We start from the raw sequence: 144,179 nt of genomic DNA on the forward strand, positions 1-144,179 counted from the left end.
TGAGACATAATGGCCTGTGGATTGGACAAATGAAAGATTTGTTACAAACCTTAATCAAATACAAGAATGATGAAACTAGATTTTTTAGATTCATCGGGCATATGAGTCATTCAAGCTAAGGCATGAAGAATTTTTTTTCACAGGAATTTTTTTTTAAATATGTAGTTTTGGTGATCAAAGATGACTTTTAAGGGATATAATTATTGACTAGGGGGACTTTAAAATACACTAAAAAATTTCTAACCTCCCAAACTAAAAATTTTCTAGTGACTGGTCACATCAAAATTTTTCAATTGGCCCAAGTGAAATTCTGTAAATTTAATTTTATAATTTACAGAATTTCACTTGGGCCAATTGAAAAATTTAGATGTGACCAGTCACTAGAAAACTTTGAGTTGGGGAGGTTAGACATTTTTTACAGTGTAACATAATAAAAAAAATTAAAAACATGTAAATATACAAGTATAGTCTGCTTAACACACAATAATACTTTTTCATGATTTTATTGAACACAATGTCAGCATTCACAGTAGAAGGTGGAAAAAAATACCTGAGCCTTTAAATTTAATGAACTGATTGACTCTCACTTGGCACCGAATGTTTCCTGTAAATGCGGTTCGGACCTGCACAACAGTCTGGAGTAATTTTACACCATTCTTTACAAAACTGTTGCAGTTCTGCAGTATTCTTGATTTGTCTAGTGTGTGTTGTGCTCACTTGAGATCATGACAAAGCATCTCAGTCTGTTTGAGGATTCCAGAAGGAGCATTTTCCTCTACTGTAGATGTTTTGTTGTTGATTTACTCCAGTACTTTGAGTCATTGTCCTCTTGCATTACCTCAACTTCTGTTTCAGCTTAAATTGGCGGACATACACCCTTACATTATCCTGCAAAATGTTCTGATAAACTTGGAATTTTTTTTTTTTTTTTTTTTTTGTCGATGATAGCAAGCTGTCCAGACCCTGAGGCAGTAAATCAGAGCCAATGCATAGCATTTTGTCTTTTCCCAAACAATTCAACTGTGTGTTATTTTCTGTCCATATAAAATTCCACTGCACCACTGTGGAACAATTTTGTCCTTTAAACACTAATCTTGTTTACCGTCGACAGAGATGTTTTCATCTGCCAGGGATTTCCACAAGTCTTTAACTGACAATCTGCACTCTAAAAAGTTTAACTATGATTTACAAATTTTTTTTGGTGAAACATTTTTACACTTAAAAAAATTGAGTAAATTTTAAAGCTGTGAAATCAATGAAATATATTGTATGAATTGAGTAAATGCAAGTAAAAAAAATAAGTAAATCTGAGTAACTGCATCTGGTACATTAACAAATAAAATTGAGTAGAAATAATTTAACATTTAAACATTTAAAAAGTAATATTTATGAGTAATATTAACTGTTTTTATTTATGAGTAATATTAACTTTTTTTATTTCCTCTAAACCTTTGTAAAATAGTATTTCATACAACCACCAGTATACATGACATTGGCCTTTATTGTCGATGAGTACAGCAATACAGCATATTTTACACTGTTTTAACATGTATACAATATTGCCTACATTTAAACTCATTTAACAAACATCTTAGAAGTAAAAATTAAACATTTAAACATTCAGCCTAATTCAAGTGTAATCAACCTGTTTCAAGTCTATTATCCAATTTCCACCTGATCAGACAGGCACGACTCTCGTTGCAACGCACGCACACACAACATATTCCAGCATTGCAATCTTGACATCGCAACCTGTTCATTATAGCCACGGAGCCTCAGAACTAAGGCGCGGGCTACAGATTAGGTGTCCCTAAAGAACCCGCATATCTAACAGTAGTTCCGCATTACATTAATTAATTTGCACGCGGGTTTTATTAATTTTTATACCATGTGTTATACCATGTGTTTTATCTCTGTGTATATTCATGCACCGTTTCGGTTCAATACGAATACATCTACCGTTCCACCCCTAATGTATAAGTATTTTAAGAGAGAGATCGACTCGATTCTGCCATTCGCAGTGCTTCATGGGAGTATTGCTTTTTTCGACTCTCTGATTGGCTGAATTTTCTGGACAGTAAATTATGGTAGTTTTTCACCAGTTATTCCACTGTTAAACAAGATTATTTTAAAAATAAGATGAAATTATGTGGGCTGACGTCTTCAACAGAAGCGAATGCTATCGATTAACAACCTCGTAAAAAAGCTGTATAAAGCTCCTAGATCACTTATGATTTTCCACAGCTCATGGTGTCTGGAGTTTCCTTTCAAAAAGGGAACTCGCACTGTGTCGAAATGACACAGTGCGATGCCTCAGGCATGACAGGTGTCTGAAATCACAATCAAATCACGGCAATCAGATTGACCGGCGACAGCCCATGAATCATTAGCGTGCGACCTGGAAGTATAAAAGGGCGCCTTGCAAACTGATAATCTCCTTTTCGTCTTCAGGGACTGTTCTGTTTGTAAACGCTGAAGGATTATGGTAAGAGAAATTAAAAATGAAATGCATGGGGAAGGCTGACTGTTTTCAGAAGTGTGCTGACCCGTGCCCAAGATATTTGATGCCGGGTGACACAAATGAACTGTGCGTTTTCTGTCTGGGTGAAGAGCATGCAAACTGTGAGCGTTTTTCTTTGAGAACGCTCTGCTCTTGTCTGGCCCTCTTCCCGAGTGCGACTTGCATCATGGTGTTCCCAGAAGGATCTCGCCGATCGCCTTGAGAGGGGTGTAAACCTCTCAGACGATTCGGCAGCTGACGAGGGTGAGTTGCAGGTGGATGATGAAGACTATTCTCCTACTGTTCCTGCAGCGAGTGCTCTTCAGGACGAGCAGGAGATGGATGATGAGGGTGATAATCAGGTAGATCCTGAACCCTCTCAGCCACTCTGCCCCATGTATGCTGAGCTGGTGGATGTTATGGGACGCGCTGCTGGCAGGCTGCAGCTGCCGTGGTGGCGCGTTAGGGGAGAGACCGCTCGTGACAGGCTTGATGATCGGTTTCTCCCTGGCCATAGACCACCAGCTCAGGCGAGCCTTCCATTTCTTCCTGATCTTCACACAGAGATCGAGAGGGCATGGAAGAACCCATACTCTGCCCGGATCCACCGTCATCAGCGGGCTAGTTTCGCTGATATTGAGGGGATCGGAGAGCATGGGTATGCGTCGATGCCGCCTATTGACGAGACGTTTGCGAACTATCTTGTGTCTGGGCGGGTGTCGACACTGAGAGCTCCAACCCTGCCATCCAAACCGCTGAAGACCACAGCACATTTGAATGGCAGAGCAAACACGGCAGCGGGTCAGGCCGGTGCAACCCTGCACACCATGGTGGTGTTGCAGGCGTACCAGGCCGACCTGCTGGGGGATCTCGACCAGGGGGCAGGGATGAGAGACCTTTGCACTAAACATACTGCCACCGCGATCGGTCGGTCGATGGTGGCGATGGTGGCCACGGAGAGGAATCTGTGGTTAAAACTGTCTGACATTGGGGAGAAAGAGAAGGCCGGATTCGTCCTCTGAACTTTTTAGCACCTCAGTGGAGGCGGTGGTTGGGAAGTTCAGGGAGGCAAAGGCACACTCAGCTGCTTTCAGGACCTGTATACAGCTGAGATCCGGATCCATGCCCAGACAGGCGGGAGGGCCTGGCCCTTCACAGTCTGAGGATCGTAGACAGGGCAAGAGAGCCAGTGTGAGGAGCAGGTCGCAGAAGAGGCGTGACTCCCACAAGAAGAGGGACCTGAGGGAGGTGACTTTGTGGATTGACGGGGTGTGCCACCGATAATTGTAGTTGTAAGGAATTATGTTAATAGCCTAAGACTTTCTCTTATGATGAGAGCTTTTTGAGGCCGTCGCTCATTCACATAAATGGAATGTTAGCGGAGCGCTAAGTGGCAGAACATCTTTCTAGGAGGAATGGATTTTAGTTTCTTACATAAGAAGACTTTCAGGAGGCTGGCTTTAACAGGCCGCTCCGAGACTGAGCCCCAGGACTGGCTGGCCTTAGCAGGCCGCCCTGGGACTGACACCCGGATTCAGGGTTCACAGCAACCAGTTGTTTAGCTAGCTATTAGGTGGTAGGCCTCTTCAGGCCTCCCTGAAGGTGAATTTCCACATAGGGTGGTTTTCAGGTAGTAGGCCTCACCAGGCCTCCCTGAAGGTGGGTTCCCACATATGGTGGTTATCAGGTAGTAGGCCTCACTAGGCCTCCCTGAAGGTGAATTACCACATATGGTGGTTATCAGGTAGTAGGCCTCACTGGGCCTCCCTGAGGGCTAAGTCCCAAGGACAGGTAACTGGACAGCTAGCCTGACTAGCTATCAGGTAGTAGGCCTCACCAGGCCTCCCGGAAGGCGAGTTTCCACATTTGGTGGTTACCAGGTAGTAGGCCTAACCAGGCCTCCCTGAAGACGAAGTTTCCACATGTGGTGGTTGTCAGCTAGTAGGTAAGTGGTTTCCCAGTGATGCTGGGTTCGGGCAGCTAGTGGCCGCTTGCTATCAGTTCAGCTGGCCTTAGCAGGCAGCTTCTGAAGGCAAGCTTGCGCCCTGGCTCGACTTAAGTATTCATTCTCTGCTGCTGGTTCCCTCCCGGAACCTCTTTTTATCCTGCCTACAGCCTGGTTTGCCTACCATGCGGACCATGTGCTCCCCTCACTGAGGGTCACTATGAGTACTATGAGTCTGGTCAGACGATCGTAGGCCTCTCGTGAGGCCTCCCAGTTAGATCAGCCCATAGGCCTTCTCAGGCCTCCTCAGCATTTCGAAACACAAACGCTGGGTAGATCCGTGGATCGAGCAGAGAAACCCCCCTCGCTGGCAAGGGTTGTGAGCGCAATGCTGAGTCATGCTCTCCGGGATACGCCATCTCTGAGATCTGGGCCGAGTGGTTCACTGTCAGCTTCGCAGTCCCTCAGGCTGGATGCCTTATCTAAAGGCAAGTGTCCAGAGGCTCTGTCTTCAGACAGACAGCAATTTGGCCAGACTGATGTATCCAATGTAAGTGACACTAGTTCAGGCCTTCCTGGTGGCATTTCGAGGGAGTATGTTCCCCTGAATAGTGATTGGCTGGGGCTCCTTCAGGTTACCTAGCCACATTCCCCAGAAGGGACCCCTTTTAATTTGAAGCTGTGGTTCCAGGTCCTTGAGCAGGCCCAGGTAGGCCTTTCAGTAAACAATGTTTATGGAGGTCTTCCTGTGAGGCTTATAGCTTGGGCTATGACCATAGGGAATGCTGTCACTGACAGCCCAGTGTGACCTGAGGGTGAGTGGTTCTAGCATTTCATTTAAATTTGCTGGTTGTCACTGCCAATTAGCATGGCGGTGTGGGTATATCGTTCCCCATAGCGTCATTTCAACACAGTGCGAGTTCCCTTTTGAAAGAGAACGTCTCAGGTTACGACTGTTACCTATATTCCCTGAGAACAGGGAATGAGACACTGTGTCTTTTTGCCTGCCTAACAGTCCCTTCAGATGATAAGGTGATTATTATGTTTGCAAGGCACCCTTTTATACTTCCAGGTCGCACGCTAATGATTCATGGGTTGTCACCAGTCAATCTGATTGCTGTGATTTGATTGTGATTTCAGACACCTGTCACGCCTGAGGCGTTCCCCATAGCGTCATTTCGACGCAGTGTCTCGTTCCCTGTTCTCAGGGAACATAGGTTACAGTCATAACCTGAAACTTTTTTTTTTCTACTGAAATTTCATGGAAAGATATTTTTGCAGTGTTTCGTCAGCAGAACAATCCAAAAAACACATTAAATAACAGTACAACCCACTGAAGAGGTGTATGACTATCCCCCACAGCCTCGCTTTCATTCCTGTTAAAAATCAAAGATGGCACTGCGAATAAGGTCTATTCCGCCATATTGCACATTGCACTTTCTCCCATTCATAGTAATCTATGAATCCTGTCTTTGTATATCTAAAGTCTTTGGTCCAATAGTGTGCAGTTTGAATGTTGCTAAGCTAACAACATGATACATAAAATAAATATGACCACTATCATTTTAAAGCACACATTTTGTTGTGTGCTTTTGTCATTTTTATATATTTTTTTTTCATTTTAGCTTAAAATAATTTTTATTTCAGTTTAGTTTTAGTAATTTTAGTACTTCAACTAACAATTATTTAACAGTTAGTTGTCATTTATAAATTTTGCTTAAGTTTTTTAAATATTTATATTTCAGCTTTATATAAATTAACGAATGCATACTTTTAAAAATAGTTTTAGTTAATAACAACACTGCACATAACACATACATTTTGGGTAAAATAGTAAAAAAAAAGAATAAAAAAAAAAAAAGAGTAGTTTAATCAATATTATTTGGTACTGGATGACATACAAATTATAAATAATACATTTATATTTCTGTTCAATTACCTTGTATGTCATTTAGTGGATTTTTTCACTGATCTCGTTGCTGTGCATTCTGGGATTGTCTTATACATTAAGGATATAGACTATATTATTATTCCAAAACAAAATATCTTAAAAGAGGGACTAATATGCTGCTTACATTTTAGAACACTGGGAGCTTGCCTATAATGTCTTAAAATGCTGTCAAATTAGGCAGCTCGCTAGATTTTGTGTCCCTGGTTTAATTTTGCTTGCATGCTTATGGAGTATATATAATGCATACTAAAAATAAATTAGGTCAGTTGAAAAAATTGGTTCAGCTCTCGCCGCCTGCAAATAAACCGAACATGCTGTTCCAATGGCTTCTAGAAGAACCAGTAACAACTCAATTTATCTCAATCTGTCCTTTAAGGTCAGTCACCTTCAAAATGTTGTCAATTTCCCATGACATTTCTTGCTATTTCATGTGTAATTTAGAATACTGATCGTTTTCTTTTTTTCTTTTTTTTTTTGGAGAAATAAAATTTGAATAAAATAACAAATTAGACTCAAAAATATCAATACAGTGTTATGAGCTTCCTTCTAGGGAAAGTTGCCATGGGAACACTAATTTATCAAAGATCATAACTATTCTTACATATTCATCATGAGAAAATAAAGGAAATTAATAACTGATATGATAAAGGTGAATGAAACAATGGCAAACTGAAGGATGTTGTTAAAATATAAAATAAAATATTTGGCATTTAAAATGATCTGCATTCCTGTATGCACGGGATCATTTCACTTTGAATAAAAATATTTTTTGACAGACTTTTTTGAACTTCAGTTGTTCACCTTTATTAGCCATATTTTATTATCAGAAGCCCCTTCAGGCCATAACAAAATTTATTTCTTGTTGCTGGCCTTGTCCTTAAAAATACATAAAATCCTCACTTACCAACTTTGTAAAGGTCAAAGCACTTTAAACAGAAACACACAAATGCAAAAGATGCTAACAAAATGTATTCCTAATATGTTTCCTTAATTTGTTCAGTCATTTAGGGAAAAGTGACAGTATCTTTAAATATTCAGAGATAACATATCAAAAATTGCCTGAGCTGAGTTGTTTGACCAGGATGTCAACAAATTAGTTTTCAGTTTCAGATGACTTAAAACCACAGAATGCACAGGCACATTTTTTTCTGAAAAAATAAACAGAACATACACCCTGTGTTCAAATACATAAATAAATAAACCGCTGCAGTTAGTTGCTTTGGATCAAGCATAAAGACCCCAGTTGGGCCCCAAGATGATGGACACACACACCCGGGCCTGATCAGCAAAGTGTGGGTCTGCCTATGCGGAGGATGTATTATGTTTAAAAGGCCGAAACACCTGATGACGCAAAATTACACAATTGATGATGTGTCCCTACATCAACCGATGAACCTTGGCATCTACTAGTGGTTGGCGCATTCCAGAATTAGTGCAGATAAACACCCTTAGGACTAAGTTTAAAATGTACATTAACCATCTTGTCGTATGTGTTCAAATAATTATTCCGCAAAGATGCATCAAACTGAACAAAAGTGACAGTAAAGACATTTATAATGTTACAAAAAAATCTTATTTAAAATACATGCTGTTCAATAACATGATGTTAATTTTTTACCTTTCTATTCATATAAAATTCATTTTTTGAATGATTTCTGAAGGATCATGTGACACTAAAGACTGGAATAATGGTTCAAAACACTGATGACTCACCCTGCACAACAGATTTTTGTAAAATCCGATGCTCTATAAACAAGAATGTCCCGCCTCCTTATACCACATGCTACCAACTATCTCGATTTTTTTTTTCCTGCCACATCTCAAATAATGTATTGTTTTCAACGCATATGTTTTTTTCTTTATTAATGAACAACAAACCAACTTACAAGATTACAGTAGTTATAGATTAAAAGTTTTTAATTAGTCAATTGCAAACAATATATTATTTTTTGAGTAAAATACAAAACATAATGATTTATGGTGTAATAACCTTGGTATAATAACAGTGACATCAAGCTGTGTTTTTCTCTATAATATGTCCCAGTCTTCAAAGAGAACTACCCGATAAATTGCACTGGCTCCCATAATCAAAACAATTTACTCCTAAAATTGCTTGTGGATTGACATGCAGACGCAACCCGTCTGTGATGTGAGCAAAATAGATCCAGTATTAGCATCTGAAAAGCGCTGTAGTTGCCAGCCACCAGCAACTGGGCATTTGAGAGAGATGAGAGCTAGATTCAGTTCCTCAGCAGCAAGCTGATGAGATGTCACATCTCCACATGAATATTTATGAGGCCGGTCATGGGCGGCCTGGGAATATCAGAGCATTTTACACAAGAGTTGTGTGGCGTTTGACTTAGTGGGGCGCTTATATGATGACATCACCTCTATTTCATTTTTCTAACAGCTGGAAGTGGTTTAAGGTGGGATGTTGTGACTGTCCATTGGGAATACCAGTAGCCTACTGTATAATAAATCCTGCAGCCAGTACTTGTGCGATTAAGTCCCTAGAGGCTCAGTTTAGGGTTAAAAGTGAAGCACTATTCCTCCTCATTAACACTAGACACTGAACTCTTACTCTCATAAATATTTTGCAAGGCAAAGAGAAAATGTCTCAGAATAAAATTTGTATTCATTATCATAGATGATGTTTTAATTATTGGGAGTTGATGTGTTAAGAAGAATATACTGTATATAAGAAGGAGAGCTCAAATAGACAACTGCTCCATCCTACACCAAGACTGCCTCAGATTATTGTTACACTCTTATTTTAACATATGCCAATTGCAAGTGTGCTTTTTCCTATGTCCCTCCTTTTAGCGCTTTAGGATACACCGAAATAGGCCGATCCTAATTAGTGATTAGAAATTCCCTTTTTTAGTGTGCATTTCTCGTCCGTATACTGACAGTATATTATTGGTCTCAATAAGCAGATGGGCATTCAGCCTAATAAATAAAAATAAGATTAAAAATAAAACTTTCAGCTACTGCTACTTTCAATTTTAATAATAGTTATCGTCATAGCAATAATTACTAACCCTACTACTACTACTACTTCTGAGAGTAATACATTATTAAAAATCATTATCATCATAAACTATTTTGTAGATTATCTTGCACAAATACCTAATTCTTAAAAAATACAGCTACTAGTAATATTATCATCACCATAAATATATATATTTTTCTAGCATACAGTATAATTTGCACAAATTCCTAGGTCTTAAAATAAAAAAAAAAATAAAAAAAATAAAAAAAAAGACTACTGCTAAACTACTAATCTCATCACCATAATAATAAATTATATAAAATACATTTTCCTTAATTACACAAATACATACTGTAGGTCTTATAAAAATAAATAATACAAAAAATACCACTAATATTTTACAATAAACTATATTTTTATTTTTTATCAATACCTAGGTCTATGTCATTTCAAGCTCAGTTTTGTAGTGACTTTTAAACACAAAACAATATCAGACTGAAACAAATTAAACAGAATGTGTTTTATCTCAAGAAGCAGGGAGAACGTTTAAAGACAAGCATTAAATCTAAACCCTTGGCAATTTTCCTGCAATGTCCAGTCCACAAATACATCCTTTCAGCAGGTAGAGAGATAAGCAGAAGCATTTGCCCATATGAAGCAAATAGGCTAGTTGAGAAAATCGATACTGGATGCATTTGAATCTGTCTATTCTGCGGTGGTGCTTTCATCAAGCCCCTTTAATGAAAGCAAAAGTACCAAATGAGAAAGTGGTCCTTGAAATATATTTCCTCGTCCAAAGAGCTATAGGCTCATACAATGTCAGCAAGTGATTTTAATTTCAAGCAATTGTGCCCCCATAACATTTTAGCTTGTAAAATTTCAGTGTTAAACAGCAAATACAGCCGAAAAGCAAATGTCCACACATTTTGGTGTGTAAGCTCAAAAAAAAAAAAACATTTCAAAGTTCAACAATCAGGTGTGCTATTGTCTGTTACGATACAACACTGATGACGATGTCAATAGAAAACGTTTGGTCTTTGTGTAGTATTGAGTCTCTATAAGGTTTTTTTTTTTTTGTTTTTTTTTGTTTTTTTTTTTGAGAAATACCTACTATTATGTCTGCAAGCTCCTCCCCTTGTTGAGCTTTGACAAAAAAAAAAAAAAAAGTATATATATATATATATATATATATATATATATATATATATATATATATATATATATATATATATATATACATATACATACATATACATACATATATATATATATATATATGTATATATATATATGTATATATATATATGTATATATATATATATATATATATATATATATATATATATATATATATATATATATATATATATGCATATTATGGGGGGCCAAACAGGAAATAATTCTATGTAAATCCAAATATATAGTTAAAACTCTGAATATATAGTTGTAAATCCTGAATATATAGTTATAACTCTGAATATATAAATGTAAAACCTGAATATATAGTTAAAACTCTGAATATATAAATGTAAATCCCAAATATATAGTTAAAACTCTGAATATATAAATGTAATTCTGAATATATATTTATAACTCTGAATATATAAATGTAAATCCTGAATATATAGTTATAACTCTGAATATATAAATGTAAATCCCAAATATATAGTTAAAACTCTGAATATATAAATGTAATTCTGAATATATAGTTATAACTCTGGATATATAAATGTAAAACCTGAATATATAGTTATAACTCTGAATATATAGTTGTAAATCCTGAATATATAGTTATAACTCTGAATATATAAATGTAAATCCTGAATATATAGTTATAACTCTGAATATATAAATGTAAATCTGAATATATAAATGTAAATCCCGAATATATAGTTAAAACTCTGAATATATAAATGTAAATCCTGAATATATAGTTATAACTCTGAATATATAAATTTAAAGCCTGAATATATAGTTATAACTCTGAATATATAAATGTAAATCTGAATATATAAATGTAAATCCCGAATATATAGTTAAAACTCTGAATATATAAATGTAAATCCCAAATATATAGTTAAAACTCTGAATATATAAATGTAATTCTGAATATATAGTTATAACTCTGAATATATAAATGTAAATCCTGAATATATAGTTATAACTCTGAATATATAAATGTAAATCCTGAATATATTTATAACTCTGAATATATAGTTAAGAGGTTAAACATACTCCTATAGCTAATCTACTGCCTAACGGCTTGCCAGTTGATAAAACTTTGGATAATATAATTAATAACAACATAAAATCACATCAGTGTAATGACAATGTTCTTTGCATGAAAACACTTCAATTAGCAGAATTATATTCGTATAGACTGAGATGTAAAGAAACAGTGGTGGCCACTATCGTAATGAACTGTCAATAGTGATAAGGTATAGCTAAGAGTGCTCCAGACCAACCATACGAACGAATGACTTACAGAAGGTATTCTTAACGTTTCGGGAAACACTTATTAACTTTAAGGTAAAGCCTGAGTTATAACTTAAGAATGATAGCGTAAAGAAGGTTTTCGGGAAATGCAGCCCAGCATATTATTTAAACATAAATATGAAACTAAATAAGCTTTTCTCTAACCCTGTACAACGAACAGGGTTTTTCTTTAATGACAGCGGAAAAAACTCCGTCAATTTTTGGCCATACCCTCCTGAGACCCAGAAAAAAAAAGTTTTTTGAATTTAGTTTTTTTCCATGTCATCACATTGTTTAGAGCACAAGAAACAAATGGTAAAAAAACATTTTTGAAAAATAATATTTTATTCATACGTTATGCTATGTCCTCTGTAGTGGACGCCAGGACTAAGTTGTTTAAAAAATAAAATGACATGAAATTATATGTATAGGCAAAAACAATGGGTTTTTTTTTCAATCACCAATAAATATTGGGGTTTCAGGATTTATTTTAACCAAAATTTGTATAAAGATGATTCTCAACTATGTTATGAAAGAAATAACGGAATGAATTGATACACCATTTTAATTTATGCAATATGTGGGTAAAATGGCCATAAATTAATATTCCCATTCAATGCAATGTATACACTGTATCTGATTTGCACATTAATGTGTTCATGGAGCAACATTTAATGAAAAAAGAAGTGTAATAATTGGAGTAATATTTGCAACATTTTAATAATAATATCTAATATTTCATAGGAATATTGATGTATAATTTATTTCCATATTCACTTGTTGTGTCTCACAAAATGCCTGATAAACACGATTGAAGTCCTGATTTCTTCTACAGTGGACACATTTGAAATCAATGCCCTGTTCTGTAACAGAAAGTATTTTTTTTATTTGAAACCCCATAACATTTTCCTGAGATGTTGTTTTATGAAATATAATTTGAAAAGTAGTCCAATTTAAATTATAATTACAATATATTATCATATTTCCATAAGAATGCTATATTTGATCACTAAATTAATGTCAGACGTTTTTAAAGACCAAGGAGAAGTTGTTTTCATGGTGAAACCTCCAAACATTTAGTATCTCTGAAAAGTCCTGAATGTGCTCTTTACAGGACACCCAGGTTGTGTCATGTGACATGTATGATGTCAGAGAAATTCACTAAAATATAATGTCCACTACAGTGGACAAAAGTCTATTCTTGGGTCCCAGGAGGATATAGATTAGTGTGTAAGACAACTACAAAGGGTCTACTTTTATTTGTGTACATTCACAATAACACCAAAACCTTGTGCTTTTGTAAAATAAAGATCTGCCTTTGTTTCAACTGTCTCTGTATCCGCAAGAATCTTTCTGAAACTAATAAAGTTTGAATAAAACACATGCTGAGTCAAGTTTATTTTATAGTCTTATTTTATTGTATATATAAAAATAAACTTGAGTTATAACTATATATTCAGGATTTACATTTATATATTCAGAGTTATAACTATATATTCAGGATTTACATTCATATATTCAGAGTTATAACTATATATTCAGGATTTACATTTATATATTCAGAGTTATAACTATATATTCAGAATTACATTTATATATTCAGAGTTTTAACTATTCGGGATTTACATTTTTATATTCAGATTTACATTTATATATTCAGAGTTATAACTATATATTCAGGATTTACATTTATATATTCAGAGTTATAACTATATATTCAGATTTACATTTATATATTCAGAGTTATAACTATATATTCAGGATTTACATTTATACAGTGCTATGCATAAGTTTAGGCACCCATACTAAAGTTGACTAAAAAGAGGAATAAAAAATCATCTTTTGGAAACTGAACTTAATGCCTTAATTTAAAAAATTAGGAAAAATCCAACCTTTAAGGACACCAATTTTCTTTGTGAATGAATAATGTATCGTAAATAAATAAATGTTCTTCCTTAAAATACAGGGTGCATAAGTTTGGACACCCCTATGTTAAATTCCCATAGAGGCAGGCAGATTTTTATTTTTAAGTATTTAAAAAAAAATTTTTTTAGGATACTATGCTTCCTGATAAAGTTCCCTTGGTCTTTGGAATTAAAATAGCCCCACATCATCACATAGCCTTCACCATACCTAGAGATTGGCATGGTTTTATTTCAGTTAGCCTAAAAGCTAGTTTGATTTGCATTGAGAGATGATCTTATGGAAAGTACCCCATGCCAATCTCTAGGTATGGTGAAGGCTATGTGATGATGTGGGGCTATTTTAATTCCAAAGGCCAAGGGAACTTTATCAGGATGCATAGTATCCTAAAAAAAAAATATAAAAAAAATACTTAAAAATAAAAATCTGCCTGCCTCTATGGGAATTTAACATAGGGGTGTCCAAACTTATGCACCCTGTATTTTAAGGAAGAACATTTATTTATTTACGATACATTATTCATTCACAAAGAAAATTGGTGTCCTTAAAGGCTGGATTTTTCCTAATTTTTTTAATTAAGGCATTAAGTTCAGTTTCCAAAAGATGATTTTTTATTCCTCTTTTTAGTCAACTTTAGCATGGGTGCCTAAACTTATGCATAGCACTGTATATTCAGAGTTATAACTATATTTTCGGGATTTACATTTATATATTCAGGATTTACAATTATATATTCAGAGTTTTAACTATATATTCAGATTTACATAGAATTATTTCCTGTTTGGCCCCCCATAGTATGGATATATATATATATATATCCATTTTTAAAGCTGTATCTAGTTTTGGTCATGTAAATGTTAACTTAAAATATCTTCAAAAATTCTACAATAAATTCTACAATCTTTTAGTCTTTTAAAGTTTTTTTTTTTTTTTTTTAGAAATACCTACTGTACTATTATGTCTGCAAGCTCCTCCCCTTGTTGAGCTTTGACAAAAAAAAAAAAAAAAAGAAAAAAAAAAAGATATGTATATATATATATATATATATATATATATATATATATATATATATATATATATATATATATATACATTTTTAAAGCTGTATCTAGTTTTGGTCATGTAAATGTTAACTTAAAATATCTTCAAAAATTCTACAATAAAGTCTTTGTAATTACACAAAAAACTGTATAGCCTACTACCCCTAAAAATCTATACAATTGTATAAATATCGTCAAGTATTAAAGTGTAAGATGGTTAAGCAAGCACATATTCTGTGCCAGATATAAGACAGATCAATGAATCAATCTAATAAACTTAAGTAATGATATGTGTAAAAAAAAAAAAAAAAAAAAAAAAAAAGACCATTAGAACAATACATATGCATTACTGTGAACAGACTGTTCATGTTTGCAAATGAAGCTTTCGTGATGTATGCAAGACATCATGGGTATATGAAAGATTGACAAAGAGAATATACCCTGATATTATAATCCCATTTAAAATGTGATATTATAATCCCATTTAAAATGCTAAGTAGATCTATTTAAACCATTTGCCCATGCTGACAAATCATTTCCTTTACAAATTCATATGTATAAATATTTTAAACACGGCAGCAGGCGATGATTATGGGTACAGATTTAATGTAGTGCAATTGCATTTGGTTCGTAAGCGGACGCTCGTTGAAAATGTGGGAGTAGAATGAGAGGAGTTCCTGACCTTGGTGGATATGCTTTGTGTCCATCAGTATTCCATTATATTTGTGCTCCTATTTTTATGGTGATTGGAGCACATCAATCACATTTAAAATTCTAGCAGTCTTGCCCACCACTGTGAGAACAAATGAAATGTCACAGGAATCTCATTGTGATCCTCTCAGAAATGTTGAGGGTTGAGGCCATTTGATTCAGGGTAATGTGATATACTAATGTATATATATACTGTATATGGTCCGATACTGATTCAGGAGCCTTTAGTTTACATGGTCTTGCACCTCTACCAGTTGAATGTGAATGTGGAAAGATCATCAAACATGCAAATGGAACGTACAGCAAATGTAATCAGTCTTTTGAATGGCCCAATGATAATGCACCAATGCATTACATCAAGATCATCGAATATGCTTTAAAGTTTGAGGGCATATGCATGTACATACACAAACATGTAATGTTGATAGATGAGATGACCCTTTAAGATGACATTTCATTATAGTTACATGCCATCATTAATTCAAAAGGGACCTTTTCCCAATGCGGACAGAATATCAAAAGGAGTTTAACTGTATGCACTAAGGTCACCTTGTGATTTGGCATTGATCTGTGCCAGTTTGGGTCTCTATTCCAGGCGAAACGTTGGTCTAAAGGGCAATTGTCATTCCTGAAGTGTGCAGTTGGTTAAGCTTTCAGAGATCCCTTGCTTATTTGGGTTTCAGCCCCTTTGTTTAGCATGTACGAGGAAACATCTGCAATGCTGCTGTGGCCGTCGGCGTGATTGTCTTTCTGAGTGTTTTCATCAGCTTGTTATTTCTCCGCTTCGACTGCTGATGGCCAGCCATAGGTGAATTGAATGTGCACAAGGCCTGCTTCCTGGTCGGTAGGGTGAAAGACAGTTGGATGTGTTTTTAGAAGATGGACTACGACTCATACATGGCAGGTGAGCTCATGCTTAGCAGCAGACATTTCCCAATGCTGAATGGCTCACAGATCTGCCTAAGGGTACTTGAATACAAATGGCACCTGCATCCTCTACTTTCCACAGTTATCCACTCCCATGGTGCACACTCCACAATATATGATTTATCAGACTTTATGCAGAATTACCTGTGCAAATAAAGGATTGGACTAGGCTACTAAACTGCTGCTTGCCAAGCTTCTTATAATTTCAAGTAGTCAAACTATTCTTTTGAAAAGTACAAAAGCTTTATTACATGGTTCTAAGTAGCTAACTACAAGATATTTTAGGGAACCTTATTATTTTAAAGGATATAAATCGGAAGATTATATAATTATAAAAATCAGAACAAAAAAAAAAAAAAAAAAAAAAGACAAAAATATAAGGGTGTTTCTTCAGCTTCAGGCACTTTTGTGATTTGTACTAAAAGCTCTTTTACTTTTTATTTTTAATAAAATGAAACATGAAAACTTTCTTGTATTTTCTTTTTCTTTTTCTTTTTTTTTATCATTACTTCATTTATTTTTGCTACTTGTGAGAGTGTGGAAATTGCATTTTAAGAGAGGGGACAAAACAGAGCCAAAAGTGATAGTTTAAGAAACACACATGCATTTACATTAAATATAGTTAATACAAAAACACCTTAATTTATACTGTATATCAAAATCAGACTGCTACTTGAGAAAGAGACATGATTCTACAATAATTGGCTCCGCTTGTTTGTGCACACACACAAAGAAATGGGGATGTACTGTTCTGTGTTGTAAAACATATCTTGTTATGGAAAAAGCTACACTATTTTAAAAACAACTGAGCTACTAACAGTGCCAAGAATGTAAATTTAATCAATACTACTTTTAATAAGAGAAAAATAAATAAAAAAAATGACAAAGAATTTAGGAAAAATGTCCCAAATCTCTCATATATAATTCCACATTAGTACAAGTTCTGTCTTGGCCAAATCTCTTATCTACAGATTTCAAGTAAAGGTTTCTCACCATCCAGCCGTGCATGGTGAATGAGTCTGGTGTTGCTGGTCTTTGACTGAGTACGATCCTTGAATCAAAATGTTGTTCTGTGGCGCGTCTCTAAGGTCTTATTAGATGGACTTTTTGAGAGGTTTACTGTGCTGCAAAACCCTTAATCCACTAGTATCAACAGTCCAATACATGTTTATGCAGACACAGAAACAGGACAGGAGCACATAAATTGACCACAGCATGCCAAAAGTAAGGTGGCCAAGAGAGCCTGATGCGCTGCAACTGAAGCAAACACATGCAAACAGTAAAAACACCAGCAAATTAAGAAAACATCTTCATCAGTTTAACAAATACTCACAATGCAACCACATGAAACTCGCTGCAAATAGCACAGACCACAACAAAAATGTTTCAAAGGGACCCCAACAAGTGACGAACTTGGCTGGGACATGCTTATTGTTCATTGTCTACTTGACAGTGGTGTAGTCGATGACCGAGGTGAGTTAATTGGTTTATTTTAACATCCTGATGGTATGTGTGTTGTTGGTATTTGCAGCGTGTTTCTGTATTTGGTTGTGTTGTGAGTATTTGCAGTGCAAACTGATGAATATGTTTTCTTAATTGGTGTTTTTTCTATTTGCATGTTAGCTAGGGCTGCATGAATAATCACGACTTACATGTAATCGCACTTAAACCGATTTGGCTTTTCGCAATTTTGAAATCTCAAAGGCTGCGATTATTTTTTATGCACAGCTTGTCAATGATGTACGGCTCTGTAAACACTGCTCCATCTGAAAGCACTGAGTTTCAGTCAATTATAACATGCATTTGAAAAAGCAACACGCGTCAAACATTTTTCCTAACATGAGAACCATTTGTGAACCTATTGTCCAACAAAAGACAACATTTAATATGTAGCAAATTAGCTCTATGAAATATCAATAATCAATAATAACTGGTTATAACTGATTATTAATATTTGGATCAGTTAATACAATTAACTTAATGTTGTAAAATAATTTTACAATCAATTAACCTGATTGTCATGTGAACACCAGGCCCAGGGTGGGTAATCGGGAGAATCGGGAGAATTCCCGGTGGGCCGCTTCACTTTTGGGCCGGTCGAGGATACATTTTTTTTTCTTTTCACATTTGTCACGTTAGTTACATTACACGTTCCGCATTCTGACACCGCAGCGCGCAGCCTCTGCATGGGTTGTACCATGTGAGGGAGTTCTCCCCTCCCTTCCTATAGAGTTGGTTGAGTCCATAGTCCGTCTTTTCCAAAACGTTTTCTCAGGTAGGCTACCGCGGCACCGCCGGCGCCTACCGATAGCTGGGCCGGCCCTAACGTAACGGTAGCCTACGCGTCAGGGAGGATGGGAGGAAGAGGCCAGGAGGTATGGAAGCTTGTTTCCGCCACAGAATAAAACATTTTAAAAGATAATTGCGACTTTTTATCTCACAATTGCGAGTTTACATCTCGCAATTCTGACTTTATTTCTCAGAATTGTGAGATATAAAGTCTGAATTGCGTGAAATAAAAGTTGCAATTGCGTGTTATAAAGTCAGAATTGCGAGATATAAAGTCAGAATTGTGTAAAATAAAGTCGCATTTGCTTCTTATAAAGTCAGAATTGCAAGATATAAAGTCAGAACTGCGTGAAATAAAGTTGCAATTGCTTCTTATAAAGTCTAAGTGAATTATTATGTAACCTTTACATTATTTGTTGAACCATGGTATTAGTAAACTACACAATAGTAAGAGCTGAACTGTTGCTTCATTTATCCAATTTGGAAAAAGTGCTAATTTGGAATTCCACCATGGATAAAGTGGGCCGGTCTTGGGCCTGAAACTCCCGGGCTGAAAAGTGGCCCCACTCCTGCCCTGGTGAACACAATGTGTTAATTGTTTATTAATTCTAAGAAATGTACATTTCCGGGGCATGGGAAATGTCTTTCTTACTTTACAGTACTACTAAGAGCAAGTAGTCAAGATCTTTGATTAGAGACTCCAGATATGAGCTTGAGACACGGACAACTTTACGTGTGACATTAACACGACTTTATTAACTAGACTAAACATGTAAACTACTCTAACATACACATACAAACAGTTTACCAAGGGAAAGAGAGCTGAAGCAGAATACAGGAAAGCAAGAAGTTATAGCATTGTTTGAAATTCAGCAGATCAACAGCCTTGAGCAAACCATCAGTTTAGTTCTAACACGCCCGTCTTTAAAAGGGGTAAGGATACTTAAAGTATCAAATAATGAGACTAAGTTTGATACTTGCATGTCTCGCCCATTTGAATTAAACTGTCCTGATGCAATTTGTTGAGGCTCCAGTTGATCTTTGCTGATGTGGTCTTGATGAGAGAGAACCAGTGGTAGTCAGACGATCTTTGGTGAATGGAAAGACAAGGCCGCAGCCTGGCACAAGCTTGGGGGTCCTTAGAAACTTCTAGTTCAGCATCATCTTCACGTCAGCATTTCAGAAAGGGACTATGAGAGCTGATCTTGGGATCAGTGATTTTTAAAGCATGAAGATGTCACACCCTCTGGAGGTGTGTGAGCCATTGAGAAGATTTCCCTTTGGAGGGAAATTTTACAACCCATTATGTTCTAGCAGGGCATTTGAAATGTAATATCATTGGGTATTTAAGAAAAGAATCTTCAAGATTCTTATAATACTAATGCGTCACAAAGTTAGCAAAATGTAATGTAAATTAACAAATGGGAAACAAAGATTGGAGTTTATAGAGACCAAACATGCCACACATATGATTTTGGTAAACCATAGTATGCAAAGTAAATATTAACCCCAATAGAGTTTACAAGAATACATAGGCCAAACCACATAAAAGGAAAATCATGAGATGGGAAAATTAGATACATGTTTATATATTTCTTAAGTGGTTATATATATATAGAATATATAGGATTAACAGGGTTTATTTCTCCTTCTCAGCAAGAATTAAGTGAGAGTCACAGCTCTCTGGAAATTTATTTTGGGGTTGTAAAACTCTTATCAGTCTCAATGTGTCCTGTAACAGGACACCGGGTTCTGCCAGCATGTTAGCGTCACTTGTGATGTTAGTTTTGGGGGAAGTTTCATAGCAGGGTATATTTGGGGTGTCTGCGTGAGAGCGCCCTCTGGTGTTCAGATGGAGCAGTATTTACTACTGATCCAGCCGTGCTGCTCTGACAAACTGCGCATAAAATAATCGCAGCCTTTGCCAAATCGCACGCTGTTTCATTGCGATTATTTGTGCAACCCTAGTTGCAGCGCATTAAGCTCTCTCGGCCACCGTGCAAAAGTTACTAAGACCACTGAAACTCTTCTATATTGTGACTTTTGGTATAGATTAATTTACATGGTCACTAAAACACAATTTGAACCAAGAAATAGTGTATAATCTTTGTTTATTTCCTGGTTTGAACAGAAAAAAATCCCAGTTTTGAAAGAGCTCACAGATTTCACACATATATAACTGGTTCTACTCGCACACGCGCCGACAAGTTTCGAACCGGCGTTAATGGTATGGGAGGCAGGCGCACTAACAAGGATGCTAAAGACAACAGCCTCCAGGAGGAGGCCAGGAGATTGAGGTTTACCTGCACAGCTCTTTAGCTGGCCTCCATTACACTCACCCTCCTAAATCTCATTCCCATCCAAATCACCATACCACTGTATCTTGTCCTACTCGTATCCACGCCAATCGGGATTCAAAGCGGCGTTAAGAGCATGGGAGGCTGGCACACTAAAAAGGAAACTAAAGACCGCAGCCTCCAGCCTTAGTCTCTTTTGTACTTCATGAGGCCAGTGTAGTGAGGTTTACCTGCACAGCTCTTTACTTGCTGGCCTACGTTACACATACCTGTACATACAGTGTTATGCATAAGTTTAGACACCCATGCTAAAGTTGACTAAAAAGATGAATAAAAAATCATCTTTTGGAAATTGAACTTAATGCCTTAATTAAAAAAATTAGGAAAAATCCAACCTTTAAGGACACCAATTTTCTTTGTGAATGAATAATGTATCGTAAATAAATAAATGTTCTTCCTTAAAATACAGGGTGCATAAGTCTGGACACCCCTATGTTAAATTCCCATAGAGGCAGGCAGATTTTTATTTTTAAAGGCCAGTTACTTCATGGATCCAGGATACTATGCATCCTGATAAAGTTCCCTTGGCCTTTGGAATTAAAATAGCCCCACATCATCACATAGCCTTCACCATACCTAGAGATTGGCATGGAGTACTTTCCATAAGATCATCTCTCTATGCAAATCAAACCAGCTATTAGGCTAACTGAAATAAAACCATGCCAATCTCTAGGTATGGTGAAGGCTATGTGATGATGTGGGGCTATTTTAATTCCAAAGGCCAAGGGAACTTTATCAGGATGCATAGTATCCTGGATCCATGAAGTAACTGGCCTTTAAAAATAAAAATCTGCCTGCCTCTATGGGAATTTAATATAGGGGTGTCCAGACTTATGCACCCTGTATTTTAAGGAAGAACATTTATTTATTTGCGATACATTATTCATTCACAAAGAAAACTGGTGTCCTTAAAGGTTGGATTTTTCCTAATTTTTTTAATTAAGACATTAAGTTAAATTTCCAAAAGATGATTTTTTATTCCTCTTTTTAGTCAACTTTAGAATGGGTGTCTAAACTTATGCATAGCACTGTACACATACACACACTACCGTTCACTTACCATTTCTTTTTGATAAAAAAAAAAATAAATAAAAAAAACTTTTTTTGAGCAAGGATGCATTAAATTGATAAAAAGTGACAGCAAAGACAATAGTTCAACAAAATAGAAATTGTTCACGTTTCCACAAAAATATTAAACAGCACAATGCTTTTCAACATTGATAATGATAAAAATGTTTCTTGAGCTCCAAATCAGAATCATAGTCGAATGATTTTTGAAAGATCATGTGACTTTTGAAAACTAGAGTAATGGCTGATGGAAATTCAGCTTTGCCATTATGGGAATAGATAAATGTTTGAAATATATTACAACAGAAAACAGTTATTTTAAATTGTAATAATATTTCACAATATTTTATATCAATATTTTATATAGAGTTTGCGAGTGTCTCTTCATTTGACATTGTTTGATGTTCCCTACTTCATTACTAGTGCAATTTCTAATAGCAGAAAATCAGGCCAGTCCAAATCTACAGCTTATAATTGGGACTCAACTCTAGCTAGCCAGATGTGATATTAACCCACTGAATGAACTGTTCCTAATGCCTCACTGCTTTTCTGAGACTTTCTCTTTGATGACACCATCGGAATAACCATAGTGCACAGATGCCTAAAACAAACAGGTTCAGAGTCATTTTATTTCCACGGCAATAAGCTTAATTCCGCTGTGGAATGATGACGTAATGATAGTCCTAAACACCCTGAATTTTGAATCTTTTGGCTGTTCATCACAGTCAGCAGCCAGTATTATGCCCACATAACCAAAGCCCATTCCAGTACTCAGTGTAAGGTACACAATGTAAGGTAATCTAATGTGTGAAGCACAATAGCGAAAGGGTGACAAGATGGCTGAATTAATTGTTTAGTCACTGCAATGTCCCTTTAGCTGGCTACAGGCTCATGCCTCTTGGCATGTCATGGTCTACAGTTTGTTCAATATTCTCTAATTGTTGCAGAGAATGTGTTGTGCAAATACATTGGCACTACATGCTGGTGATGCTGTACGTCTCTTTGCTGGAATGGCTGATTGTGATGCATGATGCATCAGCTAAATGCATCAACTGAAAGAGGTGGTGTGTCTCCACGGTTTCTCTGGTCACCTCCTGATTGCTGTGCTCTGTGAGAAGCATTGTACCATCACCAACCTGCCACCCCACCCCTGCAGGACACACAGCCTCATACACCCACCTTACTGCTGCTGAAAATTAATACATGTGTGCCTTTTTTTGCAACTGTAGGTCTGAATAAAAATATAGTTTTTCTGATTAATTGTGAGTAGGAGTGTTAATCTATGCCACAACAGCTGAATAAAGGAAAAGCATAATTTACTCAAATTTGTAAAAATGTAATGTGTTTAGAGAAAATGTACTATGAAAAATGTCAGGAAATAAGGGTGTGCTTGTAGGCTGCATGCAATAAGGATACAGTGAAGTCCAGTTCACAAACAAACGACTGGTTCATTTTAGTGAATCAAAAACATACAGCACAATCAGTGTAGTCCAATTTGTGAACTAATCACTCGTTTAAAGGGGTGGTTGATTATGATTTCACTTTTCTAACTTTAGTTAGTGTGTAATGTTGCTGTTTGAGCATAAACAACAACTGCAAAGTTACAACGCTCAAAGTTCAAAACAAAGGAAGATATTTGCTTTTAAAGAAATTGTTTTTTAAGGACTATAATAAAAGGCTGGTAGGGACTACATGAGATTCCTCCCGGGTTAGTTACATCACTAACCCTAAAATTTACATAAACCCCGCCCCTGGGAACACGCAACAAATCCATGTTGAGAAGAGGAAGAGTCTGCTCTAGGGCTGTAATCTCCCAGTCGATTAGTCGATTATTTGGTCGATACGTTCTGGCTCGACCAAAATTCTGATTGGTCGATTTTTTGCCGCGTTCATTTCATTAGTTTTGCCGCATTCATTTAATCAGTTTTGCCGCGCTCATTTCATCAGTTTTGCTGCGTTCATCAGGTGGAAAGCACTAATTGCTAATGGGGGTGTTTTCAGAGCACCGCTGTTTCACAGGTAACAGTCTGTCTTCAGAACACCCCCCTTGTTTTCACGTCTTTTGGATTAGCCCAACCTACTGGAGAAGAGAGACAGATTGAAGAAAGTAGGCTACTAGAAGGTTTGCTGAATATTATTACTTGATCTGGTTTGTTTAATAAATAGCCTATTATTATTTTATTAAAGTGGACGTGCCTTTTGTGTTTAAGAGTAAAAGCTTTAAGTTAATAACGTTAGTCTATTCGAATCGTGTCTCAGCCGCGAAGTTGAGCTCCTATGTTCAGCCTCGCTCTGTGCGAGCTGCACAGAGCGGCTGAAATGATAGTGTCTGTCAGTTATTATAATACATATGACAAAAACAATTGTCTAAATTATGTTGCATGTTCCTAAAAAAGTTCTTGTGATATCACTAGTTGACAACATAGTTGATATTGATATTGAGCAGGTGCACGTGATGCAACGCTGTCAGAGCCGACAGACTTGTGTGTCAGACTAATTTCAGTGCAAAATAATTAGGTCAAAAATGATTTAATATACTGCAAATAACCTACTAGTTTTTTATGTTTATTTATAATTCATTTAGGCGGACAACAAGGCTACAAATTACTGCGCACAGTGCGCAGCTAATTAATGTAACGTTTTTTTCCCTAACGTCATTTTTAGTCGAAAATTTCTGGACTTTAGTCGACCAAGATTTTCTTTGGTTGATTACAGCCCTAGTCTGCTCAAGCTGCTGCATCCGTCTTTTCACATGCAATACAGTATGTAACACAAATGCAATAGCATCTCACTCTATAGGCATCTTACAACAGTTCCCACAGTGGCGATTTTATAGATTATCATGACAGAATATGCTAATCAAAGACTTGAAGATAGTTAACTCCACATCAGCAACATAAATTCATCAACTAACCATTCAGGTACGTACCGTTGCATTCTACATGTTGTCACTTCTTCTTGAGTCACTTCATCATTGTCTGACTCTGGTTTGAACATAAAAGGCAGAACAGTGTCTGACATTTTAGTGCTTGTCTGCGTGAGGTAATCGGAGCTGCTAACACACAAAGCTCTTGAAGCTCCGCCCTCTGCGCCGGGAGCAGCAGCTCATTTGCATTTAAAGGGACACACACAAAACAATACGTTTTTGCTCACCCTCAAAAATGGACAATTTTAACATGATGTAAAAAATAATCTGTGGGATATTTTGAGCTAAACTTTCACATACACACTCTGGGGACCAGTGATGCGCGGGTCAATGTATAAACAACCCGCACCCGACCGACGTTTTCAACTAACCCGCCCGCAACTCGGACCGCAAAAAGAAAAGTAGAAAATATTGTACCCGACCCGCTTCCTGACCCGCATTTTTGGACAGAGCGCAGAGCGGCATTTTTAAAAGGACGGAGCGTCGCCCTATTTCCCGCTCCAATTTCGCTCCGCGCACACCACGATTCTGAAGCATGCTCAGTCAAGCCTGACTCAGTCTTACTGTTGATGACTGCAAGATGGATTCTATTTTAAGTCAAAACTCGGCTCAATAATGGAGTTCAAAAAGTAGGCTACTTCAAAAAGGAAAATAAGAAGTCACAGGTGTAGGCTACTATAATATAAAACTAACTATAATGTGGTAGAAGAAAACGAATGTGGAGACATCATTCCAGTCAGTAAAGATTCATTTTGGAATCTAAAAAGACACATCTCTCGTAAACATGCAGTGTGATGTGAACACGCTGGGAAGAAAGCAAAAGGTTAGCAAATTGAATATGGTAACCTGTAACAAAGTAAATTAAATATAGCGTAATATACAAGCCCATTTAAATTTTAATCCTGCGCGCTGCGCAAAAGTTCAGTTATAAGAATGTTGGCCTAATAGTTAGGCTAATTTAGCCTACTTTTAAAACGTTAATGTATATTTTTTCATATAAATAAATTATATATATTTCTATAAATTTTATTTATATTATTAGGCCCATTTATTCGTTTTATTTTACAGCAGTTTGTGTGTACAATGGATACGCCCATTTAAATTTTAATCGTGCGCGTTGCGCAAAAGTTCACTTATCAAAATTCTGGCTTAATAGTAGGCTAAATTTACTTTTAAAATTTGTATGTAGGCTATATTTTTGTTTATATAATTGCTATTTATATTATTAGGCCCATTTATTCGTTTAATTTTACAGGACTTTGTGTACGTAGGCTATATTCCTTCTTACATAGGCTAGGTCTAATTTGTAATTTGAAATAAAACATTTCTATTTGAAAAATGTTGTTGTTGCTCATTAGTTCTTTAGGAGGTAAGGCTGTGGTCTAAGCTAAAAGTTATATACATGTAGATTTATTTTATTTTATTTTTTTCGTTTTTTGGAGCGAGCGGGGGGCGATTTGAGTGGAGCGCGGAGCAAACTGCGTTGAGCGCTGAGCGATGATGAGCGGAGCGGCCTGATGTAGCTTTGAGCGGGGGAGCGAACATTTCCGTGAGCGATGATGAGCGGAGATTCTCACCGCTCCACTCCGCTCATATGCTCTCTTGTATAAATTACAAAGGTTTAATTGGCATCTTTATTACAAACGACCCGACCGACCGCGACCCGAATATCATTAAAAATATTTTTGGATGACTCGTAACCGCGGGTAACCGCGGGTGACCGCAGGCACCCGCTCATTTCGGATCAACCCGCGCATCACTGCTGGGGACATCAGAGACTTATTTTACATCTTGTGGAAAGGGGCATTATACCACCCCTTTAAAGTGGTTCTTTGTAGTAAATCAAAAACATACAGTGCAACCAGTTTAGTCTGATTTTAACAGGTTACATAATAAATAGCTCTTTTAAATCGGTTCTTTTTAGTGAATCAAAAACATACAGCTCAACGACTGAAAAACGACTTTTATGAGCGGGAATTTCTTTCATATTATAAAAAAAAATGATAAGTCAGGTTTGTCCAAATGTATCTGAATCGAATAAAATCAAATACAAATTTAAACTGATTCAAATCCACAACTTGTGAATTAGAATACTGATTTAATTCCCATTCAATTCTATATCGATACGCAGACTTATTAGAATGCATAATCATTTGTTTTTAATGTCGGATTTATTTTCATTGTTTATTCATAGAAAGAAGGAAAGAGAGAGGGGGAGAAAGAAAGGGTTACTGAACATGTCAGTCCTGCTGCAGTTCTCCTGGAGGCATCATGTTTATTGAAGTATGTTTGTATTCATTAAACCTCATCCACCTGGGTGTCTGCAACAATCTTGAACAAAGTAATAATAATTTAAAAAATATATATGTTTGGAATAATTTGACACAATAATTATCTGAATGTTAACTGATTAAAGAATGGATCAAACAAAGTACAGGACATATAATTACTTTTTTTATTTTTTATTTATCTTCTGGTTTATTTTGAAAATTGTATTTAGTTTTTTATGTCACAAACTAGCCAAGCTTACTGCCCAAACCACAAACACAGGTTAACTCTCAGTAATCATCTACTTTATTTTTTTTGCCTGACTGCTGCAGACGCTTCATATGTTTCAAAGAAAGATTATGTCATGAAGCTTTTGCCTGAGAGTGGTTTGCTTTCTATTCTTGGTGTAAATCAAGTCACATCCCAGCAGTCTGCATCAGGTCTCGTCAGTCTAACACCTAGTACAATTGTCCAATCCATTAGGGAACTTTTTTTAAGTAGCTTTTTCTGGCCTTTTTACATCTTTCAAAAGTGTTGTATTAGTTTTGCCTCGAAAAGGAAAGTGAAGCCATATGCTGATTTCCATTAACCTCATCACAATGAGTGGCAGACTTTAACACATTAACATTCTCGCATGCAGACCGAATCTATAAATATAGCAAATTCTGACAACTGATGCCAGCGTTTCCCCTGTGCTTGCCCTAACTTTTATTCAGCCCCATAAACATCTCAGAGAACATTTAATACATGTGATTTCAAGTATCACAGAGTTTCCTCTCAGGTGAGCGTCATGTAAAATAGTAGTGGATGAAGCTCAGGGGATTTCAGCCCCCCGATCTAATCCCATAAACCAATTGTATGACCAGAAATGGGGTCAGGTGAAATATCTTCCTCTACAAAAACCAATTTACAATGTATGAGTGGATAGAATGCACCAAGAACCATGGAGTTCCAGCAAATCGACTTTGTGAGAGCAGGTCTCTCACCTTACTCAGACGGTCAAGCACGGTCAAGTGCTGTGGTCGTGTATCTAATGAGACTGAAAAGAAGCAGGTTGACTGTGTGTGAAGTGACGAAGCCGAAACAAATTAAAGAGCTCTCAATGTAAAGAGAGTGAAGGAAAATAGACTGGCAGAGAAAATAGACTTTCTTTTATGCATTCCAATGATGGCACCTCAGCAGTCAAATTATCAGACTGGATGCAGACCATTCCGCACACACTGCAGGGTTGATGGGGTCTGAAGGTGGTTTCCTCTGCTCCCCCTGTGCCTCTCAGATACTGCGTTTGGACTCCGAGCCCTTTCTTCTCACAAAGGAACTGAATCATAGCAAGCTCCATATGGATCTCCGCTCACTAGAGAAATGAACCATCGCTGTCAGATGCCATCTGATGGAAGGAGCACAGGGGAAATCTTAAAATTACTGTGTTTTCCCCTCTCCTGTCTGATAAATGATATCGGGTTTTTCATCAGCAATGCAACGGATTGTCTTTCAAATACCCTTATTGAAATGATATCCCTACCCATCTGTCACAACTTTATGCTGAATCCCCCACTGCGGGTATGGTGAAACAGTTTTGACATTGCAGTCTTTGCTGCACAATAAAGCATTTAATAATGTTCATTAATAAGTGAATGGATGAGGATAACTGCCAAACAACCTGTTATTGTGGTAGAGCTCAGAGTCCTATGATATTCCCTGAATAAAACTATTACACATTTGTTTTCCTATGGTGGACATTTTCAATTACTTTTTTTAATGATATAATTATACTTTTTATCTCCTATCCAGCAGGTGTGGGCATAAATAGATAAAGAAAGAAAGAAAGAAAGAAAGAAAGAAAGAAAGAAAGAAAGAAAGAAAAAGAAAGAAAGAAAGAAAGAAGAAAGAAAGAAAGAAAGAAAGAAAGAAAGAAAGAAAGAAGTGGACCCATTTCAATTCATTTGAATTGGCCACATTCTGAATTAGAATTACATGAATGCATTCTGGGAAATAACATGTTATTCAACATTGATCCATAAAGTCATAAGGAAATAAATACAAGAAAGTACATAAATTAAAATTTTTGTAGACAATACGATCTTTTGGAAACAAGTCTCTTCTTACTCAATCAAAAATACAGTAAAAACAAATATTATTACATTCTAAAATATCTGTTGTCTATTTTAACATATTTTAAAATTTAATTTATTTCAGCCATTAATCCTTCCAGTCTTCAGTGTAACATGATCCTTCAGAAATAATTTTCATAAACTGTAATATGAATACTGACATGAAATTTGATTGAAAACATTTTTGCTGCTTCATATATTTGTGGAAAAAAATGTTTTTCTTTTCTAGATACTTTGATGAATAGAAAGTTCAAAAGAATAGCATTCATTTAAAATATAGAAATCATTTGTAACATCGATATTCTTACTGTCACGTTTGATTAATTTAATCTGCCTTAAATGAATTTAAAACCTTGCTAAATAAAAGTAATAAAATATTAATGGGACCAAACTTTTAAAGAGTAGTGTGGAAGTAAATTTTTTTGGAGGAGGCGTGGCTTTGAAGGGAGGGTGGGATCTTATGCTTTCAAAGCTAGCTTGCTTTAAGTAGTCTATCTGAAATTGCCTACCCTGCCTTTAAATGACTTGTCATTTTTAAAGAAACAAACAAAAACAAAACAAACACTTTTATCTAATTTATTTTTTATAAATGTGGATGTCTCCAAATGGAGAGACCCCTAAACACAACCCTCACATTTTCTCCCACAGCGTAGGCTTTACGAGGACCCCCTCACACACACACACACACACACACACACACACAAACACACACACACACACACACACACACACACTGAATGTGTTTTCAGTGATTAGATCATACAACATTTTGGACCTCCTTTACTAACCCTCACTGTGATCGGATTCACTGGATGCTAATACCAGGTGTAAGCAGGGAATATATGTTAACATCTGTCTCTTTCAATACACTATGTGTGTGAGTAGTTTAGTGATCACAGACCGTATCCAGTAGAAGCTTGTCTCACACCTGGAGGCCTGAATGATCTCAACGCCTTGATGGTTTGGCATCTACTGAAAATTGCAGAACTTTAGAGATGTTCTACCCCCACACTTGGACCCCCCTCAAAAAAGAGTCTCTCTGTTATAGCCCACCATGTGTTGTGAGGATTATCTCTTAGTCTAACTCCGGATGGAAGCTTGCCATGCCATCTGCTCCGAGGATGATCAGACTCGGGGATTCACGCCAATGCCTGACCAGCAGTAAATTAAGGTAAAGCGATGAGGAAACCCAGAAACACAAATAACAACACTCTGTATGCCCAGTGCGTTTTAGCCACACCATTAACATGCTCAATGGCTTTGCATCCGTAGGTTGTAAGTAAATGGAAAGCCAGACCAGAATTAGAGTCTCAGTTGATGGTCCAGTTACAGAAGATAATGGTGTCTTGTTTAGCTACTTACTACAGTAAATTTGTTTTATGCACAAAGCATTTACTTCATAAAATACTTGTTTTATGGAATGCTTTTTTCGTGAATTAAATAAATGACGTTATTAGAGACTGACATGTTTGGCGCGTGTTTTTACATTTAGCGGTTGAAAATTAAGTTCAAGTAGTTTTGATGAACAGTTGTTTTTATTATCACATATAACAATTATCTTTTTCCCTCCAATTTATTTATCTATCTTATGTGGTTCAAACCAGAGAGACAATGATGTGGAGAGGCAGACCAGAGGGATGCAAATTGGTCTCATTGAGACAGTCATTGATGCTGGAGGCCTGGATTCATGTAGGTTGTATGCAGAGCTATTTAGTGGTTGTGTGATGTTTGATTGTGTTGCATCTTGATCTAAACTACCCAGAGTCAGCACACTTTTACTCCGCATTAAAGGGGAACTATGCAGTTTTTTTTAGCTTAATTTACCTTAACTGAACAGCTTCGGAGTCATTGGAATGGTTATATGACTTTTTTCGGGTTGAATGGTCGCCATCTCGCTTCCCTCTATCGCCTGTGAGTGGAAAAACCACCCTTGCAACTTTGGGCCGGCGGGCCGCCTCAGCGGCAGGAAGTATCACGTAATATCAGGTCTCACAATGTAACGAATTGCTTTACGGCACTGCACACATACATTTATATGCTAGTGTATCATACATACCTCAGTGGACATGGCTCAGTGCGTTCGCCGGCTTCTTTCAAAACAAATGCACATGACCAGAGTGAGAAGATGGGGGGGGGGGGAGTCGCCAATGAGTTTTTACAACAGTGTTGTCAAATATCTATTCCGAAGCTGTAGGGGGAGCTCTACAGAGAAACCCGTGGGCAAAAACCGAGAAAACAGCGAAGAAATTGCCAAAACTGCATAGCGCCGCTTTAAGCATAGATGTCTTTAAAACCCATTTAGCTGTATACACACTGATCATTAATCTGTCTTCACCTCAAGCACTTCCTTATGTTTACTTGCTCAAGCTGAATGATGTACTTATGGTTGAGTTGAAATTCTTGTACCACATTGGGTGTTTAAAAAAAGAGAGAGAGAGAAAAAAAAAAAAAAACTGAAATCCCCTGATGTGAGACGCTTCAGATGGACATTAACACGTTTTATGATATGTGACTTGAGAACGGCTGCAGGGCTATTCACCACTGAATGTTCTGCTTATGATGACGTTGCAAATTAACAATGATATTCAAGGCAAAATAAATGTAATATTTGTGTTCTCTGCGTGGTACGACTCAGCTCGCTTTACTTTGGCTCGGTTTGCTTTTCCACTGCAGTTTAGTACCAGTTCAAAGTGGGTGGGATTATAGGCTGATCATTATATTTTCGCCGCCACCTCGTCTACTGACCCCGATACAGCCATTTTTTTTTTTCAAGTTGCGTGCGATGGTCGTTTAAAGCAAGTCGTTTAAAAACGTTGTGCGAACACATGATACTGCAGTGGCTGTTGCTGAATATTTCAATCCAAAACTGGATTTGGTGTCTCGTGTGGCAAATCCAATGACTCTGGTATTGATTCTCTTTGACCAATCAGTGATCTGCAGTGTTTAGACATCACATTTTAGTATCAGTACAGCTCGTTTGGAACCTCAACCGAGGTGGTACTAAAAAAAGTACTAGATACTGTATACAGTGGAAAACCCCCCAAAAGTGAGCCATACCGAGCCGTACCATGCAATGGAAAAGCACCATAACACAGTGTCCTAATAAAAAATGACTAGATAAATCAACAAGGTATCATTCATTTTTGCCCTAAACTTTCTTCACTGCTAAGAACTTTTTATATTTATTTATTTTATTAATATTAATATATAATTAAAATTTAAATGACTTGAATTGAAGGAGAATTTATATTTTTATCAGAATTTTTGCCATAAACTGCTGCATAAAACAATTCTATTTAGGCATGGATATCCTCAAGCTTCCAATGAGTTTCCACACTGAAAACTCATTGGAACGAAGTAGCGCTCCTCATGTATAATAAGCATAAAATGTTATTAAACAAGAACTCTACAGGCAAGAGATCTGTAAAACTTTGTGAACGACATATTGGTTAGTCCAACCAATTGCTTTGTGGATAAGCAGAACAACTGATAAAACAAGTGTAATCAAAAATTCATGTATGCACCACCAGGACCTCTGACCTCCACCTTAAAGCCTCCCCCACCCCCATCATAAAGACTTTTAAAAGTCTTTTAAATTGGGTCAACACACATCCAGGGATTCACACATAAGTTAGAGTGAAGTAAGCCAAACACTAGGAAAATTGAATTAGCGAGATTTCAAGAATAGCCTATACCAACGTTCCTTCAACGTTCATGAGCAAGGTGAAAACAAGTCAATGTAACAAAAATCTGCCGGCTCGCTTACTGAAAAACTCTATATTCCTTGAGGGTAACACAGCAAAGCTGACTACGCCGACTATGTTTAGTACTAGTGGGACCCACATTAATCTGGCATTTTAAAGGGGGAGGAGATCCAATCTCTGGGAGGGAAGTAACGCCGGACGAGCAGCCTCTGACACCCACAGTATCCCTGTACCGAGAGCATCAGTCCTGAGCGCACATGTGCATTACAGCAGCCAGCTTCTCTCTCTCTCTCTCTCTCTCTCTCTCTCTCTCTCTCTCTCTCTCTCTCTCTCTCTCTCTCTCTCTCTCTCTCTCTCTCTCTCTCTCTCTCTCTCTCTCTCTCTCTCTCTCTCTCTCTCTCTCTCTCTCTCTCTCGTCTCTGTCCCCTTGACACTGCAGGGGTGAATACTGAATTCAGCAAGCGCTTTGCTCTCCCCCTCATTCTGTTTTCACAGAGCTCTGCACAATTCTCAGATGAGCGAGGGAGAGACAGTGTGTAAGAGAAAGAGAGGGCAAGTTAAAGAGAGCCAAAAAGAGAGCGAGAGGGTGAGTGCATTACAGAGAGTGATTGAGGAGAATACCAGAAAGAGAGCGTGTGTGCAAGACCGAAGAGTTTATTGCAATAGCGACTGGAGGTCTGGACTGTGCCGCTTTAATCCTCGGGAGACTTTGTGGGACATTTGGAAGGTACATGCACATTTTTGTATTTAAACAGCCTGTTTTAAAGTGACCACAAAGATAATTTCTTTTAGATTAAATGTGAAGTGAAAGCAAACTATAGAAATTCCAAAAATGTTATTGCCAATGGGGAGCTCCTGCAGTTGTTGTGCGATCATCATTTAGAGGTTGTTACTTAAACGAGTACTGAAATGTGAGTCTACCACTTTTTATTATCATTCTGGAATGAGACATCCTGTAAAAGACAAGTGCTCATGTAGATGTGCGTAATGTGTGAGTGTTATTGAGATCTAACTGAAGCATGTGATGGGCAGCTTGCGGCCATTAAGCTGTCAGCTCTTGGTGATGCACTGGTTATAGGTAAAAATATTTATCCTAAGTGAGTGCTGTTATGAATAAGAAATGATTTGCGATGAATTTCTTCCCATATTTAAGAATAAACTACTTTATATATGTCGTGGGATAGTTAACCCAAAAATGAAAATTCTGTAATCATTTACTCATGTTGTTCTAAATCTGTTTGATTTTCTCTCTGTTCTGCGGAACTAAAAAGATGATACTTTGAAAAATGTCTCAGTGCTTTTTTATCCATAAAATCAAAGCCAATAGGGTCCCCACTGAAGAAATGAACTCATACAGGTTTGGATTGATATGAGTGTGAGTTAATGACTTTTCATTTTAGCGTGAACTGTCCCTTTAAGATTTCGCACAGAAAGATTGCGTATGGTTCAAAGATGTTCTTCATGAATTTTAACATCAGGCATTTTATCTTCAGAGCGACGGGGATGGAAAGCAAATTCGGAATAAAAATGCAGACAATGATCATTGTGCTGTCATACTGTCAGTGCAGAACCTTGTTTCAGGTATCAAACAGAGAAGTTTACTTAACAAATAATGACACTGCACATGCCGGAGGTTAAAAAAGACTGTGCAGACAGATCCCATAAACTAAGTCAACCTGAAATCTTCAGTCATTTCCTGTAAACTACAATTAGAATCACAATGTTCTGCCCAAGCATAAGTATATCCAAGTCTCATGCCACATAGAACAATGATGGATGAAATGGTCCCTAAGATGGACTACACTGTTATTGTGTTTGTTTGATTGTTTTGTATTCCTGTGTGTTTGCATAATTACCCCATTGTTTCCATATTAAAAACAGTGGAATGTACATATCTGCATTTGACAAGGAATCCATTCAACATTGATTCGCCGCTAAATTAACACACAATAACATTTGTTCTCCATTTCTCAATGGCACAGCTTTCAACATTTCACCTCAGCTGATAATAGTCCATGGAAAGCCATTGTTCATGGTCTTAACGTCAGCTATGTGTGTTCAGACCTTCAAACGGCAGTATATCAGTGTCTAGGTTGCTCTCTTGGGCTTCATCTGGAAGGGCCAATGACTCTGTGAATATGAGATTAGACACAGCGTTTCATTGGATCTCAGACTCAGAGGACAACAGCACAATTAAACACATCTCTTTATTTACCACAGCCTGCATTAATGTGGTGGCTAAATACAGAATGAGAGACACACCATGAGGAAGAGATGGAGAAAAGAGATATTAAAAATATGCTTACTGTATGTTTTAGATACATTTTTTTCATTTTATAACATCTTATAATTTACTAATATATATATATATATATATATATATATATATATATATATATATATATATATATATACAGAAGAAAGAAATTCACAGGTTTGGAATGACATGATAGCGAGTAAATGATGACAGAATTTTCACTTTTTTGGGGTAAACTGTTCCTTTAAGTACCAGTTAAGTACGAACTAGGTCTTAGTACCACTCAGTCTTTTACTGGATGTTGGTTGAAATTCGATATCGGCCATGAAACTCAAGATATGATAAATCACTCTACTGTTCCAAACACAACAGAATAAGAAATCATCATGACACTGTTCAGGCTGAATATGGAACAAATAGCTTTCAAGGGTCATGAATGTCTGCTCTTCCAAAACCATGAGGGAATTCATGCTCAAATCAACCTAAATCATAACCAGGTTGTCAGAACAAACACTTTTTTCAAAAATAAACCCATACTGTCCTGTACTGGTGAAATAACCAACAAAAGCCATATTTACAACATATATTGTACTTTAAGTAGCAATTTATATAACTACACAAGTAGACATTGTAGTTTATTTTTGTGTTCCCAGATGTGGTGGCCATAATGTCTGACCACAATAAAAAATATAATAGCTATATAAAAGCCACATTATGTGCAAATAACTTTTAAGTCATTCACTTCATGTAAATTCACTTTTCAAGATTAAGATTCATGTGAATAAAAACAGAAAACATATAGGCCTACACATCTTTTTGTACAGTGACACAGAGAAAAAACACTTTCATCTACTGCAAAAACAAAATAACAAAAACCCATATTTCATATCATAGAAATAAGATATTCATTATCATATCCAAACATTGCAGCAGCTAGAAGCTCAGTTAAATAAAAATATTTACGAGTGTGGGTGCTGAAAATCATTCAGCCTTGGGGAGGAAAGACCACACTGTTCTGGCTAGCACATGATATCAGAGAGAAAAAATAAGTAGCAGCGAGAAGCATTTTTATGGACCATAAGATTTCTCCAATGCATAACTTTTTCTTAAAGTGCCCCTATATGCTTTTTTAAAGTTTTTTTTGGAGGTTACAACAGGTTAACATGCATTAGAGATCAAAAAACAATTGAATTTTCTCATAATATATATTGCATTGCAGCATTACCTCTTTTCTCACAGTATGAAACAGTTCGATAAAGCCCTCCTTTCCAAAATCCCACCTTGCTCTGATTTGTCAGATGGCCAGGTAGTCTGTTGTGATTGGTTGTCACTGACAGCATGTGTCAGAAATGAAATAATCTGAATTTCAGCTCCAGGACGCTTCCTTAGAACTTGTATACACAGTGATACACAGCATCGGTTTTACCATATCAAGTCCAGCCTTAGTCCTCATCCTATTGAAGTGCATGCAAAGTTGACTTGCTTTTGCAGCATAGAAAACAGTGTCTTCTCGACATGTCGACAACACAAACCATACTCTCACAGGCCTCAGATTCAACTACATTGTTTGAGGGCGGGTCAAAGTAGACATTGTTCGCGGGCAGCCAATGAAGATATCCCTTTCGTTTGGGAGACAACTCCATTTATTGTGCACCTTGATCATAGAAACCTTGCAGACCTTTTACATTCACAAACAGCTTACAAACTACATGAAAGGTAATATCAGAAAAAGTATAATAGGGGCACTTTTATTTATAACTATTTAGATATAGATATCCTGATGTTCACAAAAGTCTCATTGTGAAAAAGGATGGTCATTGTGAATGGATTACAGGCACAATTAAGCAGTTTGTGAGGGTTTAAATATCAGTGAAGGCTCACACCGAAGTGAGATGATCAGAAGTTTGGCCAAGGTCGAATAATATACTGATCATACAACTCCAGTTTGTAATAAATCATACCTCACCTCCCTATTTACTAATTAACCATGCTAAAATAATGGCATTTATGACATACATAGGTCTATGTTCTTGTTGTGTGTGTGTGTGTATGTACAGAGTATTCCTGTGTTATCTGGGGGATTAGTAGATAGTAATTCACCCTATTAAAAAAAAGAAAAAAATTCTGTCCAAATAACCTTATTATTGCATTATCTCATTTTTCTCATCCCTATGGGTAAATGTTAATGCAACCTCTTAATATGGCAATCACTCATGCAAAAAATAGAGCAGTAAAGCATGAGAGGGCAGACATTATATAGCAAAAGAACACCGAGTTCAGAAACCCATGTGCTCTAAAGTCACGAAATGCACAACTTGCATGCACACCCACACATCTATTTTCAAAATGCCCTGAGAATCAAGAGACTTGGCCCTGTGAAGTGCACTTCTAAGTTCTGCTGGGTTAGCCATGTTGTGCCTGCCATGCCCTCTTGTTGAACACAAATGAAAAAGGGATTTGAATGTTTTCTCAGAGGGGCTATAGTCGGCCAAGGGCAGTTAATACATGAGGCAACTTATCCAATTTCAGAGAAGGTGTCAGGGCAGAAGGAATTAATAAATCCACAATATGATTAAAAAAAAAAAAGGAAAAAGAAAAAAAGAAAGAAATAGCCTAGCCATCCATTTCAATCTTGACAGTGAAGCACAATCAACAACGGCAGATCTTTAAATGTAATTTGACATGTTACACTAATGCCTTCCCTCACAATACACAAATGTGAAGCACCAATACCTTATTCAGGGTAGATGGCATTTTAAATTTAATGGATTCAATATATTGTTTTGTCTTTAGATTATAGCTCTTTTCTAATATTTACAACTCATGTTTTCATTTTCTTGTCCACTGGAAATTTGCAGAACTACACATTTGACATTTCTCTGGCTGAATGGTTGATACAGTACATAACAGTAATATACTGACTCTTATCTATCTCTCAAAACCTTATTTCCGCTTGTGTTATATGAAATATGCTGTTTACCCTGACTAATGTCTATTACACTTGAGTATCATAGTGCTTTGGACGAAAAATTGCCACTATTCTCCCTCAGACTCATACACTTTGCAGGTTAGTTTACCATTTACTGAGAAAGTATCCTCTGAATGACTTGCAAATAAGAAATACTGTATTGCAACATGAGGCTGTGATATTCTAACCAACAAGATTTATGATTGCTTTTATTCAACAGTTCATTAAACAAGAAATTACGTACATTAACCTATACACTAAATTTAAGAGCTTTGTCTATTTTTGTTCTGTTAATGAAAATAGTTCCAAATGAAGTCAAATCACTGTATCCAAGCAACACGCCATTGTGATAGGTGCGCCACAATTCACAAACCTATGCACCAAATATCTTTGCACATCCTTATTTTGTTTATTCATATATGCAACGACATCCAGGATGATCCAATCACTTCCCGATGGACAAAATCAAGTCCTGTCCTACATTTTTTTTCTTGTTCAAGAAGCCGTCTCACTTAGACAGCACTTTACAAAAGGGAAGACAAAACTGTAACTGACTTTAAGCCCAAATGCTAATACAGACAATATCCTCTCTCTACTGTAGCCTAATCCATGTGTCTATATTTGTAGGCTTTCAATTGGATGAGCTTTACGGAGCTAACATGATTGGTAATTGGAATCCCCTTTAATCACCGGGGAATTCTCAACTTTACATTGTTAAATAAAGTTTTAAGATTTAATTATATGATTTCCCTCATTTGCATATATGTCTCTCCTCCAAAGAACCGAGGCACAGTGCTTTTAGGCTTTTAAAGCAGTACCGAGAAACATATTTAAGAGTATAATTTCATATATTTACCACTTTCAGTGGAGAAATGCAAGTGTGTGTCTCCCTGTCCTTTCTCTGAAATATCAGTTGGTTGTGTGTCTCTAGTTTCTGTGTCCTCAGCCTCTGCTAACAGCCCTCTGTTTCTAACGTGATATGACAGCTCAATTTCAGTGAATCTGCTGGGTGATGCATGCTAGAATGTTGCAAGTTTATTCAGCAACAGACCCAGAGAGTAAAGTTCACTCACATCACGTTACATCACGTCAGCCAGAATACACCAGTTCATTCATTTGCCACAGACTGGCAATAAACTATCATAGTCAACAAGAAAAAAAAAAGTAAAGTTTAAAATAATGAGGGCTTAGTTTTTATTGTGTGATGACCTTTGGACAGGCACTGAAAATGCTCTTTCTGGGTACACTGCACTTGAGGTCTTTGAGCTTGTTAAGTGTTGAGACAATTGCTGAGGTTTCTCTGTTGGGAATAATAAAATTGCTGCAGAGACACAATGTCCTGCCAACCATAAGACATCTCACTACCACGGCACACAAGAGGTCTCCAGGGATTCGTATTGCAATCATTTGCTCTGCTTGGTGGTCTGTCTGGCAATTGATGTTGCACTAGCTTATACTATTTGTTATCCTGTCCTCTTTATCTACATATATGTTTTGCATGTTGCAGCATAAAATCACATGTAAATAAATTTCATCTCCCACACTGTCTGACTTGTGCATGTTGTAGAAATATTAAACCAATACAGTAGGTAACGCTTTAGATTACCCAGAAAGTACTGTGCAATTAAGATGAATTTACAGTGTAACTTTTGGTAATTATAGTCTACATATAAAGTACTTACATGTAAGTATAAAAGAACAATATGTAAAGTTTGGGGAATAACGGGGTAACAACCAGTAGAACTAAAAAATTATGCATACTGTAAGTAAGGGGTACTTATTCTACTATTATGATATAACAATCTTACATTTGGGGGCAATTTAGCAAGAACATACACCGCATACCTTTTTGTAGACTTTTTAGCGCAATTTTCCACCGGACAAAATTGCGATTGTTAACTCATGATTTCTGTTCTGTCTGTGCGCACCAAACTTGTACTTCTATCTACTCCTCAACCAGACCACCTAGAGACTTCGGGTTTTCGGCATTATGTTAAGGAAGGTCTAATCTCGGGAACGCACAAAAAAAATCCAGGAAAAGATTTACTATCTCTTACGCCGCCTTCACACTGGCAGTTGAAATCAGCTCCGTAATACGCAATACGCCCCCAGCGGACGTCGTACACAACGGTGAAAAGTGTCGGAAGCACTGATCTATATAGAATGACATTATATATATATATATATATATATATATATATATATATATATATATATATTATGTCATTATATAGATCAGTGGTCGGAAGCCTCGGAAGCGAGTATATTTAAATATTGAATTATTTAATTGTATTAACTGCCCTAATAACATTAAAACATCATGAAAATAAAAAAATGACATGACAACTAATCGTTATAAAATCATTATTTATTTTATTAAAAGTTAAGAATCCAGGTTTGTTTATCAGTACCATAGCAACGCTAACTTCCGTTGGGATTTTCGGATAGAAACCGTCCGTAGCCTTTCGCAAGAGTTCAATTTTTTGAACGCATCCGGATGGCCAACGGACACGATTTTTTTCGCACCGCACTCGTTCGCACCTGATTCGGACCCATTCACATGCGGTCTGCGAATCTCCATAGGAAATGAATGACTTCCGGTCGTTTCGCTGCCGTATCGGAGCTGATTTCAACTGCCAGTGTGAAGGCGGCGTTAGTGTTGTGATCCCATGACGTCAGAAAATTGCGCTAAAACACTCACTGAGTTTTTATTACTTGTTTTGTAGACTGCAGACTTTTATTGATTCACTGATTTGAGCAGCTTCGCTTAATAACTTTAGAGCCAGCGGAAGATTTCCTACTTTGTTTAAAAAGGAGTGGCAAGGTCTTAAAGTGGCCTCATTTTATATCTTTCCTCCAGACACAGTATTAAATTAATTAGCATAAAATATCTCCATCTGCTACCCAATCAAAATTGCAAAGATATTGGTTGCATTTTCTACAGTGGCCAACTAATATACTGCCTTAATTCTCATAACATTTGGTACAACAGTGATGGATAGTCCTCTTGTACATAATTATTCAAGATCTTTCCATTTAGAGGGTGATTAAGAGAAAAGTTGTCTGATTTATGACCCTAAGCATCTGGACTGGCTTGTGTTTCCTGTGACTTAACATCTGTGTTGCCAGGTCAAAAACAACCCTACTATTCAAGTGGGACCACCTCATTTTCAAGACTAATGCACTGAAAATGAACACAGAATTGCACATTCAGGATACTCCTGGAGGTCTGCCAACAGTTGTTCAACTCTTGCCAAACTCCCTCGTTCTTGCAGTCTCTTTTACACGCTTGTTTCTCAAACCTCCCAGTGCTAAATGTGCTAAACGAACTCGAGTGTGCCAATTTACTCAGATTCCCTGTATTTGTAAAGCCCTTCAAGTGAGATTACATTGTAGCTGAACAGACAAAGATTTACACTGCAAAGATAAACATAACAGACAGTGTGACCTTCTTCTGCTTTCATTGCATGCCAACATGATACCCAGAGACTCCTACAAATCCTCATAATCTCATTGATTTAAAGTTCCGTTGCTTCTTTTCTCTTGCAGGTGGTTAACAAAAATTTCAAGCACCCCAGGAATTCCATGGATGTTAGTTGTTGTGTGCCACCAAGGCTTTGGATTCATCGCTTCTTTACCTTCACCATAAAAGTCACCTGTGTCCATCTTTGCATCTAAAGGTTGTTCCAATGCTCATGGGGAACTGCCTGCTGCTGTTCCTCTGGTGCCTCTTAGACAAAAGCTTTGTTTCTCCCCTCCACTCTTCATCCCAGAGCAGGATGGGGAAGGAGCAGCACAGGAACCTGATGGCACATAGGAAACATGGCATGATGGGAGTTCACAGAGTCAAGAGAGGATGGGTGTGGAACCAATTCTTTGTTCTGGAGGAATACATGGGATCTGATCCGCAGTATGTCGGAAAGGTAAGAAGAAAAAAATATTCTCAGAGCCGAGGCTTTGGGCCAAGGGTATTGAGAATAGATTGAGAATAAACCTGTGGGGGAGTTCAAAGGCTTGAACTAGAACTCGCTGCTTCTAGTTATTCTTATTCTTCTTTTATCTTCACTTCTATGTTCATGACCAGCTTTTGGTTGCTTGAAAGTAAATATTCTCAACTGCATAACATGGTTCATGGTTTCAGCAACCATATGGTGCAACTGAGATAGAGAAAAAAAGTGTTATCATAAGATAAAAATAAACATAATGTTGGAGAACTTTTTAGCAATGCATTGAAATTTGCATATTTGTCCGTAAAGTTTACATTAATTTTTACATTCAGATTTATGCTGAAACATACAAAATGGATGAATTGACGGAATCCTAAATGTAAACATACACATTTTTATTAATCCTTTATATTATATTTATATAACCTGTCACATAAATGTAAAAAAAAAAAAGAAATGCAACATGGAACATATAAATATTTACTTTACTTTAAAACTTGCTTTACTTTAAAAGGTGTGACTAAAAACATACACCAACTTCCGTGAGTTAGTATGTATGTTTCATACCAAACTGCAAACTGTACCAGAGTTCACAACACATGAACTGCCCTAACCAAAGCGGTTCACTTCGGAAGTTAAAGGGTTAGTTCATGCAAAAATGAAAATTCTGTCAGTAATTACTCATCCTCATGTTGTTACAACCCTGTAAGACTTTCGTTCATCTTCGGAACACAAATTAAGATATTTTTTGATGAAATCTGAGAGCTGGCTCACTCCTTCATCGGCTGCTAGGTAATTGATATCTGTCGGCCCAGAAAAGTTAGTAAAGACATTGCTAAAATAGTCCAAGTAACTACAGTGGCTCAACCTTAAGTTTATCAAGCGACGAGAATACTTTTTGTGTTTCTCACGATTCGGACATCCAGGAAATGCAGTTTAGAACCAATGTAAACACTACATCGAGACCCATCTGCGTCATCTTCTCAGTTCTCGCGCATGCGTCGTGGCGCTCTCCTGAACTCACATCAGAGGAAAACTAATAGTTGAATAAAGTTGTTATTTTTGGGGGTTTTTTGCACACAAAAAGTATTCTCGTCGCTTGATAAACTTAAGGTTGAGCCACTGTAGTTACTTGGACTATTTTAACGATGTCTTTACTAACTTTTCTGGGCCGGCAGATATCAATTACCTAGCAGCCTATGAAGGAGTGAGCCAGCTCTCAGATTTCATCAAAAATATCTTAATTTGTGTTCCGAAGATGAACGAAAGTTTTACGGGGTTGGATCAACATGAGGGTGAGTAATTACTGACAGAATTTTCATTTTTGAGTAAACTAACCCTTTAAATTTTACATCAACCAAACAAACTGACAATCTTATGTCTGTGGACATCATCTTTTCTGTTCATGGGACATCTTCTTATGCAACAAAATTGTTTCATTGTCAAACATAAAAATGTGGATGGTATAATGTGGATGAAACCATTTAATTAGTATTCACAGCAAAGGGAGAAGGTTGAAAGGGCTCCTTATTGGATCCCAGGATGAAAATTCAATATCAAGGTCATCTACAAAAGAGGTTGGAATTGAGCACCTTCAGCTTAAATGGGATCAGAGTTAAATTGAATAGTCTGCAGTCAATGCCAGTGCAATCAGTGTGGCCTAACTGAGAGCTGTCTGTGTGGATGTACATCGGGAGACTGGGGCTTGTCACAGGCGTGTTCACAACCACATGCCACCTATACTTCTGTGGCTGCAACACACTGGAAAACAACTCGCTCTTCTTCACTCAAGATCAGTCAAATGTCATGGAAGAGCCTTGCCTGTAACCTCTGATTTATATAACCTGAGAACAGCAGTAGAAAGAGCTAATAAAGCTTAATTGCAAACAACCATGTTAGCCTGTCACTATAAATAGAGTTTGTTTGCTATTACCTCCTTTAACTTGGGTCACTGGAAGAATATGGCTTACAGGCTACTTATGCATTGCATGGATGATGCACATGATGGCTTCAAATGAGCAAGCTGCTATTTAAAGAGAAATTGTTAACAGTTGTTAATATTTTATAAATCACTGTTATTTGATCATTTTCAACCATGTGAATAAAATTAATTAAGATGAATCAGTCTGTTAAAATGAAACCATGCAATAGATTATTGTTTGATTATTGCTGTAAAGCTAATTTTGATTCCTGAATAATTGTTGTGAAAATGTAGGTACATTTGTAGTTAATTTAGTAGTGTTAGTTATTTCCCAGCACTTATGTGTGACGGAAGTTTAGATTCACTGCCTGACACACTGCAAACTTCACATTGTAGGTCCCAGTACATTTTCATTAGACCATAACACTTTAAACTTTGCAATTGTGGCTTCACACCTGCCATAGCTGTAATTATTAGTTGGGGAAGAGAAGACTGTGATCAGAGCTGGCACCATGGGAAATTATAACACATTCCATCACATAATGTTTGAGCTGCTGCCACAATTAAAGTGACACCACACATTAAAGTTACATGACAGGAAAAGTGTAATTAGAGCAAGAAAGAAAAGGAATGTGGGGAAAATATTAATTGTGTGCTTTGTGTTTACAAAAGCATTTTGCATTATAGGCTTCTCTCAATGCAGTTATATCCTGATTAAAAATGAATGGGTCAGTCTGAATAAATGGTTGATCATATAACTAGGTGTGCTAACTGCTGTAACAGTCCGAACGGCCTATTTGCTGGTTGTGGTCAAATAATGTGGTGCAGAACCCAAGAAAGCCTTTAATTGGATTCTAATTTTAATGTTTTGCAGAGTTGCTACAATTATTTTGTGAATAAATTACAATTATTATTGCAGATAAGTGGATTAAGAATCGCAATCTTTTTAATTCTAGCAATCAGAGAATTTCTCAACTCTTGACATTTCTTTATTGCTGACAAATTTACCAATTTACTATATCAAATGTGTCTGCAAGTTTTCTTTTTGTCTTTATTTTTCCATGTGAAGCAAGGAACTTCTTGTTTGCCCTTTGCAGTGAGGATATATTACCCCACTGTCACATTTTCTTTCCAAGTATGACCTTTTCAGTCGAAAATAACTCTTCTTGATAGCCTTGACTTTTTTCTGGGTATTTTTCTGTCAACACTCAGGATTGTCCTTACCTCTAAACACATTTTGTGAGACCATGTACTGTTATACAGCCATTGGCGGTCACCATTTTAGGATAGTGTATTCTTAATGTATTGGCCTCATTGGTATTGAACTGTAATGAACTATAACTTGACACAGATTAGCTCTTTCAATACTGTGTTGAAGCTCATGGATTATCTACTATCTGCTAATGTGAATCATTTGATGGCCTGTTCCCGATCTAATATACTTTTATTATTAGTTACCCTGCCATGCAGGAACATGGCAGGATTTAGCAGTACATAGTTCTTCTTCCATTTTGATAATTTTGCATCCTTTCACATTACATCAGTGATTTATTTTTCACTTCAGAGTATTAATTCGATAACTTCAAACTATCCTTCCTATCCAGTCAGAGGATCAAACTATGTTTCGCCAGTTGATAAATTTGGTGTGTCCTTACGCTTCCTCTGAGTTGAAAAGATAACGGTTTCCCCCAACACTCTATTATCTTAGGATCCTTATGTTTTGTAATCTTTTATTTAGTAGTTTTATTTTTGTTTTTTTATCTAGTCTGAAAAAAGAAAATTCTATAAAACCTCCAGTAAAGCCATTATATTTTCAGATGAAGAATATCCATGCTGTAATCAATGTTGTTGAGCCGCTAACAGAAAATAAATAATGAAGGTTATCCACATCAATCCTCTTTGGACATGCTCAAACTGTATGAGTAATGATATGCCACCCACATATTAGCCAACATGTAGTCACATGATCAGAGATTGAAATAGGATTGGTTTGGTTTGGCCAAATCTGATTTACTGTAAGTAAATGGATTCAAATAAAATTCTCACTGGATATGCTACATTTGTGTTTAAAAATGATTATGTCTTGTAACACAAATGTCTCCTACTTTTGTTTGCTGATTTTGTATTTGCATATATTTGCATTTGTTTACAGTTAAATTATGATAATTAGAAATAATTTACTCACCAGCTCCCAGTGAGATTTCTCATCGTCTCTTTTCACATTTCAGCTTCACTCTGACCTGGATAAGGGAGATAGTATGGTGAAGTACACTCTCTCAGGTGAAGGAGTTGGCTCTATTTTCACCATCGAGCCGAGCACCGGAGACATCCATGCCTTAAGGAGCCTGGACAGAGAAGAGAAGCCTTATTACACACTGAGAGCGCAGGCTGTGGACGTGTTCACGGGCAGACCCTTAGAGCCCGAGTCGGAGTTTATTATCAAAGTCCAGGATATCAATGACAATGAGCCAAAGTTCCTGGAGGGCCCATACTCGGCCAGCGTCCCAGAGATGTCACCCATCGGTGAGTTTACTTCTAATTATGTCCCAGATGGTTGGATGTTTGATACTGAGGGAAAATCCTGGCCTCAAAGCATGTTGCTTTTAAGTACGTCTTGATGTATCTGAACTCTTCTTCTTTATTGTTCACATACATATTCAAGGTCAGTGAAAGATGTTAGACATTAGTCTGTTGCTGCTAGTAATTAACTGCACTGAATGATTTATCCCTGCTGCAAAAACAGCTTAAACCAGCCTAAGGTGGCTAGTAGGTCTCCCAGCCTGGCCAAGCTAGTTAAGCTGGTCTGTTTTGATGGTTTTAGAAGGCTTTTGGGCACTTTTCAGCTGTCCAGGCTGGGAGACCAGCTGGCCAGACAACTAATCCCAAATGCTGTTGAACACTGTGTTTCCCCTTAGGAAAGCATTCACAATTCTCAATTATTCTGACTATTATATTTCTAAACAACATTCTGAATTGATCACTTTCAAGGCCATTTTTAGATTAGCACCCTAGTTCAATAGATGAACATCTATGCAGCCTATACTCACATTTTTTTTTATAGTGTACATTTGCAAGAAAAGATATGATTTGGTTAGTTAAAAAAGTATGACAAATAAGCAATGTATAGGCTACTGCTTTAAATTTGTTATGAAAAAGAAGTAGCAACACACCTGTGTTACAAATTATCAAAAAAGAAAAAATGGGTGAGGGCTTGGCTCTATCAATTAATTGTTGATTTGATTTTATAATGTGTGAATTGCACTCAAAAGAATGCAAGCTTACAGTCAGTTGTGAAGGGTTGGGGTTTAAGCGAACTAAATGATTGGAGAAGTCTGGTATACATCACCAGAGAATTGTTTTTTCCTGAAGGTCGAGTTATGACATTTTGCTTAAACATTACGAGGTCACAAAAAGAAAAAGAAAAAAAACATATTCATGATGGATGACCAATATACATGCATTTATCAAATATATTTTGTGATTTTCTTAATTTCATAAAACATTAAATGCAACATTTGGACTACAAATGCAAAGAATGAGAGCAAATGCCTTTGTGCTATGTCATTCTTCTGCTCTTCATATATATTCATATTTACATCATAGTGGAATCTAATGTGAAGTACAAATGTATATTAAAGATATCAAACCTATCGTTATTTATCTTTGTATACTGCTTTTAATAAACGTTGTTCTGAAGCAGCTTTACAAAGTATACTGCTTTACAACTTCCAGTGAACAAGCCATAAGCGACACTGACAAGGAAAAACTCTCTGAGATATTTAAGCTGATGTGGAAGAAACCCTTGGAGGATCCAAGACTCAGCAAGGAGTCCTTTCTCCTCTGGCTGACACATGATTAAACAAATTGAGACAAACATAAACCATAAATCTGTTACACAATGCATGCCTATTTACAATTGCAGTATGATCATTTAGCTTTTCTTTTAAAGGAAGTATCTCAGAATTATTAATATAGTCTGTATTCATCAATATTTTTTTTGCATGTGGAAATTCTTATGGTCTCTTTCATGATCAGGCACATGTGTGACGCAAATAACCGCCACTGACGCTGATGACCCCACTTATGGGAACAGCGCGCGGATTGTGTACAGCATCCTTCATGGGCAGCCCTACTTTTCTGTTGACCCCAAGACAGGTGAGGAATAGTTGATTTTTGGGTGGTTGTTATTTAACAAATGGTCTTTTTGCATTCTAGTGAGTTGAACTCACCGCTCTGCTCAAAGCCTTTCTACGGCATTGCCTTCGGTATTTTATTCACCTTGTGTCATGCCATCATCTTCTGATCAAAAAGTAGCTCCTTTGAGAGGGGAGCTATTAGGACTGATTAGGCTTTTGAAGAATGTCAGAGGTTCGCCTTTTCGTGATACAGCTCACAGAGGCATTGCAGCACAGATTAATGAAGGCCTGTTTAATTCTTCATATCGCTGTAGGTCTTTTACGTCCATCAGAAGAGAATCGTGCTGTTCTTAGAACCGAGGGCAAAAGTTTCATTGAGTTCAAGTTAACTTAAAGGTATAGCGGAGGATTTTTTACTTCCGGGTGGATCACCTATACTATTGGTCCTCCTAATTGTCAATCATTCTGGTGAATCAATCAAACTTTTCAAAAAGTGGAGAGGACGGGTCTTATCTAAAATTCGGAAAGATCCTCCACTATACCTTTAATTATTAAGTAAATGTCACTTTATTTTGTGTTTCGAAATAGACACAGTCTCAAAACTATTCTTGTTTTAGATTTGATGTCACTTTTGATGTTACTAAGGTCTCTTGGAAGTTAAAACCAGCCCTTCAGATTAAAACTTTTTAGATTGAGAAAAAACTGTTATTTTAAATGTTTTTTTAAATGTCTTTTAAATGTCTTTTTTAATGGTAGTGTAGAAATATTCACATGCAAGATAACACTGTCTTTTAGGGGCCATTCATACATAATGTGTTTTTCCATTCCACTGCGCTACTTTTCCACTGTTTTTCAAAGTAAACACGCACTAGATGGACATGAAAATGAAAGCTTTAGCATAAGTTCTGCCAGGAAGACTCAATCGTTACGTCACTTATTACCTTCACATCTATCCATTCATGTGCTGATACTTGCGGTATAAAAGATCGGTACTTACACGTCTGAGTTCGCAGATGCTGACGCAAACAATTACCTCCATCCTCCCCACCACCACCAGGATGGTCCCTTCCCTTACCTCCCGGGGGTTGGCTGCGCCCCTGCCTTCGTCTTCAGGCAGGAAATGCAGATTCCGCTACCCTCGGATTGCGTGCTACGGACGGGGCCTACGCCAAAGAACTTCATAAATATTTGCTTGCTGGGCTGTTAATAAATATATGCTTTTGTTACATAATTTTATGTCCCGAGTCTTTCTGGTAGAACTGTTGTTCTCGAGTCTACCGTCTCTTGCAGCATGACAGCATTCAATAAACGCGGTACTTTTCAACTTTTCATTAAAAAAATCTGCCGCTTTTTTCCGTTCCACTGACCTAGGCCTACACCTTTCGAGTTTAACAGCAAAAACACGTTATGTGTGAACACATCACATGCACACTCATTAAATACTTTAATATACTGCATACAGACCTAATAGCAAGTTACTAAATATGAGAACAAACTCAAGAGCAACCCTAAAAATAAAATTAGCAAATGGTTAAACCATAATCATGAATGTAAATGAGACTGAATTACAATTGTTATTTTTTTTTATTTTTTTTTTCATGTGTAGGCCTATTTTTAACTAAATATCTATACTGGTTGATTACAATAAACTCTTCATTGAATTTTTAGCGCAATTTTCCACCGGACAAAATTGCGCTTGTTAACTCATGATTTCTGTTCTGTGCGTCTGTGCGCACCAATCTTGCACTTCTATCTACTCCTCAACCAGACCACCTAGAGACTTTCGGGTTTTCGGCATTATGTTAAGGAAGGTCTAATCTCGGGAACGCACAAAAAAATCCAGGAAAAGATTTACTATCTCTTAGTGTTGTGATCCCATGAGGTGAGAAAATTGCGCTAAAACACTCACCGAGTTTTCATTACTTGTTTTTAACCTATTAACTCTTTATCTTGACATTTTATGCTAAAATTTGTATGTTCTTACATGCCATCTCTCTGTTTCTCTTTCTTTTTCTGTCTCAGGGGTCATAAGAGTTGCCTTACCTAATATGGATAGGGAGGTTAAAGAAATGTACCAGGTGGCCATACAGGCTAAGGACATGGGCGGTCAGCTTGGGGGCTTAGCTGGAACCACTACCATCAATATCACTCTGAGTGATGTCAATGACAACCCACCACGGTTTTCTAAAAGTATGCTCAAAAATAGATGTTTCTAGATTCAGGAATTATTATAGAACACCCTGAGGCTTACAGTATACTGTCAGCATTTCTATATCAGCAGCAGTTTATCCCTGGGGTTTATCTTAATGTGAATTTAATCTGGTTTGCTCTGTGGAAACCTTAAACATGAGTCCATTATTTGAATTGTTTAATTCAGTTAATGGCAGTCACTGATAGCAGAGAGGGGCTTTCTTTAAAACTGGGACTGAACAGTAATTCATGACCCAAGAAGAACCTCAGATTTACAATTGGCCATGATTAAGACCTCAAGGGCTCTTGCCAAACACAAACAACTAGAGTTTATTTTTGCAAATGTGATTAGCATTCCAGATCTTTTCTCCAGAGCTCCTGAAGTGATTAGTGGATGATTACTGTTAACTATGATGTCTAAATGTAGAGGGTTATGACTATTCCTAATTTGATCACTGATAAAGTTGTTTGTGAATTTCAACAGGTATCTTTCACTTGCGTGTTCTTGAATCTTCACCTGTGGGCTCATCTGTGGGAAGGGTCAAAGCTCATGATCTTGACTCTGGGAAGTATGCTGAAGTAGAATATAGCATCATTGCTGGTGATGGGAGCTCCATGTTTGATATTTACAGCAATAAGAACACACAAGAAGGAACAGTCATACTGAAAAAGGTAGAGTATGGCTTCTTGTAGTCATTTTCGGTCTCAGAAAAGTAAGATTAGGTATGTGGCTGTTTTTTACTGTATATTTACACTACCGTTCAGAAATTTATTTTAAAATGCAATTTTTCTCATGGTGGCAACGCTGAATTTTCAGCAGCCATTATTTCAGTCTTCAGTGTCACATGATCCTTCAGAAATCATTCTAATATGCTGATTTGGCGCTCAAGAAACATATCATATTATTATTTATGTTGAAAACAGCTGTGTACTTAATATTTTCCAGGATTCTTTGATGAATGGAAAGTTCAAAAGAACAGTATTTATTTGAAACAGAAATCTTTTGTAACATTAAAAATGTCTTTACAGTCACTTTTAATCAATTTAATGCATCCTTGCTGAATATTAATTATTAATACAGAAATTGAATAAAGTATCAAATGTAAAAATAAAAGTCTGTATAATCTTATTTAGGCTATTCTAAATTAAAAATACATTGATTCTTATTAAAGTTACTAAAGTTATTCAGTAAAGAGCAGTGAATTGTTGAACTCTTGTTTTCTTTAGTCGTTTGATTAACACTAAATGGCACAGACAGCAGGTTAGGCTGCTGTCACTTTGGGACCAAATGTACAGATCTAATATACTGACAAGCATTCGATTACTTACTTACCCAACTGTTTATGTTCACTTAAGACATAACTGAAAAACTTGGTGAAAACTTACCAAGACAGGCATTTTTACATATTTGAGTGCGTTTGTCAATTTAAGCACACACCCAAAGCCCAAAGTTGTCTGTGTTTCGCTCCATCTCGCATCTCACGGACAGAAAGCCGCCTGGGGAGCAGCATTTCTTTCGCTGCTCAATATGCCTTTAGCTTTTTGTTGTTCCTGTTTTTTTGTTTTTCTTTGTTTTTTGTTACATGATTTGACTGATATGGATGTTATGCAAGGGGCGACAGCGTACCGCTTTAAAGGAAAGGAACGGAATGCGGCATCATGTTTTCAGAATAGTTGGAAGCCAAAATCAAAACTGAAACTATCACATCCCTAGTTATTAAATCATCTTTGAGAGCAAGGGGGGCCCCTGGTGGTTTGGGCAACTTGCATACTTTGCGTATAGGGAGGACGGAACTTCTACTGAGGATATAGATTGTCAGAGAATAATGACTTAAATTTCTTTCTCATACAAATCTATTGACTAATAATATAGCGCACGATATTATAGCACAGTTTCATATGTAGCTTATGCATTATTGCCCATGAACCAGGAGCTCCTTTACCACACAGTAAGTTAATTCTTTGACAGCATTTGGATGTTTGTTTAGGCAATATTTATATTCTGGCTAAGGCCGGGTGACATCAGATGCAAATCACAATTCCATTTGCATCTCTTTTTCACACACGTGAATTCAAGGATGATAGCAATAACCCCTTGTGCTCCTTCATTCAGGGGCTTGTGTGTGTTTACCCGAGGTGAGTCATATCTTATTACTGGATGGCCATCCAAAGCATCCTTTATGAATAATGCATAAAGCCATAAAAGTGTGAATGCTTAACCACGCAATGCCTGCTCTTGGACTTATCAATTCTTTATGTTCTTTGTGGTTGTCCTTAGAACATTACTTTCCCTTTCCTGTTTTGCCAACATGTGAAAAAAAAAAAAATTATATATATATATATATATATATATATATATATATATATATATATATATATATATATATATATATATATATATATATATATGAAGAGTTCAGATGCAAAAGCATCTGTGCCATCTGAAATTTTCTTCTAGAATGATAATTTTTTATCAAGCTTGTATATTTAAATTCAGTAATTTCACTTAAATGGCAATGCAAATTACCATTTAATTGAAATTACTGAACTTAAATATACAAGCTTGATAAAAATTATCATTCTAGAAGAAAATTTCAGATGGCACCTAGAGGCTTTTGAACTCTTCATATATATATATATATATATATATATATATATATATATTGGGGTGCTGACCTCTCAATACATTGTATGAGTTTCCCCAAGAAAGTGCCCAATATTTTTTAGATTTAGTGGACATGAATTACATGAGTGCACCCATCAGAGCATCTACATTGTGATACTGAAACAATCTACATTGTTAAAAGCGCTATATAAATGAGGATGACTTGACTTGACTTGACTTGATGCGACAAGTAGAAATCCCCTCAGACACGCATGGCCAATCATAGATGTGCTGGCTATAAATGCTTAGCTGAAACAAATGCCTTGGTAAAGGCGTGTGGATGAGGCTGAAGTGCTCTCATCCTCCAGGGAGTAGAGAGGTTACTATTTCATTACTCAAAGCTAGTGTAGTCTGTGGACACATAAAGACAGGCCACTGCTGCTATTCATCTATCTCTGCAGCAGATGGAGAGATGCATATGAAGAATAGAAAAGCATTTTAGGGGGCTATGCCTCGTTTCATAGTAGCTACATTCCATAAAGGCTATATATATATATATATATATATATATATATATATACAAATTTGAATGATCAATTAATCACAATTACAGAAATCTGTCCATCCATCCATCCTCTTTTTGTACCCTTTCTGTGAAATGGCCCGATAATTCATAATTTTTATAAATTTCATCAACAGTAAATTATAAAAGGCACAATGAAAATATTAGTCCGTCCTTCATTCTGTCTTTTATCTCCACTTTTTTATTCCCCAGGCTGAGGCTGTACAGGACAAAGAGACATAGTCCTTACATTGCAAAATGGGTGTGCCATATCTGGTGACCCAAAAAAAAGTCTGGAAATGGATATGTGGGATCCTCACCGTGGGGCATGGAGGAGGGTCAATGACAATGAACCCTTCTTCCCTCTGTTCTCAATAACAGACTTCCCTCTCCCTTTATTTCTCTTTGATGAGCTGTTCCATCATGCCCCTGCTACAGGGACTTTTCTGAAATGCTAAGGCTGAACATTTGGGGTCTCGTGGCTTTATGGGCTCAGTGCTAGTTTGAGCATAAAGAGGATCTACTGAGGTAATAGGTTCAAGGGATAATTGTCTCTATATTATCAACAGGATTGAAAGGTGGGCTTTGTTCTTTCAACATATGATTATGTTAAAGGTTCACTCTGTAATTCATTCCTCAATGAAACAATTTTACATGTACAGCATAGTTTTGAAAAAAAAAATCGTTTAAAACGATGTACACACATATGAGATGAAGAATCCAGTCATATCAGCAGCATAACAAAAAAACTGTTTTATTGTACATAGAGCGGGTGGTAACATAAAAAAAAAAATCTTCAAGTAGTATTCAAAGTTGGAAGGAATTTTGAATACTTCACAACTTGCTGTGTAGAAGTGCAATAAAAAATTAATGAATAAATGTCAATTAGTAGGGGAATTAATGAAAGTTTTGGAATGTGCACTGTATTGAATAACAAAACAACTCTATGGACTAGCATCTGATTAGCACTCTTTTGAGTGGAAATGATCCAAAATAGAGAAAATGGTATTTGTGTTAATTCTCTGAGGAAGAGCCAGAAGACTCTGAAACAACTAACAGTGGCATCTAAAGATGTCCAGTGTAATCAATCTCTACAGAGGCATACAAGGACACAATAACCAGAAACAGGACATGTTTATACTAAAATGAATGGTTTTGTAATATAGACCAGACTGAAACAACTATGATACTGATGTATTGTTTATCAGGTCAGAATTTGTGAGCTAAGTTTTAATGCTACAGTCTTTAACTGTGACCAAAAGTTGCTATATAGAGGCTTCTGTGCTTCTGATTGGCCAGCTGGGTCTCTATCCTGTCATGTCTGAGGTATTCTTTCAGCATGGTCAGCACTATGGTTAGCCTGCAGACAGCGAGGCAGACACGTACCTCAACACTAGCTTGAAATGACAATGGCAGACATAATTGTTGCGTGCTGTCACCAATGACAAGACCTCCTGCAGAACAGCAGTGTGATGTAGACATGAAGCTGATGCTTTTTGAGTAACACTGAGGTCTTTGAAAAATTCTTGGCTGACAATGACAACAGGAAGGTTTTTTTTTTTTTTAATGAAAATGTCTCTTTTAACATTGTTGAGGAATGATATACCCTGAGCTGTTCTGGAAGACTTATGTGTATTGTTTTTGGCTTTCAACAGACTGGCATAAATTGTTCTTTATACACTCATTAAGCAACCCAAGTGCACTAAAAGTTTCTCTTTTCAGATCAACACACTGCACTCTGGTCTGGAATGGTTTATACAGAGGTGTGCTGAAAATGAATTCTTCTTTTTTTCTTTTTTCTTTTTTTTTTTAAAAAATGTAGATGCTGAATATCTATCATTTTTAGTGATGTCAAACAATGTAGACAAAGAATTGCTTCTGTTGCTAATACAAAAACTTCCATGAGCAAAACAAGAACTATTCAGTTTAAATGGTGTTTTATTTCAATATTTATATTTGTTCTCTTATGGAGCTTTTTGGTGATTGAGCAATTGTAAAATAATATTTGAGACTTGAATATACTTGAATACTCAAGTTCATTTTATTAAGTATAGTCAAGTAAAGTTCAATTATATTTTTAAGTATACCGGTACTTTATGTAGTATACTATATTATATTAGATTATATTATAAAGTATACTTTAAGTGTAACTTTGAGTACACTAGTTTACAACTAAGTTTTTCGTTTGTACTGCAACAATACAAGTGAACTTATGTATAATATCGTTTTAATAGTCAAATACTTGTGGCACATATTTTAGTTTGAAGTATATCTCAGTAAACTACTAGTTTAGTAGTTTTATACTACTGCAAGTATACTTGTAAATATTCTTTAAGTGAACATAACAATATAGTTTACTGTTTACATACTTAAGTATGTTCCTATTTAGGTATTTTTTTAATACTTGTTATATACCTTTAATTGTACTTTAGGCCTAACTTTCCATTAAAAAAAAACATTTCATTGTAGCTTCATGCATCCTTTTTTTTAAACAACACTTGAATGTGGTCAAGTTTTATAAAAACAAAAAACAAAAACAAAAAACTACATTTTAAACAAAAAGCTAAGAATTTTTTTTGTCAAATATACAGTACGTCTGGATTGGATTCAGAATGACCCTCAAAGCTTCACAGTCATTTCCTCATGGGTTCGACATTTCATTCGGGTAACTTTAGGCAGTTTTTATTTATATGCTGTTTAACGTTTGATGATCGCTTTATTTTACATTTGCGTAAGCAATCTACTATCACTTGTTTCTGCTTCCTCGTTTTGATCCAGATATTCTGTACTCTTTCAGAAGTACAGAACAGTATAACAGTGAAACGTGGATGGCCGGAAAATTCTGTCAATGGCAGGGAAAGAGTGAAGTAGATATGGTAAATTACTATTTTCACTACCAGTGGACTACACAGAAATTCAGATTCTCAGAATTAGGGGCATATCTGTTTTCTTTATAAATCAACATTTTCAAACAATGCAAGTTTATAAGACAGGAGTAAACACAACTACAAGCAATGTATGCTTAGAATTATAATTTTAAGTAGCCTATATCTTGATCAAAAGATTGAGACAAATATAGGCCAAACGTACTTAGACTTTTCTGTCAGTATGTTTTCTGTCAGTAAGTTAAGTGCAATTTTAAGTTTATTTATGTGAAGTACATAGCTACAGTATATTTCTGAGAAGTGCATAAAAAGTAGACTGAAGCCGGCCGCACACCGGACGCGCAGCTCAGCGCCGCGCAGCGCAGCGCCACGTCTTTTAAATTCGAACACATTATTCTCTATGAGAGTACACACACCGGCGGCGTCTGTCCGCGGCGCCCAGCAACGGCTCAGGACCGTGTTCAAAATCCTGCCGCGCCACAGAGCGCCATTTACATAGTTTTATATTAAATTTACATTTATGTTTCTCAAATCGTAGTTATTGTATATACGGACTTCACCCCGTGCTGCAATATACATTTAGTTTTAGATTTATTTACAGAAATCAGAAAATTGCTGATGTTATCGGATTTTCAGGTGACCGTTGTCCTAGACGTGGCGCGGCGCGGCGCTGAGCTACGCGTCCGGTGTGCGACCCGCTTGAAAGTATTTCTTTTTTTTTGTTGTTGTTTAAAATAAGTATCCTAATAGCACTCTTGAATACATTTATTTTTCACAGAGGCGCATTTTTAGGTTAAAGACCCACTGAAGTGCCTTGGAAACAGGAAGCTAAGGCAGGACATATTAAATGACTCCTCCCCCTTTTCAAATAGCCAATAGCGTTACAGCACCATGGAAGCGAATCCAAGCGCTGATGATAAGATGGATTCAACAAAGGTGTGGAAAAAAATTCTAGCCATTTCATTCTTAACCAACGTACAGTTGGAAAACGGAATAAAACTCTAGCATTTAAGCAACCACACTCACATCTCCAACCCATATTAATCATGTCAATGGTAGTGATGTCCGGTTCGTGAATGAATCGTTCTTTAGAACCGGTTATCTTTAGTGAACCAATTGAACCAGTTCACCAAATCGAACTGAATCGTTCAAAACAATTAGCGTCTTGAGTCAGCGCTGATCCAGTTTTCTAAAGTTACTCGCAGTGGTGGAAAGAGTACTAACAAATTGTACTTAAGTAAAAGTATTGCTATTTAAGTAATACAGTAATTTACTTGAGTACAAGTAGAAGTACTGAAAAATAATATAACTCAAGTAAGAGTAAATAAGTAGTTTGCTTAAAAACCCCTCTCAAGTAACTACGTGACAAAGTACTTAAGTATTATTTTTCTATTTTTACCCAAAATGGGGAGATGATAGCGATATGGAGGGCTAAACACTTTCATGTCATCTGTTTCATTCATACTGGAAGCCCATACTGATTCATCCCTAGCGCAGAAAGTCCACAAGTGAGATTCATAGAAGTATTAAACTTATATGGATATAATAGCATGCAAATAGAGATGTTTTACTGATGAAACATGAAGACAAATAGATGATAGCGATAATATATCTGTGTTCATCAAGCTATCTCAGGTATTTTCATAAGAATGATGTATGTCTTTAAAGGGATAGTTCAACCAAAAAGGAAAATTAGCCCATGATTTACTCACCCTCAAGTCATCCTAGGCGTATATGACATTCTTCTTTCAGACGAATACAATCAGAGTTATATTAAAAAATGTCTTGGCTCTTCTAAGCTTTATAATGGCAGTGAATGGCTGGAGAAAATTTGAAGCCCAAAAAGGTGCATCCATCCATGATAAAAGTGCTCCACCTCCAGGGGGTTAATAAAGGCCTTCTGAAGTGAATCTATGCGTTTGTGTAAGGAAAATTCCCATATTTAAAACTTTATAAACTATAATCACTAGCTTCTGCCAGATGGCCGTGCGCATCGATTTATGGAGGATACTTTATTCATCGATTTCTGTTTCTAACACCTGACCCGATGCACAACGTAATATGACAAATGTGGAAGCTCAGAGAAAAGAGCTAAACAAAACCCTGGTCGCGAATTAGCAATTTTGAAGAGAAATGTCGGAGGATTTCTATATAATAGAAGAGGAGCTTCAGTTTGTTGCATAGCCCTATTTGTTTAAACCGCGAGAGGTGTCTAAGCTTATGATACTCCTACATCCTACATGTTCCATATGGGTTACTCTTGTGGCGCATGTCGATTTGCGTAGTATGCGTACGGTCGTCTGGCGGAAGCTAGTTATTTTAGATTATAAAGTTATAAATATGGGTAGCCTATTTTTCTTACAAAAACCCATGGCTTCGCTTCAGAAGGGCTTTATTAACCCACTGGAGCCATGTGTATTTTATTTTTCTTAAAATTTGTTCCAGCCATTATTATAAAGCTTAGAAGAGCCAGGGCATTTTTAATATAACTCTGATTGTATTCGTCTGAAAGAAGAATGTCATGCACACCTGGACTTGAGGGTGAGTAAATCATGGGCTAATTTTCATTTTTGGGTGAACTAACCCTTTAATGCAATGCTAATCAACATAGCTTGTATCATAGCATTTAATATATAGGCTAATATATTCTCACTCTTGTGTTAAGAAGCAACATGAAACCACAGAAGTAATTTCAAACACGACTGACATGTATTGTGATTTTGGAGCAAAACATGATATTAAACTGATAAATTGTAGTGTTTGACAGTATGCTAAGCAAACATATTAGCTTTCCCTGTTGTCAAGAGCGATTTGTTTTATTACTAAATTTGAAAAGTAAGTCCATGTAAGATCATTTGAATGTCTTCATTTGAATCATTTCATAATTAAAAGCAAAGAAGGTTAAGTGAGAGGTCCGATAAAAAAAAGAGAGATTTACAACAGTATGAATAAAAAAGTGCCAGTAAAAAATAAATAAATAATAAATAAGTGGCGTATGGTTAACATGTTAAATTAAATTATCTTCTTTTTTTTTTTCGTTCTACCGAAAATGTGCACTGTTTAATTATACTCAAGAAAGTAGAAAAAAAATCAAAAAATCAAAAAATCTACTCAAGTAGATTAACAAAGTATTAGTTACTTTCCACCTACTTGCTTTAAGATGTGCCTTACAGTACCTCCGAATCGAAATAAACCAATATCCCGGAGTATATGTTGTGATGAGAAGCTTAAGTCCGCGGTGATGTCATACAAATCCGTGATCCATTTTAGCGGAAGTGAGAGACTGTAAGTTTTGAATGCTTATCTCCTAAATGCGAATTTTGTCATTGTTTTGGAACACACCAGGGGTCCGTTCTTCGTACGTCGCTAACTCACTTAGCTGGATTTGATTGTTGGCGATTTGGCATGATCTTGGATTGTTTGGTTCTTCAACGCTCATCCTGGACTTGCTGTCATAGCAACATGTGCGCAAACTTAAACCTGCTCGGGAGCAGGCTTATTTCATGTTAACAGGATTAGATCCCGGCTTCATAAACGGAGCTGATAGTGATACGGGAAGTCCAGCGCAGCGCGATAGTGCACTTTCTTTCTGAGATATATATTTTTTCTCGTGATTCGTGAGATTGTCGTTTTTTCGTTTTTTTATGTTTAAAAAACAGTTTTAGGGGTTTTTTTTTTTTTTTTGTGTGGCATTTCCAAGCCACTTAAGACCCAATGTTGTAAAGCAGTTTTTTTTTGTTTTGTTTTTTTTAGGCTATCATAATTTTTTATGAAGATCATACAATCATGACCATGCCGATCACTCAGGCTTCACTAACGTGATTTGTACCATAGACTATAGGCTACCATAGACTGCCATCAAGGCTATGAAGGGGATTCACAATGTAAATGTGCAGCCCAGTTACTATTGTGATTCTTAATATTCCAGATTAGTAATATTATATCAAATTTAAAAAAAGGCAGTTGACTAAAATCTTCCATATCACAAATGTGAAAGCAAAATGGCCAGGATCTGTGCATGACTTAAGCATTTTCAGAGATTCACATTTATGCCTTATTTGAAAGTGGTAAGAAAAGTTCCACAATTAAATATCAAGCTCACTGTATTACATACACTTATGCTGATCCTAACAGAACTGCATTTTTTCATAGGTGATTATGACATGTTCCTGCAGACAGGTGTTTTATGACCCCATTCCCTGACCCAAACCAGCTACAGTGCAGCTCTAGCCAGGACAAGGGCACACAATGAAATGAACTTTGGCTAACTAAAGGGAAGATTTCAGTGTCTGAAAAGTCTGAGGTTTGCACACCTGACAGGGCCTGTGACATTGTTGCATGTGCCATATTACACAACACTGCCAAAAAACAAACAAAAAAAAACAAAACACTTTTCATTAAATGTTTAATAAAAGACAAATATGCTTAGTTCCTTGAGTTTTATTTCAATTGTTCTTTGTAAAGAAAAGCCAGTGGTCAAGTGCCTGCAACAAGAGATATTAGACACATGCCTCATGCAACAAATAAAAAGGAAAAGTTGGCTATATACTGCCCACCTGTTGGCCTATGTCTCCTCTGTCTGGGCAGACTCTTCTGTAGGCCTTTCTGTAGATGTGGAATCCTACAACTTATATTGCAGCCATAAAGCATTCAAGTATAAATTAAGTAAAGTTATTTATGCACTTGCAGGTAGGCTAGTTCCTCCATATGACAGTTATCTGAGAGGGTTTATTCACTGTCCAGTGCAATGGAAACAAATGGACATTACAAAGTCTTATATACTTTCTTTCCTTTGGAAAGTTAGAAAATGTCCACTTACTGCACATATTTCAGCCACCACTTTCTTGGGAACAGATACAAGTGTTGGTGTATTATGTAAAAGTGCACAAAAGAGGAAAACACAATGTCATTACAATGAACTACACTGGGGAAAAATGTGATCAATAACTCATGGCAAAATATTTTTACATTAACATAAGTTTATCAGTTTTCACTTTCACAAGTCAAAGCAATTCATCATTACTCAAGATTTAACAGTTGAAATGACTATACGGCCTTAATTTAACGCAGCAAAAATTATTTTACAGTGTAGGCTACTAAGATCTTTTCTATTTTTTTCTCAGCCTTTTTCTTGGTTGCTTTTATAAACCGACAACCATTTATTTAACAGTGCCTTTTATAAAAGAGACTATAATATAACTAAAAATGACCATTATGTAGAATATTTTTGTACTTCACTTTTATTTGTTCCCATGTTCTAGTATGGTGACTGACATTACAATGCACAAAGTAATTATGCAATTATTAAAATACAAAAATACAGGCTAATAAGTGTTAAAAACATCTAACATGGCCACTTCTAACGGATTTAAATTGTCTGCTACTTTTTGCCAGCCCTCTCTCCTGGCTTTTGCAGACTTTGAGGTGTTCCCTGGCGTTTTAATTAAACATTAAAATTCCGAATAAACTTCGAATTTTAGTTCTTGCTCTGCTGAGGAGAAAAACTGAGCGCGCTCTTTGGCCACGCTGAGCAGCCAATAGCAGCGTTGCTGATCAATGTTTCTACTATCTATACATATCCCCTTTTAACCAGCGCATGAACGCGCAATTATCTCAGATAACTCAATCCAGCGATACTAATCATATCCGGCAAGTGTGTTCGAAGAACCGAGTTAGCCAGATCATGATTCGCACGATGATATCATCTTGGATGTGTCATTTGATCTTGGATGTAATAAGCAACGTACGAAGAACGGGCCCCAGCTTATTCATAACCTTAAGGCTTACATATTTTTCTCCTCTAGTAAAGATATATGTTGTTAAACGAATCTTTCATTCAACAATATTCAAACTAAGAGCTAAAAAACATACATTTTGATTTCAGGGGGCCTGAAATCAACATTTTTAGTATAGGTTCATTTTCAAGCCACAATCATACACAGCCGATCAGGCAACTATTAGTGGAAAAAACTCTAGTCTAGAAACTCTGGTCTAGTAAACCATAGCCTACGTTATGGGATTGCAATCAAAGATGACTAAATCAAAAATCTTTCTCTTGTGGTGATATTTTTTGTTCCCCATGAGGAAAACAGCTTATCAATCATACAGAATTATATTTTTTGAAAATGTAAAAATGCAAAAAGTTTTCATAGGTTTAGGCGATAGAACAGGTTAATTAAATTAAAGTCCCAAGGGGTCTGGTCTCTATATTTCCTTCACAGCGGAGGACCGGACAATACTTTTTTGGAACAGTTATACATTTCCATCGGGGCAGCCATTGTTATTTTTAAAAGAAAAAATCTTAAACACTCAAAATGGTCATCAAAGATGAGAATCTTGGGTCCTGGGAGCCGAAGCAGTGATGTCTTTTTTACTAAAATATTTACCAAAGTAAATATGTCTTCCTAGATATTAATATAAAAAGGTTAGATCAGGCTATTTTTATTTATTTTTATTTTACATTTAGACACCTACATGGCACGCATAGAAGGCCTTGGGACTGAGAAAACACACTGGGTTTACCTCAAGAAAAGTATGGACCATTTTTATATTTTCCTCAAAGTAATAAACTACTAAAAACAAGCAATGTACTGTACATAATCTAATAAGCAAAACTTTCATCATGAGCACAATATAAAGTTAACTAGTAATTTCAGATTATTATTATTTTTGTCTTCCCTTGCCATCTCTAAAATTATTTTCCAAATGTTTATTATTAAATGTTCTTAATGCTTATTATTGAGGCTATGAAAAAAAAAAAAGTCTAAAGGCCCCATGCATTAACTTGTCACAAACCTGGTTTAGTTAAATGGTCAGTGTTATTTTTTGTGACAGATAAAAATCATTGTATTTGCTGCATTCACTTTTTCGGCTGTGTTTAAGCAAAAAAAATAAAAAAATTCTGCTCACTGTGTTTCTGATACTTCTGTTAAAATAACCATGTCATCGGCAGCTCTTAATGTGACTCTTTACATCTTTAGCGAGGGAAGAGAAGCAACATGCATGGAGCGGAACGGGCTTGAATGAAACGCATTTGGCTTTACATAAAAATATTATAGGATGTGTAGTGCAGTAAGATCATTATCGTAAACGACCCCGAGTGCTTGTGGTGTGAACCGCTCCGTTGTTTTGATGCGCTGCTCACTTTAATCTGTAGAAGTGGTAAAATGGTGCAATTATGTCACGTGGTCCGGATGGAACCAAGCATGTCCACCATTCGAATGTTACTGGGATAGAATATACAGTTTGTACGGTATAAAAATCATTATGTCTTTGGAATGTCCCCATAAAACATGGAAATCAAATGTGTGAGCTTAGATGTCACAACTCTTTGCTTTTCAGGTGTGACTGTGCCAATTTCTGCCTTTACATGGCTGAATGAGCACAGTGATGCAAGAGCCACTGGCCAAAGACTTTTCTCCTTGCTTTCTTCTTCTTTTCCTTTATTCTCCCTCCTGTGATTCCAGGGTAGAGTGAGCAGCAGCCTTTCCTTTCCGCTCCCCTCACTTCAGATCTCTGCATGAGCCCTCTGTTGTGGAAACCATTTTTACTTTATAGTTTTATGACCTGAATAAAGTTGGTTGTGTTGTGTTATTCTTTGACAATATACAGCCACAAACAATTTGATACCACTTACTTTTTGCTGCCACAAATGACAAGAACATAAAGAGATCAGTAAATTAAAAGGCTTTTAACCTGATGATGTCTCATTATTCATTTTACAGCTTTTGGACTATGAAGCCAGAAAGGCCTACACCTTTAAAGTAGAGGCTTCAAACACAGTTCTTGATCATCGATTCCTACATTTGGGACCTTTTAAGGACACTGCCACAGTTAAAGTGAATGTTCTGGATGTGGAGGAACCTCCTGTCTTCAGCCGGCTGTCTTATAGCATGGAGACATACGAGAATACACCAGTGGGCATCATCGTCGGAGCCATCACAGCTGAGGACCTAGATGTAGGCAACAGTCCTGTAAGGTATGTGGGCAGCACACACACACACACACACACACACACACACACACACACACACACACACACACACACACACACACACACACACACACACACACACACACACACACACAAAGATGTAGGTCAAATCAAAGCCACACCATTTTACTCGCCTTCAATATATGTGTAGACAACATCCTGTGGGAACTCAAAACCACTTTACATCCAAGTATACTAGACAACATAAAACAATAACAAACCTGTGGTCCCATGGGTTCAGTACATTTGGCAATCTTGTTTTGAACAGAGTGTGTATTGCTTTGATTCAATCCATTCTGACAAACTTCTGGTGCAGTTTGCAAGCGTGGACCTTATTTAATGTGGCACATTTGCTTTATTTAGTTCTTGATTTATGCGCCTGAAAGTGTTTGCTACAATGCTGATCATGTTTAAAGCATCGGAGATCTTGACACAAGCACATTGTCTTTATAAGCATTTGTTATAATATGAATATTTCATGGACGTACATAAATGGAGGTGGTAGTAATTTAGAAAACCACAGCACTTGTTAAATATTTAATCTCAGTGCATTTCCTTTTTATTAAAGGGTTAGTTCACCCAAAAATGAACATTCTGTCAGTAATTACTCACCCTCTATAGTTGCTTTTTGCTTTGTATTTTTGTGTTTCTTGACTTTAAAAAAGAAAACTCAATAAATAGTTGTTAACAAAAAAAGTACTCACCCTCATGGTGTTCCAACCCCGTAAGACTTTTGTTCATCTTCGGAACACAAATTAAGATATTTTTGATGAAATCTGAGAGCTGGCTCACTCCTTCATAGGCTTCTATGTAATCAATATCTGCCATCCCAAAAAAGTTAGTAAAGACATTGTTAAAATAGTCCAAGTGACTACAGTGGCTCAACCTTAAGTTTATCAAGCGACGATAATACTTTTTCTGAATTCATTTTCTCCTGTGTGGGCCTCTGAGTGAGTTCACTTCGTGTAACAGCACAGCGCTTCTGGGTTGTACGTCAGAACGTAGGCTCACTATTGGCCAGCATCACACACATGACCAGCGTCGGCCAATAGTGAGCCTACGTTCTGACGTACAACCCAGAAGCGCTGCGCTGTTACACTACGTGACCTCACTCAGAGGCCCAGATGAACAAAAGTCTTACGGGGTTGGAACAACATGAGGGTGAGTAATTACTGACAGAATATTCATTTTTGGGCCTTTCGTGGGAAGGACATTCAACAAGATAAAGAGGGGCATTTCACTGTTTATATCACTGTGCTTGTCTGTGTTTGCGCGTTCCAGATACAGTGACTTTATGATTTCTTTATGATTATTGAATCATTTACTCAAACAATTCATTTAAAAACTGATTCGTTCATGAATGGCATGCTATGTGTTGCTCAGAGACACAACGGTTGATTCTGCATTTACTTTTGTAGGCGGAGCAAAAATACATACAATAACTGTTAATATTGTGTGTAAAATGTAAGTTACTCAATATTTACTTCTTGTTTATTACACTGGTGAGTAAAAGCAATATCGCATAATGCTGTTTTACACAGTAGTTTAATGTATTGTTGTTGCCCTTGTGACCTCATCCGTGTTTAAATCAAAGAGTGATGGAAATACAGTTTTGTAATTAAATAGTTATTTTAATTAATTTATTGGGGACAATGTCATATCTTTGGACAGCCCGATAATAAAATTATATTGCTTCTGTTACATTTAACAACTCGAACATCTTATGGGTTCCAGAAGTAAAAATCCCATTCATTTTCTCCATACGGGGAATAGCTTTTTAATGAAAACTCGGACAGACCAACTGTGAGCTATGAGGTTGTTAATCAATGGAATATACTTTTGTTGAAGCCATTAGCCTTTAAAAAAAAAAAAAATAATAATAATAATTTAAAAAGTGGACAGGCACTGTAGAACTGTATAGCAGTTGATATACTTGTGTGTCACATGAAATACAGTACATTATGCAATTCTGTGCAAAAATAGTATGGATCTGGTATAATGCATTTCTGAACATGGCGAGAACTAACGGTTTATATTCTGATCCCCTCAAGTCAAGTTTTCTTTATTTAAAATGTATAACCTGCTGAACTTTACTAGATGATGGAATATTTGATAAGGGGTGATTTGAAAACAGAATTCATTTTATGAAGTTACTAAGTTGAAGTTTAGTGTTGAGTAGTGCTTACTAGAAGAATCCAGTTGAGTCTCTCGCTGAGGTTTTGCTTGAATAGCAGAATACCTCAGGCGAGCAGGTAGGGAGACACCTGAGACAGAAAGGAAGGAGCAGGAATGTAACCCTGATAAAGGTCTGATGCTACAGGGAAAGCGCAGACTTCCTCTTTTTCAGCTGATCCACTGGGCTGATTGTACTAAGGAACAGGGTCACAGCAGTGGGCTGAAAAATAGCAGACAGGTTCAAAAAGACCAAGAGTGTTCATACACTGGGGCAGTAAGCAAAATTTCAGTGCAGAAATACTGTTCTACAACATCATGCATCTAGTGATCGATCTTATGATCTTATCTTGTTTAATCAAATTTAGATATTAGAGTTATTTTAATAACAATATCATTATTTAGATAGAAATAATTGACATAATATTAATACAAGACCAAGAAAGAGAGAATAATTTAGTTTCAGCTTGTGCAAAATATAGATATGCTGTATATAGAAATACAAATATAAATATACATAGAGAGAGAGAGAGAGAGAGAGAGAGAGAGAGAGAGAGAGAGAGAGAGAGAGAGAGACTACTCTTCTGAACTCATCAATTCTATATGGGGTAATTTTACTAGGATTTTACAATCAGTGTTGGGGAATTATTATTATTATTATTACAAGTAATGCATTACAATATTCCATTATTATCTAATTGCATTACTGTTACTTTTAATGAAAAGTAATGCATTGCATAATTTTTGTGTTTTCTCACCGGGGCTGGGCTTGCTTGTTTGTTTTTTTAATAACAAACAAACAAAAAAGCTATTTTTGGCAAATTTAGGCTCTTTCACACCAAAAGTGAAATGAATAAGCCACATGATCACATTTAGTCTGCAGCTATACTCTTCTCCTAAAATCGGTCACTTTTGCACACATTTTCTATTTTCTACACGGTGAATGGCACATAGTGCACTATATAGGGGATAGGGAACGATTCAGTGTAAATATGCTTTCCATTGGGGAATAAAGTCTGGATTCACATTAGTGTCACGCAAACTGCCTCAGCTCGCACACAGTCTGCTCCGGTCCAGAGACACGATAGCACAGAGCGGATCATATGCGCGAGTCGGCGCAGACCAGAAAATGTTTCGGATCCATTTGAATTCTACACAGAATGGCATATTTTAAAGCGATATGGAGGAGATTAGGAGGAGAAACGGTTAGAGATTAGGAGGAAACTGCGGCTTTAATGAGCTAAACAGCTCTGGCTGAGCTGTGATATAAACTAAACTCTATTGGCTATTTGAAGAAAGGGAGGGAGCTGTTCGACATGTCCCGCCCTGTCTTCCTGTTTCAGTGGAAATTACATCAACACAGTAAATGATGCTGCGCGTTTCAAGGCACTTCAGTGGGCCTTTAACTGTATTCAATCCATTTCACTTTATTTCGCCAGTCTGGACTGCATGCTCTCCTAACCAATCAGAAAAAATATGTATATATATATATATATATATATATATTTTTTATTTATTTTTTATTTTTTTTTCACGATGATCATTGTTTTCATGATTGGTCACGTCCGAATACTCGAGTAGCCTATTCACAATTGCCATAGCATTTACTACAGTAATTTACTAGAGTGTTATCGAGCTGGTGTGATTGAGTGAAGGCGGGGACCAATTTGCATATTCATGGCTCTTTCTTCTGTGGAATACAAAAGATATTTTGAAAAGTGTTTTTTTTTTTACAATGGAAATCAGTGGGCACCCCCCTGGTTACCAGCATTCTTCAAAATACCTTCTTTTGTGTTCGGCTAAATAAAGAAATGCACATATAATAATAATAATATTTAAAATATATATATAATAATATTATATATATATATATATATATTATATAATAATCCTTGAATGTGATTGATCCATTTGTTTGTTGTTGTTGTCTTTGATCCATTGGTTTGTAGATATTCTATTGAGTGGAGAAAGGACTCTGAAAACCACTTTGACATTGACCCTGTTGAAGGAACTCTGTCTGTCAGTGAAGCCCTGGACAGAGAGAGAAACGCTGAACACAACATCACTGTTGTAGCAACAAAAGTTAGTAAGTATGGTGGATTGTGTTTTATCCAGATGCACACAGATACAATATGACCAGCATAGCAGATTTACCAGCATATTATAACTTTGCAATGGAGATGGTTGAACACATTTCTAAAGACCACATCCCCATCTAGTGGAGAAGAATGAGCATACAACAGTGCTTTACTTCTAGAGGCACAAATAAAAGCTCAGTCCAGCTAAAATTAAAGAGATTCGTCAAGAGATCAACCGAATAAGTTAATTCTTTTTTTTACATCAAGCTGATTTGCTAATGAAATGCAGCCACAACTACAAAGTTTTCTGCAAATATAAATCCGATCCAGCCAAATTCCTTTTGTTTTTTGTTGCAACAATGTATTCCATGAAATGCGTCTCATATTTTTCAGTTTCCACTGATCTTATTCATGGATCATTCAATACCTTGTTTGATCTTTCAGACAACCCCCTGCTGTCCAGCAAAGTTACTGTCACAATCAAGGTGCTGGATGTCAATGAGTTTCCTCCAGAACTTGCCTTTATATATGAGACGTTTGTTTGTGAAAATGCAAAAGTAGGACAGGTAAGTATGTGTGTGTGTGTGTGTGTGTGAATATCTACCTGTGCTTCAGTTTGAGTTTCTGGGCCTGTTGTTGGGTGCTGCAGTGAATTAATGTGAGAGAACTGTGCCTTGATCTTCTCCTTTCATGCTGAAAGAGAGCTACTCCCAGTACAACGCTGCCTATCAGTGTCTCCCTATTCAGTCTTTTATACCAGAGAACGTAGTTCCCTTGCTTATATGCGGAAATGTGTGAAATATATGACACAACAAAGCCTTTTCAGAATTTCTACTAAAGTGATCTTCTACTGATCAACACAAACCGTTGAAGATGAATTGATGCAATTTTCATGAGGAAAATTGAAAATCACCCCCCCCCCCCCCCCCCCCAAAGAATTCTAATTTGTTTAAATATGCTTAATTTTGGTAAGTATAAAATTAAAACAATTAAAAAATGCTATAGAACAAGTTGCTTGATTTTTTTTATCCCAGTTAAATATGCAGAGACAACTATAAGCCCTCGAAAAGTGTGAACACTAACTAGCAAGGCACAGCAACATTGGAGCCAATAGCATGGGTTTGTCCAACCAATGAAAGATGGGAAAAGTGTTAAACCTGTTTGAAACAAATCATTACTTTGGCGGTACTGTTTGGTGATTCTAATGTTGTCAGAAATTACTGTAGTCAGAAAGTACAAACTTAATCTTTATTTGAACACATTTATAATACAATATAAAATAACTAAAGAGCATGGATTCTAGATTTTTTTTTTCTCTGCCATGTTAAATCCTGTCATTCTCTCAGAATGTATGACTTTGTCATTAGAGGTTTATGAAGTTGACAGCGAACCAGTCATAAATTACGCCCCAAGTGGTTGAGTCATAAAGACAGTTAGCAACCTCAAATGATCCCTTTGAGGTTTGATGAGTCAAGCACGTCAGCTCTGTCAATCAAAATGACTACTGCTGTCTTCTGAACACTAGAAGTGCTTTTACGAATATTCAAGCTCTTTCCTGTGGTGTTTTATTCAGATCACTGTTCTGTATCTGTTCTCTAGGTGATTCAGATCATCAGTGCCACAGACAAAGACATGCCAGCTGCAAAGCACAGATTCTACTTCAAATCCCCATCACAGACCAGGAACAGAAACTTCACAATCAGGGACTATGGAAGTAAGTTGGAATAACTCGTCACGTAAAGGGATAGTTCACCCAAAAATGAAAAGTGTCGTCATTTACTCACACTTCATATTGTTCCAAATATATGTGACTTATTTTCTTCTGCTGAAGACGAAAGAAGATAATTAAAAGAAGGTGGGGGTAAACTATCCCTTAAAGGAATACAATAAGGTTATTTTCAACTGAATATCTATAGACACCTTCTATAGAAACATGTTTATAGTAGATACCCTTATAAAAATCACTTGGAATAGCATTTAAAGATGAAATGTGAAATGTTGTATTAAAATTTACCATATTATTCAGATAAACATACATATTGTATATATAGCAGTATCTACTGGGAGAACAACTCTAAGCTACCAAACTAGTGCTGTGACATGAATAGTTGTCGCATCCCAGAGCAGCACATCACCTCGTGATCCATTTGCCACGTGAGCCTAGCTCCGTGCTCAGTCCACAGTGTTCTCAGCACATGAATATCCTCAACTGTGATTCACAGAGACAGGGTTACTCAGGGCTACACAGCCAAACAGGCACAAGGTGTGCTTTAATGACTCCTACCTTGTCAAGAGAAATCCCCCAGCTGCCCAGGCGTAACAAACCTCTCATGACGGGGTCAGTCGACCTTCCAGGCGAGGACAAGCGTATCTCGACGCGTTGACTCAGTGCTATGAGTGCCAAGCAAAGCCCTCACCGTCAGACCAACAGGCACCTGCTGTGTTTTCAAGCTTGGATGAAAAGTATTTTCAATTTCCTCTGGGTCATAACAAACACTTGGCTAGACACTTGAATCAAAGAGGGTAGTCTAAACTGACTTTGATGCTTCAAATTTGAATCTGTATCATAATTTTTTACATAAACCTAAATATGATAGAATTAAAGTTGCACACCGTTTTCCTTATTTTAATTTATCAGTCAATAAAACATACGTCAATAAATTATTCTAAACCACAAACCAAACGAATCAGCTCCAAGATGAATCACACTATTATCTTTGTTCGGAATTTTAGGGTATTATTTGATCTAAATTCACAGTAAAAAAAAATATTTATATTGATATAAAAGGTTTCTATTTTAAATAAATGATGTTGTTTTGAACTTTGTTCATCAAAGGATCCTGAAAAAAAATGTATCACCTTCCACAATTTTTTTAAACAGCACAACAGTTTTCAACATTGATAATAATAAGAAATGCTTTTTGAGCACCGAGTCAGCATATTAGAATAATTGCTGAAGGATCGTGTGACACTGAAGACTGGAGTACTGATGCTGAAAATTCTGTTTTGCCATCACAGGAATAAATTACATTTTAAAACATATTAAAATGGAAAACAGTTATTTGAAATTGTAATACTATTTCACAATATTACTGTTTTTACTGTATTTCTACTGTAATTCTTTAAAAAAAAAAATCGTACTGACCCCATTGATTGTCAATCACAATGCTTCATAGTAGAGGACAGTCACTGCTGTGTTCTTTTATCCTGATTAGTTTGCTGTGATTCTCTGATTGGTGGAGCTTTGTCTTCAGGATAATTATTGTGTAGTTCATCACCTTGAACTTGGCATATAAATTATTTATTTTTCTTAATGAAAAACGTTTTAAACTGACTGATAGAGCTCATAATAGGTCTCTTTTGAAAGGAGTCTATGAAATCATTAAAAATCAGTTTCTCAATGGAGAATGGGATTTTTAATTCCAGAGCCCTCATTAGCCATGTCTCCACTGTCGGGCCAAAGCGAGCATGCTAGTGTGTGCCAGGGCCAGTCGCATTTCCACTGTCACTTCCGGGGCTTCCTCATGGCCAACGGCCAGGAGTTTTTGGCCCGCCGAATACCTTGGTCTAAAGCCGGCCAACTGGGGCTTGAGGAGTGGTCATAAACAAAGGCAGAGTTTACCTGAGTAAGGAGAGGGTCAACACCGCTGCTCATTTTCCATTTTATTGTTCCAGGCTATACCAGCTAACTTCAACATTTTAAAACAATTTTCAGCTCAAAACTTACTTTCAGACACCAGTGAGAGTTTGAAATAACTTACTTGTGATCCGATGGAGATTCTGATCACCGTGTGATGCTAAAGGCTACCTATGCTAACCCAGGGGTAGGCAACAACGTTTGTAGAGAGCCACTGTCCTGCAGAGTTTAGCTCCAACCCTAATCAAACACACCTGAACAAGCTAATCAATGTCTTCAGGATTACTAAGGGTAAGTTTACACGACAACGATATGCTTAAAATTCTTTCCTTTGAGTTTTCCGCGAACAGACGACACCATTGTCAAAATGATCCCCATTCACACGGATCCACGAAAATTACTAAAAACGCTGTATTCTGCTGCCAGGCCATTAGATGGCGGTGAAACACTATAGATTGAACACTGAGATTTGAGATTTGCGTGTTTGTTGTTTACACAGAGATGGTGAGAGACGGTGTCGTGTAAACAGCCCCTAAGGCTACAGGCCGGTGAGTTTTTTCAGGGTTGGAGCAAAACTCAGCAGGACAGTGGCTCTTTAGGACCGAAGTTGCCTACCTCTAACCATTACGATAATAAATACACATATGTGTATGGAACATTCCAGAGACTGCTTGAAGAACGTAGACAAATCATACATGATTATAATCGTGTATTTAATTGGTTTCATGTTTCATCTGTTTCTTCCCTGTGCCTTTGTTGATAACGGAGAAATGCATCCGCATTTCATAAATTGCATGCTCTCCGGTTTACTCGTAAAACTTACAACTCCTGTTTTCTTCTCATGAGCTCCCTCTGTTGCTCTTGCTGAAGGGATAACAATATGAGACAGGAGGTATCGCTCAAACATTGCATAATTTCGTGGAAATAGAAATGCTCACTCTTTCTAAAGAAATGTGATCTTACCATATGATATTTTATCAATATTTTTCTAAATGTGTAAGCCTTTGGACTTAAAACATGTATTGGAGTTGTTTTGTGCGTTCCTGTGATCGCAAATAAATGGAAGCAGGTGCAACTGAATAGGTATGTGTTCTCTTTTCATGTGAAACAGTAATTATCCGTTTGATTCAGCATGATTGTTGTGCACGCCTGGTACAAATAAAAAAAAAAACTGTAACATTTTTACTGTAAAACATTTGTCAAATATCAATGCTGGAATCTTAAGTCTTTAAGTAAAGACTAAACATTCACTTCTATCATGTTCATTTTGCGATCTATTATCTAGTTTTCAGTCAGCTGTTAAAACGGTGGCGTTGCGTGACGTTTTTCTATGGAGGCGTATTAAGGGCAGGTTTTTGGGTAGCACTGCGGGGCTACCGGCCCAATAGTGGAAACACAACTCAGTGCTTGAGGTCCAAAGGCTGTTGGCCCTACCCGACATGTTGTTAGCCTTGGCTCGCACTGGCTATCTACAATGGCTATCTTGCACTGCCTATCTACAAAGACATTGGGAAATAAAAGCTTTTGCTTTAACATGAGTAGCTTGAGTGAGTGGTCAGCAAGAAGTCATTTGGCAGAAACTTTTATGCAAAGCGAATTAGAGTACACTTAGGGCCAAACAATTCTCCTGGGATAACCTGGGATTAAGTACCTTGCTAAAAAAAAAAAGCTGTATTCATTTTACCGTAACTCTTCAACCGTTTGCACTTTGCACTATCAAAACCATTCAAATTGCCCCTGACAGTAGACAACATGCGCTTTTCAGCAATATACGGCTTATTACGGTAATTTATCTTTGAGAGATACGAAGCGCTAGTGTGGATATCACCAGACCAAGCTCAATCTTTTAAGATTGAACATTGGTCTGGGGAGTCTACTATGTATTTTCTACTGCACAAGAGGCGTGATTAACCATCAACAAAGAGGGTGACGTACTTTGAGTGCCGCGAAAACTCCAGGCAGGCAGCGAATGTGTAACCAAATGTGTTGATCAGCGGTTTGCAGAAGCAGCAATGGAATCGAGCAATTTTTGCAGGTTGAGCAAAAAAAAACCCATGAAAACGATTTGTTTGCTTAAAAGAAGCCTTTGAGCATCGTCGAGAGGTTAAAAGGAATTGGACAGAGCCGAATGGCTCTGGAATTGGATTGGATTAAATCCGCCATTAGCGCGCCAGGTGGATAAGCCAGTTTGTGATTGGTTCCCGCAAATTTGTAAAGGAAGCAGGATAGAAAAATAAACAGGTTTCCAGCCTGAGCTGCAGGGCGAAATCAAATCGCCGTCAGATCAGGCAGGGTTTACCCAGTCTAACGAAGCGCGGCAGGTTAGAGTGTTTTGGATTGCATAAAATAATTAAGGAAACAAACAAATACATGGCAAAAGAAGTGGTAGACAGCAGAAGAGGGGATTGGGATGATTTTTAATTAAACTTGGGAGGCGGATGGCCGTTACTCAGCATGTCGTGTGTGCGTGCATATGTATGCATGCATTTGTATGCATGCATTTGTATGTGGTAAATGGACTGCATTTATATAGCGCTTTCACAGACCTATGGCCACCAAAGCGCTTTACATAGCCTCACATTCACCCATTCACTCACTCATTCATACACCGACGGCGGTGTCAGCCATGCAAGGCGCCATCCAGCTCGTCGGGAGCAGCTGGGGTTAGGTGTCTTGCTCATGGACACCTCGACACTTGGTCAAGTGGAACCGGGGATTGAACCACCAACCTTTCGGTTTGTAGACAACCTACATGAACCACTGAACCACTGCCGCCCACTTATTTCCCTATGTGTGTGCGTGTATGAAAAAAAGTGTCCTAAATGAAAACTGTGCAACCCAATGTCACAAAAAAGACTTGTACTGTATATTTGTATTATAGTTCATTTTTCAACTTTAAAGTGTTAGTTTTTTTTGTTCGTGATTTTTCTGTTTTTTTTTTTTTTTCTAAATAAAAATCTGTACATTTATTCTCGTTTATTTTTTTATTTTTGTCTATTTAAACTATATTTACAAACTCGCCACACACAGTAATGGTCAATAACTGTAATTTGTTGAGAGCTATTTTTTGTTAAAACACCTATTTTAGCTTCAGGTTCTAAAGGATTGAGAGAATTTTTCAGCCTAAAGCTTTATCTTAAGGCTATATTACCACCTAACCAATAATTCCTCAGTTAGGATGATATTAAATGTATAGTTAATTATGCAAATTAGAGTTATTGGCAGAAACATACCTATTGAGATTAAAACACTGAATAAAAACAGCCTGAAGTGTTGTGCATCCTAGTTTTGTTTGGACTCCAGCTGCGTCAGAGGCTCTTCTCAGAAAGGTATATAATGCTTTTCCCAGGAGTAAGTCACGTTAGCTTGTTATCCCCTCAACCAGAACCACTTTTTTCTGTACTTATTTCCACTTCAAAGGGATCCATTTTTCTACTTAATTCTGGAATTAGGCCAGGGTCTGTACCTCATGAATTCATACTATTCTGTCATTGGAGAAATGTTGGAATGGCAGGTTATGATCCCTGAGAGCATGAGTGTGGTTATCACTGATTATCTAAGTAGAATTGTTTATAGCCTCCACTAAATCTGCATTATAAATACTTTGATGGTCTCTCGCTTTACAGACAACACAGCTGGAGTGGCGACCAGGCGAGGGGGGTTTCGGAGACTAGAGCAGAGCATGTACCTGGTACCGGTCGTCGTGGAGGACAGCGGGTACCCGATCCAAAGCAGCACTGGGACGGTGTCTGTGCGAGTGTGTACCTGCGACACAGACGGCTCCCTCCTTTCCTGCAATGCGGAAGCCGTGTTCTTTCCCATGGGACTCAGCACTGGAGCTCTGATGGCCATACTGCTGTGCATTGTCATTCTGCTGGGTGAGTTATACACGTTTGTGTCCAACAGAATATTGTGGATTATGGCAAGACAAAGAATAATGCATTTAATGTGCTAAATAGAGAATATAAGAAAAAAAGCAGGGGTTACGTTTTTGTAGTCAATATTGTTTTTATTTATCATTTTATTTGGCCCAAGGACACAGACAATCATGGAAACAAAACTACAAAAAGTATATAAAAACAAAAAGTAAATAATATAAGTATATGGGTATTTCTTCAACTTCTGTGACTTTTATCTCCTAGAGGTGGATTTTTATTAAAACTAGCTGATTCTTTCACAAAGAACTTACATGACTTTCAAATGCCTTTATACAGTATACATTAAGGTTCAAAAGTTTGAGGTTGGTAAGATTCTGTCTCTCATGCTCACCCAGGATGAATTTATTTGCTCAAAAGTACAGCAGATATTATGTGTAATATTATTAAAGTTTTAAATTTTCTATTGTATTATACTTTAAAATGTAATTTATTATTGTTATGGCAAAGCTGCATTTTCAGCATCATTGCTCTAGTCTTCAGGGTCACATGATCCTTCAGAAATCACTATAATATACTGGTTTGATGCTCAAGAAACATTTCTTATTATTATCAATGTTGAAAACTGTTGTACTGCTAAATATTTTTGTGGAAACTATGATAAAAAAAATTGTTAAGGATTGCCTGAATAAAAAGTAAAAAAAAAAAAAAAAAAAAGAAAAACCGAAGTAGAAATCTTTTGTAACATATATATATATATATATATATATATATATATATATATATATTAATTTTTTTTTTTTTTTTTTTTTTAACTGAAACTTTTAATGTATCCTTGCTGAATAAAAGTGTTAATTTCTTTATTGACCTCAAACTTTTGAACAGTTAGTGTAGAGATTGTATAAGTACTATTTTCATATAACTTGTTAAGAGATTACTTGTATTGTACTTCATTTGCTTTCACGTCACTCTCATTTTCAATGAAGCACGTTTTATCATTTACAAAACATGAAAATATTTTTTTCATTTTGTGTATTTAAGATACGTTAAATGCTAGCTATAAAATTAGCCTTATCAAAACAAAAGATTATTTTTAAACTCTTTTGTAAATGTCATGTTTTTGTCATTAATAACAGCATGCTATTAAACACAGATGTGAGATGTGGAAATGTTAATGCCTTTCAGAAAAAAAATTACAATTCGTGAGCTTAGAATTATAAGGTTCTATCTCCGTTTAGGGTAGTTCTGAGATATTGAGCATCAAAGTTTTTACATCCCAGCTGGCAATGGAGAGATGGAACCTTTTTATTTTATTAATAACTACTAACAAAATATTTTTTTACAAAAATAACACCACACAGGCATTAATAAACACCTAATGGATCAGATTATGTCAAAAACTCAATTTCGACCAAAAGTGGAGATAGAACCTTATAATTCTAAGCTCACGAATTGTTTTGTGATGTATGTAAATACACTGTAGGACATTGTTAGTGGACAAATGCAATAAAACAGTGAGGATATGAAAGTATGTTTTTTGAGCCAAAGTGTCCATAGTTAAAGAAACACCCATATATAAACATAAGTATGCACTACATTAAGTACGGAATGTGGCAGGTTATGATCCCTAAAATAAAGAATAAAGACAATAAAATAAATAAAAAAATGGAACAGGAGTACTGAGAAACGCCTGAGGAAGAATTGCAATAAAAGCACTGTATTGCAATAAGTACTAGGTAAGTGAATTCTGTAGCAGACAGTGCAGTGAAGTGATGTGCTTTGACTTCATATATTCATTTGGCAGCATTACAGAAAAAAAAAAGATTCCTTTATATGGCAACCACTTGGGGGAGCTGATGCAGAAATAATGAGTCGAATGTGATAATAAATAGTATGTTCTAAAATACTGGAAAATTACAACATGAGAAAACCTTCCCCTAATAACACGTGCAGGTTGATTTATCCAAATTTTCCCTTCTGCTTCATCTGAAAGTCTGAATTTTTAGGTCTAATCTTTCATTCTCACAGCTGCGCCTGTGCCTCCCCGTCTCTTTCTCTCTCACATCTTTCTTTAAGCAGAGTGGGGCGAGCGAGTACTGTCTGCCTCAGAGGAGGGAGATGAAAGCTCAGAAAAACTACCTCCCCTCCTCTCACACAACCGAGGCACTACGATGTTGACAGACAGCATGTCAAAACTGCATTATGGCTACCCTCGGGCTGCCGTTCTCTTTAGTCTCATTTTGAAAACCCACGTCAGACCAAAAAAAGAAAATAGCTAATGGCTCTGGAACATGTGTCCACCCCTTTTTTTTCTCTAGTCTGTTGTCACTCAAAGGTCCTGTACTGTATGTATGTCAATGTGCATTACGCCACAAAACAAGTTATGCGCCTCTGGTGTCTTGCAGTGATGGTGGTGCTCTATATGGGCCTGAGAAAACACAAGAAGAAGGACACTCTGATGTCGTCTAAAGAGGACGTTCGGGACAATGTGATCCACTACGATGATGAGGGGGGCGGGGAAGAGGACACCCAGGCCTTCGACATGGGTACGTTACGCAATCCCAAAGGCATCAAAGAGACGCCGCAGCTGCAAAAAATAAGATCAGACGATGAGCCTGATCTGGCTAGTGCGTGCGTGTCCAAAGAGGACAGCGAGGACATCAGAACCTACATCCATCATTGTCTTCTAGAGAACTCCACACCTCCGTATGACTCTCTGGTTACATATGCATATGAGGGAGAGGGTTCGGTGGCAGAGTCCCTCAGTTCCATTGAGTCTTGGGTTCTCGAACCCAAGGAGGATTACAGAAATCTCTGTGACTGGGGTCCTCGTTTCAAAACGCTGGCTGGGATATTTAAAGAGCACGAGTGTAAGGCCATGGAGAAGGTGGAAAACGAATCACATGCTGAGGCACTAAAGGACAGACTGGACTGAGAGCATTTTAAGGAGCTCTGTGAAAAACACCAAGTTTATTTATTTCAGGCATGGCACTTAAAGGGATCGTCCACCCTAAAATGAAAATTGTCATCGTTTACTTTTAATTCTCATGTCGTTCCAAACCTGTATGACTTACTTTCTTCTGTGTAAAGGTGCAGTCACATTAGAAAAAAAATGTGGCTAAATTTCACAATAGTGAGAATTTGTCAGTAGTGTAGCAATGTATGAAGTACAGTCCACACAGAAGTCACTTTCAAACTAAGCAGCTTTCTGTTGGTCAACATGTCGAATTTGTGTGACCAACTTGAACCTATTGTGAAATCGGCATGGGGAAATCTTTCGCCCATACGTGAAATTCCTGATCGTATGGATTCCTATTGATATGACTGGAGTGAAAGTCAATCAAACAGGTTTGGAACGACATGAGGGTGAGAAAATGTTGGCAAAATATACATTTTGGGGTAAACTGACCCTTTAAATGAAGAAGACGTGGCTTGGGAAAGACACTTTGACAAGGCTGGCTATGTGCCTTTCCTATACCTCATGCATATTTTACACTCTTCTGTTCATTATTTAGGGAAAAACGTGGAACTGTAATTGTTCCAATTGCATTTTAATGTCTGTTTTATACTTCTCTAAGTCAAAGAACCCAAAAAAAGAAAAACCCTCTTTGATATAAAAAGTGCCTCGTGAACAGTTTTATTTAACTTTCAACTGTTGACAGTGTTTTTGCAATGATCCAAGCAAGGGAAGTCTATAACCTCTGTGGACATGGACTAAGAGGAGGGGGAAAAAATAGGATAAACATCACATTAAAAAAAGCGTCACCCTACTGGCTCTCCTTCCAAACATATTTACCAGCACTTAGCAGGAATTCTGCCAGGCCAATGCCCTGGACGTCACAGTCAGTACATCTCACAAATGCCCCATGAACACATCTGTTTAGATCGCCCTCACTAACTGCCCCAGACTGTGCTGCTTGCTTCCATGGCGAACAAGCCCCTCCAACCCTCTCCGTACTATCTTACGGGCCTCTGTCACTAGTTTGATAGCCACAGGCTCTGTGTGCCTGCTGTCTTTCTGTCTAACTGTTGTGGTGGCGCTCTGACATCCCCCTACAGCGATCCAACAGAGCTGTGGCTTACTCTAGGGCAGCTGATTCCAGTGATTCTGTATTGGCCAGCCGAATTTCGATTTACTTTTTTTTATCAGTCTCTCTGATAGAGGAGCTAATGAGACCTCTTTGTCAAAAGTTATCAAAAGAGAATTTGAAATAATCTCTTATTTATTATTGAATATATTGTATAAACTTGTGTCTATAACTAACTCGAATGGAAACTTTGGACAATAAAGTTATTATATTTGTAATAAATGCTCTTTGCCTTTTCCCCTTGGTTCAGATTATTAGGCCTGTTACATACCGCAGGCTTAAGCATATTTTTATATCAATTATATAGATTTACTGTATATTTCATTTCATTTTTATGTTTATTAGAATAAAACATTTATTTAATTGTGGGTTGGTAAACATTTTATTCTCACCATGGCAGCATTTATTTGCTCAAAAATATAGGAAAATACAGTAATATAATGAAATAATAATAATAACTTTTACTTTAATATTATTTTAAAATACAGTACCCCCTGGGTAGTGATGGCAGAAACTAAGCTTTTTAAAGTGTCCAATCAATTTGACTAATCACTTTGTAAAATTATTCACTGTTTCGAACACCCTCTGCGTACCGGCCCCCCTTCCATATGGTTTTATATGTGGAACCTAAACCTCAAAGTTATGATAAACTGCTTACATTTTCTGGATTCAGTCAGACTTAAAGGGACACCAGGCAAGTCTGAGTGTTTTTTCTCTACGAAGCTCCCCCTAGTGTCTGGTAGTAAATGCTTTCAAACACTCTGTCGTAAAAACGAACAGTTGTCCCTCCCCCCTCGCCACGAGCAACCCAGCTGAGCAGAGGAAGCGGCTATTTCAAAACCAGTTATGTCTACCGAGGCAAGTAATGCAATATTTTATTTCCAACTGATGGCGATTATTTTTTTATTTTATTGTGTTGTCATGCATACTAACGTTAGTATTTTTACCGGGAACGAACGATATGAACGAGGCGAACTACTGCTTTCGTGTGTGGCCATGAGCATAAAAAATATATATATCGGAGGTTAATATTTGTCTAAAGTTATATTAGCAAGGTCTATAAGTTCATCTGGTAGAATGACGGTTTACCTTTGCTTGTCTAAGAAAACATCAGAACGTTTTTTCTAGCTCGATCATGATATGTGCAACATGTTTATTGCCTATTATCAGACGCGTTGACTTAGTGACATAAAATAAAAGTGCAAGTTACACAAATAAAACCGACAGAGGAACGGCCAAACAACTACAGAAATCAAACGTGTTTGCTAATGACAATGCTAACATCAAAGTTATAGTATCTAGCGTACTAGTAAGCCCGTAACAAATGGTAAAAACCCACCCAGTGTTTTTTTTTTTTTTTACAATCCCCATAAATCATAAGCACTGTCTCAGAACAAGCCGTTCTCAGATTGGGGCATTGTGACGTACTTTTGCACAAGCCCCGCCCACGACTGTTGAAGTACAGGCCATACATCTGTAAATATTTGAGTTTTTTTCTTTTTTCTTTCTTGTTTTACATTTATAACATCATCATAAAAAGAGATGCATTTTACTTTAATAGCCAAAATAATAAGTTTATTCTTCTCTAGCCATTTGCAACTAGTTTTTTTTTGTTTGTTTTGTTTTAAGTTTTAAAACATTTGTGACTTTAAACAAGAAAAAATCTTAATGTTGTGTATTTTCTTGCTGGTCAGTGATGTTTAGATATCTTTATTGGAGAAGTGTAAAAAAAAATATTTTATTTTATTATGTATTACCCAGACAATTTGACACTTGACAGTGTCCTTGCCTCACCTGCCAAATGACTTATCCTTCATAAAACTCATAGATGCAGTCGCCTTAGACTTCGAAGGAGTACACCCTTTTTTTTTCTTTTCTTTTTTTTTTACTATATGCAAAGACATTGCACAGACTCAAAAAGAAATCCCTTATGTTAAATTCCATATAACACCAAAACCACATCAAACATGTAAACACCATCTGAGTCAGGCGCATCTTCAACAAAGAATGCAAAATCAAGCAAAACATGCAGCATGTCTGTTATAAGATGAAATGCTTTCTGCAGAAGAAGCTCAAGGCTGTGTGCAGTCTGAAGAGGTCTTTGCAGATTCTGACCTACAACAGAGTACTGGAACAGACATTCCACGTCTCTCTAATTAGAGGAATCGTTTTACACAGGTCACTCTGCAATGCCAACCCATTAATCACCTTTAAAATGAATACTTAAGGAAAGGTAAAAACACATCTGTTTTACTAGGGTTAATAACTATGAATGAAAAAATAAATAATTTACCCTAATGTTGTTCCAAATCCAAAGTGCAACACAAATGCAATTTTTTTTCTTTTTTTTCTTCTTCTTTTTTTCAAATACTTTACCAGATTATTTTCATTTTGACTATATTTACAAATTTTAAAACAACTATGTTTTATACCTTGTTATTTCGAACTGAAGAAATCTAAACCTTCTCCGAAATGTAACAAAGCTGTCCATTTCATGATCGAATCATTCTTTTGAAACTTCATTTATCTTCGATGATCCTGTTGATTCAGTTCACAAATCACACAGAATGATTAATTTACAAATTGTACTAAGTGTAGCTATTCCTGAGTGAACAACTCACTGATTCATTGATCCAGTCGAAGTGAGTCATTTAGTTCACTAAATTGGGCACATCTGACTCTAACTGAGCAAAGATAGGAGTGATAGGATCCTCAGAGCTCGAGCGTACAGAAGATGCCTTGAAGATGAAGTTATAAATGCTGAATTGTCTTATTTTCAAGTATTTCTAAAGTGTTTTCATCTGTTTGCATGCATGCACATTTGAATCATCAGTAACTGTATGCATCATTAAAAGATTGATAGTCTATCAGAATCAGAATCAGCTTTTATTGCCAAGTACAACTTGTACAAGGAATTTGTCCTGGTGCACAGGTGCATACACATAATAAATAAAAAAGGAATAAAAATATTAATAAAAATAGACATCTATTTTCAAATTTAACTGTACATTAAACTGCACATTAGTGTAATGTGTGCAAAAAGTCACAGTTTGAACTTTGAAGATGCAGCATAGCAGACTAATGTGACTAATGTGATTAATGTAACGTGTATGAAACAGTTGCCGATGGATAGAAACTGTTTTTGTGATGTGAGGTTTTAGCCTTGATGCATGGGCCGCAGTCTCATGCCAGTAACAACTTTGTTAATCAAACGAAACATTTGATTATTCGTAAATCATGCATATTTAATGTCTGCATCTACTAATTGTCCTAACTGACTAGTGATAAATTTGACTCTTTTTGTCTTCCATGTGAAAAAGACCACCATACAGGTTTAAATCATCATGAGGGTGTGTAAATGATGACAGAACCTTCATCTTTGTGTGAACTATTTCTTTAAGTAATATATAGGTCATATTAATAAAAAAAATGAGAGACATTTGTCTTGCATCACGTGGGTGTTTTGGAGGCTATATTTTCCTTCCCTCCTCCATAACAAGGCCCCAATTCCCTTTCCAGCACTACAAATGCATTGTTTTCTGCAAGCCCTATGAATTCTAAGGAAGCGATTCAGTCTCTGCTGAATCACACTCACATTCATTGCTCTAAATATGTCACTAAAAAGTTTCTTCACCAACCATCCGGGATTCAGAGGTAAGCCTCTCTTCTCGTCGCACTCTCTCTTCTCTCAGAGAAAGGGGCGGACTGAAAGTGTTCTTAATATACTGACACATCATGAGTTTGCATGAGGACAGTTTTAAAGGTGATAAATGGCTTTTTTGCTTCATCTAAGGAGAGGATATCAAAAGCAGCACTGCGCTGAAGTTGTTTGTAAGCTGTTTGATGTACATATCCATCGTCTAGTTGCAATAACATTTCAGGAGCTATAAGAAACTTTGATGCATAATGAACAATTGGAGGTGACACCTCTGTGCGAATGTACATGCTGCAGATTATAACACATCAAGGTACATGTGGGTTTCTTGGAAGGGTGTTGATTGAACACAAGGATATATGTTAACAGCACCGCAGGTTAAGCAGATATAAAAATGATTATATTAGTGACAAGTGAGCAACATTTGCCGGTTTAATTCGGACGGTTGATGATGTCATGTTGATCTGCCAAATGCATTCAATTACTTTAAAAAAAACAACCTCTTGAATTTGTTTTGCTCATAGATTATATTTTCATATATCTTTCATTTTGATTATATTTTCTACCATATAAAAAACGCAAATGATTTCACTTTTGGTCGAATGCAATCCCCTCTGGGTTCCATTTAAAATAAATCTGCCACTTTGAAGGTGTCACGTTTGGTTTTGGGTTTTGTATTCACTTTAAATAAGTTTTTTTTCACTGGTACATACTGCAACATAAATTGACTTAGTGCCAGCAAACAATGTGTCTGCTTCATTGTATCAGAACAAAAGAGTATTTCTTAACCTGACAAAGAGGTTTGCTTGTTAGTGTTGAAAAGCACACCATGTTTAATTTAAAAAAAAATGTATTTGTACCTTTATACACTGATGTCTTTTTGTTTTGAAGTGAAAAGCTTTTTTCTCCCCTGCTGATTGAGTGTTATTTCGCTTTATAAAAAGAACCAATAGGAGAGAGCAGATAGGCGGCTTACAAACCTTTATTTTGAAGCCTCTGTTCTTTCCTGAAATTAATATTGATTCTTGTATCATAGCGCAACAGTTTCATTTAAGTGATGGAAGCGTAATACTCCATCTCCACCTAGTTGCTGCCAAGCACTACAGTATGTGATTCATACTCTCTTATCCCCAGTTAGGATATTAACAATAAAAATGAATTTCTCAGTAATTGGATGTGCGCAGTCCTGTCTTCATGTGTGTGTGTTACGTTTCCTGGAGAAATACACAACTGCATCAATTATTTCAGATCATTGTAAAATGACAGGTGTGTGTGTGTGTGTGTGTGTGTGTGTGTGTGTGTGTGTGTGTGTGTGTGTGTGTGTGATGATGTGCAGATGATTTCAGAGAATAGTGGAGTTAATCTTCTGTATTTAGCTGGATTTTCACATACTGGTCATTAAATTGGATCTTAGTCACAATAAAATACTAACACAGTCAGCTTAAACAAATAACACAAAAAAGGTTTCATGTCTTTATTGAAGACACTGTAAAAAATTGTGAGTACATCCCTAGGCTATTGACTTTTCCAACAGTTAACTGGAGTCAGGAGTTGGCTAACCTTGAGTTCAATCAATAAGAATAGAGATGTTGGTGCCTTGCCTAGAACAAAAGAGAGCTCAGATCACTTAAGATTACAGTATCTCTAAAAGGCTTGATGTTCAACATTTCACCGTAAGACAAATCATCAGCTAGTTGGTTTCCTATACCAAGGTGACTGCAAGATTACAACACACTGTACTTGATGTTGAGAAGAATCTCACACTCTAAAAAATAATTCTGTGGCTTAGTAAATAACTAAGCCATTAAATAAAATAAATAAGGTGGAAATTGGATAACAGACTGGTTGATTACACTTGAATTAGGCTACCTGAATGGTTAAATGTTTAATTTTTACTTCTAAAATGTTAAATGAGTTTAAATGTAGGAAATATTGTATAGGCTGCATGTTAAAACAGTGTGAAATATGCTGTATTGCTGTATTCATCGACAATAAAGGCCAATGCCATGTATACTGGTGGTTGTATGAAATACTATTTTACAAAGGTTTAGAGGAAATAAAAAAGTTAATATTACTCATAAATAAAACAGTTAATATTACTCATAAATATAGTTTTTTAAATGTTTAAATGTTAAATTATTTTTACTCAATTTTATTTAATATACCAGATGCAGTTACTCAGATTTACTTTTACTTTTTGCATTTACTCAATTCATACGGTATATTTAATTGATTTCACAGTTTTAAAATTTACTTTTTTTTACTTTAAAATTTAAAATTCACCAAAAAAATTGAGTAAATCATAGTTAAACTTTTTAGAGTGCAGATTCTCAGTTAAAGACTTCCCTGGCTTTCCCTGCATGGCTCCCTGGAAATCCCTGGCAGATGAAAACATCTCTGTCGACGGTAAACAAGATTAGTGTTTGAAGAACAAAATTGTTCCACAGTGGTGCAGCGGAATTTTATCTGGACAGAAAATAACACAGTTGATTTGTTTGGGAAAAGACAAAATGCTATGCATTGGCCCTGATTTACTGCCTCAGGGTCTGGACAGCTTGCGATCAAAAAAAAAAAAAAAAAGTTTCCAAGTTTATCAGAACATTTTGCAGGATAATGTAAGGGTGTATGTCCGCCAATTTAAGCTGAAACAGAAGTTGAGGTAATGCAAGAGGACAATGACTCAAAGTACTGGAGTAAATCAACAACAAAACATCTACAGTAGAGGAAAATGCTCCTTCTGGAATCCTCAAACAGACTGAGATGCTTTGTCATGATCTCAAGTGAGCACAACACACACTAGACAAATCAAGAATACTGCTGAACTGCAACAGTTTTGTAAAGAATGGTGTAAAATTACTCCAGACTGTTGTGCAGGTCCGAACCGCATTTACAGGAAACATTCGGTGCAGGTCATTGCCGCCAAATGAGAGTCAATCAGTCCATTAAATTTAAAGGCTCAGGTATTTTTTTCCACCTTCTACTGTGAATGCTGACATTGTGTTCAATAAAATCATGAAAAAGTATTATTGTGTGTTAAGCAGGCTATACTTGTATATTTACCTGTTTTTTTTTTTTTTTTTTTTTTTTTTTTTTATCATATTATTTTAAAGTCCCGCTGTAGTCAATAATTCTATCCCTTAAAACTCATCTTTGATCACTAAAATTACATATTTAAACATTTTTTCCTGTGAAAAAAAAAATCTTCATGCCTTAAAATAGCTTGAATGTAACTCTACACCCTTGCTTCATTTAGTATACGTGTAAGCAATAAGGTAGGGTAGACTGAGTACAGTTGAGACACTTTTTGCGTTTTGATTTTTCACACAAATATAGATACTGAAAAGAAGTGAATTTCCACATGACATGCCACATGACATTTCATTAGCTTGTAGACTAAGATATTATCAATCAATAATACCAACAAGTATATTTTCCACAATTAGCTCATACAAATAAGGTGCTTTTTGTCTCAACCTTGTCTCAACTGTACCCATATGTGGTACAGTTGAGACAGTGCATGGTACAGTTGAGACACCCATTTTTAATGATGTAAAGGTAACTAACCATTCATTGTAAATATAAAAAATAAAGAAAAATAAAGAAAATAACAATTGGGCAACATTTTTGTTTATTCATCCATTTATATTCATTCATTTAATTTACATTTGCACTGGTTAAAATTTATAAAGCAGGAACAAGATATGAAACAATACTTATTAGTAATACACAGTTTAAATATCACAAATATCAAATTTTTATTTTCATTTGCGTCCTATGCTGACTAATTAGGACATTTAACCTGTTATAATAACACTGAACAACTAAACAGTGTGTTTCCTAATAGATACAGTAGATACAGTAGTAGATACACGTGTGTCTCAACTATCCCCCGCTGGCCACCTCGCACATTTCTCTAGATTTTGCAATTACCTTGCATGACACAATACCATGAAATATGCCAGTTCTCTTACGAGTGTACTCTCGTGTTGCGTAAGTTTAGCTTACGCTACGGGAAAACTCCTTTTCTCGAGAATACTGAAGCAAAAATTATCCTTAATTTTTAGAATGTAAAACGCATTTGCTGCAGCAGGCAGAGTCAGACATAGGTGAGACAGCTCGCGCGCCTATTGGCTGCTCTGCGGCAACTGCTGCAACCTACAGTATCAGTGCGTCTTGGCATGACTCCAGCGCCATTGGGAAGCCTTCCCGCGCTGTCGTCATGGCCCGCCAAAAGGGGGTGTGGCTCTAGCCTATAAAACCCCCTCGCACAGGTTGCACAAGTGATTTCATCTCCTTTCAGCGAAGGACTTTTCGCTGGATCTTGGGAAGAAGCAACGCCGTCGAACAGCATCTCAGCGGGACGAGCTTGAGTCGAGGACACTGGCTGGATTTTCGCCGCCTTCACTCGCCGTACCTGCTGCACTATACGGCGCTCATATCCTTTTCACTGCTCCATGTGTGTTCGCCGCTGCGACACACACGTTTTTCTTCTAAAAGAGCAAAGGCATTTTTCAATGCCCATCATGTCCTGCGGCTCGTACCGAGCCGTTCTCAGCGACGGGGACCGCCACAAGTTGTGCGCTTCCTGCCTGGGGAAAGACCACGCGCTCGCCGACGGTGGCTGCCGTGAATGCGAATCCTTGCCTCTCTCGACCCTACGGGCTCGGCAGGCTTTGTTCGCCATCAAGTCAGCTGTTTCCACACCTCCTGCTGTGCCGCGCCGTAAAAAGCGCCGCTCACAAAGGCCACCAGAAGTCTCTGTGAATGAGCACTCGCCGGCGGTGTCCCCGTGAGCCTCTTTCTCTGAGTCCCCCGTCTCATTCCACGACGGCCAACGCCCCTCTGCCGTGGCGGCCGACGAGATGAAGCGGGATGTCGCGGAGGATGACAGCTACTCGATTCTGGCGTCCGGGAGTGAGGACTGGTCAGGATCCATCCCTGACCCCGCCCCGTCGACGCAGGAATCCAGCGTGAGGGCTTCCGTCGACGCTGAGCTTCTCCGCCTCCTCACCAAGGCCGTAGAGGACCTCGGCCTCGATTGGTCGACGCCCAAGGAGCCCGCGCCTAACAGGTTGGATGGCTGTTTTCTGCCTGGACGCCGCTCTGCACCTGTTTCGAGGCCCACTCCCTTCCTCCCCGAGCTGCACGATGAGCTCTCCAGGTCGTGGGGAGCCCCGTACTTGGCCAGGCTGAGATCCTCTGTCTCTTCGACGCTCTCCGCGGTTGACGGCGCGAAAGGGGATATCTATCTGTTCCTCCCGTTCAGGAAGCTGTAGCGGCTCACTTGTGCCCGCCCTCTGCGGGATGGCGGTCCAAGCTGAGTTTGCCCACTAAAGCCTGCCGGACGACTTCAACGCTGATCGGTCGCGCCTACGCCGCCGCCGGTCAAGCCGCATCCACTCTGCATACCATGGCCGTTTTGCAGATTTACCAGGCCAACCTTCTCCATTCACTGGACGAGGCTGGCCCATCTGCGGAGAGCGTGACGGACTTGAGAAGCGCGACGGACCTAGCTCTCAGAGCTACCAAGACCGCCGGCCAGGCTATTGGCCGCAACATGGCCGCTCTCACCATCACTGAGCTTCACCTGTGGCTTACGCTGTCCGACATGTCTGAGTCTGACTGCGCCACCTTCTTTGACGCCCCCGTATCACCGACTGGTCTCTTCGGTCCCTCGGTGAAGGGCTTCGCGGAGCGATACGCAGAGGTGCAGCAAACGTCTCAGGCTATGAGACACTTTTTGCCGCGGCATTCCAGTTCCGCAGCAGGCCGCGCCAGAAAGCAGGTCATTTTTTACCGGGAACACCACAAGTGTGACTATGTGCCATTTTGTACAAAATAAAAGTTTTTCAAAACAAATTTCCTGGTGAAAAATTAAAATAGACTAGTGTGATCAACAGTGCAAATTTTTTCATAGCTTGAGTTTTGTTATCATCAATATTAAATTGCATAATATTAGCAAAGTCTATGAATCGCCATGTATTGGGATGATACAAAAAGGCTAATATTTTAATTAAATTTTATATTTTGCTTGTGAATAGGTTGACAACGCTACAACAGTATTAGCCGAATAATTACGTTGCTAATACTAATCATTACTAGACCTAGGCTATCTCTCTTTACCTGTTGCCACTTGTGTTTGTCCTCTTGAAAATAAATCTGTAAGCTTGGCACATTTGGCAGCATCCTCCTCCAATGCCTTTCTTTTTTTCAACCTGGCTTTTTCAGCCCCTCCTGGCCTCTTCCATCCTCCATCCATCCACCCTGACGCGTACCGTTACGGTAGGGCCGGCCAAGCTATCGGTAGGCTCCAGCGGTGCCGCGGTAGCCTTCCTGAGAAAACGTTTTGGAAAAGACGGGCTGGGTCAAAATCACCATAAAGTGCCTTTGAGACTTCACAATTTCCCTAAAAAAAATCTGAGATTTTCCATTTAACTTTATATGTGCTGTATTAAGGAGACATTAGGCAGTTAGAAATGCATATTGGTCAAGCTCCAGCACTTTTTTATAAATTAACTGCAAGCTGACAATATAAGAGCAAACGATAAAATATGTCCACCCTGTCATGGACAAATTCATAGTAGAATAAATACATTTTCATTGCATAGTGATTATAAAATGTAGATCTGATGAAAGATAATGTGTCCCTTTCCCAACAAAACATTTTAGTTCATGGTAAAAGTATGAAGTTACTGCTTAAATATGTATTGCCCAATAAAATATGCGATAGTTGCACATTCTATTCTAAATAAAATCTAACAATAAAGATATTTAGTCAAAATTTAAAACAATACTAACTGGCCCTCATTTGTTTATTAAGAAATCACACACAAGGTTTTGTTAACTTGTTAAAATAATTTGTTTATTTTCATCCTAAAAGTTGAACATGACAGGGTGGACAACAAAGTGACAGGGTGGAACTTGGCATGACAGGGTGGACAAATGCTTTAATGGGTGAACTAGAACGGGGGAACATTTTAAAAACAACAGGACCTTCAAGAAACCCTTAACCAATATAGAAGAAGGAGGGGCCTGGCTCAGGCTGATTTTCAGGAGTTGCAAATGTCCATGTCATGAACCATGTCCACCCTGTCATGTGACAGGGTGGACATTTTTTGGCTAAAGTTAGCATTTAATGAGCACATGGTGTACAGCAGTTAGCAAAGTGATTCACTGTTGAAGCTGACTGTGCACTGTTTAAAATATATATTTAGCATTTCTGAAAAGTTTTTATATTAATTAATATTTCACAATGACAGGGTGGACATGTTAAGCTTGACAACAGGCAACTACACAATATGATGAAAATTTGGAAATATAAGTGTAGATACTTATTGTGTGTGTTGCAGATGTTTTAACCTCCACTGAAGAAAGACCAAAGGGGGGAGGGGATGTCACTGAGTACATCAGTTGGTTTCTTAAAGGGGCGTTTACCCCATAATGACAGGGTGGACAGCAATTTCAGGGACACATGCAAACTGCTTAATATTATTATGAAAATAAAATATAAATAATCAAAATGACTTGTTTTATTAAATAACTTGCTGAGGACAATAAGTACATTAAAAAAGTATTTTAATTTTATGTCATATAACCACTTTTTACACTCACTGAAGTTAGCTGAGCAGCGTGTGGGACATGCCAAAATCACATACATCCAATCAAAGAAAATGGTATAAAATCAGAAAAACACATTTCAAGAGACGTATCATTGTACTTTTATGTGTGTAAGTGTTTGGCCATTTATAATAAAACCTCAGAATTTCATTATTTTGTATTATGTTCATGATGACTGAGCGATTCTGATGAGGACACCATAGGCACTTTATAGTGATATTGACCCGGCTATGGACCCAACCAACTCTATGGGAGGGGAGGGGAGAACTCCCTCTCATGGTCCAACCCATGCAGAGGCTGCGCGCTGCGGTGTCAGAATGCGGAACGTGTGTAGCCTAATGTAACTAACGTGACAAATGTGACAAAAAAAAAAAAAAAAAAAAAAAAAAAAATGTCCTCGACCGGCCCAAAAGTGAAGCGGCCCACCGGGAATTCTCCCGATTCTCCCGATTACCCACCCGGGCCTGACTTGCACATAATAGGCTATTACAACACTCGAACTATAAATGTATGAATGAAACTCACTGAGACTGTCGACAGTTTCTTTTCCATGCATCATTTTATTATATCCATGCATGGTTACAGTCAAATCATATAAAACAGTGAAATCGCGAACTCTTCTTTCTTGCCTGCACTCGAGATGGTGACGTGAGCTGAGCTCCACTGAAAGTCTTCTATCCTATGGTTGTCGCTCGCGCAAATCGCTTCTCATTTGCATAAAGTTGACTTTTCTGAACTTTTGTCGCGTGTCTCGCATCGCATGACACACCCACATTCTGTCGCCAACGGTCAGCGCTCGTGTCGCCGGAAGTCGCCAGCGCTCCATTGAAATTAATGGGGACTCATACATTAGGCTTGTTTGAGATGCGCCTTGCCTCGCCTGAAATGTGTGCGAGAGTAGGCGGCTGCAGTGAGAGGAGGAGTGAAAAAAGCGCAGGCAAGCCGGACAGTTCTCTCTTCTCGAAGTGGATCTGACACCTGCGAGATCAAAGATGGATATCGCGGGATTCACGGGATTCACGCTCTTGCACAGTGTTGCTAATAAACTGGATGTAATTCAAGTTATGTTGCTTTTATTTGAAAATAAATAAAATGAACAAGACACCCAAAGTAGGCTACTTGTTATTTAATTCCATTCCAAATACATGTTTATCAATATTGTTTTCTTTAATACAGACATATGTGTTTTCATTTATTTTATTTTTTTTTATAAAAATTAAATTGCATAACCCAAAGAGATCGCACTGTCAGATAGTTTGGGAATATTCACAAATAACATATACACATAAAACATGATATTAGAGTTTTAAAATCAAACATTTTAAAAGAGAACAATACATCACAGTTGTTTAAACCAATGAGCATTAAGCTGTGTCGTCAGTAAGTCGTTTCCCATCATGCTTTTGATCAGCGCAGTCGGTGGAGAGCAACTGCGCGCGACTGCAGAATCCGACACGTGCGCCTTGCGCTCGCGAGAGATTTTTGACATACATCAGCATGACATCAGAGCAAGGCGGACCGCACTCGGACACATTTCTAACCGGCATGCATCTCGCGCTGATCACCGGTGATCGGTTCTGCGCAGATTTTGCTCATCTCAAACAAGCCTATTTTGAGACAGGGCAGAGTAATGGGCGTGGCAAGAGGTAGGGGCGTGGCAAGAGGTAGAGGCGTGGAAAGAGGTTTCTCATTGGTCAAAGGAGTTACCTCCTGGCAACTGCGTTGGCCAATCAGCAGTAACCATAGTTATACGTCATTTCCTTTAGCTAAAAAAAAGCGTAAATTTCTTTAGACGGAAAGAGGCGGTAGTGCGCCTGCATCTGCCGTTAAGCAGCCAAAGAAGAAGAAGAAGACGAAGAAGACGCAGACGAAGACGAAGACGGAAAGAAGATGGCGGAGGTAATACATGTGCGATATCATTTGTTGTTCTCTTTGCTTTACATCTTTCAGCTTTGGTAATTATTTAATTGTTGTTGACAGACACATGTTACAGTGAAACGAACTGAAGACTGCATTTGCATCGAAGACATCAGAGTCGGCGATTTATATCGATGTCCGTTCTGTGCTCTCAGTGTTCCCTTTCGAAAGGGAACTCTACACTACGTCAGAATGACGCTATGGGGAACGCCTCAGGCGTGACAGGTGTCTGAAATAAATATCAACTCACGTCAATCATGTTGACCGGCGACAGCCCGTGCATCATCAGCTTGAATGATGAGCGCGCGACCTGGATGTATAAAGGGGAGCCTTGCACACATGACAACATCTTTTCGTCTTCAGGGACTGTTTGTCTGTTTTGAGAATATCGCTGAAGCGCGCGGGAGGCTCTCGAGAGAGCCTCTTGTGCAAACTGTGAGTGTTTTTTATTTAAAAATGCTCCGCTCTCGTCGGACCCTTTTCTCGAGGGAGGAGGGTTCAGCATCTGAGCCCCGTGGTGCACGCGATTTGTGAAACAATACTGTTTGGGTACGAGGCGTTCACAGCAGTTCCTGAGGGTGCTGACAGTGTTCATTAAGAAATATCTCGGCGCGCGTGAGAAAGAAAAAATCCGTGCGCTGTCGGATGTTTCAACCTCGCACCTGTTGACTTTCTTCTCGAGGGATGAAAGCCAAATATATTTTAACGACTCGTTCTCGCGCTTGCCGAGGCAGTGTGTAGATTACGAGAATGTATAATAAATATTAAAACAGTATTGTCTGGTGATTATGGCTGCATTTAATTCTATGAATTAAAATGATGGAATATTATCTGACTTTTAAGAAGTTAGATATTTAGTAATTCAGCCTATCATCCAGATCGCGTTATCCAGTGTTTTTGGCTGCATTTTAATTGAGGAATTAAAATGATGAGCAGCAAACAAAAAGAGCAGGTGTAATTCTGGTCTTTTTGTAAAATGTGAAATTAACATATTTCTGTTTCTTTTCAGACCACGTCTCCTGTTTTAGAGTCTGGGGCAAAATGTTTTGGGTAAGAAAATCTTTAGATTTACTTTTTCGATGGTCAGGTAGTAGGTCTTAACAGGCCTCCTTGACCATACAGTCCCCATTTTGCAACCGGACAGCGCTTGGGCCTCCCTGAGGTGAGCTCCCAGGAATTGACTGTCAAGGAGTAATGTGGTTATCAGGTCATAGGCCTCACTAGGCCTTCCTGAAAATGAGCTCCCACATACTGTGGTTGAATATGAGCTCCCACATTCTGTGGTTATCAAGTTATAGGCCTCACCAGGCCTTCTTGAATATAGGCTCCCACATACTGTGGTTATCAGGTCATGGGCCTCACGAGGCCTTCCTGAGTATGAGCTCCCACATACTGTGGTTGAATATGAGCTCCCACACACTGTAGTCGCCAGGTTATAGGCCTCACCAGGCCTTCCTGGTTATGAGCCTCCATATGTCAGGTTACAGGCCTCACCGGCCTTCCTGAATGTGAGCTCCCACATACTGTGGTCATCAGGTTACAGGCCTCATCCGGCCTTCCTGGTTATGAGCTCCCACATACTGTGGTTGGATGAGCTCCCACATACTGTGGTTATCAAGTTATAGGCCTCACCAGGCCTTCTTGAATATGAGCTCCCACATACTGTGGTTATCAGGTCATAGGCCTCACTAGGCCTTCCTGAGTATGAGCTCCCACATACTGTGGTTGAATATGAGCTCCCACATACTGTAGTCGCCAGGTTATAGGCCTCACCAGGCCTTCCTGGTTATGAGCCTCCATATGTCAGGTTACAGGCCTCACCGGCCTTCCTGAATGTGAGCTCCCACATACTGTGGTCATCAGGTTACAGGCCTCATCCGGCCTTCCTGGTTATGAGCTCCCACATACTGTGGTTGGATGAGCTCCCACATACTGTGGTTATCAAGTTATAGGCCTCACCAGGCCTTCTTGAATATGAGCTCCCACATACTGTGGTTGTCAGGTCATAGGCCTCACTAGGCCTTCCTGAGTATGAGCTCCCACATACTGTGGTTGAATATGAGCTCCCACATACTGTAGTCGCCAGGTTATAGGCCTCACCAGGCCTTCCTGGTTATGAGCTTCCACATGTCAGGTTACAGGCCTCACCGGCCTTCCTGAATGTGAGCTCCCACATACTGTGGTCATCAGGTTACAGGCCTCATCCGGCCTTCCTGGTTATGAGCTCCCACATACTGTGGTTGGATGAGCTCCCACATACTGTGGTTATCAAGTTATAGGCCTCACCAGGCCTTCTTGAATATGAGCTCCCACATACTGTGGTTATCAGGTCATAGGCCTCACTAGGCCTTCCTGAGTATGAGCTCCCACATACTGTGGTTGAATATGAGCTCCCACATACTGTAGTCGCCAGGTTATAGGCCTCATCAGGCCTTCCTGGTTATGAGCTTCCACATGTCAGGTTACAGGCCTCACCGGCCTTCCTGAATGTGAGCTCCCACATACTGTGGTCGCCAGGTTACAGGCCTTACTAGGCCTTCCTGAATATGAGCTCCCACATACTGTGGTCACCAGGTCACAGGCCTTACCGGCCTTCCTGGTGATGGGCTTCTACATGTCAGGTTACAGGCCCATCCGGCCTTCCTGAATGTGAGCTCCCACATACTGTGGCCGCCAGGTTACAGGCCCATCCGGCCTTCCTGAGTATGAGCTCCCACACACCGTGGTCGCAGGTCTTCCTAGTTATGAGCTTCCTCATGTCAGGTTATAGGCCTCATCCGGCTTTCCTGAATGTGAGTTCCCACATACTGTGGTCACCAGGTTTCAGGCCTCATAGGCCTTCCTGAGTATGAGCTCCCACATGCTGTGGTCGCCAGGTTTCAGGCCTCACAGGCCTTTCTGAGTGTTAAGCTCCCACATTCAGTGGTCACCAGGCTTCAGGCTTCCTAAAGGCCTTCCTGGTTATGAGTTTTCACATGTCAGGTTACAGGCCTCTCCAGGCCTTCCTGAATGTGAACTCCCACTCGCTGTGGTCGCTAGGGTTTAGGCCTCACTAGTTGTGAGCTTCCACATGTCAGGTTGCAGGCCTCATCAGGCCTTCCTGAATGTGAGCTCCCACGCATTGTGTCCATCAGGTTATAGGCCTCATCTGGCCTTCCTGATCATGGGTTCCCACATGCTGTGGTTCCCAGGTTACAGGCCTCACCGGCCTTCCTGGATACAAGCTCCCACATTCTGTGGTCGTCAGGTCACAGGCCTCAGCGGCCTTCCTGAGGATGAGCTCCCACTTACTGTGGTCATCAGGTTATAGGCCTTACTAGGCCTTCCTGAGTATGAGCTCCCACATGCTGTGGTCACCAGGTTAGAGGCCTCACCGGCCTTCCTGATATGAGCTCCCACATGTTGTGGTCGCCAGGTTATAGGCCTCACCGGCCTTCCTGATAGGAGCTCCCACATGCTATGGTCGCCAGGTTAGAAGCCTCACCGGCCTTCCTGATATGAGCTCCCACATGTTGTGGTTGCCAGGTCAGAGGCCTCACCGGCCTTCCTGAAGGTAAGCTCCCACATATTGTGGTTGAATACAAGCTCCCCCATGTTGTGGTCGCCAGGTTAGAGGTCCTACCAGGCCTTCCTGGAGGTAGCTCCCTTTAGGCCCTCACAGGCCTCCTCAGTGTTTTGAAACACAAACACTGGGTAGATCCATGGATCGAGTAGAGAGACTCCCCTCGCTGGCAAGGGTTGTAAAGCACTATGCTGAGTCATACTCTCCAGGATGTCCCGTCTCTGAGATCCGGGCTGAGTGGTTCACTGCCTGTTTTGCAGTCCCTCGGGTTGGATGCCTTCTTAAGGCAAGTGTCCAGAGGCTCTGTCTTCAGACAGACAGGAAGTGGCCAGACTCTAGTGTCTTATGTAGTGACACCAGGTCAGGCCTGCCTGGTGGCATTTCAGGTGGCACGCTCCCCTGAATAGTGACTGGCTGGGAGTCCCTTGGGCCCCCTAGCCACACTCCCTAGAAGGGACCCCTTCTTTTGGAAGCTGTGGTCCTAAGCCTTTGAGCTGGCCCAGATATACCCCCCATTAACAATGTTCTGGCGGTTTCTTGGTTCATTTGCTTGGGTGATGACCGGTAGGGAGTGCTGTCACTGACAGCCCGATGTGACCTAAGGGTGAGTGGTTCCAGTGTTTTCTGAATTACTGGTTCGGACAGTTGTCACTGCCTTTGGGCATGCACTCCCCTCAGCATGGTGGCGTTGGTATATCGTTCCCCATAGCGTCATTCTGACGTAGTGTAGAGTTCCCTTTCGAAAGGGAACGTCTCAGGTTACGACTGTAACCTATGTTCCCTGAGAACAGGGAACGAGACACTACGTCTTCCTGCCATGCCTCGGGGCCTGCCTGCAACAGTCCCTTCAGACGATAGGATGTTGTCATGTGTGCAAGGCTCCCCTTTATACATCCAGGTCGCGCGCTCATCATTCAAGCTGATGATGCACGGGCTGTCGGCGTGAGTTGATATTTATTTCAGACACCTGTCACGCCTGAGGCGTTCCCCATAGCGTCATTCTGACGTAGTGTCTCGTTCCCTGTTCTCAGGGAACATAGGTTACAGTCGTAACCTGAGACGTTTTTAGACCTTCTGAATATCACAAGATACATAGTCATTTGCAAAGCCACAGACTTCGCGCGGTTCGCCATGAATGTAAGTAGGAGTTCAGTTTTGATATGCATGCCTGTTATAACTTGTTAAGGTTATAGATTATAACGTGAACGGTGATGTTACGTATCATAATTGGAAACTTATGACAAACATGTTTTGCTTTATATATGAATTTTCCTATTTTAAATTGTGTTTGATGTTTATGATTCTTATAGATTTGATCATCTTTGACTGCCACTTGGAATGCAGACAAACCAAGCACTTTCACTGCTTCCACTGCTCAAAAACCCTAATTAAAAAGTCTGATTTTATAAAGCACATAAATATGTGCAAAGTAGTCAAACAGACGGTGCCTTTGTCTCCTCCCAGTAGTGACACAGCTCCAAAAACAGTCCAGTGTGCATCTTTGTCTCCTCCCAGTAGTGACACAGCTCCAAAGATGGTCCAGTGTGTGTCTTTGTCTCCTCCCAGTAGTAACACAGCTCCAAAAACAGTCCAGTGTGCGTCTTTGTCTCCTCCCAGTAGTGACACAGCTCCAAAAACAGTCCAGTGTGTGTCTTTGTCTCCTCCCAGTAGTGACACAGCTCCAAAAACAGTCCAGTGTGCGTCTTTGTCTCCTCAGAGTAGTTACAAAGCTCCAAAGATGGTCCAGTCACTTAGTTTTCCTGCTCAAAGTGACGACACCGCTCCGCAAGTGACCAAAACGGTGTCTTTTGCACCTCTTTGTGATGACACAGACAAAACCCGCTTGAAATATGTTCGTAGAAAACAGGGGCAAAGATTATGTTGTCCCCACTGTATTGTTGACTGGAAGTCAGTCAATCCGGATGTGAGGGAGGAATATAGGGTGGAGTGTAAGCTCACCAGATGTGATGCCTGTGGATTCCTCTACAAAAACACCACTGGATATTGCGGCAGTGGAAAGAAGGGGGTCTTCACTGCGTTCTATTCAGATAGAGAGTTTGATGGCTTCTGTTCTATGGACTGCTATTATAGTATGAATCAGTGAAGGAATGAGTTTTGACTTAGAACACAAGCCTTTGATGACAAATTCAATTGACGTTTCAAAAAATTAATTGTAAAAATGACAACTAAATAAATGATTTTTGGATAAAATGGTGTTTGTTTTGCTTAATTGATTAATGTCACTTAAAAGAAGTTTATTAAACCGTTTTTACTTCATTTTATAATTATATGGTGAGTGTTTGATCAAATATGTATATATGTATGCCTTTATACAGCAAAAACATTTGCTGTACAATTATAAAAATAACATTACTTTTAGTTTGTATGTACTTTAAATGAAAGTATACAAAACTAGTATGACTTTAATAGTGTCAGGAGACATTTTTATCTTTAAAATAATAATTTAAATTTTTTTAAATGATTTTTTTTTATTATTTTGTTCAAGTACAGACATTTCAAGTATAATGCAATAAAAAAGATGAATACAAGGCATTGTAAATACAGCTCAAAATGTGTAAACCAGAGAATAACAATAACAACTGAAGTATAAAATGAACATAATACAAATAAATACAAAAATAAAAATATCAAGGCAGTTATAGATATTTTCAAAAACTTTTTGTTTTGTGATCTTGTGTGAAAGGGTTTCAAAGTACTGTGAGATCAGTGTTATAAAAGGTAATATAGGAGGGTTTCTTTTGAGTTATGTTTGTCTTATGAATATAAAACTTCGCCAAAATAATTTAATTATATAATTTTGTTTTTCAGAAAAATATAGGTTTTGGAAACAAAGTAAAATGTCATGAGGTTCTAAATTAAGACAAATTTGTTTGTCATATCTATTTTAAAGTCAGTCCAAAAAGAAATAGAAAAAGGGCAAAACAAAAATAAATGTTCAATATCTTCAAGTGATGTGTTACAAAAAGTGCATTTATCACAAACAGTATGATTGATCCTAAAAAAGTCGCGGTGGTGATGACGTCATGTAACCCGCGCCATACAGAAGGTTTCGAAGGTAACGTACTTTTGAATGTATTCCCAATATCATTATTGCTATTTTTACAGTGAAATAAATGTATTTGGTCTTGTATAATTATTTGTTGGCCAATAGTGATTAAGTTTATGGCTCGCTGTTGTGCAGATCAGGAAGCTTTCGCGTCCAATTGTAAAGACCTTACGGCACGCCCCATTCCTCCTGCCACGCCCCATTCCTTTCCGACCTCCTGGCACGCCCATTGCTCCAGCCTGCAGTTACCTCTACCAGTAAATTTTGGGGCATCTCGCCCGGGGGGCGGGGTTACGTCCTGCGTCACATCTCTCATGCGGGTTCTCGTCGACCAGGGTCAGCGCGCACCATAGCGCACACAGGCAGGCACAGAACTAGCTAGCGGACCTAGGTCTTAAATCTAATAAGTTATGTTTTTTTACTACACGTTTTTTGATGGAAAAGTGATGTATAATTTCCATAGTCTTTGTTTAGTGAACGAAAGCGAAATCAGGAATTGCGGTCTTTCAGTTTGTTTATCGTTATAGCTACCAAGGGTTTAAGTTGTACAAGATGTGCTGTAGCCTTAATTACAATGGCCAAGTCGCGTTTCATATTAACAGATGAATAGGCTTCGCTCAGTTTATTAAATACATCCAACCTGAAATGTCTCTTACAAACTATGAAGGGACAATAAATCAATACACTGACATGGCAATGCTAGACAGATAGCCTACTTTGTTTGCACAGTCCTACCGTGATTTTGTCACTCTTCTCTCCACTCCTAGACCTACGTCTGGTGACAGCGGGGAGACTTTTACCTCGATAAAGTTAGGCCTACTTATTGTATTGCAGAAAAGAAAAGTAAACTTCCAGTAAACTCCAGTTAACCAGTTCATGTTTCTTCTTTAGGTGATTCAAGCTGTAACGACTAATTAGACTCAATACTGCTATTACAGGTGGAATTATGAAATAGAAACAGGCCTTAATGCAAGATTTTAATTTTTTAATGCAGGTAGTGAAATAGTTAAATCAAATACAAATACACAGTAAAAAAAAAAAAAAGGTTGTTATCAAGTCAATTAAAAAATATATTTCATGGTGTACATGGTGTTAATTGTTTGTGTATGGTGTGTATGTGTTTTTTTTGGTTTTTTTTTGTAATGCAATGTTTTCAACATAGGGAAATATATACAGCATTTGTCAAATTTTCCCTTAACCCCCCCACCCCCACCCCCACCCCCAATCCCTTACCAACAACACATGGATCAGCATTAGTCAGCAGAGTACAAATACATGTGTGAAGTAATCATACAAAATAAACACACACAAAAAAAGAAACAAAAAAAGAAAGAAACAAAAAAGAAAAAGAAAAAGAAACACCTATTTACAAAGCAACTCTTGTGTGTATGTCTGTTGATTGTTTTAAGAGTGTGCGCAGCCACCCTGGTTCTGCTTCACTATGTCTTGTGACTGCCCTGTGAATGAGTCTGGTTCTTCAGCGTTGTGGTCAAACTGGAGGTCTGGGGGGTTCAAAGCCAGGTGTCATGACAGCTCTCTCTTTTCCCTACAGGTGTCAGGAGTAGGATGGCTTACCGTGAGGTCTTGAGAGGCGTGTCAGGTTTCAGCCATTGGAGGCCCACCAGTTAGATGACCCCCTGTGTGAGTGTTGCCAGAGATGGGTGAAGCCCTAGCATGTGGATCTCCACAGGAAGGAGAGGTATGGTAGTGGTGGGGTGTGTGAGAGACACCCCTGTGCACCCAGCGCATGGACAGGCCTCCTGAAGCGTAGGAGTCTGTGACAGGGTGCTTTCTATAGTGGTTGAGGATGTACTCTGATGGTGATGCCAACTAGACTGGTGCTTTGGCGTTATTGAGTCTAATTAGTCGTTACTGCTTGAATCACCTAAAGAAGAAACATGAACTGGTTAACTGGAGTTTACTGGAAGTTTACTTTTCTTTTCTGCAATACAATAAGTAGGCCTAACTTTATCGAGGTAAAAGTCTCCCCGCTGTCACCAGACGTAGGTCTAGGAGTGGAGAGAAGAGTGACAAAATCACGGTAGGACTGTGCAAACAAAGTAGGCTATCTGTCTAGCATTGCTATGTCAGTGTATTGATTCATTGTCCCTTCATAGTTTGTAAGAGACATTTCAGGTTGGATGTATTTAATAAACTGAGCGAAGCCTATTCATCTGTTAATATGAAACGCGACTTGGCCATTGTAATTAAGGCTACAGCACATCTTGTACAACTTAAACCCTTGGTAGCTATAACGATAAACAAACTGAAAGACCGCAATTCCTGATTTCGCTTTCGTTCACTAAACAAAGACTATGGAAATTAAACATCACTTTTCCATCAAAAAACGTGTAGTAAAAAAACATAACTTATTGGATTTAAGACCTAGGTTCGCTAGCTAGTTCTGTGCCTGCCTGTGTGCGCTATGGTGCGCGCTGACCCTGGTCGACGAGAACCCGCATGAGAGATGTGACGCAGGACGTAACCCCACCCCCCGGGCGAGATGCCCCAAAATTTATGAGTAACAAATGAATGGGATCGTGTCGCTTTGTCGCTGCGTGTCGCTGGCGGTGTGAATGGGGCTTGACACCGACAGACAAGACAAGATCAGGTTACTTTTGATATGAAACAAATTCTCAGCTCTCAGGTTCTGTCCATTTTATTACGAAATTCAGACAATACCGTTTTGGCGCTTGCAAATGTGACGTGACAGATCGCTGTAGGATTCACCCATAGGAATATAGTGGAGAGCGGCGCGACAGAAGTGTCGCACGGACAAGTGGATCAGCGCCGTCAGTTCAAGTAAACCGATCATCTGTTACATTTTATTTAAAGATAAAGACAGTACAATGTACCAAAAGGTATGCCTCATACATAATATCGACCAATCAGTGTTTTTCAACCACGGAAAGAGGTCAATAAAACAGCAGGAGAACAATTATGGCAGAGAACGTTACATTTACCCCAGGAAAGCCATGACCATAGCACGTTAATTGACTAGAAAAAAATAGCTATAGAGAGGAGTATTTTGCTAAATATGTGCACTATATTGCCCATTTAGGTAACACTTTATAATAACTGCACACTATGCTTATGCTTATATTCATTAGTTAAGCATTACTAAACAGTTAATTCATCATTTATAAAGCATTAATAGACATTAATAAGCAGTTTATAAATACAGCTATAAATGCTTTATTCTTGATTTATAAGCATGTCTATTATGTGTTTAATAATTGTATTTTCATACTTTATTAATGATCAATTTATCATTTCTAATAGCATTATTTACAAACCAGTTATTTAGGTGTTGTCAGTGATTCGTAAGATCACTTAGAAAGTGTAAGTAAATGTTGTAGATTCAGGCAGTTATAAAGCATTTAGTAGTGGTCAGTTCACTATTTTGTGAGCTTATCTAAAGTGAGGACTAGTTATGCCTTGTAAAGCATTTATAAAGGAGATTTAAAGACTCAATTTTATTCTAAACAGAAAAAGGAAACAAACACAACACAGTGATACAGAACATAGAAATATTAACAGCCTTTAAATCTCCTTTATAAATGCTTTACAAGGCATAACTAGTCCTCACTTTAGATGAGCTCACAAACATAGTTAACTGACCACTACTAAATGCTTTATAACTACCTGCATTAACCATGAATTACAGTAGAAATGCATGTTAATAAACCATTTATTAACACACTAAGTAACTATTGATATATGTCTGAATAATAATATGTATTTAAACAGTTTATTAATCATTTACTTACAGTTTCTAAGTGATCTTATGAACCACTGACAACTCCTAAATAACCGGTTTGTAAATAATGCAATACTTCATTTAGAAATGATAAGTTGATCATTAATAAAGTATGAAAATACAATTATTAAACACATTATAGACATGCTTATATATCAAGAATAAAGCATTTATAACTGTATTTATAAACTGCTTATTAATGTCTATTAATGCTTTATAAATGACGAATTAACTGTTTACTAATGCTTAACTAATGATTAATAGCGTGCAGTTATTATAAAGTGTTACCAATTTGTTATTTTTAACCTTTAATAATACCAGCTGATAGGGCTCTCTGTATGTTTACAGCATTATGTGAGATATATATATATTTTTTTTTCTTGAGAAAAATTAACATGTAGGCTATCTACTGTCGCTACCTAATATTTATCCAAATGAGTCAATATTGAATCAAGATTGAAATAAAATCCCAAGAATTGAATTGAAATTGTGAAAATTGTGTTTAGCAATAATACAAACAGCCTACCAGTCATTGTACTATGTAGACATTGAGTGTCACTAAACTTAATAAAATTCTGTTTAGTTACCAAATGTTTTGACAATCACAATTACACCTATTGCGATGCTGAAGTTTTTTTTTTGTTGTTGTTGTTTTTTTAACATCTTTTTACTGCACTTTTAAGGAGAAAATACTCAGCAATGGTGTTGACATGAATTTGCTTGTCTTAAAGCATATTATAATATGTAGAAAAACACCCCATAGACATATATACAACATTAATAGACATTATAAACAACTTGATTTTCACTACAGGGCGGTCTTTAAAATATAATAAATTATTATCGTAATAATAAACACACTGGTTTGTAGCTCAACTACTTTTACAATTTTCTGCACTTTCTCATTCTTCTAGTTCCTCTTCCCTATAGCAGCTAATGCATCGGAAGTCTTGTACATTCACAGAAAATAGCTTACTGAAAAATAACTGATGAGTCTGATCAAATTTCACGACTGCACAAAAATCCAGGTAAATCAAAAGGCTTCCTTCAACTCTATTCTGTATTTGTAATGATTACATGTCTAGTACCAAGAAACCAAGTATTTAAAGCAAGTGTTATTTAATTTATTTTAAAATGTAAGTCAATGAGGACAAAATGTTGCTTTGGACCCCATTCACTTTCACTGTATGAGCAAAAACAGCTGGATTGACATTGAAAGGGTGAGTTTTCATTTTGGGGGGAACTTTCCCTTTAAGCAATTATGTAGAGGAAGGAAAGAAAATGCATCTGCAAATGTAAACATTAGGGCTGTACTGTCCTAGTCGATTAGTCGATTAGTTGGTCGATACGTTCTGGTTCGACCAAAATTCTGATTGGTCGATTTTCTGCCGCGTTTATTTCATCAGTTTTGCCGCGCTGAGGCGCGCTCATTTCATAAGGTGGAAAGCACTAACTGCTAATGGGGGTGTTTTCAGAGTACCCTTGTTTCACTGTAACAGTCTGTCTTCAAAACACCCCCTTGTTTTCACCTTTTTTGGATTAGTTCAACCCAAGAGAGAGCGTCGAGCGTAGAAGGTTTGATGCTGAATATTATTTATTTAATTGTGAGAGCGTTTAATAGTCAGTCCTCTTCTAACATGTCAACAACAAAGAAATCGACAGTGTGGCAGAATTTTGTTAAAATTGATAACAGGAAAAAGGTCGAATGCAAAGTTTGCAAGCAACAGTTTTCCACAGCTTGACGACAAACATGACATATCATCTAAAAGTGGTAAGCTCACTTGTCTGCGTTAGCTTGCCCTGTCTGTTTTGAGTAGGCTATGAACATATCAGAATTTGCATATTTTAATGTTTTAGTGTGATAACCTAACTTTTTTATTTTTTATTTGGAGCCTAATGCGCAATTGCGCTGTGCTGTTGGTTGTGTTAGTTTTGAGCCTAGGATGCTTTATTTTTCAGTTATGCACTTTATTTCGTTTCTGCTCTTGATCTGGTTTGTTTAATAAATATATTTTTTTTATTAAAGTAGACGTGCCTTTTGTGTTTATTAAGAGTAAAAGCTTTAAGTTAATAGTCTATACGTGTCTCAGCTGCGAAGCTGAGCTCATGTTCAGCCTCGCTCGGTGCGAGGACCCTGCATGGTGAAATGATAGTGTCTGACAGTTTTAACTTATTATTATAACATATGACAAAAATAATTGTCTAAATTATGTTGCATATTCCTCAACAGTTCTTGTGATGATATCACTAGTTGACAACATAGTACTATTTTCGGAAATCATAAGCTATGATATTGCGCAGGTGCACGTGATGCAGCGCTGTCAGAGCTGACAGACTCGAGTGTCAGACTCATTTCAGTGCAAAATAATTAGGTCAAAAACGATTTAATATACTGCAAATAGCCTACTAGTTGTTTGTTTATTTATAATTCATTTAGGCGGACAACAAGGCTACCAAGTACTGCGCACAGTGCGCATCTAATTAATTTAACGTTTTTTTTTCTAACGTCATTTTTAGTCGATTTTAGTCGATTTTTAGTCGAAAATTTCAGGACTTCAGTCGACCAAGATTTTCTTTGGTTGAGTACAGCCCTAGTAAACATCAAATCAATTTCATTCAGGTAGAGCACACTCCAGATTAGGCAACAAATCCTTCCAATTTTACCATGTGCACACAACCTCACTAGTGAGTAGTAAATTATTACAGATTAGACTGGTCATGCGCGAGTGAATCCAACGCATATCCTTAAAGGCCAGAGGACCCTTTGCTATCCTTCGCTTTTTTTTCAGGGTTCGTACACCTTTTCCAAGGTCAAATTCAAGCAGTTTTCAAGCACTTTCATGGTCCATTTTAAAGCTTTTTCCAGCTCCTTACACCACCGTAAATTACATACCAATACATAGTCAAAATAATTATTTAGTGTTTTTATCACATTAAACGAGATAATGCTATAAACAGCCAAAATTGTGTTTCGTAATATCAGAAGGATCAGATATTTAAGCAAATCACAAGTTTTATTTTTCAAAATGCATCACTGTCTTAGTAGATAATACCTATGAATAATCCTTTTAATTGTATTAATGTCCAAATATTGCTTCCCAGATAATGTAATTTTCAGGCTGTAAAACTGAAGTAATTTCAAGGGCTGAAAATATGAAGACATAGGATTTGAACAAATATTTTGCAGGCCTTGGTTTTGGGACACATTCTTGATATAGACAACAAGGTTTGAACAAAATCTGAGACAGTGCAACAATAACATGTAATTCCATTTTAACCCAGAAGACTCTTATAGTGCACAAGCACCTGCCTGATAAATAGCCTATATTAATATATATATATATATATATATATATATATATATATATATATATATATATATATATATATATATATTGCCAAGACATATTTATCTACTGGAATAGGGCAGTGTAAATATTGCATAAAGCCATCCTCAACCTTACAGTTGGCTACTACTTGTATATGACACTCCATCTGACACGATTTCTGTTCAGCAATCAACGATTGTTGTTATGCACTGGGCTAACGTTTGCAGGTTTTAATTTGTGGTAGTTAACGTTACAGTTACTGTGCTGTAACTTTGGCTATGTTCACTGCATATTCCACAAATGAACGTGCCATAACGGGCATGCAATACTAACATTACATTATCACACCAAGTACTCTCAGTCACTAATGGCCCTTTCAGACAGGATGCGGAATGCGCTGTGCTATGACATCCATTTATTTCAAAGGCTTGCGCCGAGCGAGGACGTTTTGTATGAGGCGCCGGACTGGACAAAAGCGAAGCGAGCGACAATGCACGAGAGAGACCGTGTGTCTGCGCGCGAAAAAGACCGAGTGTGTCCGAGCATTAGGCTAATTGGTAAATAGTAGTATATAATTATTATATAAGAGGCATGGACGTTCGATTAACGCGAAAAAGTATAATGTTTTGCAGGTACCTTCTTGAGCCAAGGCACAGCATTCAGGCAAAATGGGCCAATATAAAAATAGAACAACACAGGTAATTTCGTCTGAAATCATTTTATTTTTAACATACAGTGATACAGTGTGATACAGCAAATGTATTTCATTATCTAAATAGAAAGTTTAACGAATAATTAATTAAAAATGCAATTAAAACTTAACTGAGCATAGGCCTATAGGCTATAGTGTTTCTGTGCATTGGTGTCTTTTGTGTGCATGTAGGCTATGTATGATTGTAAAATAATGTCAAACATTTTGTTAAAGATTATAACATCTTTGAAAAAAAAGAAAAAAAAACCCAAACAAACACAAAAACACTTTAACATTTCCTGTACCGTTACATCGCAGGCCAGTTCGATATTTTGCTGCATTCTCTTCAAAGGCAGTTTTTGCAGATATAACCATATGCCATTATCCTCTCCACAGCTCTCGTGGTACCATGACTAGCACTGATCTCGATGTCAGTGAATACAATTCAGTCATTGTTATTTGACGCTTTAGAAACATAAAAACTGGTTGTGGTACAGTGTCAGTGATTAGGATAGTTATGAAATCTTATTACTTTTACTATTTACTGCATAAATTCAATCTTATTTAATCCTCCACATGAAAGTTTATGTGCTCGAATTATTTATATTTATTGAAAACAAGACGTTTGTTGTACTGATTATTGCTGTCCATTAATCGAACTTCTATGCCTCTTAATATTACTATGTACCAATTACTAATGCTCGGACACACTCGGTATCTCTCTCACGCAGACACACTCGGTCTCTCGCGCACTCGGCCAATAAAAACGAGGCATCCAAACAAACACGGAAATCAAATAGAAAACTCCGCCTACTTTTGCTCTGGCCAGCGTAGGCAAATCACTCTGTATCTGAAGGGCTACATTTGATTTTTCCATTTAATAAACAAACTATTCAGTCAGAAAGGTATTTGTTGTGGAAGAAACAGTTACAATTTCTAGCATTTTATCCAAAATTTAAGCACTTTTCAAACCTTGAAAACACAACATCCAAATTCAAGCATTTTCAAGGATTTCAAGCACCCATTCAAACCCTGTTTTTTACATTAAGAATATATATCAGCATGTTTGCTGCATGCATGCAAACGCACAAAATAATGAAAACAAAATTCCCGCTGCAGAAAATACTCATATTTTGCATTTGATTATGAGATGGCATTAGCATATTGAAGAGGCTAGCACATTTCTGCTTGCACATGAGAAGACAAATATATTGCTTGATAATCCCAAAGCTCAGAGTCAGAGTCCTCCATCCACTTCCCATGGGAATCATTTTCATTTCTCCGCAAGCTTTTTAATCACCCCTTGTCCCCTAATCAAGTTCCTTTCCATCAATCTCAGCGGCACTATTCCTCATCTCCGCCGGAGCCCACCGAACCAGCACTCGCTCGCCAGATTTATGGACCATATAGAGCAAAGGAACCAAGCCCCCCAAAGCCACGGTGGCCATGACAACGGTAACTGGAGATGACAAAGTGGTCTTTGTTTGAAAGGTTGAGGTCAAGGTTCTCATTTCGCTTCAGTGGAAGAAAGTCTTTGACTGTCATGGTCAATGTTCTCTAAGTCTGGTAAAAATTGATAATGGCAGTTGTAAATGGAGATGTTGTTAAAGGGCCTACATCTATCTCGGTGATTCAACGTCTTGTCAATCATCTTGTCTCATGAATCTGCATCCAAACTCTCATTTCACATCAGAAAAAAATATTTAGTTTTTTTTTTGTGTATTTCTTTAATATCAGTATTCCATTGATTTTTAGTTGCTGTCATAACACTCATTTTCAGGTGCCATTCTATAAGATATAACAAGACACGGTCTCTGCTAAGGGTCTTATATACCTTCGAGGGAGACTTAGAGTCTACAAACCAATTAAAATCGTTTTGTCGTGGTCGTGATGTGAAAGGTTTCTTATCTGCCACTTCACACAATGGTGTCCTTAGAAAGAATGTCTTACACCAGTGACTTACACGTCAATCTGTCTCATGTCTGACGTGTGTGAGCTGAAAACTGGTTGTCTCCTCCACTTCCCCACTGTGAGGGTGGCCCATTTCTAACTGTCATCATTAGACTGTTTCCTCTCAGAATACTGCCACTCACCTTGCTCTTAACCCTGTATCCCCTTCCATTTTAGTTTGCTATTAGCACTGGAGAAATGCACATTCATCTTCATTTGCACACCTCTAAAAAGCAGACTAATCACATCGCTGCAATTATGTATGCCCCTTGTATATTTTCTGCCATTTAAAATAAAGAACTTTAAAGGAAATCAGCTATAAATGCCTAACCATTTACTGCCACAAAGACAGAAATACCCAGGGTTCAATCCAAACATGTTAGAGTTTAGGCAATTGTCACTTGTACTCCAAAAGTAGCCACATGCACTCTTAGAAGAAAAGGTTAAATATTGGAACATTTTATGGATTTAGTTTAAATTAATTAAGTTTCAATTCGTTTTCAATTTTAATTACATTTTATGAATTAAAAAGCTCTTAAACATAGTTTATCACAAGACAATTTTGAAATAACATGATAAACAGTAAGTCATTTGAAACATTTTTCTCTATAGAGCCTTTATTGCATAAAGGGTTCTTTAAAATTGAGTCAAAAAGAGAGTCTATATCTATCTATCTATCTATCTATCTATCTATCTATCTATCTATCTATCTATCTATCTATCTATCTATCTATCTATCTATCTATCTATCTATCTATCTATCTCAGGACAGGGACAATACAGCTACATCAGATGGTGTCTCTCTCCAGCAGATATCATCCACATTCAGAGCACATGAGCGGGGATCCCTCCACACCGCTGCTCTGGAGCCTGAAATTGCTCATTCCCTCAGGCAGCACCTTCAGACCAGCACATGCTGACTGCTATTGAATAGTACAGGGTACAGTTCTATTTACAATTTTTTTATCATCCAGCATGACATTTTAAGGTTCCTCCATCAAGTATGGAGCAAAACTCAAACAAAACCACAGGATCCGTCATACGATTGCTTTGTAATTAATGGTATCTATTTCTCCAGAGCTGCTCTCCTCTCACATGCTATTGAGTGGCATTGTCATTTTTTATTTATTTTTTTTACCCCAGAAACCATAAAAATTGCTTGTTACCAGCCTCGCACTTCCAGGTATTTCTGAAAAGCAGGGCGTGTTGATTATGTCTGCACACCTTCCATTGAAAACACCATCTGGACTTTCTGACAGCCCTCTCAGCCATTCTACAAGGCTTCAGAATCACTGGTGCTAATTTATTTTGACCCCAAAGCTCTCACACTGGGGTTGCATGGTAGTGATTCTGAAAAACAGGTGCACTAATGATGAGAGTCACGCCAACCTTGCAACTATATCTCATCTAACCTCATTACAAGTGTGTCAAGACTTTTGCCTTCATATGCCCAAATCGGTTCAGAGGTTTATGTGAAAACAATATTACAGAATGGTAACAATTGTAATAAGATAATTTAACAGACACAATGCCGCATGAAAGCCATACTAAATAAACCGGCTCTGTCTCACCTTGTGCTGCTTTGCCTCTTTTTATGTGTAATCTGTAATTATTTACTAATTGTTCTAGTGCCATATGGTACTTTTTGTCTTGATATTTTTTTTACTTTATGGCTGTGTGACGATAAAGCTCTCTTGAATCTTGAACTGCAACAACAGGGCAGCCTTCTTTTTTTAATTTATTTATCTCACATTTTATTTATAATTTATACTTTTTGTGTTCTTTTTTTTTAAAAAATATTAATTGTATACAATCTGCAATTGCAGCTTATATGCATTTATGGCTTCTCTGTGCAGAGAAAAGGCCCCTCTAATTACTTCTAAGTATCTCTAATTTTGTAAATGCAGCTTTTTGTGGAAAATAACATGGTAGGGGTTCTTTATTAATCGTTCTCTGCAACAATAATAATGATAATACATGAAACATGCTTGATGCAAGGAACTCACATTAGTCTAAAACTATTTTATTTAAAATGAATTATATGTTATCATTTAAAATCTTCCAAAGTTTGACAGGCTAATCGATTAGTATTTAGATAAAGCTGTAATGTATCTCTACTGCAGCACTCAAGAGAATTCACCCATTAAACAAATATATAAATAAATAAATAAATAAAAGCCCTCCCCTGCTGAGTATGTTTGGCACTTAAAAAACAATTTTCTGCCATTTAACTTTAGTAAATTCTTCCCTGGCTCTAAGAAGAAACCATAGTGCTAAATGTTCAAATTAACAGTTGTTTGATATAATCATATGTTTTATGATGTCTCTGTACAGAGTAAACTTTGAGAGCTTTCTTTGCTAAGAACTTCCTAAAGAGATTCATTTTAGGCTTTTAAATGTAAACTGTCACCTACAACACAACCAATTTAAACAGGTAATAATAACCTTTTTTTTCACCTTCATGATATGATCATTTAGGCTAAAGAGTAAACTGTATTATTTTGTCCAGACAATGCTGATGATATTAATTGCCTTGCCATTGATGATTAGCAATGTAATTATAATTGATAGCTTATATAGGGTGAGCTAAACAGGCTAATGAGACACAGCAGTAAGCAATCAGGGATACCTGGCAATGGGTTATGGGAAATGTAGTTTGATTGAGTGGCAATCCAGCTGGTGATCATGACAAATATAAATCAGGATTTAGTGCTTTGTGCATTTGTTTAATTTAACATACTTTTTATATATTTGAATTGTAATAATAATAATAATAATAATAATAATAATAATTAAAATTAAAGGTTTTAAAAAAAATCTGAACGGCTACCAGAGCCGTTTCTAGGCTTCTTTTTTTTATATTGTTTATGAATATAATTTGGTAACACTTTATTTCGATAGTCCACGTTAGACACTAACTATAAGTAACTTTGCAACTACATGTCAACTAACTCTCATTAGAGTATTAGTAGACTGTCTGCTTAATATCTGCTAACACTTTATTTTGATGGTCCCCCAACACACATTCTACTGACTGTAAGTAACTTGGCAACTACAAGTCAACTTATTCTACTAACCCGACCTAACCCTAACCTAACAGTCTACTGACAGTCTACTACGGTCTACTAATACTTTAATGAGAGTTAGTTGACATGTAGTTGCAAAATTACTTATAGTTAGTAGAATGTCTAAAGTAGATCATCGAAATAGTGGAACCTATCTTTTTTATAGTAATTTACAAGCTGTTAATGCAATGCAAGAAACAATTTAATGCGTAAGTAAAGTGTCTGAATGAATCACACTGAATAGTAAACAATTTCAGATCTTTCTGCAAACTTGCTTAAACGATTAGATAAAAAATTATTTATTCTCGAATCTGACATCACTGTTTCAGATTCTAAACAACTGATAGAAAACACATAACAAATTTGTTGTAATATAGTCAGGGAAAATGATTCTCAGATCGGCATATGGTTATGTACATTGACAGATAAGGATTGATCAGTAATATTTTACTTGGGGGTAAATAATGTCTCATCCTGAACATGATATAGCAAGCAATTGATGACAGCATTTTCATTTTCTGGAAAACACCCTTTGAAGAAATAATGCAAATTTTACATTCACACTGATGGTTAAAAAGAGCTGCAGATATGGAGAAGAATGGAGGGACATAGAGAGGAGAGATAGAGAGAGATGAAGAGGAGAGGAGAGCGATGAAGGGAGAAAGAGTCATAACACTGAGTGGATCACAACACTAAAGAGGAACTGGAGCATGGCAGAGTGCAGAAGGCTGTGCTCCTTTTCTGACATTTTATTCCTTATCAGCCTCCTCATCATATTCTGCCACGGGTGGACGCAGTTCTCAGTGAGCTGTGAGCTTGATATACACAAGTGAGGACATAACCTTTCATGGACAGAGTGACAGCAGAGAGAAAATTCCTCAATCGGGGTCCCTGGAGCTTGTTACTCCCCTCCACACAGCTGGAGGCACTGCGTTCAACATGAGTAGGTGAGGCATGGGACTTCAACTAAGCACAACTCTGACAATCATATGGCCAATATTTATCTTTTCGAAAACCCCTTTGGTGTGATTTTGTAATTTAGTTACTGGAAGTGTCTAGGGATAAAAATAAGGTTTCAGGCTCAGTGAAGATGTGTAATCGCAGCAAAGTTGTTTAATTACTTTCCTGTCATATCCATTCGGGACCTGAAGCTTTAAGCCAGCTGGATTGCAGTAGAAATTGGTGCTCTGTGGTTGACAGCAGGCAATTAAGTGTCTTGACTCAATCCATATCAATGGTAAATATGAGTTAGTGATCGGATGTTGCTCTCAAGGTGATTAGGTCTCACCAAATCTCGATGTAATAGTTGTATACACTTTTAGTGCGTCTGCATACTTTGTTTTGAGTACATCATAGCAGTTTTAAATAGGTTTCAACTTTTAGGAAGTTTCTCATGCGACTTTTTTTCAAGTGCAATTGTTGCTGCATCCAATTGTTGCATGTTGTTTGCCAGTATCCATTCTCAGGTAAATTTTCCTTTGAGGCCATCTGTCAAGTGTGTGTGTGTGTGTGTTCTTGAGTGTGAGTGTACATGCCACATGTGCACATGCATATCATGGCTCATTAGTTGTGAGCATTCACAAACACCCACAATACAACGCAAGCTGACTGCCAATATGGCTGCTGTTGCTCAGGTGTGAAGTGAATTTATGTTGATGATACGGGAGTTGGGTCTCTGCCAAGCAATATGGCATCTTGCAGCTGTGTTCAATTTAGAGGCAATGTCTCTGAAAGAGTGAGTACCCAAAGCAGCCCCCGGCTCAACTTCTGCCTCAGACAATGCAATCTGCTGCTATCTTCATTCGGTGAAGCACAAAGTTTGTGTCCAGCCATATTGCACAATTTACCAGCTAAATCATAGAAAAAACATTTGATCAAAGATAGACTGAGATGCTGAATTTGGTCGGATAAATTTAGCATTTTGATATTTTGATTGACGCAATGATAGACCGACAAATGGATTATAAAGAGTGAGAGGGCAGCCAACGTGTGGTTTATTGATATACACTACTCTCATGTTTTCTTTTCCACATTGTCAAATCAGACCTACCTTGATGCAAAACATCAGTCTTGGAACATATCTCATTTAATTTTTGTTAGAGATTAACTATTGAGCCAGTATAAAAAAATAAATCTGCATTAAAAATATGTATTTAAAACAGCATAAAAAAATCTTTAGTTTATTTATGTGTGTTTGTATATACATACAGTAGTGGCAAAAAGTTATGTCCAGAGGGGATTGGTTTGGGGATGTATTTTTAATGAAGTTCGATTTAAATTATCAAAATACGAAGATAATATATATATATATATATATATATATATATATATATATATATATATATATATATATATATATATATATATATATATATATATATTTAATATTTTAAATATAAGGGAAGAACAAAACACTAAACTTGGTTAAGGTATTTATTTATCTGACTAAATTATTTGGCAAAAAAGTTAAAAGTACAGCTACAAAAGACCAGCATTTAATTAAAAATGTATTTCTTTTATTTATTTATTTATTTTGGTAACAATGAGAAAGTCTTTACTGTCACTTGAATGCATAAAAGTATTAATTTCTTAAAAAAATATTTTCAATATATATGAAGGAATAATAGAGGAACAAAATGGAGGGGGAAAATACATTGTGTGGTTTGTTATGTGGATTAAATGAGATTTTATATCTTTGCAAGGTATATATGCATAGTCATTTGTATGTGACTTTTTACAGAGAGTCAGGTTAAGTGCTACTTATTTATCAGTTCCATACAAAGACCAATGATCTCATATAGCACATCATTCATTACCCTTCTTGTCTCATTACATTTGGAGGTTGTGCCACTATGAGGCATTGTGCTGAGAGGAAATGGGAACGTATTAAACAGGGTATTGTCAGCACACTCCATCTACCCAGTCTGAATGATATGAATAGTGCTTTGGGCATCCAAGTGGAGCATATTTTTAATAAGCAAACAATGCGGCTTTCTGTTTTCACTGTCTTGGAGCATTCTGGCATGAAGCGCATCTTTCAGCTAAATCAGTAGCACAAGAGTGAGGTGTCATGCACAAACATGCTCTGGAGAGGAATCTCAACACATCTGTGGTTGCCTAAAAATATGCAGATATTTATTCTGGTTGGAGGGTTCAAGACATGATTCTGAAATTGCAGCTGAGTAGATAATTCATGAATTCTATCTATCTATCTATCTATCTATCTATCTATCTATCTATCTATCTATCTATCTATCTATCTATCTATCTATCTATCTATCTATCTATCTATCTATCTATCTATCTGTATGTCAAGCCAACATTTAAAGTTTATCTTGACAAACTTTTATTTTATTTTCTTCAATTAATTTCAATGCTACATCCAAAAATTCACATTTGGATTGCAGTTATGCATACTACTGTTTGCTACTAGCATTATGTTGCTTAGCATTACATCTCACCTAAATGTATGCGAAAAACCAATATACTTCCACAGAAAAGTCATTTCCACTGTCAGTATCTAACTGTTGAATGTCATCTGAGGCTTCTCCTTACCAATAAGACTTGTGGTTTAAACGCAGATATGGGAGCAGGAACCTTGTGGTCCATGGAAATGAGGTGGTGCTGATGAATGGCTGTGATTAGTGACTCTGAGCATGTGGTTTTATGGCCTAGCAGCTTCTCTGTTATCACTTAAACCTGAGGCAAGATGCTTCATCATGGGCCCGGAGCAGTTGACAGGTCTCGCATAAAACAAAACAAGTATCCAGTGCACGCTATAAAACTCAAAATTATCTGGCCAAATAAGCCGCTCTCACCTACAAGCCCCCTGAAAAAAAAAGACAATTATTTTCAAGGAGAATGAAAATGAGCTGACAGGTTATAGTTCTAAAGAGGGCCATATATTAAAATAGGTATGCTCATTTTATGCTCTGCCATGACAAAACCTAATCAAATTTTGCAATGCTACTTGAGTTTGTACTCCTACTCAATCAGAGGTCACGAGCATGGTCACTTCAAACAAATAACCGTATTTCAGATGCCGTGGACTGTATGTTAATAAGCTTGATACTAACTTATAAACAAAAATATCATTAACAGTTTTCATAATATTTGAAGTGGCTGAAAACAAGCACCACTCTAGGGTCATTAGTCATGCATTTTGTGTAAAAGACATAGTGCGCATGTTTCGTTCAAAATATTGGGTTTCATTCTAAATAGTGTGGGTAATTTGATAGTATCTGAATAGTCAAATCTCAGTGTGATGCAGTTTATACAGTAAATCATGGCTTAGCAGATGTCTGAGAGTCACTCCCTTCATTCACTTTATTTTACAGGTTTTGATTAGTGGACTGTGTGGGGTTCCCCTGCTTTTATGAGGTGTGGTTAATGTCGTCTTTGTTCTCGATCAAAGATCTTTCTGTGATTGTTCTAGCAGGTCTAGAAGACAGTTTAGTTCAACACCATCCTAGAGGCAAATGTCCATTCTCTCAGCTTCATTTGGCATGATAAAACATTGATTAAAATCTCATTCGCATAAAGGTACAATTTAAATAATAACTGCATTTTAGATTTATGAAAAATTCCTGAATCATCTATGTCATACGGAATATTGTGGAAAATGTTTGGTTTATTTTGGATAAGCAGAAATGTGTTGTCAATTAACACTCACTGCACCTGTATTCTGCCAACTGTATAGTATTAGTGCAAAATATATAGTGAGTGCAAAAATGTTTTTAGGTAGTATATTTAACATTTTGACAGCAAGAAACAGCTGAAATATGAGAAGTGCCAAGTATTTATTTAATGTGGAAAAATGTTGCTGAAGTATTTAGCTGTTAGTCATTTAGCAGCACTGTATATACAAAGTGACACTAATTGCGAGGATAGCAGAGCAAATGCTGCATTGCAAATGACATCTTATCCATGCTAAATAGTGGAAGGAAGAAGCTAAACTTGCCTGGAAAGAATCTGTGTTCAATCTTTTCTGCTATCATGAAAGATCTGGATGATCCCTTTGCTGCTTTTCTTTGCTTTGCTTCACTGTGGAAGGGAAGAAGTGTACATTGAGCTGCCTCAACATGTTCAAGCCTTCCATGACAACAAAAATCAAGAGAAAGGGTAAGAACAACCAGTTACAATCGAGTTGTCATCCTTGCATGGTGGTGTAGTCACTTGAGACTGGATAAAGCATTGCCATGTTCCCAACCAGCAGTTGCACAAGCAGCCCTGAAGGAATTCTGGACTTCTTTCATCTTGGTTGTTTTGTTGCATCAGTGGGAAGATTCAGTTAACTTTAGCACTATCTTTTGAGAGAACAGTACCTGAAATTTCCCATGCATTTTACTCTTCTCTGTGGCTCACTTTAAAAATCTGGAGTGTTCTTACACCAGTCTGTTCGTAAAGTTTGTGGCCTGCCCAACTCGGGAACTTGGGTATAAAAATTACCCCCAAGCTTCCCAGTGGTAAATACTTTCATGTCCAATTTTTAACCAGGAAACTCATATTTACAATAATTCCGATAGCACATGAAGGCAGCATCAATTCAACATCTGTCTAATGAAGAGCAAATGGGTTGAAACAGCCCTTTGTTGTCCAATTCAAAATATTTAAAAATGCAAGTAAATTTGTTTACCTTCAGAATTGTGTTTCATTATGTAAGTCCTTTTTTGCAAAACTTTCTTTTAAATTAAAAGCTCAAAAAGTCAGTAGAAAAATGTTATATTTCTCTCTCAAGAAATATGCTGATGAGGTTTATTAATGGGAGCACATTCAGGAACATGCTGAAACTGATTAAGTGAATTGAGAGGAGGAAATTACTTAAAACAAGAGTAAAATGTCAAATTTGCCATCGGAACATGAAGCCAAAGAGAAGAGTCATTAACCCCTTAGCATTCCTGTAAAATTTGCCCTAAAATGCCTAAAAAGGCATACTCAAAATAAATTGCATGCTGTTCTTGAACCATTTGGAGTATATACATGGTTTTGGTCTCTTTTGAAAGGTGGCACTTTGAAGCAAAACTTTTTTTGTTTCCTACAAACAGATACTGACTAACATCAAAACATTATTATAATAAAATGGAAAGTTCCAGTCCTGGATGCTGATTGGTCAATACAACATACCATGTTCTATTCCACAACATAGTATCCTCCTGTTCAAAATATTACTATGAATCTCCTATAACGGATCATTCATTTTGCTGTACGTCAGGGTTCTGTCACTTCGGTCTGTTTTTTCTTGGTTTGGTGACAGAACTCTGACACTCCTTCTGTCTTGTCGTTGTGAGCAAACTGTTCTGAGTTTGCTTGGGCCACACGCTTTTCTGTCCACGTGAGCTGTCTTGTGTGCGGAGCATTGTGTTCAGATCCCGGCTCTTCGGTCTAGTTTGGTTTCGATTCTGTGTTTCGCGATTTGGACACTCATGCTCCATATGATTGTCTTCTGTTGTGAGCCCACGGGATGAGCATTTGCTCGTTCTCGTGTGCTCTGTCTTGTTGTGTGAGCATGTGGTTTCAAGTTCGCTCGGGCCGTGTGCTCTTCTGTCTGTGTGTGTTGTTGTGTGTTGTTGTGTGTTGTGTCCCAAGTGGCTCGTGTTTTTATCAGCCACGTGCTTTCATGTTATGTTTTGTCTTGAACTGTGTAACGTGGCTTGTGTTTTTCATGTCATGTTTTGTGTGAACACATGGCTTATGAGTGTTTTCCTTGTTCGTGTCTTGTTTTAGTTTGAGCTCGTGGCATGTCTTGTATGTTTCCTTGTGCCATGTGCTCTCTAGTCTGTTGTCTTAGTATTGTCAGTATTGTTTTATATTTTATTAAATAAAAAGCCCATTATTTCCTGCATCTGAGTCCTCGCCTCATCCCTCATCCCTCTACCCCAAACCCTGACAGAACGATCCGGCCAAAAGAGGACTCAGCAGAACAATGGGCATCTTCCTGTTCCCAGCTCCCTGTCCTTCAGCTCATCAAATGGTAGATCAATGCAGCAAGCTCCTTTCCACAGTCTGAAGGAGTTTACTCACCAGTTCCTGTTTGTAGCATCATTAGCGATGCAGTGCTAAAGGAAATTTTTCAACAACAGCTTTGATGAACCCGTCTGTGCTTGGGAGATGGGTATGCTAGGTATACTATCAGTCTTGTACCACTGTGGAGAAGTAGGTGGCCTTCCTCCTCTTGGCCCTCCCCCACTTTCCCTCACAAGCTGCTACGTCCCCAGTCCTCCAATGATCACTTCAGGGAGAGGGAGGAGAGAGAATGAGTCCACCTCATCTGCCACCAACCCAGAGCTGGCCGAGCCCACTGCAGCTCACCCGGCTACATTCCTGGCCGCTGTGGCCTTTCCTGAGGTGCCCGAGAGCAATAGCACTTAATGAATTTCCTTACTAAAATTTTGTTTTTGTGCACACCAGCTCCAGACAAACAAAGACACTCGAATCTGTCCTGTAACTATAGCTAACATTAAAACAGCATGTCTTGGTTCTGTAAAACATGGCACAATCAATGGTACTCACGTTTGTAGCATAAACAGCGCAACCTCTGTGTCCATTTTCAGGCCTTCCTGCTTAAGCCTCTCCAGCGCTGGAAAGCTTTTCTAATATTAATACTGGTCCTAAAGCTCTTGCCTGATCATAAACCCTTCTTTTTCTAGTGATAATTCTCTGACCTTTTCTCTTTTATGTCTCTCAGCCATATCTCTTTCTACAGTCTTTCTTCAAATCTCAGTGTTGCTCACTCTCTCTCCTCCTCCATCATAAGTGGACACACATCCTACTGTTGATTGGCTACAAGTGTGTTGTGGTCCTTGGTCCTATCCACTTTCAACTCTCTTTCTTAGATATTGCTTACTGCACCTTTACAAAATGCAAGTTATGTGCTAATGAATATCATCATTGCACAATGGTTTGAAATAAACTATGAATGATATGGGCTACTTGAGTAACTCAGCAAAGTGAATGTAGAGCTGGTAAATTTGCTTTCATGCTAGAGGTCTACACATTCATTGACAAGAGCTCACGAGGAGAACAGGCTACCATAGCAACAGCAGTATGTAAGCTGCCAGATGCACACTCCAATGCAGCATACTAGCAGAATTCACACTGGTCGATCTCATACGAATTTATACGATTTGTCTAAACCCACGTGATGGGTAGGTTTAGGGGCGGGGTCAGGGGTATGTCATTCGTACGAATTCATACTAATTTGGTAACTCGTAAAATATGTACGATTTAGCAAACATCATATGAATTCGTACGAGTGAGTTTGTATGAATTCGTACGAATTAGCCACCTCGTAAAAATCGTTTGGAATACCACATGTGGTATAACATTCAACCCGATTAACCTAAACCACACAAACCCATCTCTACTCCATTCAACTGGTGCACACACACGCACAGAACTGCAGATATTCAAAGCGGATGACAAAGGCCTACAAAGCAATACGGAGCTGTATTACTGAAAAGACCTTAAAATGTGAAGTGCACTGAGGTGTGTATTCATCCCCATTTCTTTCTAACTTAAACCTTCACTGTTTTTTATTGATCGCCCTGCAGTGGATTTATGGTCATCCAGACACAGAAATGAAATCTAAGAATGCCTCTTATAGGCCGCCTGTTCAGTAAAATGGTTGTTGTGTAATGGTGAAAGACCACTTCTGCTTACCTGTCCAGGTAATGTAAAGCTCTGATAGATTGATCCACTTTACAATTTCCATCTAGAACTTCTTACAGACAGTTTATCAAACGATGTACTGTAACTAGCAGATGTATAGGCAGTTGCATAAAACACGCTGATGTATCTTCTTTTTACAATTAGGAGTAATAATTATTAATTTATTTAATAACATAATAAATAATGAATCCTGGATTTCATTGCCAACAACAATAAATGCAGATTTTGAGAGCATTTTATCATAATTGTAGTTGTCCTTAAAGGGATAATTCATCCAAAAATTTTTATTCTGTTATCATTTACTCATTCAAGAATTTAACTGCTTTTGTCTACACAATGAAAGTTAGTGGGGAGCAAAACAACATTGAACCCCACTGCCTTTCATTGTACGGACAAAAAAAAGACTAAGAAAAGTAGGGTTTATGATGTTAGAGGCTGCGATCTTTAGCGTCCTTGTTAGTGTGCCTGCCTCCCATGCCAGAAACGCTGAATCCCGCTCGGAGCAGTGCGAGTGTCCGGAGGATTTACATTGGTGTCATGACCCCATGGGAGTGAGGTTTAGGGGAGTTAGTGTAACAGAGGCCAGCTAGTAAGAGCTGTGCAAGTAAACCTCACTCCCCCGGCCTCAAGAAGTGTGCTAGAGGCTGCAGCCTTTAGCATCCTTGTTAGCTTGCCTGTGTCCCAAGACACTTTAGCTATATGACCAAACATCAAATCAGGTATCTGACAGATCAAGCATGCAACTGTAAAAGGAAATAATCTTCCAGGTTGTGATGAAAAACATAATTAGATTTTGCTGTGCAGTTATTTAGTGTGGATTCAGACTTCAAGAGTGAACAAACGATGATATACTGGTATAATATTTGACTGCTGGTCATTTTGAAATGCTTAAATGAATGTGCATGTTGCCCTTTGAGAATATAAATACTGCCAGTTCACAATTTATGGCTTCAGAGTTACCAACACAACATTCATAACAGCATCAAGAAGTTTAGATGCAAATCATTCTTGAGTAATAAGGGCTTGATTTGTTACACAATTCCAAATCACATCAACATGACAGTCACACACTTCCTGTGCTGGGAATTGAAACGTTATACCCATGATTACTTTTGCAAAAAAAAGAAGAATATTTTTTCCCAAGGTTCTCATTAAATTGTTTGCATACAGAGATTGTACTCTAGGGATAAATAAATGTATTTCATAAATACCCACTTTTAGACTAAGCTCAACTCCCAGCAGATCAGAGTAACCACACAGAGTTAATTGGCTTGTGGATGGAAGGTTGATCCATTGACTCCCATCTTTCCCTGCTGACTGCAATCAGTTAATCACTAACCACTGTCTTCAACAAAGGTAAACACTGTAAGATATCATTTAATAATGCATGATAATACATTTATTGTAAAAGTACATGTCCCACTGTCATGGGTGATCTGTGTTTGTTTTTTTTTTTGTTTTTTTTTTGCTTATGTGTTGGGTCTGTTTCTTGTTTTTGAGTTGGTTATATTGTTTCTCGTTGATTAAGCTGTACACCTGATGCTTCACTCAAAAAAAATTTTTTTGCCTCTTGTTCAATTTAATGAATTAAAATAAGCTAAAGTAGCACGATTGTTTAATATTTTGTCACAACTTCATTTAATTGTGTTCAATCAACCTAATATATTTAAAACTGAAGTTTACTTAATTAATTTGTGTGAAAACTACATGAATAATTTTTGTTGACAACTAACTGGGCAGTGGATCTGTAGTTCCCAGCATGCTTTGCAAGGGACTGCATTAGGAGGGTAAATTTAGGGATTAAAGTGTTATTTTATGTGTTTTTCTGTAAATGGAAAGATGTTGTTAGTTAATGTTAGTGTTTAATATTCAGTGAAACTTAGAGGACTTTCTGTAATGTTTTTGAATTTTGTGGTTACCATTATGCAGAAGAGTGGCGACTGTGTTTAGCTTAGGGCTGTGGGCACTCAGTATACACTATACATGCATTAAACCTCTTTCGCAAAGTGGTTTTAATTTAAGTGAACAAATTTAATTAATTAATTAATTAATTAATTAATTAATTAATACATTTTGAACACTTTGAGCAAGTAAAAGCTCAAACACTTTGTTTCAGCATTAAGCACTTTTGTTAGGCAAACTTAAATTGCATAGATTGGATCAACTTTATTAACTAGTGTAATTGTACTACTGTAAAATAAGTTGGGTTCAACTATATTTAATTAATTTGAATGCAAATTAAGTAAATTAGTTGGTCCAAAACATTGCAAATTAGTTGGGCTGACACTATTAAATTAAGCTGTGCCCAACCATAGTAAATAAGTTGAATCAACCTTAATAAATTAAGTTGATCCAACGTAAGTACATTAAGTTGGAATAACAGAATTGCATAATGCTGAAATAAAGCAAGTTAATCATGTGGAAATCCTTTCCATGATTTTTTTTTATGTTCATTCAAAGAGTTATTTTTTTGAGTGTTGTTTAGTTGATTAGTTTGTTTGGGTTTTTAAGCCCTGTGTTTCTTCCAGTTCTTTGTCTGTTCTCGCACGATAATACCGGTTGTTTTCTTCTTCTTCTTCTTCTTCTTCTTCTTCTTCTTCTTCTTCTTCTTCTTCTTCTTCTTTCTTCCTTCCTTCAAATGAGACCCGTGGTTTCACAGAAGAGGCTTAAGCCTAGTCCTGGACTAAAATGCATGTTTGAGATGTTTTAACTGAAAGCAACTTGCACTGACATATCTTAAAACCAGTGCCATTGTTTTGTCTCAAGATGCACACCAGTAATGTTTGTTTCTAAGGCATGTTTATAAAAGCTATTAGATGTCCTAATTAAACTAAGGCCTAATCCTAGCTTAATCTAAACCCTGTTTGTGAAACCAGGCCTTAGTGTTCCAAGTGTTTTGTTTCTTTGAGTTTAATCAAATCAACTGCCTGTGCATAGATCCTAATATTCTCATCCTTGCTGCAACCTTTGTGTCACCTATTAGGTCTATTACATTTTTTTTTTACTGTATATAATAAGGGAACTTACTGTAGGTGTGGAATTTACCCACATAAAAAAATGGGTTTTAAAAATGGGTTTTACCTTTACAATATTTGTTTTACATAGTATAGTCTAAATTTTTATTTTGAGGATTTTGAGGAACTCAAGGCCCCATTGTACCATATGTATAAATTAAATGATTAATTTTTCATGCAAAAAATAAAATAAAATTAAAAATTATTTTGCACAGCAAACAACAAACTAATTTATGTTGTCCAACATATATCATCAACTCCAAGTAATGTACAGCCTATTCATGAAAACGTTGTAAAGTAGCTGAACAAAAACCAGAGCAAAGGAACCTTGGCACCTTATTGTAGACCACCTGACAGTGCAGTTCTTTGCCAGTGGGAAGTGCTGTTGTGAGAATCACTAAATTGTATTAGCCATGTGACCTTGGCACAGTATCTGAGCTGGGTCTGATCCAATGGTATATAATAATGAAGGAGAGCAGAGAGGAGCAGACAGTGTAATGGGCCATTTGACCAGAGGCAGACATTTAGCTCTGAGCCTGAACAGGGCCAAGATGTAACACTGCAGTGCTGATAACATGAGAGAAACTGTAGGCAAACCAAAGACTAATTCGCCTGCTACAGATAATTTAAAGGGATGGTTCATTGTCATTTACTCAACCTTATGTCGTTTCAATACTGTGTGACTTTCTATCTTCTGTAGAACACAAATTAAGATATTTTAAAATGTCTGTCTTTTGTTGTCCCTGTACTGTACGTGATATTACTTATAATATGTTATGTTATTATCAGTGTGACCATACAAATATAAAGAGATAAACCAGGACTGTCTGATCCATGACAAGAAATCTAGAATTGTTTTAATACTCGATCAAAAATGTCTTGTTTAAAACAGGAAACATGACAAACCAGAACAAAACCCATTTTTGCAATGTGGTGAGCACCGTAGCATGAAAAAAATACATAGAAGTGGTTATGAAAATGTCATGTTATGCAAGGGGTTGAAAAGAGCTTCTTGTAATAAGAGATTCGGATCAACCTTTAGTACTGAAGATGATGAAATCGATCCAAATATAAATTAAGGTCAACATCGTGTTCATGGACCTGCTTCTCAACTCACTTTAGTCACACATGTAAATAGGTTATATTGCATGTGATCACAGCTGCAGAATGCTGTTTCCTTCTATTTTTCTATAAAAATTCTCTATCTATCTATCTATCTATCTATCTATCTATCTATCTAGTCAGTCAGTGGGGTCCAGTGTTATTAGATATGTTTGAATCAGCATAAATACATTTTTGTTTAAAAAAATGCATAAATGTGAAAGTACTCTTATCAGTGGCAGCTGAAGCAGAAATGAAGGATTTAAACTTTGTCTCAAGAGCTGGGTGCCTTATTCAGAAGATTCACTGTTGATTGTGTTATTATTTACATACTGGACTTCATGTGAGTGTAAGATGTCACATGTTCTTGTCTCTTTTTGTGACTCACTAAATTGTTTCCGTGCTTAAGAGAAGAAGCATATGGCTTATAGGAAGAAAAAAAAAAAAAAAAAAAAATTGCATTGTGAGACATCGGTTATGAATTTGCCCTGCCTTTTTAAACCTTGGGTAGAAATGTTTTCTTTAACAAATTATTTTGTTTGAGATCACTGAGTGATGCTAAAATGATATAAATAGATAGAGTTATGCATATTATATTCAGATAAACATACACGTTAGTACAATAGCACCGGCTAATCATAAATACTGCTGCACATTCTTCTCAAGTTAAGTAGCATTCACTGTGGATGGCAGTATTATATAAAGAGACTAGAGAAATAGAGGCTAATATATTTAAAATAACATCAAATCTGTCCTGTAAAACTAAGCCAGAAAACTTTGAAAGTGTACAGAGTAACAAATGCTTAAAAGAGGATTTTTGTTTTAGATTATATAACATTATTAAAAAGGGTGAATAACATTTATCTCTATTTGTGTCCTGCAGTGTTTTATAACAGGCAGATTTGACAGTAACAGGATCAAATTAAAGTGAAAATGGTATCCCATCTGAATTCTTGATGGATTATTGATCGTTGTTGTTTTAATATAAGCTGTCATTTATTAACACAATTGTTTAAGCATAACTTAAATTAATATGGTTCACGATTCTACAGTATAAAGTTTAATACTTGCTCAATAATTTCCTTCAACCTGAGGCAGTTGTCAGGCTGTGGCTGTAATGAGTGCATGATGATGATGGAGTACAAAAAAACAGTCTTTAATAATAAATACAAAAGTAACATGCAGGAAATAAAACAGAAAACAGAATAGCACAACCACATGCAAACTAAAACGAAACCGAACACTGGTTTACATACACATACACAAGAAGTGCAAATCAACGGAACTAGAGCCAGGTGTGCAATATAATTACACAGCAAAAAAGCCAGTGTACATATCACTCAATTTGAGTCCAATTTAACACTCCTGAAATGTATATATGACAATAAGTGTGTGTAACACTTCGGGTGGATTTACGAATAAACCCTTACAGTGTTAAAATGTACTCTGTGAGTAATATTTGACATATTTTACACTTTTGAAAGTGTTATTTTAACTTCCAAATGGAGGGTCGTTTTTTTAAGTCATACGTTTTTGTATTATTACTCTGTGTGTGTGTGTGTGTGTGTAGTAACCAAACAAACAAGGATCTGGAGCACAGGCAAACAGGAACAGAACAAAACAGGAGCAAAACTCCGAAGCTGTGTTTCCACTGTTGGGCCAAAAGCAAGCATGCTAGTGTGGGCCAGGGCCAGTCGCGTTTCCACTGTCACCTCCGGGGCTTGATCGGGCCTCACTGGGGCTTCCTCGGGGCCAACGGCCAGGGTTTTCTGGCCCGACGAATACCTTGATCCAAAGCGGGCTAGCTCGGGCTTGAGGAGTGGTTACGAACAAAGGCGGAGTTTAGTCAGGAGACGGCAGCACCGGATGATTCCATATACCAGCTAACATCAGCATTAAATACTTTTTAAACATTTACCTCAAAACTCACTTTCATGTTTGAATGCCTTCTGTTTGTGATCCAATGTGGATTCTGATCACCTATTGGGAGCCATTCTGTAGCCTACTGAGAGTGCTAAAGCTCCTCAGATCATATTTTTGGTGGCATATTTGTAGAAATTATCATTCTTTCTAAATGTGATGTTGGCTAAATATGTCCTGTAACTACCAAATAAACAGAAGCAACTGAATATGTATGCTAAGTGTGCCCTCTTTCTTTGTAATATATATATACTGGTAAACCACTTTCTTTCTGTGTGACTAATGTGCAATTTTGACAAATTAATTCATTATGATCAATGTATCACTTTTTTTTATTGTAAACCTGTGGTAAAAACTCAATGCTTGGGTTTTAAATATTCAAGTAAACAAAGAAGCCAGCAAAAGGTCGCTTTTATCAGGTTTGTTTTGCGATCACGCAGTGATTTCCCAGATAGCATGGAAACAATGTTGACTCAGTGCTGATGCATCAACGCTAATTGCATTGAATTAATGTTACAAAGTGATGTTGCTTTAGTATCACTCTTGCACCCTCAGTTAATGGTGAAGCAATGTTGAGATTTCAACCAAAAATCAAGGGTAATAGTATTGATTCAACATTACAAAGTGAGATTTTATCAACATCACTTGTTCATCACTGAGCACCCTCAGTTAATGTTGAAAAAAAAAAAAAAAAAAATCAATCAATGGTAATGCTATTGAATCAACATTACAGTATTCTACATCACCGATGCGGAATCAATATTGAAATTAACAAAAATAATAAATGGTAATATTGTTGAATCACTGTTACACTATGATGTCGAATCTACATCACTGCTGTTGAATTAACACTGAAATTAACAAAAATAATCTTTGGTAAAATGGTTTGATCAATGTTACAATGTGATGTTGATTCTAAATACATTTTGTTGAAACACTGAAAATACAACTGAAAAGGAATGTCAAACAATATTGCCATCTGATGTACCAAGTTAATGTTGAAACAACATTAATATTTCAACTACACAAAAGCATTCAACCTTTAGAGGTCTGATGTCTGATGTCATAACTACAGGTGGTCCAACGGTGCAGGTTTTAAAAAAATCTGTGGTAACACTTTAGAATACTGTTCCTTCATTAATGAATAATTACACAGGAACAAACGAGTAACGAATTATTAACATTCTAGTAACTACTATTAACTAACAAGAAACTCTGATTAACAAATTAGTAAGTAATAGCGCTCAGATGAATGTAGTAGTTCACTATTAGCTAATCAATAACTACTATTTTTTTCATACCTCCCAGACAACTACTATCTACAGGTTCATAATTAACATGAATAATGCATAATTTATAATAAAAGGTAATGGTAACCCACTAGTAATGACTCAAGTATTACTACATCATTCTAAAGGAACTGCTAATTATTTGGATCAGTATTCTAAAGTGAAAAACATGATAACTACCTAATATTGACTGAAGTCATTGTAAGCTTTTGAGATTTTTGTAAGATTTTGAATAGCAATTCCTTCCAATGGATTTGGTAACACTTTAGTCATTACTAGTGTGTTCCCATGATCTTCACTTTAGAATACCGATCCAAATAATTAGTAGTTCCTTTAGAAAGAAGTAGTAACACTTGATTCATTACTATCCAAAACCTTACAAAAGCCTTAAAAGCTTACAAAGACTTCAGTCGATATTAGGTTGTTATCATGTTTTTCACTTTAGAATACTGATCCAAATTATTAGTAGTTCCTTTAGAAGGATGTAGTAACACTTGATTCATTACTAATGGGCTACCATTACCTTATATTAAACATTGTGCATTATAAATATTTATTAACATGTACAGTATATAGTAGTTCTTAGTAGTCTTCAGTGAGGTATGAAAAATAGTAGTTATTGATTAGCTAATAGTGAACTACCACATCCGACTGAGCGCAATTACTTACTAATTCCTTAATCGGAGTTTCTTGTTAGTTAATAGTAGTTACTAGAGTGTTACTAATGCATTACTCATTTGTTCCTGTGTAGTTATTCATTAATGAAGGAACAGTATTCTAAAGTGTTACCAAATCTGTTTTACATCAGACTACTGTCTCTTTTCCTTTGGGTTCTCTGAAATCTGAAAAAGAAAGCATGATGTTACTCGAGAACGAGTCAATTCAGTTGTCATGCATACAGTCACATTCAAGAATGTTAATATACTAAACACAATATGATTCACTTAAAAAAAAAAGTTACTGAACACAAAATATTCTAACTATGATTATAGTATCATTAAATTCTGTTTATTCAATTTATTTTTCTAAAATCTATTAATGCTTATATCTAATATCAAAATAAAGCACTATGGCAGGGGTGCCCGATTTTATCTCCAGCCCTAATTAAACACATGAGGCAGCTTATCAATGTCATTAGGATCAATGAAAACTTCCAGGCAGGTGTTGGAGCTAAACTCTTCATGAAGAGGAACAAACACCTCTAAGATGTAGCCATTAACTATATTTCAGTTCATTTTCTGTGAAACTACATAGCATTCAAGTAACAAGTTTATCTTGTAGAATAAAAGAGCTTAGTTTTTTTCAATGACTTTTTTTTTTAAAGGGATAGTTCAGCCCAAAATGAAAATATTGTCATCATTTACTCACCCTCAAGTTGTTCCAAACCTGTATGAATTTCTTTCTTCTGTTTAACACAAAATAAGCTATTTTAAAGAATGTTGGTAACCAGAAAGTTGACGGTGGCCATTGATTTCAATAGTAGGAAATAAATACCATGGAAGTCCATGGCTACCATCAACTGCCTGGTTACCAACATTCTTCACTCTATCATCTTTTGTGTGCAGCAGAAGAAAGAAATTCATACAGGTTTGGAACAACTTGAGGGTGAATAAATGATAACATAATTTTCATTTCAGGCTGAACTTTGAAGCCTTTGAAGCTGCAGATTCACCTTATGTAGACATTAATCTCTTTAAATATCACAAAATAGCCATGTCAGTCACTTTCTTAATAAACACAAGATGTTTGTTGTTATTGTGTTTCAGTGGAAAAAAGCTAAACTGAATGGAAATCAGTTACATTTCTCAAATTTAATACAGATTCAGGAATATGATTACCTGATTAAGCAGTGATAAGGCACATGATATCATCAAGTCCCAGGTCAGGTGATTATGCTGTCGACAACAACTCAGTATATAATCAGTGTCAGCATTATCAGAAGGGTGCTTCTCCTTTGTTTTTTTGTTTTTTGTTTTTTTAAATTGTCCATCTTCATCTACCTTCACTCCTACTAAAGGAGCAATGTGCTCTGCATGCAAGCACTGACAGATGCAAGACATGGCTATGTTTGCAGTGTAACATTCTTGCTCATGTTCATGTCTCCTGCACTTCAAGAAATCTGTTAAATGACGTTAGAACTTTATTCAGGAAATTCCTAATAAACTTTACTAAAGCAAGGTGCATTTTTTAAGAATGTAGAAAAATAGATGCTTTATTCAAACACTTTAATAACTTTTTAATCTATCTAATTACAGTGAGTAACAACACAAATTAAACGCAAATAAGCATGCGAAACAAAGGAACACAGAAATAAGGTAGATCCACCATTGTTTGAAACTGTGCTAGAAGTCATGTAAGTATGTCAGGTGCTTCAACAAACAAGACTTCTGTATAGGATGCACCGATGTTTTCTCTCTAATGAGGAAGCATGAAGTGCACATGCAAAACCATGGGCATTTACCAATCAGTGGCCAAATTCAAACTACAATAATGGCGCTTTTCCATTACCAGTATACCAGCTCAACTCGACTCGACTCGCCTCGGCTCGGCTCGCTTTTCGCTCCGTTTTCCATTGCAGATAGTACTTCCACAATAGTACCTGGTCGTCATAGCGACGCCGCAGGAAACTGCCGTGACTTAATCTTCTACTCGAGACACACCCGCTACCCACACACACAGGACAATGGAGGAAATCGAGTGTATGCTGTTTTTGGATGTTATTGTTTTTGCTGTTTTTTATTCAGGATCAGTGTTGCCAACTATTTTCAAAGGAAAGTAGCTAACGCCTCCCCTAAAAGTCGCTAAATGTCGCTAGATGACGTCATACGTCAATTAGCATATTCGTGACGTCATCGCGGCGTACTTGCGTTCTGCCTGCCTAATGTTTTTTCTCATTAAAATCATGGTCACATACTGTATTTTAATATAATATAATATAGCCGAATGTCCAATAAAGTTGTTCTCATTTACTATATATTTTTTTGTCAGACAATAGAACGAGTAGCTATTGAATGACTATTTTTTATATGTAAAATTATCTGAATTGAGAGAGTTCGGGAACTGGGTGAACTAAAGCACTGATAGTGAGTATTACAAGTGATAAGCACAAGAAAAGAAAGGAAAATAAAATTGTAAAACTAAGTTTAAATATAAAACAAAAAATAAGTGATAAGTCCGTGGAAACAACACTGCTCATACACGACTGTTAGCTGTCGTGCTGCTGCTCCTCTCTCAGCCATTCACTGAACGGGTAGACGCGGAATGTGCAACGGCAAGGAGAAAGCAAACCTCGCGCTCGCAGGACTGTGCTGGCAACATTTGGAGGTTACTGAGGTTTGTCCAAAAAGTAGCTAGATTTGTCGCTAGTCGTTTTTTTGAAAAAATGTCGCTAAAGGGGTCTGAAAAGTCGCTAAAAAAGGCGCTAAGTTGGCAACACTGTTCAGGATACTCCGTCTTGCGCGTGCAATGATGACGCAGTGAATAGTGACGATTCTCTCTGACCAATCAGCAGTCTGCCATGTTTTCACGTCACATTTTAGTATCGCCTCAGCTCGCTCAGAACTTCGCCGGAGGTGGTACGAAAAAAAGTACCTGGAAGCAGGTACAGGTACAACTTTTACACAGTGGAAAACCAAACAAAGCCGAGTTGAGAGGAGTCGAGGCGAGCTGGTACTGTGTAGTGGAAAAACGCCATAAATGTTTTTCAATCATTATTCAACAGACTTGCTAAAATCATGAAGGCCCACCCTAAACCAAGCCCCCAGTGGATTAGAGCAAAAACGCCCCACTGATTGAGAAACACCCACTAGTGTTCTGCAGAGATGCATGCCTGAATGATCTTGTGCTCATCAACTACAAATCACTGTTAGTTCAATGTCACTGTCTCCACCCATGTGTGCTGTTGGATTTCATCAGAATTTCAATGCTGATCCAACACACTTTAAACATTGTAATTCACAACCAAAATGATGGTTTGGATCAAAACTCAACATTGTATGTCACCATGCTATCTGGGTTCTTTCTGCTTAGTTTTCTGATAAAACTTCCATTGGTGAAATGATGGATTTGTGTGACGTTGTTCCAGAGAGGCGTGTTACGGGCATGTTTTAGTGAAGTGCTGCAGAGCTTCTGGCCCGACAGTGGAAACGCAGCAGATGTTGTCCTCGGTGCTACAGGCCTGGAGCTTTTAGCCAGGCACGGCCCATTTAAAGCCCTGGCTCACACTGGCCCGACAGTGGAAACACAGCTATTGAAACTAACATACTCGTGACAGCAGGAACATATTTGAGAACAAGCACAGTTAGTTACATATTTGATAAGCACAGTATTTGCTTCTACATTCCAATAAACAGTAAAGAGCCCTCACCTACAACAGACAACACTCTAATTTTGAATGTCCAACCCTGTTACAGTGCTATGCTGTCAAATGAATTTGCTGCCAGCCAATCTGGAGGAATTTTAAGAATCTTATAGAGACATTTCACTGAGAACATGCATATGTATGTTTTTATTTAACTTGCAGATTTTGTTATCTGCTTTCTGAAGCACTTCACAGCACACACAAAAAAAATACTAATTGCAAAAGAAAATGTTCTCGTTTGAAAGTGTGGAAAGCTCCCACCAAAGTGGACATTTATTAAGAGCTTAATCATGTGTTAAGATGCACGTAGCCTACACTGCTGGAATTCTATATGCTAAAGGATTGTGGGTCATCATCATCCCTGCATAGCTAATCAAGCCAGTCTTTGTTGAGTTGAATCTTGGACATTACACATTAATATCCAGATAAAAGACTGGATATTATTTATATTTATTTATATTATATATAACAAGCTAATTCTGAACTGAAATTAAGGATAAGTCTTCATTAAAATTATATTAGAAATGTGTTGAGACACATGACATTATCCTTGGGTGAGATAATGCAGTGGATGCATGTTAACTTGGCAGGGTCAGTTAATGTTTTGCTGTTACTGCTCAGGGTACAATCTAATTCAACATATAGCTTAAAGGTGATACTGATGCACATCCACCAAAACAGACTACACAATTTAATGTCTTTAAATGGATTAAACAGGCATTTTTGCATGTTTATCAACCCAACAGCTTTAAAACACATTAAAGCTTTTGAAGAATTTCCTTAAAGATGATAGCAATCAAATTACTCTGCACCTTTGCAAGGGTAAGAAGGACAATTTTTCCCCTGCAATAAATAATAATAATAAAAAAGTAAAATCTTACTTTGAAGACAACAAAACAAGCTATTTACCTATCCAGCAAAAACACTAATCGGTGTTGAAAAGAGATGTGTGTAAATAAATGTATTCGTGAAGTCGTGGACATGGATCTAAACAGAAAAATTTGGCTTTTTAATTTTATCTGGGCTTTCAACAAAAGGGAATTCTACAGGTGCTAATCTACCAACATGGCATTACCGTGGCGTTGCTTATAGACGAGCACGAAGACTCCGCCGGTCCAAACTTTATGTGGCCCGTTGACTCGAAGCCTGTGTTCGTGCTCGTCTATGCAACGCCATCTGGCCCGAGAACACTTAACCGTACTGTCTTCCTCTTCACCGTAAATATTTTCTGGATACATTTTAAGTGCAGTAGCCTACATGGGCCTATTTTGTAACGTCCTAAAACAAATGGTAATGCCATGTTGGTAGATTAGCACTTGTAGAATTCCCTTTTGTTGAAAGCCCAGATCAAAGTAAAAAGCTACTATTTTGTTTAGATCCATGTCTGAGGCAGTTCGACTTCATGAACGCATTTCTTTACACACACACACACACACACACACACACACACACACATTATTTACTTTTTTTTTTACGTTGCGGTTAAGGGCTTCCGTAGTATACAGACTGTCTTGCAAAAGTTTCTTACAAAGGACACAAACAAATAAACAAAAGTAACTGATCAGAATCATGCTTAATTATGGTACATTTATAGAAGTTCCAGTCTTTAATATTCAGTTAAAATTTTGCATTAATTAATTTTAATACAATTTATTGTTTTATAATAAACTATTTAAAATATATCTTAAATAATATTTAATATTTGTAATATTTAATAGGCTCTATTTAATAATATACAAAGTTCTGACATGAAACTCCAGATGGCGCAGATTGATAGGTCCTTACCTCAATCTGCTGGGGCACGTTCAAGTTCAAAACGGTGCACAACGTTTTGCTATGGTTTCCGGGTTGAACGTCATGTTTCCTGGAAACGGCGTGCACCGGTGTGCAACGGGGTTTGAGATACGTTTTCTCTTGTTTGGTGGGTGTGTCAGAACTGCAGTCCAATCAGCAGCAACATGTATAAAGCACGCGGTATTAAAGTGAACTCGCACAATGGGTTCAAGGAAAGTAATTTACAAATGTGTTCGATGCAGATCGGTATACGCAACAACTGAGGATATTAGAAGACATGTTTGTCGTAAGTTTTATTGTAAAAATAGGATATCAACATAATGATGTAGTTGTTTATATTTTTTAGCTTCAAGTGTAGCCTATGGCATTTGGTATAGAAATAAACAATGGTAATTAAGTGTTTTTCCTAAAAATGAGAAAGAAAATATAGAGTATTAAAACAGTATGAACTACAAATAAAGTCAGTATGTGAGGCTAAATAGATGTGTTTTAGTCTGAATTAGGTAAGATGTGTGCTTCCATTTCAGTTTCAGCAATCCCTTCACTCGACTGGGATGTTCTCTTTTGTTCTGGGCGGCAAGTGCAGTAACTGTAACATCAGGCATATTTTGTAGTATTAAACACATATTTATACCGACTTCATCAGGCTCCGAAAATTCTTCACAAATAACACAAAGAATGGCCTTCTCAGCTGCCATAGTTGCAACTCTTGCGTGATCAGAACAGTGTGTTCAACGCATCACCGTTTCTGTTTAAAAAACGTTGTGCAACGTTTTGTCAGGGCTGAACGCAGCCCTGGTTAACATTTGCTGTAGCAGTTGCAGCGTGCTATCAGAAACCCTCCACTTTCCCTAGCTCCACCTGTAAAGATCTGCTATGGGTAATTCATGTATGCTATATTGTACAGCAGCAGCATGTCTTACTTGCTCGCAGCAGCATGTCGTGTATGTACTGGCAGTAGAAAATCCCGTATTTGTTCTTCAGCAGCAGCAATAACAGTAGCAGCATAGCAGATTTATTCCATCAAGATAAAACATATCAACACTGTCATTTCAATTACCATGCCAAACACTCCAAGAGTTGTCATGAAAGAAATGTTGTTACTGATTGCTTTCTACATTGTAATGGACTATATTTAGCAGAAAATCTTAAAGTGTTCAGGAGATTTTTTATTTATTTGGAATAAGTAATCTTTAATGATGAATTAGCACTTAACGATTTGACTATGTGAAATGTTGATAGCCTCAATTAATTGCAGGCCATTATAACGTTATGTACCAACTGTCATCGGTTCTGCTTTGGTATATTAACTGTCCCTCTAATTTGAGGCTGAAAATGACAGCGAGACTATTCATAATTTATAAGGCCAATTACCAAAGACAGTATTAAAATTGTCCTTTTTTGGGATTATCTGTTATAAGAGTCTTTTTTTTTTTTTTTTTTTTGTAAGAGTTCTCATTAAGGGCAAGATGTGAAATGGTCTGGCATCACAAGGTGTGTGTCAGATAATGGTCACCATTAAATGCTCTCAAATCAGCTTTTACCTTTTTCACATGAAATGAAAGCACAGTATTGCTCCATATGAAGAGAGATTAGATTAGACTGAGTGAGAGCTCTTTGCTCCGATTAGCAGTGGTTTGTCAGAGAGGTGGGTATTTGTTTCTTAAATGATTGAGCTGGAGAAAATGGCTGCTCTTATCAACAGCAAATAAGTTTTAACCATTTACCAAAGGTCAGAAGTGTATGCAGATATTTACTCATAATGAGAGCCTCCATTGGTTCATAATGATAATCAAAGTCATTTTGTTCAGGGAAAACATTCATTTTTCAAAGATAAAGCTAACAGGTATATAGAATTTTTTTTTTTTTTTTTTTTTTTTTTTTTTTCAGCAATCAGAACCTTGTGTGTCAGGAGAATGTGCATATCCGAGCCTTAAACGCAAAAGTTCTGTATGTTATTTATTGTTGTGTAAACTGAAAAGACCGAGCAGCTGATTGGCAGGCAACTGTAAACAGGTCCATCAGTACCTTTCAGGAAAAGACATTTAGAAAGTCTCTCAGTTTAATAATGACATATCTCTTTTTCGTGCATTATTATATATATACAACACTTCACTCTGTTCGATTTGCGTTAGGTTTTTCAAGGGCAGAACAGAGAGTGAGGGCAGCCACTGCCAGGGCGTCTACAGTGTGCCAAAGACATTGATCACTGACCTGTCTTGTTACGGTGACATAAACCTGCTGCCATGGCCAGGGCTTAGCCTCTAGCCCAGATAAAAAAGCTCTAAGGCTGAACGCGCAGGTGATTAATGCCTTCTGTTACAGCGTTCTCTCTGGTCACTGTGTCACTCACATGGACAGATGCTTTGTCATAACACTGGAAACCCATTGCAGTTGCAGAATCTATAGATCTAGAAGTGAATCATACAACTCGGTATAATTATAGAGTGAGAAGAAGTGTTATATGTGTAGCTGAGTCTGGTTTCTACCTCTTACAGTAACAGCTTTTTCCTTGCTATAGGTACTCTTGGTTTGTATAACACTCTTTTCAATAATCTGCTTTGAAATGAAATGTATTGTGGAAAGAGCTAAACAAATAAAACCAATTATGACAGTTTGAAGAATATCATGAATAATTCCTTGTGAAAAATCCATATTACATTACACTAATGATATGTGCATGCTTACGTGTCATGTCCATTCAAACTGGGATGGCATCTGCCCATCTGCCCTATTAAAAATAAATAAATAAATATATATATATATATATATATATATATATATATATATATATATATAATAGCATGAATAATTTATATTATTAAAACTGTTTTATTAAATATTATATCAAGTATTATATTTTTATAATATTTAATAATTATCATTTTATTTAATATATCTAAGTCTAGTAAAAAATGTAAGTAGGATAATGTACAGTTACTGTTAGTATATAAAGTATTTCTGTAGAAGTTTTACGGTTGAGAATAGTATTATGTACTATATAATACAATAATACTACAATGAGCGACCTGTTGTTCTGTTCTTGGTTTTCTCTTCAGCCCCTGACAGTATTGCTTTATTATCCTCTAAGCATCATCCCACAGACATCTCACATTCCTCTGACATTTGGCCTGTGACAGGAGCAGAGATGAGGGCAGGGGAAATATTAACATTCTCAACCACCTCTCCATCTCCTACATATCTGACAACAGCGCCATGGGTTAAGACAAAGTGGAGTGACAGCGGGTCGAATTCTCAGACAAGGAAAAAAGCCAAGGCACAAAACAGGGAATGAAGAAAAGGAAACGTTTGATGCACTGACTGCATTCAAGGTCTCCCTGGAGACTGGCATTCACAACAGTTTACTACTGCTTTGAACCTCTTGTAGGGGCAGACAGTGTGAGGACATTAACAGTGAAAAAAGGCAGAGGGAGAGATTGTGATGGAAACTCTCAGTGAAATAATCAGCACGTTTTACGCTCCCAGCCATGGAGCAAGAAAGAAAAGAGAACAAAGCTTCCGTTCACATGGGGCAGGAGAGCATGGAGGAAATGGAGTGGAAGAGAGGTCACTATGTCGGCGTTTTCTTTTTCAGGACTGAGCATGCTGTGAATCGTCTCATGTATCGCTGCTGTTTAAACACAATAACATGCTCAAGTTTGAAGTGTAATGCAAGATCAGTGGAACAGCTCATCTGCCACTGATCACAAAATAACATCACTTAACACACAGATGTCATTTGTGCTTCAGATTACATTATTTATAATGAACTTGCAGGACACAATAATACACTGTATATGATTAGGGTGCACCAAGGATGCATTTATTTTATTAAAAATACAGTAAAACAGTTTATTGTCAAACATTATTGCAATTTATCTTTTATATTTACGTTTAATATTATATATAAGATTTTCAAATATTTTCAAATGTAATTTATTCCTGTAATGGCAAAGCTGAATTTTTAGCACCATTACTCCAGTATCACATGATCCTTCAGAATCATTTAATATGCAGATTTGGTGATCAAGAAACATTTCTTATTATTATACTACATATATTATATTACAGTTGTACTGCTTAAACCATTATATATATATATATATATATATATATATATATATATATATATATATATATATATTACCCTTTTTACGCTTTTTTATGTTTAAATAATTTTTTCTTATAAATATATTTACTGTCACTTTTGGACTATATACAGTTGGCTAAGTTTTCGGACACAGACAAAATTGGAAACGCTTCAGGAGATTCGAAGTCATTGCTGTATCAATCAACTTTGCAGGCATTGTGGGATATCAAAGGCAGAGAAGGATACATCTATGCTGCCATCAAAAATCGATCAGATGCAGATGTCTCAGGAGACAGGAAGTGAAACTAACATTGGATTCAGACATGCCTTGCTTTCGTACGCAGCGTTTGTGTGCCAATATGCAGATTCAGTCTGTGGGTGTGAAGTCTGAGGCTGAGACTATGGTAAGCCTATTATAAGATTACGTTTTTATTACTGAACAGGTGAGTACGAGGTATTTTATTGAACATATTTTGTCATATGTAGCTCTCTAACATAATTCATTGTAAAGCAGTGTCTTTTGTGAAGGGTCATTTCATTATGGTTGTTGTAGCCAGTGTTGGGGAACTCAAGTAACTCGAGTTACGTAATTAGATTACTTTTTTAAGTAAGTAACTTTTGAGTTTGAGTTACTTTTTCAAATAAGTAACACAAGCTACTTTGTTTTCCTATTTATTGACTGATTAGCTCTCCTGTCTTTATGTAGAAAAAAATTGGGACTAAGTGTGGGGGCGTTGTGTGTGAACATATAGTTATTGTAGTTCTAGACTAAATGTAAGCATTTACTCATCTCACTCTCACAAAAAAGTATTCAGTATTCCTCAAAATGAATAAAATCAGTGAAATGCAAAATCAGAATATTACGCAAACCTCCAATAATTAATTATGTTAAATAAAACAAATATTTGTATGCATTTAATTGATCTTTATTGGCCAATGTTTTGCTGCTGACCTCTGATGATTCAGTTTTTGTTTTTATTATAAGTGTTAAACTTTCTTTTCCTGCATCCAATCCTTCTGCTATCCAGAATGGCAGCACAGCTGAAAAATTTGTTTTAGCTGTAGCCTACTACTGTACATAAATGAATTTGCTCTCTCTCTTTCTCTCTCCCCTATTTTAGTTATAGTTATGTATAAAAGACCCAAATTCATCCACACAGTCACGCAGATCCGAAGCACAACAAATACAATGTTTTTCTTCAAAATGCATGTTTTTTAACTGCTAGGGGGCTTTAAATTAAAATAGTTACCAATTATCTTCCACACTGTAATCACTTATTTTTTCATAATATGTTTTAGATCGTGAATATGAGCCACATGCTAAATGTACTGGGAAATGAGCTCTGACGAGGATAGTGATGATGTTATAAAACATCTGCTCAAACTGAACCCTTCCAAACTCCAAAAGTTAACAAAATATGTTTTATTTTATTCTTCTGCAATTGTTACTCTAATATCAGGAGAGTTTATGCTGTCAAGACAGGTAGAGATCCATCCATGTTAGATATAGATCCAGGTTGTTAAAGACACGAATATGTAATAATGATTGGCAAAACATTCATGGGTTCAAGAGTTAAAATCTACATATATTTTCAAGATTTTTTTATCTGCCTCAAATGAGAAAAAAAGCAACTGAATCTTAAATCTGAAAGTAACTGCATCTGTCCTAAACGCATAAACTATCATCTTCCTATGAGATCCCACTTTTAAAAATAAATAATTCATCCATAGCTTCCTGATGGGAAGTCCACTAGATCTGACTGAGCAAGATAAAGTTTAGAGCACAACAGCAGACCACCCCTTCACTTTGATCAGGAGTATTACCCTTGGAAAACAAGCAAGCTGTACAGAAATAAAGTCCTCCTTCGATCCCTGTCAGTGCGGCTGACATTAGAATCCATCACTGTCACAATAATGGGTGTCTGCATCAACACTATCCAAGGTTTAAGCTCAAAATAAACAGGATATTTCAGTATTTTTGAGATAATACCCAGTCAGAATTGATGCTTCCTCTTAAACACAGACACTTTGATAATTCTACATATACAGTAGACTAAAAGGTATATTTTAGCCACAAATTAACAATCTGTCATCATTACTCCACATGTTGTTCCAAACCTGTGTGATTTTCTTTGTTGTGAATGCAAACAGATTATAATGCAAACTTTTCTATAATGAAAGCAAATGGTGACCAGAGAGTGACAAGTTTCAAAAGACCAATAAAAGTAGGCCATATAACTTGTGTGAAATATTTCCGAACCAGAGTATATGCCATTATTTATTAGTCTGGCTATCACTAGACCAAGCTCAATCTTTTAAGATTGAACGGAGTCTGCTCTGTATTTGCACAAGAGGTGTGATCAACGGGCATAGTTCAAATGACTCTGTAGGCAATTGGATAGTCCTTCAACCAATCAGACCAACGATCCGGGTGACGTGTATATAGCGCGCCAGGTGGATAAGCCAGTTTGTGACTGGTCCCGCAAATTTGTAAAGGAAGCAGGATAGAAAAATTTACAGGTTTCCAGCCTGAGCTGCAGGGCGAAATCAAATCGCCGGCAGATCGGGCTGGGTTTACCCAGTCAAAATCCTTTCTCTCTGCCAAATATCAAATCATTTGGACTATATGGTGCTTTTGTCTTTTTTGAAGCTTGATATGAAAAAGAATAGCATTCACATAGCTAAACTTCTTTTATGTTTCACAAAATCATATGGCTTGAGAGCAATGATGACAGAATATACAAACTATTCCTTTAATACTTCTCTTCCAACTGGCAAAATAACTTTAAAAAAGGTCTACAGTAAAAAAAACAAATGGGATGGGTATTGGATTGAAGTTAGCGGAGTGCTAGAATTGTTGTACTACAATCCTTTCTGCTTTCACATTAATTATGTTAAAGGACAATTCCGGTATTTAACACTTTGAGTCTATTTTGTAGTTTGTTTTGGATGAACAAGAGTGGTGGACAAAGAAATTTTGACAATGGTTCCAGTCTCGACTTTTTGACTATTTTAGAATTGCCCATGACCGCTTTAGAATGGGAGTCTATGGCCATGCACAAACATGCCCTTAAAACAACCCTTAACATTCGTTTTAAAAATTGTGCAACTCACCGAGTGGTTAGTGGTGTTCGTTGATGTTCCAAAACAAGTAGCGTAGCGTAATACAGTTTCTGTCGTGTTTTATTTGGCATTTTGTAAAATCCCATTGATTTCTGTTGGAGGACTCATTGCTCGTTGATATTACTGCGCTACCGGAAACGGAAAAGACGCTTCAGACTCAAATATCGAGCGGACGTTTATACACGGTTGTGAGGTATCTGAAAAAATAGTTCCACTATAGAAAAATAAACGGATTGAAATCATACATTGCACCGATATATTTGTTTTTAATCATCAACGAACACCACTAACCACTCGGTGAGTTGCACAGTTTAGAAAACGAACGTTAAGGGTTGTTTAAGGGCATGTTTGTGCATGGCCATAGACTCCCATTCTAAAGCGGTCATGGGCAATTCTAAAATAGTCAAAAAGTCGAGACTGGAACCATTGTCAAAATTTCTTTGTCCACCACTCTTGTTCATCCAAAACAAACTACAAAATAGACTCAAAGTGTTAAATACCGGAATTGTCCTTTAAAAGCATGTGAAGTGGACTTTTGTAGTGAGGCATTGCGCAATTTGTCTTACATGCATATTTTTAAAGATCTTGGGTTCTGCCTTATAACTAAATAAAACAATACACGTTGTTGTTGTTGTTTTTTTAACATGAATGTCAGGATGACTTTAAAGTAGATGCAGAATTTAGAAAATCTCAATGGTTGAGAAGATTAAAAGAGTTCTCTCTGAGACCAATTCGATAAAAAAAGGAAAAACAACAACATTTAAATAAATTTAGCAACAGCTTGTTGCTACTTGTAGTACTGTAGTTACTGTGTTCTGGTTTAATAGACCTGCTGGTGTGCACTTGTGTGTACTGTGTCAGACCACAGAGAATGTTCATTAGTGCAGTAACCATTTGCAACATTGCAATGGGCATTCCCTGTTCATTTCCAAAGGAGGAAGGGTAATAAAGGATAAAGAAGCTTATGTAGGATAAAAGTTGTCAAGGCTGCTAATAGAACACCAAGTATTGAATGCTATCCCCTTTTGTGTTGACTGTGAATTTAAGCAGCAACCAGTAATACTCCAGCAGGGGTTGAGTCACTTTCCTCCCCTGGAAGTGCATGTCCAAACTCATGGACTCATGCTGCGTTTGCCTCTCCAGAAAGGATTTCATTGCTCGCTGGTTTTGAATTATCTCCTCAGCTGTTGAAATTAATGAATGGATTTATTGAATGAATGGATTAGGTTTAAATACTGCAATTTACAGTTCTATTGTATAGCATAACTATAAATTACATTAACAGTTCATAAAAGGAAACATGCCCACACATCTTTTGTTGGTAATCAAAGCCTTGTATTCACTAGTATATTAAGACGCAATACTTCTACTTCTAATATATTCAATTGTAAAATTTCTAAAACATTTCAACCTGCCTAATATTATGGCCGTTTTTTTTTTTAATAAACTTCAATTCTGACCTTGTAACTCAAATGGCCACCAGAGTGACAGTGTCCAGATTAATGCTTCCTCTTTAGTGATCTCGTCTTTCAGAGCCATTGCCCTGGCCATGAAAATAAATTACAAGTTGCTGCATCCATCCATCATGTTTAACTAATGCCAAAGTGTAGAATTTCAATGTGACACTTATCCCCAAATTCAAAAGATATGAGATGTGCGGTCTCCCATCTCATTATAAAACCTCAGGAGAACAGTGGCCATAAACAC

General features: G+C 37.3%; 1 protein-coding gene across 1 annotated transcript; it reads left to right on the plus strand.

Annotated features, from left to right (window-relative positions):
* Positions 1-33,605: 33,605 nt before the first annotated feature.
* Positions 33,606-80,717, plus strand: cdh12a (cadherin 12a). The gene is made up of 12 exons (XM_079877031.1): positions 33,606-33,914; positions 41,962-42,335; positions 46,509-46,803; positions 48,316-48,435; positions 50,439-50,606; positions 51,091-51,278; positions 64,383-64,636; positions 68,773-68,909; positions 69,346-69,467; positions 70,501-70,615; positions 76,165-76,416; positions 78,819-80,717. The coding sequence occupies exons 2-12, from the start codon at positions 42,102-42,104 to the stop codon at positions 79,346-79,348; spliced, it is 2,415 nt and encodes an 804-aa protein (XP_079733157.1). The 5' UTR covers positions 33,606-33,914; positions 41,962-42,101; the 3' UTR covers positions 79,349-80,717.
* The last annotated feature ends 63,462 nt before the right edge of the window (positions 80,718-144,179 follow it).

The sequence above is a fragment of the Squalius cephalus genome, assembly GCF_949319135.1.
Source record: "Squalius cephalus genome assembly, chromosome: 7".
Taxonomy (NCBI): domain Eukaryota; kingdom Metazoa; phylum Chordata; class Actinopteri; order Cypriniformes; family Leuciscidae; genus Squalius; species Squalius cephalus.

Bases quoted from the DNA above. Each gene is read 5' to 3' on its own strand.
- cdh12a (XM_079877031.1), top strand. From the start codon at position 42,102: ATGCTCATGGGGAACTGCCTGCTGCTGTTCCTCTGGTGCCTCTTAGAC. The intron at 46,804-48,315 runs GTGAGTTTACTT...TTTCATGATCAG, and splicing joins CCCAGAGATGTCACCCATCG to GCACATGTGTGACGCAAATA. The intron at 69,468-70,500 runs GTAAGTATGTGT...TCTGTTCTCTAG, and splicing joins AAAATGCAAAAGTAGGACAG to GTGATTCAGATCATCAGTGC.